Here is a 121896-nt window from a genome sequence, read left to right as displayed (position 1 = left end):
AAAGGCTTGGTATAATAGTACTACAATGAATCTAGCATCTGCACTCATGGACCTGTAAGTATTTTGTTACATTCTGTGTACTATACAAACCAATTTAATATACATTTACTGCAAAGTGGAAGAAACCCTATTTCTACCTGGAGATTGCTGTACAGGTGCCAAAATTCAGACACAAACTGCTGACATTTACTTCAAACCTATGCTTCAAACACATGGACAATGTTTGAACTACAGACGTCAAGAAGGGCCAGCAGGCTTTGTTTTTTTGTGATCACAGAATAATTATTTTATGATCTCGACATGACAAGCTTTGTTCTGCGCTTTGACAAACGCTCTGTTTTCTTGTGGACACAATAACAACGTTGTGATCTTGACATGAACTAAAATGTCATGCTGTGATTATTAGATACAAATGTATTCTGATGTGGTAATCACTTATAAGCAGTACAGCAGTTTCTACCACTTACGTTATATATTAGATTTGTATATTATAATATTTTCACATAATAGTGTTTAGTGACTCAAACTGCATAAGTGACTGTAATGTTTCTATATTTATATAATGTAAATTAATGGTTAGTCTACAATATAATGACTTCGGATCAAACACCGCTGGCTGGTTGCCTTTAATTTGTTCAATTCATTCCATTACACTTGAATACAATGAAACAGTGTCATTCCAAGATAAAAAAAATAAAATATATATATATACACAATAACTGTTCAAATATTTCAAATTATGTAAGAGGCAAGTACATATAAACTGTAAACATATCGACAATCAGAAATAGTAATAATGTAAAGATGTTTTTCTTTGATTATATCTGATATCTTCTGATTACATTTGATCATCAGAATCTTGAAACATCTTAATCTAAACATCTAATTACGTAATGTTCACTAGAAGATTGGGTTAGTTTAAGTTACGAGATCAAAATAATTGTTTAAAAAAATTTTACTATGCAATTATTTAAACAGTTATTGCTAATAAGGTGGCTAGTACACAAGCACAAAGAGCAACATGTAGATCTTACTTTTAATATATTTGTTGCTTTTTGACAGTTTTATTTTACACTTTAGTTTAAATATATTATGTTTGGAGTTAAAGCTCTTAAAATGATGGTTTGAGAGTACAAAAATTAAAACTGATAGGAAGATAAAGTCAGAGGTAGCCGATGGCATTGCTGACACTTGACACACCTAGAGCACAGCAGCAGATTTGAAGGACAAGGATCATACGCAGAGGAAAAGTTTAACTTTCATTGGGGATTTTACATGGCAGTAAGCCAAAAACAGGCCTGGCTTTCTTTTAATCAGTGACTCACTCAGACCTTGGAGATGTGTGCGTACTGACACGTGAGTCATATCAGTGAGATGGACAGGTCTGTAAAAGCTTCGGAGATTTACACTGATTATCTCATCTTGTCTCACACATCTTATCCACTGCACCCCTTTTTCTGACTCGCATCACTTTCTTCCCAGCTAAAGGGGCACCAGAACAAAGCATTTTGGCGGTGCTTCTGCTCTTCTTGTTCAGTCTGCAGCCTTATATCGCTTGTACCATGTCCCAATTCAGAAATAGCTGCTTGTTATCATCCCTCTGATCTTCTGAGGACAGTTGCACAGGCTGTTCTAGAGAACTCTACAAAGGGATAAACAAGGGCACTAATGATCTTGAAGAGATTTAGATAGTGGATTGTGGATTGTGGATTCTGAGTCATACACTGATGAAACTGGGTTAACTGTTGTTCAAAAAGAATGTGCTAGTTGCGATTGACAGTGTGTTGTGTGGTTCGGGTATCCTCAACCAATCTAGCCAATTGTGAATGAAAACAAACAAAACCCAATAATACATGCCTTACAGAAATTACATTTTCAGCTTCAAACAAGGTTTGGATGGCCACAATCACCAGCTCTAAATGTATGTATATCTGATTCACCAATTTCACAGCTACAAACACAAACATAAGCTCAGTGTACATACTTTAAGAACATATTATGTAATGTCAATACACTCTCAATAACCTTGGAAGCACACATCTCCAATGATGTTCACTGAGGTAAATTAAATATTAACCAAATTGTAAATATTTACAGATGAGTCCAATGACCTACAGAGTGGCATCAGTGATTCACGGAGATCTTTGTGATAGAGGAGAAGTTAACACAGAAAGGCTTCAACTTACATTTATGACTCATTGTTTATGCTTTTGTGATTGTTAATGATTCAGTCAGTTAGAAATCATGAAATTATTTAGTTTAGTTGTGTACTAATCAATTCATAACTTAGATATTTTTATCAAAGCAACCATAATATTTGCATTTCCTAGATGTGTTTCATTTTAATCAAAGAATAATAGCTAACTTATCAGAAGGTGTCCTTGTTTAATAGCGCCTCCTAGCAGGAAAAAGTGTAACAACATAAGATTACGCCTTTACTTCATAACCAATCGGGGACTTTCACTGACTTCTGTATTTTGATCATTGACCAAACAAAAACATCACATCCCATCAGGAGGAGCTTTCTATGAAAGAAATGTCTTTGTTTGTATTCGATTTGTATTTGTATAGTTTTTTCTGCAAAGTAGAGATCTCCGTCCTGTGTTTGGTTCCTACAGACCTGATAGTGGTTATTTTGTTAAAGTTATCAAAGGCTGAACAAGGGAAAGACAATCAACCACATAACAATAATGTCAACATAGTTACCAACAACATAAGCCCTTTTAACTGGCAATTTTTCTTTGCGCGCTTTACAGTATGAGGATGTGTATTTAGTATTACATTTTAAACCTTTTAGATCACACCCCATCATATTGTGCACCTATTTAACAACATATGCCTGTTTTCCCTTTTTTTAAAAACAAAAAAATGTATTTCTTTCTATTTCTATCAAAATCCAATCTTGTTTTCTTCCAGTAAAACAAAATTATGTGTGCTTACTAAGCTTGAACTTGCCAGTTTCAACGAATAATATCAATACATCACAATCAATGTTTTAGCGGCACAGAGCTAAGATTCAATAGTTAGCTAGTGAGCAACAGAATGGTATGTTTTGGGTGTGTCTTCGGGTGTTCGCCACCTCAAACCTTGTTTGGCAGCACAATATATTGTTCCAGCATCGACAATGTAACGTGCATATGCACAATAGTCACATCGCAGGATATGTCATATCAAGCAAGTCAAATTAACTCAAACACCTCAACTGCTCAACACAAAAGGAAAATTACCACAGTTCTCATTTTCCAAGATTAATCTACAAGAGAAGTGTGTCTGATGTAACATAATTTACAAATTTTTTAATGAACTTGTAATGAACTAATGAAGTTTTATTTTTTTCCTTTTGTTTAAAATGTTTACTGCATTAAAACTAAAAAAGAATGGTATAAGTGAGAGAAAAGCTGTGGTGCAGGCGGTAAGGCACCAGTCGTATTTATCACCGCTCTCCACCAGGACAGGCATTGACTTTATAAAGGAAATGAAAGTTGAGATGGAAGGATGGTTTAACGTTATTGTATTCAGGAGATAAATGTGTATGGGTGTGGTTTCTGTCAGTAAATAAAGAAATTAAAACAATGAGTACAATACTGTTTGTTACATATACTGTAAATCATACAACACTCCTATCATTATCTGAACAGGAATATGTGAGAATATACTGTCTAATGCACAACTAAAATGAGAGCAATATAAACCCCACACCTGTAATTAATGCCCTAACAGTAGCCACACTACTCTTTAACACAGGCATTCCTTTAAACATATCCAACATGAAGAATGTCTGTAACTAAATAGAAAGGGTTCTTAGGTCAACTGAATACAAAGCTACATACACACTCATATAACGAGAGTTACGTCTAGTAACTACCACGGTCCGTGCCTAAGTATAATTCATCTGCAGTTGTTAACATTGTATGATGAAAAATGCCAGTTTAGGGGGTATTACCTAATTTCATTACGTGCTCTAATACAAGTGCAAACGTATGTTGACCCATGCGTACCAAAGCGTTGGCTTGTTCCATTATCCACAATTGAAATTGAACGATGAAGTCCAAAACCGGAAACAGAGACCGCTCACCTTGTGTGTAGGGAATACCTGTCTCCAGCCTCTGGATTTCAAAAACTGTCATTTAGGAGAGCTAAACTTAATAAATAAACAAAAACCCTAGCCTTAATATTGAACATAATTCATAATTGTCCTATTTCTGCTACTTTACCATCAATTATTTTAAATAAATTGGCTCGAACACTGGAATTATTATAGAGTGCTGGGATTTATGCCTAATAATTAATTTGTATAGCCTATTCTTCAATTTATTTATTTAATTACGGCTATTTAATCTGTTACTTCGTGTGACATTAAAAGATTTACATAGTGTTACGACTTGTGATGAGTCTGTCTGGTAAAAAAAGTTGATTTATCTCGAACTTTTGACTTCATTGCTGCTGGTCTCTTGTCATGGAAATAACACTACTACCTCGTAATGTAGGAACAAGATTAACAGAAGCGGCCGGTCAGCACAAACACTGTATCCTTACACATTAAGCATGATATATATATATAAAAATATATGTCCAAAAGTATTGGAACAGTAGGGCATATTTATTTGTTTTTGTTGTTCACTGAAGACATTTGGGTTTAAGATCAAAAGATGAGACAAGCGTTCAGAATTTCATCTCTCGTTTCCTGGTATTCACATCTAGATGTGTTAAACAACTCAGGACATACCACCCTTTGTTTGAACCTACCCATTTTTCAAGTGAGCAAAACTATTGAAACATGTGACTGATGTTTCTTGTTGCCCAGGTGTTGCCTTTTAGGTTGACTGTCCAAACATTAAATAGCTCTGCATGACTAGTCTAAGTTTTCATCCTTGATTCAAACCTATAAAGACTGCATTTCCTGTTAAAGAGGATAAACCAATATGAAGACCAGAGAGCTGTCTGTGGGAGAAAAGCAAGCCATTGTCAAGCTGAGAAAAGAAGGAAAAATCGACCAGAGCCATTGGACAAACATAAGGCATAGCAAGCACAACAATTTGGAATGTCCTGAAAAAGAAAGAAACTACCTAATGTCCAATTGGCATAACGGGCTGTGACAATATTTGACAAAGCTTCATGTAGTCATAGCCAGGCCTGTAGTCAGCTTCATGGGTTATCCTGAACTCAAATGTGTTGTTGTCAGGAATTTTTTATTTAGCCCAATATTGTTTCAGCATACAAGTATTTTCCAATTATTTATTTATTGTTTTTCCAGCAACCCAAAAGAATAACGTAATTTCCCTAGCAGTTTAGAAATATTTAACATGTTTTATACTTCCTGTAAATATAATCCAATTAATCTTATTTCCATACTACAATTTGTTAAGACCTGGTTTTGAAAACGTGTTTTGAGGCGAGTTGTCTCTGTTTACGGTTTTAGACTTTCTTGTTCAATTTTCATTGTACAAGTTGGATAATGGAATAAGCCGAAGTCTTTGGTGCGCTAAATTGCATTGCACATCTTCATTCAGTGCGACAATTACACAGGCATAATGCTAACATCGTTAGACAGCATCAGCTCTGGAAAAATTAACTCACATGGGACATACATTTGCATTAGCGCAAGTAGAAAAATTAAATTTGGTAATACCCCCTAAACTGACATTTTTCATCATACAATGTTAACAACTGCAGATGATTCATACTTCATGCACTGACCATTTACACTTATTTCGTTGACGCACACCTCTTAGGAGTACAACACTTCATGGTAGTAATGTCACAACCCACTAACTAGCTTGCGCACAACGTAATGAGAATGTTGTGGTCCTCTTACGCAAAGTGACGTCACCGATTTACCCAAGCTTATTGTTCTCTCACTGTCTCAACTAAAGAACACAGAATGGATATTAAACAACAATATATATCGCATAAAAGAAAAATATCAAAATGTCAGTTTTTTCCGATATCGTGCAGCCCTATTTTACACTCAGCCTCACTGATTACTGTACAAAATACTACTTTATTCACTGACTTGGCCTGAGATTTATGGAGTATCTGATAGACAGCTTTAAAGTGACTACTGACTGCAGCTAAGTGTAGCTACCATCAGTTAGTTAATGCTAGCTCAGATAGCTGAGCAGATAGCAGTCCTTAAGCTTATCTGTTGGTGTTTAAACCACTAGCACAGGAGCTTTGGAGGTGGTTTTCAGGCCTAGGGCCACAATTGAGCTCAGTAGCCTCTCAGTGAACACAGCCTCCGGAACCAATGGAGGCCACTTTGACATCAGGAAGTACAGTACTGAGGTGATTTACGGAGTGTCCTCATGGACAGATAGTTTAACTTGTTGCAAAAGTAACCGATAACTGCTGCTTACTGTAGCTGCTGTTAGCTAATTAGCTCGGTTAGCCGTGCAGCAAGTGGCCTGTATTCCTTGTCGTCAAACTGGCTTCCATCTCGGGAGGCTGTGTTCTAGTGTTGTGTCGTTCAAAGAACGTTTCGTTCATAAGACCTAATCGTGTATATGACTCGGGAGGAACAGGTTGTCTCAGTGAGTGATTCATTCATTTTCACACATGCCAGAAGGATCGTGGACTCTTACGTTCACTCGTCACACAGCAGCTGCCTGGGCTCCGTCAGCACAGGAAACAGAATTGATTAGTTCAGACTCTCAACTGTGGGTCTGTTTGAGTCGTTCACTTGTCACATGACAGCTCAGCTACAGGGCTGTGGTAAGCAGGCAGCACAGGAAACAGAACTGATTAGTTCACGACTCTCAACTGTGGGTCTCTGGGTCTGACTCGTTCACCGTTCACATGGGTCCTCCTCAGTCTTTCGTTCACTCGGCAGGCTGAGTGACTGCCAGCGCCAGAGAGTGAGAGGCAGGTCAGCTGTCAGGTAACAGCCACTGGACTGTTGTTATACATCTATTTTGTTAATTATGTGACATTTAATAAAGCATAACATTATTACAGCGCAGTGATGTTGTGCTAAGTTATAGTTTTAACACAGCTGTACCATAACTTGCTAGTGTTTACAGCCAAAAGCCGATGAGAGTTGTTCTGGGTCCACTTCAGAGCCCTGACAGGGTTCTACCTGGAGCTGAATCACCTCCGAGGTCGTCTCCTCTCCAAAACAAACAGACCCGGTCAATAAAACATTAAAACACAGCCACGTAGCAACGTTAGAGTTAGCTCTGTAAACAGCTAACAGCTGATCCAGGTCCGCCAGAAAACGCGATGTAACTTTTCCTTTTTATTTACCAACAGAGCCGTGCTGTTGTTTCACAGCTCGTGACTGGTGAACAACCTGCAGTGTTTAAGAGCGATGTGCTCATGTTTGTTTCTCTCTGTCTGCAGAATTCAGACCTGATGTGGCCCATTCTGCGTCCAGACCTGCCAAACTGCTGCATTCATGTGTGTTTGTTTCTCTGTTCCTCTCTCTGTGCTGGAGTTCTTTAACAACTTGGTGGCTTGATCCAGATTATTATTAAATTGGTTGAATTTTAATAAGAGTGTGTTTATTCACATAGTGTATCAAGCTTATTACTTCAATATATTTACTGCAAATCTGATATAAATATTTTACTCATGGATAGGGACGGTAGGCTGCTGTATGAATGTGCACTTTAGAGATAATGATAGTAATTATATACATAAGCCTTTATATGGCTGGTCTGGTTGTATACTCGGGAAAGATTGTGAAAATGGAAGGATTTAGAATTTGGTTGTGGGCCCAGGGGGGGTTATATAATGATAATATACAGTAATCAGGAGGTGAATTTGTGCATTATACTTTGTCAAATAAAGCAAGCCAGGCAGCCTTCCATGTTTGAGAACGGCGCTGTTTTAATCGCCCACTAGAGGGCTGCATCGCCACAATAACAAGCCTAGTTCAAATAAACGAAATGAACGAAATGACTCAAAAAAAGATTAGTTCATTTTAATGAACAAGATTTGAATGAACAAGTCTGTCAAAAGACTCGAACTTGCCATCACTACTGTGTTCACTGAAAGCTCCCAGTCCGGGCAGAGGACCGCTAGATGCATGGCGGGGGGACATAACGCACAAAACACCAATCAGTATCTGCAACAAGATTTGATTAGATTTTCTTATATAGATTTGATTATATATAAAACCAAGCTTATATAACCAAGTTCACTATTTCTAAGAGACAAATCATACAGATATAAACAGCAAACCTTGCAAAGTAAACACTGAAGATACCCAGTGACTGAGACAGCAATGTCCATCGAGAAGTTTCCAGAATACACAAGGTTTTTTAATAGCATAAAGCTTGCAAGCAATAATCAAGCGTTATAAAATATTCTTATGTTAAATATGTTTGATATTCCAGTTAATTTGATTATTTGCATAAAAGTATTTGTTGTTTTTCATTTTATTATTTGAAATAGACCCCGTGACTGTTCATTTAGCATGTCAAACAAAGTCCAGAAGGTGGTCCCGGTTCAAGATAAACAGCTCAATTGGGCAAATAGAGGTGGGCCGGATGATGACCATATCCTCATGAGCGATTGGATGAGGTGAAGCTTTATAATCTGGATTGTGTTGAAGACAATTTTAGTAAATATTAGGTTCACGAAGAAAAATACATCTTTGCTGCAACTGATTTGGACAAGTCATGAGTGGATGTCCATACTTTGAGAAGAGGCATTTGTATGTTCAAATTGTCATTGCACCTACAATTTCTCAGGGAGTTTTTTCTCCCATTTTTATTTCATATTTTTAAATGCAATTAAATGCAGCCTTCTGACAATTGCTTACTACTCCTGTTTATGGGAAAATACCAAGTAACAAAAGGCCTTCTCTCTTCGCATTGCAGGTTATTCAAAAACAAGCCTCCCAAAACAGAAGAAGAGGAGGATGCCTCTCAGGTAGGGGTTAACAAGGCCAGTAACGGAGGAATCATCTATGGAGACTACCTGCAGGTAGAAAACACCAACTATAATACGTCTCAGTCTTTGTACCTTGCTTTTTTAAAGAAAGATAAGTACTAGAATTTGTTTTCAAAATTGTGCTTTATTTCTTTACAACTCTCAGCTTGACAAAATAGTCTCAGCCCAGGTGCTACAGAGTGAACTCAAGGGTAATAAGATCCATGATGAGCACCTCTTCATTGTTACTCATCAAGGTAAAACTAAAATAGCTTTGTGGTGTTTAACAGCATTTTTTTTTACTTGTTTTAATTTTGAATTTAGTCTTTAAGTTCTTTGTTTAGGGTAACTTTTGGAATCCAAAGAAATAGCAAGCAGAGTTTTTACTTTAAAATGTATAAGGCTAAATACAAGAGTAACTTGTTAAAATGGGCATCTTCTGCAGTGTAATTAGCCCTGGTTGCTTACTGACCAATTTATTTAATTTGTAATATTATTCTAAAATTGTTTCTGATGACTTAATGGTTTGTGTTTTATTCTAGCCTATGAACTATGGTTTAAACAGATTTTGTTTGAACTTGACTCAGTGCGAGAGATCTTCATCAGTGGACATGTAAGTCACATTTCTGGGAAGAAAGAATCTTACAAAGGTTATGTGATTGTGTTTTTATGTCTTGTTCATGAATACAGACAGTAAATTAGCATGAATACCCTCTCTTTAACAGGAAACTGTCAGTGCTGAAGAGAACATTAGAATTGTCAGATTTCACAGTACCTCTGTTTAAAAGGAATATTCAATAGGAATTATTTGTTATTCAGGATGTATTTAATTCAGTTTTTAAATTATTTAGTCGATCTGGCTTTGGATTTCAGTCACTGAAAAATAAGACATTTGAATATCACCGTAGCTGTTGTTCTACATTAAAATTAGAGTAACAGTTGTAATTTATGAATTTTTTCCCTGAAAGAGACACACGTTAGGTTGACGAAATAATGTTGCAATAAATCTAAAAGGCTCATTATTTCAGTAATTAGACTGTGTTTTCCTGTGTCAGGATATGTACTTACAAGCTTTACTATGATTAAGAATTATTTCCTTAAATATTTTACTATTCCTCCAGGTCAGAGATGAACGTAATATGCTCAAAGTCAACACTCGTATTCACAGGATTGTAATGATCTTCAGACTGTTGGTCGACCAGTTTGTGGTTTTGGAAACAATGACAGCCTTGGACTTTTTTGACTTTAGGTAAACTTATAAATAACTTCTGTCTCTCTCTACTTCAGCTGTAAAAAATTTATAAGATGTACTCCTCCATGATAGTGCACTCGGTCTGTGTTGTGTGCATGTATGCTTACTTGTGTGTTTTTGTGTGTAGGGAATACCTGTCTCCAGCCTCTGGATTTCAAAGCCTTCAGTTTCGGCTCTTGGAGAACAAAATCGGAGTCCCGGACAACCAGAGGGTTCCATACAACAGACGCCACTACAGGGACAATTTCAAGGGTCATGACAGTGAGATGCTGCTCACCACTGAAAAGGAGCCAACACTCTTAAAACTAGTTGAAGTACGTCTTAAAACACCAAACACCTGCACATGGTCATTGATTTTTAAACTTAATCAAGAGTTCATTAAAGCAAGCATCATTTTATTCTACTGTATAACTGTATTTTTTAACATTGTGTTTGCTGTATCTTGCTCTGGCTAATCACATCTGCTACTACAGGGTGTAAATTAAACAATTAATCGAAATTTTTATCAAAATCGCAATATGGGCTATTGCAATTTCCAAATCGCAAGAGGCGCAATATTTCTTAAAAGTGATACAGGTGTCAATAAAAACTTTAAAATTTTAAAATTAAATATCGTCGTGCTGCAGAGATGTCCTGCCCTGATTCTAAAGACTTCATAAAACATCTTTGTTTGGTCCAAATACTTGCATAAATCACACCATAAAAAAATTAACATTGCAAATCATATTGTATCTGCATTATCAGTCAAAGCAATCGCAATTAGATTTATTTTATTTTTTTTAATCGTTCTGCCCTTGTATAAATGTGATAAACCCATGGGCTGTTCTTCTCAGGAGTGGCTGGAGAGAACTCCTGGCTTGGAGGTGGATGGATTCAATTTCTGGGAAAGGCTGGAAATCAATATATTTGATGGGCTGAATCGGGAGATGGAGAAAATTGAGGTAAGAGATGACACCAACTTTTCGAAGAAACTTTCTTTGCTCCCCTTGGAGTACACAGATGATTGACAGCAACTGTATTTTTATTTACGGGGTTATTTTTATTTTTTAAAGAAAATGCCAGATTCTGAGGAGAAGGAGGAACTGATGGCTGAGCTGGTCAAACAGAAAGAGCTGTTCACTTCTCTGTTTGATGAAAAGCGTCATGATCATCTTCTCAGTAAAGGTGAGTGCTTTCTACAGATTAAAAATCCAGCTAATTAATCAAATGTCATAAACCAGTGTTAGTCAATATTTCACATATCTGTTAGTGGTCCGGATTTGACTTGAAATTGTATCAATGCTTTGTATTACTTTGTGTAGTATAAGTAATATATGTTCACTTTGTTTTTGTTTTTTTAACAAGGTGAAAGGCGGCTCTCTTACAAGGCTCTCCAAGGTGCCCTGATGATCTACTTCTACAGGTATGTTGTTTTTACTATGAACTGCTGACACTGTGTATCTGTGTTGTGTTTGCTTCAGTTTCATATAGTACATTCTACACCACAGAGCTGCACAGTATACAAAGTCTTCTAACTGATGACTACAGCTTCACTGGGGCATGTGGGGGTTTAACATCTTGCTTAAGAGCACCTCAGTGTTACTTCCTGAGGCAGAATTACTCTTTTTTCTTCCAACCTAAAATGCCCATGCCAGAAGCACATTTCTGAAACCCTGTCAACCATCCAGGTCATGTGATACCTATAGCAGTTGTAAAACACTAGCAGTTGGACTTGTCGTGCGGTCATGAGAATGTTTTAACACTCGTGTGAGAGTCTTTGTCAGTTTAACCAAAAGGCGTGGTTATCAGGCTATGTGGTAAGGACATAAGTTCACAAGAGGCTATGTGGCAGTAATGTGACTGGATGGTGATAATTAATGTCAAACTGTTGGATAAAAGATGTTAAGTGCATTGTGGGCAGAGAGCAGATGTTAGTTGCTCTCATTTTACAACTGCTGTGAACACCATCCAAACAAATTTTCATACACCACTTGATCGTGTGTACATGGTATCCTCAAAGGCTAAAGTCTTCTTTTACCTTTTAGGGAAGAACCGAGGTTCCAGGTACCTTTCCAGCTGCTCACATCCCTCATGGATATTGACACCCTCATGACAAAATGGAGATGTAAGTACAGTAGCATCCCCTTCAGCTCCTGCATATGCTGATCAGTAAATGAGAACAAAAGAAATTACTAGAAGAAAATGCTTTAATATTTTGCCCAAAGGCAGAGCTGATCTAACAACAGTTAGATCAGGCAGAAGAATCTTTCGATGCCTGCTGATCAATCCAACAATCTGCTGCCATGGAATAAATATTTTACTTAATATATGTCTCCCTCATGTCTAAACAATTTACAGCTCAAATGAAACATGCAGAGCTAAAACATGTTCATATTACAAAGGATATTTCTGTTTTCTGTTTTAGACAATCACGTATGCATGGTGCATCGTATGATTGGCAGCAAAGCCGGCACAGGGGGCTCTTCTGGCTACCACTACCTGAGATCCACTGTCAGGTATTGTATGCTATAAACTTTAACCTACTGATTAAACATTTTACACTGCACTGCAAAGTATCTTAAACATTTCAGTGTTAATTTAGATAAGGACAGGACACTGCTACTCTGTGCTTATCTAAATTAAGCTGTCATATGGTCACTTCCTCCTGACATGCACAAACTATATTTAAAGTTCATTTTTCTCCATTACATTTTAGCAGGATTTTAAGTTAGCTTTTGTCCTTCAGAAAGTACAATTTGTAACAGATACCCAGTTATATTGTAAGAACGGATAAGTTAAATATTTAATAAACTACCCTCTTTCCCTTTAGTGACCGCTACAAAGTGTTTGTGGATCTGTTCAACCTGGCAACATTCCTGGTGCCTCGCCACTGGGTGCCCAAGCTAAATCCCAACGTGCACACGTTCCTCTACATGGCCGAATGCTGCGACAGCTCCTACTGCAGCAGTGAAGACTCAGATTAGGGGCTGTGGATGACATCAGGTCAATGTACCTGAGATGTACTTGAGAAAGCCCATATGCATTGAAAAACTGTACATTTTCTCAAGAAATCAGGGCAGTATTAAATACATCCTGTTTTTTCCGCACAAAATACTCAAATACTACATAGGATGATGAAAGAAACAATAATAGCATTTTGTCAGAGGGAAGGATCAATTAATATGGCTGACAATGTAAACCATCACAATATTTATGGTATTATTGGTTGGGATTTTTAGAAAATCTACTTTTCTTGGAAGTACTGGGATTGTAAATACAGAAAAATAACAATGTGTTCATTTTGTTAATGTCAAGCAAGGAGAAAAATCTCATTGTGTCGCTAAAAGCATTCCAAACATCCCCCAGGCTGAAGCACCAAGGGTCAAAACCTAGAAACTTGCGACGCAGTGTTTGACTCTTGTCTGACCCGGAATAAATTACATGGCCAGATTAGACTATTTTACTCTAATATCTAACCTCAAGTGGTCACAAAGTATTGCAGATGGCTCCTTGATACGATCTGTTTAGATGTTTTCACAATAAAATTATGTAAATTCACTATGACTTACCTGAAAGCAAATGGATTGTTGATCAGTGATCAAACTGCTAGCGATGATGGGTTTTTATAAACGCAGTATCTTTCATGTCAGCATGGGGAAGGTGTCAAAAAGGGGAGCCATTTCAGACTATTGGGATATAGCTTAGATGTGAAGAGTACATAAATGACAAGATACCTCTGTATAAACAATCAGTGTTACCATCTAAAATAGAACAATTAGCACAGCATAACTGTGAAACTATAAAATATGAACCACAAAATGTGTACATAATGTTAATAATATGTAATAATGTATTTGTATAGTATGCTGTATGGTGTTAAATTAATTTTATGTATTTATGCAGTGATTGATGTGATCTCTGTATAGATAGTTATGAGCCACATAACCCATAATATGTATCTACCTTATGTATTTAATAAGATACATTTTTTACAGTGCATCTATTCTTATTATTACAGTTTTGCAGTGTGTTGTGTGTTGATCAGGTATGATACAACATAATAATTTATCAGCATATGAAGTGATTTATTTTGTTTTAGTGATGAAACATTGTGGCATTTCAATAAAAAAAACATTTTTGAAAGTGACACTAAAAAGCAAACAAATTATTTACATTTTACAGCAGTGAACACACACACACACACACACACACACACGACAGAGATAAAAATACATGCAATCCCGTCATAGAAAAACTGCTGCCACCGAATCTGCAATACCTGGGAAGAGAAAAAAAAGAAGGATGTTGTTTTAATCTCTGACCAACACCAAACAAAAAAGGTAATATGAATAGAAAATGATAAGAGGCAAAGATCATACTTACCACAAATGTTGCCACCGATCTTTATATAAACATAACCCTCATTCCCCCATGTAGTTCCCCAGGAGTTCTGCACAATCCAGTATGGAATATCCCCTAAGTCAGACAACATGTATTTCTAAATTTAATTATTTACAGAGTAAAGGAGCACTAGGTGCGCACAGCTGCAACCACTTTAGACTGTTACATAATCTCTCATATCCTTGTGTAATACCCACAAAAAAGTGTGTGAGAAATAATTAATGTCAAGAAATCTAAAATACGTATGTGTGTGAAGTGCTGTTGAAATAACCATGTATCTTCAAATTCAACATTTAACAAACTTTAAAACATCTTTTCACACTTATTTTGTGTTTTAAACCTGGGATACAAAGCTTTAAGAGGTAACTGTTGGAATAATCAGAACTCTTGTAACATGACAAAAAAAGGCCAACCTAGCTACTCACTGATCACGTGTACCAAATAGGACTGACAGGACAAAGAAACGGGAAAATATTATGAATCCTACCATGAACGGCAAATATTGTCTTAGCAATAATTGAATTTAATATTCTGCTTTCAAGTCTTCATTTTCTTTCATTTCACCAATTTCATGAATGATGACATCTTTCCAATATAGTTCTTTGAAGGATTTTCTATATCTTCTTACAAGACTTAAGAAGTAAGGCATGTCACTACAATATAATAATAATAATAATAATAATAATAATAATATTGAGACAATTACAAAAGTAAGACATTCCTTTCACTGGAAACATGCTTGCTATAATAATAATAACACAAGCAACAACATATAATTATAATTTAGGGGCTCAATAATAAGCTTAACGGCTTGTTAAAATATTTCCTTGTTTTAGCACTTAATTAGGGGGGATGAGACACTCTGCTCCGTTGTAACAGCAATTTGTGATTAAGGCTGATTAAAAGTGGCATATTCTTGCCTAAAACTCTCGCCTGTTGCAGCTTTAAATTACTTTCACGGGCCCTAGGGTTGTGAAACTTTCTTGACCTAGAAAGGTAAGTTTTAGCTCAAGTCAAATACGAAGTCCCTGCTTTCTTTCTTGAATTAGCATTCATTCTCATTCCAGTGTAGTGACAGCATGTACCAGCAGCGTTGTATCCAACAACCAGGACAGCATGGTTAGACCATTGGCTGGAGCAGTGGTGCTGGATGATTCCACCCAGGTAATCCTGCCAGCTGACAGCATCCACAATAGCAGCCAAGGGACCATGCTCCACCAGCTGACCCATCATGGCCTCCTCTTGACCACTGTAACAGAGTGGTAAATTACTGAAAAATGTACTGTTGAGGAAGCCAGATCTTGTAATTACACTGATTTTTGTGACCTTATCATGTAAAACTATTAAGTCAGGGGGTTGTGAAATGTATCAGAATATACTCTTCTGTATAGAGGTTATTACTTCACTGGGCCTATGTCTGCATCATTTTCTCATCATCAGCAGCATCTCACTCCCATTCATGAAATTTCCTCATTTTCTCTGTTGCAAATATGCAGGCACCCTCTCTGCAACCCCATGTTGTCCTTCCACCAGATGATTCCACACTAGGGATAGCTGTGATGCCCTCATTTGCCAGGCTCATGACATATGGGCCATGCAGTCTAGTTCTGTGCCAAAACTATATTGAATAAAGCCATTTTACATCCTATTCATGGTTGGTGAGGTCTTGTCTTGTGAAACTTTATGTTATGCCGTTTTTCTTTTGCTGTGCAACTGTAAAGATCTGGCTTATAAGCCACTTAACCAGAACATTAAATCATCCTCATGACACCTGTGCCAAAGTGACCTGTTCCCAGTTCAAGCAGCTTGATGTACTCAATGATCCAGCACGCTGGCCTTTCTGATAAAAGGGGCAGGTTTAAAGGCAAATGTGTTGAGATAAAGCGTTCTTTTAGTAGTATTGACATTTACTAGATTTTAAAAATACTGTGTCTTTAGTTTGTTTTACTTTTAGGTTCTGTTTAAGAATCATTAAAAAATTATATTGCCAAATTATTAAGTAAAAAGCTTCATTCAATACAAAGTTGTATGTCAGGAAAGGAACTATACAAACATTTCATATTAGATTGGCAAATGTCACAATCTCAGAAATTCTTAACTCTACTTTAACGCAAAAATTAAAACTTCATCTACTCACAGATGACCCAGATCCTAGCTATTATAGCAACACAACATAAACACAAAATAACAGGCATTGCATATGCATGAGTTAGTCACAATGCTGTTCTATATTACATAAAGATGATCAGATTCACTTTAGCTCAAGGTAACTGTGAGCCAGTCATTTTGGCCCAGAGTAAAGAACATCTGTGCTACTGAGAAATCCCTGTCTATGTTGACACAGTAAACACTATGGTCTGCCACTGTGCAGGACCAATCCCTCCCCTCTGTCCTTGGTACTTTCATGTGATTTTACCCCCCAAAATAACATTGTTTTTTTCCCTTTATTGCTTATAGAAAACTTGCAAAAATGTGTCTTTTACCTGAAGTCATGTGCAGTAAAGTTCTTTACCGCAACACCATCTTGTGACTGAGAGAAAAAATGGCAGATTCCTGTCTTGGCCTTGTATGGATACTCTGACTGAGGTACCAATTTCACTCTGGACTAGAAAGAAAATAGTTTATCTCAGTGAGTGCGTTCTCTGAATACAAAATATCCATTGATCTTGTTTATGAAAGATCCTGGCACAGGCAGTTTCCTAATTCATGTCTGACTACAGACTTTTCTTTGCTTACTGCCACTATGTGTAATTAAAATACATTACAATATAACCTTATTTTCAAAAAGCTACATTTAAAACAGCAATGACGTATCTTCCCACAGGTGTCCTCTGTCATAAACAGTCACTTTAGGGACAGAAATATTCAGTATATCACTTGTGCATGCGAAGTATTGGGAGATAAGGTTTATTCAACTGTTATACTCACTACAAACCAAAACCTGAAAATATGTTAAAGGCCTGCAATTATGTAAAAATATCAACATACCTGCTTCAACCAATTCAGAGCCCTGATTGGGGAGCCTCCATTGCACCCTTCGTTACGGAAGGAGCAGTCCAGAACCTGCTGCACACTGAGTTGTTTAAGCTGTGAGCCACCAATAGCATGGACGGACTGCATGGCACCAACCACACTAAATGCCCAACAACTTCCACACTGCAGAGGTAAAATTACATTAATCAGGAAAAACAAAACTACAAAGGAAAAGCTGAAACATCCTTCAGGACTGGAACCAAACTCTAGAATACATATCTTATGTTACCCAGACAGATACATTTTCATTTTGCTTATCTTGCTAAAGGATACTTTAGCAGGATAAAGACTTGATTTCTGTTGAATGATGGTCTCTACCATGTCTGCTTTCTAACTAAATGCTGTAATTCATCTTTTAAACACAAACCACATTTAAAAGTTTGAATGGTGGGATAAAGAACTGACGAACAGTTTTGGATTTGATGGCATTTGGAATCAAATCAAAATTTTAAAGACCTTTTGATCAGAAATCTACAGTGGGGTGGGGATGTTGTACAGGTTGATAAGATGAGATGATCCATCCAGTCTGTGTGAACTGTGACTAATTGTTTTCTGCTGCCATCTACTGACAGAAAAACCAAAAAAAGGTATTGTGGGAAAACCATTTCTGCTTCAGTAAATGTATTAAGCTTTAGATATTTTGACAGCAAAAGTTGATCTTATACTTCATTTCTGATATAGATTACATAGCATTCCAAAAACCTTTTTTGAAAGAAAACACACAGTATTTTATTGATTATAAAATTAGTATTAGTATTTTATGTGAAAGTTTATCCTGTATAAAATTTGCACAGACAATCTCATTCTCCAAACAGAATCAGACCACGCTCAGTTCATTTGCTCAGCATACATTCCCAGCTCTCTGCATAAAAATCCAATTCTTTGTTGCTCAATTTGGTTCTGTGGCTTAAAATCAATACTGAAACCAAAATCAGTCAGTATTCCTTGGACTGTAGATATGCATTTGCCTAGTATAAAAAACATGACGACCATCTGCTCTTTCCATAGTCACAAAAGTAGAATCAAGAAAGGTGTAAACTGGATAAAGAAGAACTTATGAAATGTGAGTAGCTTTATATTCTGTATCTTTGTGCATGGTACTGTATTTTATTGTCTGTCTATCCATCTATCTGTTGAGGAAACTCAGCAGCAGCACAGAACAACAGAGTGACTTGAGTGTGGTCATGTAGAGACTCTCCCTGGAGTAGTAAGCCTTCCCTGAATTCAGAGAGTAAAAAATACGTTATCATGTTGGCTTTAACCTGTATCGTCTATGTCTCTCCCTCAGGACAAAAGTTTTACAGTAAAAATAATCATCCCTGATGGCAAATTGACTGGCTAAAGAGATAAAGGACAAAAGGAGCAGAAAGTGAACCTTCAGTGAGGACTAGCAACAGCTCCATCTCATTGACCCTCTCCCTGTCTGTTCCCCAGGTTCACTCTGTTCTCTCAGCAAATGTCACACTTAATGGCTTAGTTTATCATTTTCCACCTGCTTTTCCTTTCACCTCAAAAATGTAGTTTGCTTATTGTTACTTCCCTTGGATGTTTGACCTCCACAGTGCAGAATGATGCATGTGCTGCGCTGTTTGAATCTAATGGGCTGTTTTCAAATAAATCAGCTGAAGGGGGAATGATCACCTTCAACCTGTTTGAGATCTGTGCATAACCAATCCTCACAGGTTTGGAAGCCAATCGTACTATGTGATGTGGATACTCAAAGCCCCGAGTGTACATAAACCTAGAATGGACTTTTCGTGAAGTGGGAGACATCATGTGTCCAGTAGTTACATTTTCATAGATTCAGGATTTACAATGAGGGAGCAGTAGGTAATTTAACTTTTTTTGTTGAAAGGCCATATCAAACACAAATTATTATTCCAAGCAGAGTTCTATATGTCTTAAAACATGCCTGATGGGGATCTTAATTACACTGATATTCATCAAAGCTGACAGACTGGACATCATAATCTTTATATCTAGTATGAACAGAAAAGCAAGGAAAACACCTACCAAGGGCCGATATCACCATTTTGACTGTATAATTTCTGAGGACTTGTGCCTATTATGGTCATCTGCATACATATTTGGGTCGTCTATTACCCATCTGTTTGTTTTGACACCAACTGGTGCTGATAATCATGATAAAATTATATGATAAAAATTGACATTAACTTGTATGAACAAATTAATACAAAACCAACTGCCAGATGGTTGTGGATTTAGCCTCCTGACGGTGAAGTTCTGGAAAGCATTTCTCAAGTTGCTTTTATCATATGTTCCTCACATCACCTCAAGCTGTTAAAGACAGCGGATACTGGATACTTGAAAACACTGGGACTTAGATTCTGACCTAAGCTTCAAGTCCCACATTAACAAGGTGATGAAAACACCTCAGAAACATAGCTAAAGTACTACCATTTTGAAATCAAAAAGATGATTCATGCCTTTCATTCAAGCCAAATTGATTACTGTAAAGCACTGTTTACTGGCCTGAGAGAATTCAGCTCATTCAAATCGCTTTGGCTATTAACCAAGAACCAAGAGTATAATGCTCATAAGTCTAGTTTAAGCTGCTCTGCGTTGGCTTCCTGGAACATTTAGAAATGATTTTAGTCCTCCTCCTTATTAGTCCTTAATGAGCTAGGACCAAGCTACATTTTCAACCATACACCTTCAAGGACACTGCGACCATCTACTGCTGATTTATTAGAGGTTTCCAGCTACAACCAAAAGAAAATCGGGGGTGCAACCATTGTCAATTACACCCCAAAGCTATGGAACACACTACCTATAGATATCAGGGAAGCCAGCTTGCTAAATATTTTTAAAAGACTAAAAAATATCTCTTGACTTTAGCCTTTAACTAGCTATGACTTTTATGATACAGCCCAGAAACTCTTCTGGTCTTCACTTTGCAAAATTTTTTTCCATCTTAGTTTCCATTACTTTCATTCTATCCCTGTTTTTATGTTCATTCTCTTTTTTCATGCAAAACACTCAGTGCATGTCATTTTTTTTTTGTAAAGCACTTTGAGCTGCATTTCTTGCATGAAAGAAGCTATACAAATTCAGTTTTTATGAGCCTTATTATTATCATCATTATTATTATTATAATAACAACTGGGTCTCCGTACCTCCAGTAGGTTCCCTCCTATACTGTACATTTCATCATCGATGAATATAAGCCTTACTGCTTGTTGGTTCTGGACTGGTGCTACCACTGCTTTGTCCCTCCAGTCAAATTTGTCTGGGAGCCCCGCTGTCTTCAGTCCAGAGAAGAGAGGAGCTCTGTCAGCATTTGCTTGCAGGTAGAGATCTGTGAATAACAGATACAATTAAAAGTCAGTGTATAAAAAGATGTGTGTAAACAATCACTGTGCAGATTCAGCCCGGTAGGAAGCTAATATGAAGAAAGATACAGTACATGTGCCTAATCCAATTCTGCAAAGTTAGAATATATAACAAAACATCAGCCTACCTCTGAACTCCTTCTGTGAGAGGTCAGAGAACTGGTTGACACCGTACTTCGCATACTGTGGTACTGTGGAGAATGAGTTCAGGTATGCATGCCGCTTTATAGCATTCTGCAATAACATACATGACACATTATGTGTGATTAGTTACCTGGATGGACAGCAATATGTAGGAAATTCAAGTCATTAATGTGAAGTTAAAATTCTTGCATAAACTGACAAAATAATGAGAGATGAAGAACAAAAAAACATGAAATAAGAAGTCGAGAGCGGATTATGTTCCTTTTTTAATAACACAACACAAGTGTGTCTGAAATACAACCCATGCATTATCTACATCTTAGTATTGGATGGACGTTTCAACAAAAACTACACATTAAAACCATGAAGGTATTTATTTCATGGCTGGTGCATTAGCTGTACCTAATAAACTGGTAACTGACTGTATGGCACTGGGGTTCATTTGATATAGCCTACTCTATAAACCTTTGCTTTTGTACAGCTATGTGACTTTTGCTCAACAGTGGCCACTGGTGTCAATTATGGGGTAATGATAAATGCTTAAACTAAGTGTCACTGTAGCACAAGTATAGGCTATAGCACAAACCTGACTTAGTAGTGCTGGTTAAAACCCCTGAATGCTTTTATTTCTTATGAATTCAGCTTCCATTTGTAAGAAGGTTGTGTCAATTCTCCTTCACGTTACATTCTGCACGTTGTTGCAGGACTTACACTAGTAGTAGCATTGTTACATTGTGTTATTACTACTTTTAGGCGTAGTCACCGTGCTTCTTCCACCTTCATTTACTGTTATGGCATACTAATTTACATTTCACATTTTCTACCAAAAATAGTAAGTTTCCTTAGGCTACATGAGTGGGCGTTGTTTGTAGTTACGCTCGCAGCCGTTTGTTTAAGACGTGTTGTAGAGTGTGTAAAAAGTTTCTCTACACGTCAGTCCGTCTCCCACCGTCCTGTCCTACCTGAAAATACAGATGACGACGGTTAAATTCGTCGCTGTTGACTTCATACATGCGGTGAAACTGTTGTCTGAACGAGTCGAAATCAACTGCAGAGCCATTCAACTTAGTCCGAGTCGTATCCGAGCTCACATTTTGACAACACAGCAGGCAAACGAGCGTGGAAGCGATTGCTATTACAACCAGATATGAATGGTACCCCGTCATTTAACGCAGAAATGTCGGTAAAAAGACATTAAAATGGGAAGTAAGTTAAACAGAAATCTGATGTTCAAGGAAAAGGTGAGGAATAATCTATAGCGCGTGCGCAGCGATCAAGACGCGCTTCCTTGGAAACAGAAAGTAACGAGAGGGGTCTAGCTGCAGACCTCCACTGTGGAGTACAACTTAACTAAAACATAACAACTTAAAAAAGTAATAATAGAAAATTAATTCGTAAATTAATATTTATATAAAAATAAAAAATACCCCCCCCCCCCCCCACACACACACACACACACAAAAAAAAAATCATAACATAAGAATTTATTAACCAATCATGTTTATTGAAGTTTAAAAATATTTTTAAATCTCATTCATCCAGAATTAAATACCATTAGTTAAAACTGTATGCAAAAAAACCATTAACATTTCAACCAGAACATGTACCACTGAATGTAAATAGAAATTTGTATAACTTGTGAAAACACACATCAGTGCGTGCACGCGCACACACACACACACACACACACACACACACACACACACACATAGGTTGCTTCTCAGGCACAGTAGCAGCTGCAGAGCATTTTTTCCAGCCTGTACTTTGTCAGGACCAGCCAACCAGTTAGTTCACTGGGAGAAAAAGTAGACAACTCTTGTGCTTTTTGGAGTGGCATCTGATCCTGCCTTCATCATAACCAAAGCCCCTCAGAAACATGGCGGAGGAAATGTCAGACCCAACAGAGGAACTCCCCAACAAGCCCTTCACGGCCCAGTTGTCCCATGTTTACCTCAGCATCTTGGCACTGTTCTGCTTTAAGCTCTTTGTTAAGATTTCTCTCAACTTGCTGGCATACTTCTACATTGTCCGTGGGAACCGTAAAGAGGCTGCCAGGATATCAGCAGAGTTCTATGATTATGGTCAACAACACAGTGAGTACTCTGAGAAAAACATAAAACGCCTTTAAGAGTTGTTTTTTTATTCTCAATGTCCTTTCTTTGTTCCACACACTGCATAATTTTAATCATAAATATTTGTGTTGAAGCCAAATTTGGTGTAAAATGTAACCGCCATACAACTGTACACCTAGCAAGATGTTTGACCTCAGGTGTATAAGGTCATAGGTAGAAAATATGAATATAGTTTCCTTTAAAATCAAGTTCAAGAACTCCCCGCTCACACACAGCCACACACTCACAATTTCCGTGTTTACAAATGAGCTATAAATACTGCATTGCTAATTCAATCCAAGTATAAGAGCCATTAATTGTATTCACATTAGCACATACTGTAGATATAAATGATAGCCTACTTTTCTTTCATTAGCTTAATAGCGACATATAAATCCAGAACTGTACATTCAATATTAAACGAAGACACTGTAGGCTGGCAGGTCTTTTTCTCTAATGTATTATTAGAACACAGTCATGATATCCCCCCTTCTCCCTCCCCCGCCCCCATCCTGCCCTAGTTTCCATTCTCAGCTATGCAGTGCACCCTTTCACACATAGACAGCAACCAAAACAACACTCCAAGTTCTCAGGGACAGGCGGTTCGAAGGCACATCCTGGGTGAAGAGAGACAACGACACACACAATCTGTATCTATCATTCAAGGGGGTGTTTAATTTAAAGTGGACCTACTCTATGGAATACTAATTAGCCAAGCTTAGAGTATTAGTCACAGTCCTTTAGATATGGTCTTCTGTTTGATGTCTATAGCTGGGTATTTTAAATTAGTCAAGGAAAATAGGCTGCATGAATAAAAGAGCTGGAATTTCATAGGTAACATTAGGCTGAATATTATCTTTAAATTATGATTAAAATGCAGGAAGATGAGAACGATGATGATAACGTGTGGAATGCATCAGCTGTTATTCTGGACATTGACTCAGGTGTGCTTAATGAGACATTTTTTTGCCAGAATTACAACAAAGACAACCACAGTAAATTTCTCAAACTGATTTTAATTTGCCATGTGAGTGGAGTGTGAATGAGCTGAGTTGGCTGCATAAGGACTTCTCAAGCACAGTTTGTCACATAATAATATGCTACGCATTAACTCTTGGAAGATGAAGGGTAACACATGAAAGGTTTAAATATGACTTTCATAAACATAAAGGAGATGGACAATTGATAAATTAAGGTTTGTGGTTGGGATTTCACTAAGCATTTGTAATTGGTTAAACAATAAATTAATTATAATATTACAAGACATGATGAATAAGCATCCTCTTGTACTGTTAGTAACTCAGGATTTGAGGCTTGTTATGCTGTTGCATGTAAATGGCTCTGGATGAAAGCATTAACCTAATAATAGTAATAAAGTAAGCACTGAATTCTCACTGCAGGATCCTGGGCAGATCGCTCCCCCCTACATGATGCTGCGAGTCAGGGCCGCCTCCTGGCTCTGAGGACCCTCATTTTGCAGGTGAAGAGAACACAATCCCCTGGGAGAGTTATGTGCATCTCCTCATCTGTGCACATGGGGTCTGTTGTAACTGTCCCTTGAGTAATTACATGTATATCAGTGCCTTTGTAGACTCCCGGTTTAGAAGTTAAAAAAGAGGTTTGAATGAAAGTAAGGAGTCACTAAGGTTATCTGGGATTACCTCTAATTATCTAATTGGCATCCAACACAGACGTTTCATTAAATTTGTCCATCTGAACTTCCATTATTTCTCAACACTACATTTTGGTATTCCTACAGTCTATCTGGTATGATATTGTTGCCAAAGTTGTCAAAGCCAAAATGTCCTCCTGACCTTTACCGGTTGCTTCCAATTCTGCTGTTGCACAGGTTGTATGTTACAATAGCAAGACGGTTGACTAAATGTCTGCAACATAAAATGTCAGTCAACATCTGGCTGTTAATAAATCATGTGTTTTAAGTAATTTTTATTATTAGAAAACCATGACATACCATCTTAGATAATATAGCACTAAAGTAGCTTAATAAATTTATGTAGGCGTACAGCACAGAACAACCATAACACACAGTATTACATAACCATTATATAAAGTATCTGAAGGGTTCAACAGAATTACTGATCAATGCAAAAGACTAATAAATGAGAGAATCTATTCTCCCACTTGCATTTTCAGCTGCTCACAGACTGAGGAGTGTGCTACAAGAAAATGAGCAGATTCAGCTCCCAAGCCAGCAATGCCATGTTCTTAGCTCAGACAAGCTCACGACAAAAGCAGTGATATCATTAGAGTATTGCACATGGTGATTTATAAGCTCTTCACCAGAACCGCTTTGATTCTACATTTCAATTAGCAAGCTTATTAATCTCTACTGTTGAAATGTGTCTGTACAGGATAGTTTGTTAATTACTGAGGAGTCTTGGTCTGTTCTAGAAAAGATAACCTTTATTGATGTTTTTGCAATACCAGGTGATCACCAATAGAGGTTGACAAAGTTCACGTATTGCCCCTTATTACTTCTAAATGTCTCTGGCTTTTTGATTCTGTTTCCAGGGTCACAGTGTAAATGTTCTGACTATAGACCATGTGACACCCCTTCATGAGGCCTGTGCTGGAGACCACGTCGCTTGTGCCAGAGCTCTCATTGATGCAGGAGCAAATGTAAGTCACGTATTGGCCTGTAATGTTGCTATACTGCACAGGTCAAATGTAATTTCCATGCCTGGGAAAAGCTGGGTAGGGGTAACAAATGAGTAAGTTTACAGTCACTGAAGAGCTATTAAGTTGTTGTTCCCCTTCAACTGTTCCCCCAGGCTGTTGCTATAAGTCAAATTGCATGGTTAAAAGAGGCCAAAAAATAACAGTTTAAAAAATGTGTTTACAGGTCAATGCTTTTACAATTGATGGAGTCACACCTCTGTACAACGCCTGTACCGTGGGCAGTGTTGCATGCACTGAAATTCTTTTGGAAAATGGAGCAAAACCCCAGAGCCATGTATACCATCCCTCACCAATCCATGAAGCTACAAGCAAAGGTATATAATAACAAAATATTCTGCATACATGACAGAATGCATATCAGGTAGTCTTCTATTGTGATTTAATATACTGTACATCTAAAAAGCGTCGTATCTGTGTTTGCAGCGCATATTCATGATCTACCTCTCGATGTGTTATTTAATGTAACATGGGACAATATACACCAAATCAACTAATTACAGCTTACACTAGATCCTTTCTTTCAACCTATATTTGTGTCCTTGGCTGTGTACTTTATAACAAACCCATACTGTGAAAAACAGATTTAAAAATAAATCCCAACATAGCCTGAGCAAACAGCTTGGAGAATTATCTCACGTTGTCACTTACTGATTACTGTCTTCATGCTCCATTACGTCCAGGTCATTACGGTTGTGTGGAGGCTCTGGTGACTTGGGGGGCAGATGTGGACATGGACATTCCTCACCTGGGTACAGCGCTCTATACAGCCTGCGTCTGCCAAGAGCTGGAGTGTGCCAGGAAACTCCTGAGGGAAGGTCAGCTTACTGCACAGTGTGGATCTTTACATCTCTATGCAGACAAGCATACGTCCTGTATGAACATACACACACAGATACACAAGAACATTTATTGTGCACTGGCAAAGACATAGCTACAAAAACACATGAATACACAATCGATTTTTAAAATACTAACTAAATAACTTATAACTTATTTTCGTTGAGCAGTTACTCAACAAAACATTTGTTTGGCCTCATTGCAGATTAAATGATATTAGTGGAATTTCCAGTACAGCAGCAATAAAATAATTATTTGTCAGTAATGTAAATTGTCAAGGTTACTCCAAATGTGCTAAAAGTCTCTTTCTAGAGATCATTTATGGACAATTCAATGTGATGATGATTGTGACACTTGCCTTATTAATGCAGATACATAACATGTTGCAATCTGAGTACGGAGTGGCACAGCATTCACATGTAGCTACATTACAGCTGACTGATCACATTTTCAAGCTATTTGTATACCCATATTGCTTGTTTTAAAGTAACAACTTTACGTCCATTCTCTCAGGGCTATTGAAAGTCTTTTGTGAATAAATAATGGAAATTGTTAGATAGATGGGCAGATGAAGGAAGGGATGTGCATAAAAAATAAGAAACTTTTGTCACAAAGTAACTCCTGGATTACAGTGAACAGGTATTGATGACATTTAACATTTTTCCAACTTGACTCTAGAATGGATAATCAAGTTGTCCTGCATACAGGTGCAAATGTACAGAAAGGCAAATCCCTGGATTCACCCTTACATGCAGCTGCAGAAAAAGACTGCACAGCTGTAGTGAAGCTGCTGCTGGACTTTGGTGCAGACATTAATGCCCGGAACACAGAGTTTCAGAGGCCAGTAGATGTGGCTCCACCCAGCAGTCTAACAGAGGGCTTCCTACTGCTATATGAAGGTACAAGAACACCTGCAACTTGGTTTCGTAGGCAACTACTGACCTATGTTTGCATTTTTTAACTTTTGGTATTTATGTCTATGTTTTAATATATATATCCATCACCATATAAAGGTTGCCCAATAACCTGAGCTTGTAGCAGGACAGAACTTTTTTTAAAAATTCAGTCCAGCCTAAAGCAATGGTTGTCTTTGGGAAGTAATCTATGCATTAAGACCAGCTTATATAATGTTTCATTGTCTCCTTTCACAGCTACACCACGACTGCTGAGTCAGGTGTGTCGTCAGTGCATCAGGAACTCCGTCGGCCGTGACAGACTCCATCTTCTTTCCCACCTTCCCCCTGCCCAACAGGCTCAGGAACTACCTGCAGTACCAATGACAGACAGAACAACTAAACTGTCTTCCTTAATGGGACTTACATAGAAAAGCACTTGACACAAAAAGCAAATCAACTTCATGAACTCTTCCTACTTTTAATTTTAGCTACCAGTCACTGCAGTGAAATTAGTCACAGAATTCACCTGAGTAGTTGACCTAGATGAGGGTTTCTAAAAGAGCTTGCAGATGTAGTTTTCCCTAGATAAATTACGGTAACAAAATATAACAAATTAAATATTATTTGCAATTCATGTTTGCAGTATTTAGAAGTTTCCTTAATAGTTGTAATAACCTTACATAATACTAACATCATAAATGCACAATGAATGAACGTGAATGAGTATTCATAGTTTTGCATTTGATATACAATGCTTAGCACACTAGATGATTAAAAGTGTTTTAAAACCTGGTGCATTCCAAAATATGTTGTTTTTGTAAAAAATACACATGAAGGCTGTGTTGGTAATTAATGATGTTTAACTTGAGAGTTGCAATGGGTGAGTTATTCATTCAAACATATTGACAACAAAAATAGCTGATGAGTTTAAGCTTAGATTACTGAGTAATGACAACTGGAGGAGGCTGACCTTGTTGGAAAGTCCCAAATGGAAAATATGAGTGGGTGGAGCAGCTATTGTTTGTTTCTATTGCCGGGACAGTAGCTAATAATGCAAATTAAATAATGCTATCATATACTTATTATTAACAAAATAATCATGAATAAAGTAGCAGTATGAAATAACTTTTCATAATGCTGAGTTTTAACTTTTATAGTGAATTACTTCACAATTCCATGGGTATATTATGTCTGTATTGATGCAATTATGTATTTCATAATGTCTAATTTTTCTATTTAATAGTGAATACTGATTAAAAAAATATTGGTATTCCTCCGTAAAAATTCTGTATTAATGTTACATCCATAGACTATGTTTCAGTTTCATCCTCTGAGGGGCAGAAAACCGCCACCGCTGTCTGTCAAAAAAGTGTGTCTTGTCGTTGCCAGGGAAATATAAACAAAAAAAGACAAGCTGTTGCGGCTCGTTACTTATCTTAGAGGAAACTGGTAGGCCATGCTAAAGTTTTGCATGGTTTCATGGACATCTAGACAGTAAACACATTATTGGTTTGTAGATTTCATCAGGCTCAGAGCAGCATGTCTCTTGTACAGTTTCCCCAAAAGACTGGACTGCCAAGAGAAGTCGTGAAATGGCTGCAAAGCCTCGACTTGTCATTTTATCCGAAGAATGTGCGCAGGTAAAGAATTATAGTTAGACTAACGTTTTACAAACCTCTCAAAGCTAACTTACAGCATACACGTCCTAGTAAAACCGGATAAAAGCGTCAGTTTTCAGACTGTAAAACCGGGATAAATGATAATTGGGTAAAGCCGTTTTTGCAACATTGATAACGTTATTTTTAACCGTTGTTTCAACATGATTAAGCAAGCGTGTTGATTTTCTAATATTAGTTAACCTAGTTAATGCTAACTTTAGCTAACTTATATGTTAATGAGATGCACACATTCAAATTTCAGTGCAGTTAAAACAAAGGTTGGCAAAACAACAAAAACACCTATAACTAGCTAGTTAACTACACCTCTAGACATATTTTGACTTGAAAACAAATCTGTGTTACGTTAAATCACTTAACTCTTGCTACCTTGGTAATTTTAAAACATGTAGGTTAACAATTGCTCCATGGTCGTTTTCAATGAGCATGTCCTCACTTCTTAACTGAGTGTAACTTAACTGTCATGCAACAATTTCATCTGGTAAGGGCCTCACTGTCATCTCGTTTACTAGAGATTTGCACCATAAAACACAAAGACAGTAACATATAGAACACATGCTTGTAATGAAATAGTAATACTAAAGATAAACAGAATAATCAAGGGTGAACTAAATATAATATAAGTAGAGAAGCATCGATGCTTTGCAGTGCTGCCAAGGCAGCAAATTATTCAAAGGGTATTTCACTGGTAGAGTAAATATACTCTGTCTGATCTTCCTACTTTTTACTTCCAGAGATATTTTATCAGTATTACCCCAAAGACTTTCCAGTGCATTCATATGACAAAGGAACATCCCTTTCTGCCAAACAGAGGAACTGGAGCCATATAGAGAGGGTAAGAGGAGGAAGACATCTAAAAATACAATAAGTAGTAAGAAATGTCTTAGCTACAGTATGACATTTAACACTCACTTTACACATGCAGACTAATGAATTAGCTTTTTTTTAAAACTACTTTTAGGTGTCCAGCCCAAATATTGTGATGTTGCTCAACCTACCAGCACACAACATCACAAATCCTTAAATAGCGGATGATAGAAAATAATCCATACTGAAGACCCATCATGATGTTTTATTTAACTACATTTACTTGCAGGATCTCAAACAATAATTTCGTGTTTTGAGACAGATAGTTGCCAAAGATTTTTATTGTTCCAGACTTTACAGAAGCAGAATCTACACTTGATGAAGGAGGTCATTGATGGAACCGTCCACTGTAAACCAGGAGCAGCTGAGCTGTTGGTGCAGGAGGTTTATACTATTTTAACTAAGCAGAGGTAAGGGTTGATTGGGAACAGGGCAGAAAGTTAACAGTTTTAGGCAAATTCTAAATAGTTTGCAGCTATACACTTTCAAAGTATGTTGTTTAGCTTAATATTGGTACATTAGGCACTCAAGCTCAGTAAGGCACTCAAGCTCAAGTGTTATTAGCTCACGAGTTTCCCAGTGTTGAATGTATTTAGTTTGTTTTCTGGTGTTGTCCAGAGAAATACTAAGCTATCATTTTCCAAAATCGTTCAGCACTAACTTCTAGGGCACTTGAACCCAACTAAACAGTGAAAACCCAATTGAAAAGGATGCCAATCAGTGGGTATACAGCACATTGGCACAGTGTAAAAATGATATACACACAAATGTGAAACATATAAACATAATAATAGAATCCTGTAGGTATTCTAATCTTTTCAAGGCTTCCTTCTCAGTATCAGCGATGTTATGGACTCAAAGACAGACTTCACTAACAAAGAGTACCAGGGGCTTCTGCCCACACTGGCCCGGTCCAGTGCCACCAAGGCCATCAAAAACAACCTGAGGATAACAGAGATCATGGCTGAGCCTGACATTAGCCCAAACCACAGGAAGGCAGAAGTTGTACTCCATCAGCGCCTGGAGCTCAAGGCTGCAGATAAGGTTCTCAGCCCTGGTGAGTCACCTAGGGGTGATAATTGAGAAATCTGTGGGGGCAAATGTAACCTTTTTATTTTACTTTGGTCTAAATCATGTCAGATAATGTCAACCTGATACACTGTGCTATATTATGACAATGACACAAGAGTTGTAAACACAGGTTACATGACAGGGACTGACAGACTGTTATCACACTAATGAGAATACAAGGTTCGATAGAATACAGTGACATATAGACTTAACTTAGACGGGCCATCCAGGTATATAAGCGGCTGCCAAAGTATATTTGGCGATCCACCTGTGACTGATTAATTAGTGGACAATCTCCCCTCGCTCTACCCCTTCTGTGCAGACTACTGACAATTGCACACACTCTCCAGAGAAACACACACACATAGAGAGAGAGAGAAGAGACTCTCTGGTATTACGTTAGAAGACCAGTAAGATATTTTACAAGCACGGACTAGGTAAAGCAACTGTGAACACACCTGTTGGTGCCGTCATTTGGTAAAACTGTAGGTAAAAGCAAGGTGAGCAATTAGTAGTTCGTGATTAAACATTAAAGGTGGAGAATTAAGTAGATTTAAAATGGTGAAATAAGAAATAAACTACTATTAATAGTCATTATTCATTCATTATCTGCAACATGGCAGGTTCTGTTTATAGCTCATAAATCATGTCTCTTAATGTGACAGAATTTGGCCAGTTTTGACAGTTTCTTTGGTTTGGTGACAGGATTTTTTAAAGTGAAGTCTAATCTGGGTCAGCTGGCGGTCAAAAATCTTGTGCAATCCATCCGCAGTGATGAGTGCTTTGACAGCCATTCATCTGGAGACACTACATCACGTAAGTGGCAAGTCTTATGTTCTCTCACTCTGTCTTTTTCTTTTTCTCTCAACAGTAATGAGCAGAGAATATTGATTCTGTAAATGTCCACATGCATTATTTGTGTGTAGGAGATTCTAATATTTCAGGCTTGTCTTTACGTTTTCTCTGAGAAGGGAAGAGATAATTTAAAATATAAATGTTACTCCTCAGAGTCAGTATCCCATTTCAATGGTTGCAATTACAAATGGTAATTTGTTAAATTAATAAAGTTACTGTGTTTTCTTTCTTTCCCTGGTGCTGAATAACCTTGTGCACAGAACATATTTGATTTATTGATGTAAAAGCTTTTTGCACTTTACCAATCTATTTTCCGATTTCTGCCATTTTAGAGTTGTGCTCCTCATCAACGTGGAGTGGAGCTGTTGTTTCCTTGAAGGAGATAAAGGTGTGCCAGCCTGTCAAACGCTCCCTGGTTAACTATTAAAAGTAATTGGATGGAGATCTGTGCCCTATTATTGTTTTTTCATTATTCAAAGCATAGCCTTAATTATTTTTCCACACAATCATTTACAAGAGTATAATTTGTTTTGAAAGACAAATGATATCACAGTTTGTTGTGGCTTATGTAATGTTACTGTGGCACTACCATCACGTTTGAGCTACATCTGTCCTGACCAGTAGGTGGCAGCATTGAGTCATAAACAGAGCTCCCCTCAATGGCTTTTGAAACGAAGTCCACTGCTGTAGGTGTACCATTGACAAAACAAGAAAAATAAATTCAGTGTATGCAGCAAAAATTGACTGGCCGTACTGTATTTCTGTTTGTGTTGTTCACTATGCTAAGTATTCCAGTGCTATTCATAGTTCTTATGGCCCTTAATGAATATGCATCTTCCTTCCTTTACCATCACTAATGCAACAAACACTAATGCAACAAACAGACATTTTTCTGCATTTTAATCTGCATTCTAAGAAATTATGATCAGCCACCTGCCAAAATGCTGGTAAAAGTATGCTGTAGCTCATTACATTCAACGTGGTAGGCATCACATTTAGTAACTAATCCTGATAACGGATTCTTAAATTGGCTTCCTTGTTTGGGGAACAGCTCGTCACTGTGGCATGTAGACACAGCTTTTCTCTGTCTTGTTCCTCATTTAATCATTATTGTTTCAAATTGTCTAACTGTTGGTTTAATACATTTCAGCACATGACAATCTATATTTTAGGAATATTGCCAATGGTAACATGAATTAAATGTGCTGACACATGTTCATGTGCCTTCTAGAGCAGCACAAAAATTGTGATTATGTGGAAAAACAAATTCCATTTATATAGTGTCCCTAACGTCACTGGTTACTAAGGGATTTTAAAAACCTCACCATATCTGTACATGCTGTACACTAATGATTGCAGAAGTTTGGGACTATCAGGATAGAAAACATTTTATCTACAGCAATTTTTCAATTATTTAGTCATTGTGAGCTAGTTACAGAAGAGTAAATCTGCCCGTGTGGTTGATGGATTTATTCAGGGGTGCGACGACACTTCTTATAAATTAACGTGTGCAAGATGCATTTTTTGAGGGCAATAAAGTTAACTTTTAGGTTTAGGTTCAAATTAAAATTGTACTGTTTGATACTTTTTGTTCCCCCAAAAGCCAAAAAATGCACATATAACAACTACAGATTTTTAATATATAAACCGAATGTACAATGTACAGTTTTTACCTGACTGGAAATGAAAACAATTTGCTCTGACCTGCATTAACAACACACTTGCCTTAAGCTGAATAGTGCTATGGACTTGTCCTTTTAGGCAAGCAATCTACCAATTCAATTCACACTGAAATTATGAAAAACCAGAAATATACACTGATCAGCCATGCATTATGACCACTGAGATGTGAAGTGAATAACACTGATTATCTTGTTACCATGGCACCTGTCAGTGGATAGGATATATTAGGCAGCAAGTGAACATTTTGTCCTCAAAGTTGATGTGTTAGAAGCAGGAAAAATGGGTAGGCGTAAGGATTTGAGGGACCAAATTGTAATGGCTAGATGACTGGGTCAGAGCATCTCCAAAACTGCAGCTCTTGTGGGGTGTTCCCGGTCCGCAGTGATCTATACCAATCATAAAAAGTCCAAAGAGGGAAAAGCGGTGAACCGGCAACAGTGATATGAGTGGCCAAGGCTCATTAATGTATGTGGGGAGCGAAGGCTGGGCCTTGGGGTCCGATTCAACAGACAGATTGCTGAAAAAGTTAATGCTGGTTCTGATAGAAAGGTGGCAGAACATACAGTGCATCACATTTTGTTAGTATGGGGCTGCATAGCTGCAAAACACAGGAAAAGTGCCCATGCTGACCCCTGTCCACTGCCAAAAGCACCTACAATGGGCATGTGAGCATCACAACTGGACCACGGAGCAATGGAAGAGGTGGCCTGGTCTGATGAAGTGCATTTTCTTTTACATGACCCAGGTGTTACTTTGACACATACCACCTACCTACCAGACCATGTATACCCTGTCATGGAAAAAGCATTCGCTGATGGCTGTGGCAGCAAAAATGGTTCAGGAATGGCTTAAGGAACACAACAACAAGTTGAAGGTTTTGACTTGGCTTCCAAATTCCCCAGATCTCAATCCAGTCGAGCATCTGTGGGATGTTGCTGGACAAACAAGTCTAAACCATGGAAGCCCCATGGGCCTCGACAGACCAGGGCTATTTTGGCAGTAAAAGGGCAACCTGCATAATAATAGGCAGGTGGTTTTAATGTTATGGCTGATGGGTGTACATCCATGATAATCTGTGGTTGATCGACATAAAGATCAATGCACCTTTGCAAAACTAATTTTATTGCCTTCTCCTGTGTTTATTTTTGCATACTTAATTGAGAACATTATTTTGTTCCTTTCAGGTGCCAAAGCCACTCAGATTCATGTAGATTTAAATCACTCTGGGCCCAAATCTCCAAGCACTGGTGGACGCTCAGTGTACAGTACAATTGAGCTGTGAAGCTAGTGAAAAACAGATAAGGATGGTAAGGATGTTAAGTTTTTCTGGCTGACTGCCTGGCTTCTCATGTGGTCTAAGAGTCTGGCCTTTCAATAGACAGATAGGACACTGCTGTAAAGATATGATTTCCACAGCCTCAACAGACTATTAGCTATAAATGACCATGAGATTATTGCTGCCATATCTATACACTAAAATTTGACTCTTAAACTCTTGAATTTGGGTCAACTGCAAAATCAAACAGTTACAACAGCTAATGCAAACTGTAACAAAATGTTGAAACATAACACTTAAATATCAATCGATCAACGATTTTATGAGAGATAAAGAGATATCATGTCCCTGGAAGCAGCCCATCCTTTTTCCATGGTAGTCAATAGCTGGTAAAGCCTCTTTCCCCGCCTCCCTCAGTGAGCTCTAAAACCTGACCTCCTTAATCTTTCAGTGTCTTGATTTCCCTCAGCTTGACTGGGCGTGAACACACATCAGCACTTAAGATGAGGAGCACCGTCGCCTGTTGATTTCTGCAGGCGCTTGGAGATGAGCATCGGAATTTGGATCGTCAGTGTTGAGCCCCACACTGGGCTACATTTGTTTATTCTGAGAATCCAGATTGTGAGGTAAAACTACAGTCAGCGGCAAATGATACCATAGCCCGAATCCTGATATATTCGTTTTGTAATGCAGAAAAAATTATACATATACTGATATATAATTATAAATATATACTTATTATACTACCACTAATGATGATAAGTAAGATGGGCTGCTATACATAAAAAGCTCTGGCCAGGGTTATAGGGTGATGTTTATATTTATTTTACATCTACATGGCTCTCCTGCTGAACAATATCCAGGGACAAGTTGCTATGGCAACTAGCAAGCCCATACTGGAGGGCGACCAGGATACATTAATAAGCTTACAGTGAGCTTCTTTGGCTCCTTCTGTTGGTCACGAGCATGGGCGGTGGCTGTAGGATTTCAAGCCATATGTGCATGCATACAAAAAATATACAAACACATTCATGATGATAAATATGCACTTACATTGATGTGCAAAACACAGATAGCATTTTGTGATGAAAATTTGAGATGCCAGGAACTCGATGTTAGAAACTGAGAATGGCTAAAATGCCCTAAGAAAGTGTTTCACCATCTGCCGATTTTTCCTATCGGCATCATGGTACCCACAGTTTGAAGGATGCACTAGTGAAGGCGTGGGGATGCAGCAGGCGGAGGGAGGGGGTCTGCGGCTAGTAGGGAACACAGACAGAACACGACTAGCTGGTTGGGGGGGTATCGTCATAAGCTAAGGATTCCCCTAGAAAAAGCCCCCCCCCCCCATTCCCCCACAGCCACAGTAAGCTAGGGTATGGCCGTGTTATCCGGGCCAAGGGTGGTGCACTATGTGGGTCAGCATGCACACATGTGAAAAGTCATGTGCATGCTGTTTCAAATATTTATTATTGAACTGCTTTTATTTACATATTTTCAATTGAGATACAATGCATAACTCACTAGCAAGTTGCTGGCCCCTGTTCTTAATTTTCAGAACTCCAGCAGAATTAAGCTAATTAAGTGCAAATGAGTATTTCTTTTATGTGCCACATGCAAACAATACCACTTACCAAATATTAAAACATTATTCATTAGATTAGACCACAATTCAGTCTTCAGTGAAAGATATCATTTCATTACTGCTGTTTACAATTTTTTTTAATCATATGCAATAGAAATATTAAAAAGCAATACTGAAAATTCAAAGTATGAACAGATACCAAGTGAATTTGGAGTTTTTTCAGACTCTGCGGTATTTACTTGTGGGTTGTGCTGGATATCAGTCAACATCTGCCTCCATATTTAACAGAATTACCAGTTAATTCCTAATACTAGGAAAATCGTACCTTCATGATGAAAGGTAAAACATAATGTTTAATGCTGTCTCCTGATGAGACAGCTGAGAGGAGAGTCCAGCCTTGCATGATCTTAATCCAAGTGATGGGCCGGCCAACTGACCAACCATCACACATGCTGGCCAACCCACAAACAGACACTGACATCCCCCAAGCCATAAGCATTGCTAAAAAAAAGCTAAGTTGCTAATTTAAACTAAAAAGAGGTACTTAGTGGACACAGGCGGTTAGACCATTTGGTTTGACAATTTGGTATAGAAGGCCAGTTGAATCATTAATTAAATATATTGCATTAAGCAAGTCAACATTAATAAAGCATTACATTTTAACATAAATAAATCATTACTGAATCATTAATTTTGAAACATAGCATAATTAACAATAAACAAAGACCATCATCAAGATGATCGTATGGCCTAGAGATCTTGTAATTAGGGCAGATATACTGTAGGCCAAGAACAAGGTAAAGGCTGAGAAAAAGATAACTTTTAACATGTTTAAGCATCAGTAAAGCTAAAGGTTGTCACCACCGAGTATTTAACATTTAAGCTAACTGATAGGTCAAACCATGACTCTAAAACGGTGTTTCTGCAGGTTTTAACAAGTGCAATTTAAGACCTTTTTAAGACCATTATAAATGCAATTGAAGACTAATTTCACATCCATACTGGTAAGTAAATTAATTTATTCACATTCAACAATCCAGATAGCGTAATGTAAGACGTCACACTATCAGGCAACATGGCTTGAAACAGCTCACGTCTCCATTGCTTTTATATGACTGATGTTAAGAGACTGTGTGTAAAGTCCAGCGCACCTCTACTTTTAATGTTGTCAAACTATATACAAACGCGTATGGAGGTAGCTTACCGGAATTTACGTATAATGCCTTTAACTGTTATACCCAATGTGGTGACATTTCCGCAGTGGCGCACCGGTATGCATTTTATGTCAACCAGAAATTATTATTATGTAGAGAGCTCCATGACCCACCATTGCTGTAAAACAAATGGTTCATTCGGAGAGAATGTTTATTATTTGGAATTGTTAGTTTATTAAATATTATGATTGTATAATTTGTGTTAATATGCTTTGGCAAAATTGTGTTGTATGCAGTAATGCAAATAAAGCAACTTCCATTGAAGTTAAATGGAGATGACACAACTCTGTCTCTACATGGCTCTGAGGAACAGTAGCGACAGAATAGGCTTAAGCTACTAGGAGTTTGGCAGAGCCTGTGGCAGAAAAACCTAACAAGCATCCAAGAAAGGTTTCTGAAACTCCAGATGAAAAAGAAACTCTGCGTAAAGAGGAAAGGATTAGTCACAAAAAGAATGCGATTGTCTATGAGGACAAGCATCTTTTCCTTGTTGGAGAGCGCTGAGGGAAGAGAAGAGACTAAAAGGGCTGACACTTTCTGCCTTTGGACAGGTTGGTATTTTTAAAATGTTTGGAGTAGGCTATTCAGCTAGTACATTTATTCGTCCTAAAATTGATTGTTGTCTTGGAACTGTGGAAATGTCTCTGTATCTTTGTAACTTTTTCTTAAAACGAGGCTGGGGTGAGCTAACCTTTAGGCCATAGACTGTATATAAAAATGGACGTAGTGTCCGTGACGTCACCCATAGCAAGAAGAGCCGTTTTTAAGCTGAAAATTTGCTGTGCTGGCCGGCGCCATCTTGGCAGTGCGTCACTCCCGGATAACCATAAAAGGAGAAAGAGGCGGGTCGTGGGTGGAACTGAGGTGACGGGTTGCTGAAACCACACCCTCCTAGTTCAACGTGACAGAGTTAGCTCAGGCTAAGAACCTAATGCTATATGCTACTCTGCTGCTTTGTCAGCTAAACCTCTGGGGCTGTATGTTTGGATGGTAGCTTGTGGCTATATCGTTACCAGCTTACACTCGAGGTAAGTTAACCTTAAACTATACAACAACACTTTAAGTAACTATTTATCTATTATTGAGGTTAAACTACACAAGGTTTCAACGTTTTTTAATGTGGTCATTTGCAACTCTAGATTTTGTGAGACTTTTGGGAGAAATTTGGGATTTAACATTAGCAGTTACCATGAATCAGCATTCTCAAATGAACAACTTGAAGCAAATAAATTAATCTTTTCGCATAACGAAAGTTATTACTAATTTATTTTGATGCCACTTGATCATTTAATACGAGTCAAAGTTAATAAGCTAGCATTAGATTCCTATTAGATTAAGTGACATATGATGGTACACACCTGCAAACCTGTCGCTGCTGGGGCAGGCTTCTGCATGCCATGCAGGCTAGAATTGCGAAACATTATTGGATAATTCTTATAGTTGTCATTTCTCTGGGCCAATCGGAATCTTAGCACTTGCGTCAGAATCTTGAAGCACACAGCGTCAACTGAGCTCGCCATTGGATGAGACACCTGGCTACCACGCGAGTCTGATGGAAACTCATAACGTGAAGGAATCTTATGTGAAATTTGAGGTAAGTCAAACTAGGCTCATCGTTAACCGCCCTGAGTTCCGAGATATACGGCTACTACTCGAATTCTGAGCTACCCTGAATATTAGGTTGTCGTGCGCGCTGTGCGTTGTCGTGATGTGGGTAAGTTAAATGTGAGTGTTTACACATATATCCCCCCCCCCCCGACACTGTCACCTTTTTTACTCTGAGGAGTTTGCAGGTCTGTGGTAACATTAGCTGTTTAGATTACAAAACATTGGCCGTTAGATTAACGTTAATGTTACTGCTAGCGACAGTGCTGTGTGAGATTGTTGTCTTAAATATGACTGTTGAGAGAGATGAGCACTTTGATATTTGTCACAAGATGTTTATTTCTTTCAGTGATCGGTTCTTGTTGAGGTTGTGATTCCTCCACGTCTGCTACACACAGCTTTAACTATAAGTACTGATGTTAGTCTTGGCTACTTGACATTTGTCAGCTGATATTACCTTGTATGTCTTCAAAGGACAACACAAAAAATTCTGTTGACTATTGTTATCAATCATCATCAGTCATTTTGAGGTGTTGCTCCCACATCTGACATAATAGTATTGCCATCTTTTAGAGGTGCATCTCAAAAAATTTGAACATGGAAAAGTTCATTGTGAGCAGCAGAACTAGACTGAGAAATTAAAGGCTCAGGAACCCTTTGCTGGTTTTTTGAGTTAATTAGCTGTTTAAAGAGCTCTTTTCAGGTTGACATTTCTGTAAAATTGTAATACATTTTCAGATACTGGAGTTTTGAGTTCCATGAGCTATAAACTGTAATCACCAAGATTAAAACAAAAAAGGGCTGGAGAAACTTGCAGCATTTATTACACATTTGGGTGGACTGACATGGAATGCCCTTCTCCTCTTTTGTTTACTTTTAGTTTTAAATATTGTCCATATGTGTTTAATGTCCATTTTAACTCTTTTTGACTTTACTACTGACTGAAAGTCCAAGGACATGCTAATCATACAACACAGATAAAACATCAAATATTAAAACTGAACTTTTGTTAAATGAGAAAAGTTTAGTACAAGTTGAAAAATGAAAATACTCCCAAAACATGTTTCATGTTTTACATGAAAGTGATTATGCAGTGTATTTCTGTGTGCTGGAGTATTTTTACTTTCTACCTCATGCTTAAAGATACATTCAGGGCCATACACCCAATACCAGAGCCTGATGTTGTTGAAGAGTGCCTTCTTTGCTGCTCCGATTTAAGTCTGGTTTAAACACATAAGAATATACACATCCAGACCAACCTGTTGGTAAGTGCTGAAACAAAGACTGACGTGCACAGAGTAGTTATGAATCTAACTAGGTTGTATTATTAATCGTGACGTACTCTAAAGTCTAAGAATAAATGAAAGTTATGTTAACAGAAACAATTATTACTTATTACTTTAGGTAAATAGGTGCATCTAAACCTTCTCAGAGTTTGCAATATATGACAACTTCTACTTGGCTTCAAAACTATTCAGTTGGCAGATAATTATTTTTTTCAACAAGACTAAGGGAATGTCACATTTGTCTCTTAAAGAAATGTCCAAATAAAACCAGTATAAACATCAGCTTCTCTTTTTTTACTTTCTACTAACATACTACTACTACTAACCTATAAACACCATGTTAATATTTTCATTTACAGCTGTTAACTATAACATATTGTTAAGTTTAGATCACACTATTTACAATTAACATAGGAAACTGATGACTGAAGAATGTGACTTTATTTTTAGTATATTTAGTCTGATCAATTTTATATAACAAAAATGATTCCTAATACACAAGCAATAGTTTAACAATTTAATCTTGCATTCATGAAAACATCAATATTTAAAGGTTAAAAATGGTAAAGTAGTTATTTATGACTTGTTGTAGCAGTTATATAATGATAGAACCTGTTCATAGGAACCCAGTGTCGTAATTTGAAATTAGTAGTGTTCAGGTGTTGTGGAGTAAAGGTTAAAAGAAAAGGCTGAGCCAAGCAATGTGCAGGATCTGAAAGAGCCTTGCTGGAAGCTGGGACTGTTATTTCCTGTAGAGCTAGATGGTGCTTCATTTGGATGGGTTCTGGATTAAGCAGCGCTGGTACATGAAAGACAAGATGGGTACAGTTACTTACTGACAGTACACAGTTTTTTCCCCCACCTGCCATAAACATACTTAACTCTGAGATCGCCTCAGCTTGATAGCCTCTCTGGCATGTTGCAAAAATTAGGGTGGCAATGTGAATTACAGTGTTCATGTGTGCAATATTAATCTTGCTGTCGGACACTGCAATAAAAATCTATGCTGAAAGGCAATGTGCAATAATCTATGCTACTAGACACATGTTGACCACTCAAGTAAGCTTGCTGTATATTTATTAATAAATTATTTTATATTTCTTATTAAACTGTACTACTTGACATACATTTTTTATCACAAATTCTAATCTCCAAACAAACTGAGAAGCAGCTGTCACACACCTAATTTATCTCCTTAACTAATCTAACTTTACCAAACTCAGGAACATCCCCCTAGAGCCCAGCTACCTGTTTTCACCACAGGTGCAGAGTAGGGCTGCAAAGATTAGTCGGCGTAATTGATGACAATTATAAAAATTAGTCGATGTGAAATTTCATTGTTGACGCGTCGTTACAGAGAGACTGTTTAAGGGAGAGATAGCAATCTTCTTATTATGAACATTTCTAGTTGTTCATTTCTAACTGCAATGCACTACTTGGAATGCTAAGGGTTAGCACACATTCCCTTTCATTTAGCATCATTAGCACACCTTTGGGCTGCTTGAAACTGCTAATTAGTTTAGTGAGCTAAGCTAACAAGCTATGCATGTAAACACCTATACCTGCTAATTAATGTTACACAAAAATAAAGTACTAGAATTTCACTCACCACCTGGAGCCCAGTCTTCTTGAACTGTCTCTCTCTACCATTAACGACAAAGCCTGCCATTATTCGTCTGGTATTTGCATGAAGAAATCTCCAAAAGGCTCAAACAGGCAGAGCCACAGAGCTCCATGGATCAGCTGAGTGAGGCTAACAGACAGAGGAAAGAGACAAGCCATGACAGTGGCAGCAGCCACCTGTCAATCAAAGCGGCCACACCCCTAATAATGCAGAACGTTAACCTTAATATAATTTAAACAGGAGAATTATAAAAAATTCACCCCCCTCACAGTTGTCACAAATGACAAAATTAGCTATATAAACACTAAAATCATATTTTGAACCAGGTTGTAAACATGTTTTATTCTGCTGTAAGTTTGGGCATTTTAACATGGGGGTCAATGGAGATTTTCTTTTGCAGCCAGCCTCAAGTGGCCACCTGATGAATTGCAATTTTTTGTTACTTCCTGATTGCATCGGAAGTGAGAGCCAGAGGTTGCCGCTTGCTGTAGGGAATAGTATGTAGCTGCAGTACTGGAGGCTGCAGTTTCAGGGCCGCAATCCTAGGACCGGAACTGCATTTCTAAGTCCCTTGTTTACTTTGATACTGCAAGTTCGCTTGCTATGTTACTCTTACAGCCTCCTTAAGCCAATTACCCTTACCACAACCATCACAGAGTGTGTGCCTAAACTTAAGTTATTGATTATATGCACCCAGGGACACCTTGTAAAAGAAATTCCCAACTGTTCAATTACAAACGGGTCTTTCCATGAACCAGTCCATCTCTTTATTATTAACATCTATTTAAGCCATATTAGTATTTTAAGTGTGTTTACTTATATCATTCTCAGAACTCTTTACTTGCCTCCTCCTCTATTGCTTTCCAGTTCTCTGCTGCTGCAGAAACTCAATTTCCCCACAGGGATCATTAAAGTTTCATCTAATCCAGCTGCCTGATCATCTACCCATACACCCATCTGTCCGTACTTCAAGTCATGTCAGGTTCATACAGCACATTTCATTCCACAGCAGTTTAATGTACCCCAATGATCTAACAAGTTTCCCATATGCCTACCATCCTTCTATTCATCCCTCAATTAGTCAATATATTTGTTATATTGTTTGGCCTTTGGCTGCATCTTGTGAGTTACTTCTCACAGTTACTTCTTTATGTATTGAATTAAATCGTGACTTTCAGAAAATGTTGACAAATTTTGCATTCAATATTCTGCATTTGTTGTCATGGTGCTATATGCTTGCTAGTCAAGACTTTTGCACAACCTTCTTTAATACATGACATTATGTTCACATTCACACTTTGAGGTTAATTGAAGACTGAATGCACATCTCACAAAATGGTATTTTGGAATAGTATTTTGGGGGGAAATAGGAAAAGTACCAACCAAACCTGAACCTATAGCAGACCACATAATCCTTGATCTTAAAAGTGGTCAACAATTTGCTTAAGCAGTGTCTGTCTACACATATAATGTGCATTTACATGATAAGAATCCAAAGACACCTCCTTGGTGATCGTATAATTGAATCTGTATGACTAATACGATTAGGAGAATCCCATTTTGAAATCAGAACCCCCTCCCTTATTTAAGGAGAGGTTGAGTTAATGCTGTAGAGTCACTGCCGCGGGGGGCCGGTGGGCTTAACCATTCTGTCTGAGAGCCAGGGGTGTTTAGGGTGGGCTGGGTAAGTAATGGTGACCCACACTTGTGAACACCCCCGTCTAAACATGAAGCAGTCAGAAGGTCTAGATTCATTGCTCAGTCTCTGTTCCAATGGTGCGTTCAGTGTTTTAATTCTACATTTTTTCCCTATACCTGCCTCTTCAACTCCACACCAACCACGTCACATATGCGCTTTCCTGCCTAGAGACCACCCTCTGCTCCATCCAGCCCCCCCTACTCCCCTCCTCCTCCTTCTCCACCAGGGACCAAGTAGGTTTTCTGCACTTGCCACGGCAGCTCGCAATGGACAGCACCACAAAGACTCAGTGATCCCTCGCATCACCCGGACGCTTGACAGAAACCACAGCTGACAGGCAATCTTGGCGTTCAGTAGGGACATCTAGAGAAAGTATAAAAGGGAGACAGAGAGAAAGAAAGCGGAAGTGCTTTGTGGACTACCCCTTAAAAATAAATAAGGTTTTGAACCTGCAACGCAAACAGGCATTTTGTTTTACAGATCTTTTGTTGCCCTAAAAACAGAATCAGCACAATGGAAGAAGACATGGATGAGGGGCAGACCCAGAAAGGTGAGAAGTATTTGCATTTTATGGTAGATTTTAAGTAAATCTGACATGGGTGTTTTGTCAGTGTGTTGGTGGTGCCTCCGCAGAGACAAGAGCACAAATGTTAGCCTTTCCCTTTCTGCATAGGGAAAGAGCAGCTGTTTGTGGTAATTCTTTTGTCCATTGAGTGTCAGCACTCCACTGAAGAGTGCACGTCTGTATGTGCTGTTTGGGTAGTCAGAGGGGTGTGAACTGCTTCAGCGAGGGATGGACCGTCTTTGTTTGCTTGATAAGGCTTTCATGCTTGTCGTGACGGCTAAGAGGGAAACATGAAGAGTAAAGAACCAAACCAAGCTTCTACACTCATTAATCCATCAGCTTTTGGGTTTTGTCCTTTGTGTCCAAATACTCAGACGTTGTATCTTGCAGCGATGCTTTGCAACATTCAGCGTGGATTTGATGCAGGAGCAGGGGTTTCTTTCGTTCATTTAAGAGGAGCAGTGCTTTCTTTGTGCAAAGTGGAATTACTATTTATACTTCACCCTCCCACCACTACCCCCACCCCACTGCACCCCACTGCACCCCACAACCTTTTCTCTGCATGAACGATTAAGTGTATGTTTGGGAGACACAAAAGCAAGAGTCAGAGTATATTTTTGTTTACAAGTGGACTGCAACATTATAAATAAAGTAGTCCTAAAATAACACATGAGCAGAGACGGTCAGGATGCTGTTGTATTGTAGAACACACCTTTGTCTCTGCCTTCCTTGTCTCACACCCTTTTATATTTACTTCATGTGACAGGCATGGCTTCATATGTTTGTGTCACCCCCTTTCACCCCCCCACCACCGTCTCTCCTCTCTGCAACCTAGCGCTCCTCACAGGCACACACACGAGCTGTTGCCATGGCACTGGCCAAGTGTAGTCATTATCTATTCTCTCTTCACCCACTCCTGCTGATGACATTTCAGTAACACAGGAATAGTTCACTGTGTCTGAGAATGTGGGAGGGAGAGAGACAGAAAGAGGTACAGAAGGAGAGTCAGACAGACAGAAATTAAGTAGAAGATGATGACACAGTGAGGGGAAGAAAGATTGAGAGAGCGCGAAAAAGAGTGTGACAGGTTTGGGAGAATATAGGAAGTATAATCATCTACTGTAGAGATAGAATAATGCACAGTATGCACATGCAGTAGCTAAGGATATATTCTATTTTGTTCCCACTTTGATTAAAGGGGTCAAAAAAGTGGGTATGAGGGTGCTGTTCATAACAATTTGTAATGTTCAGCATATGCACCGCCATCCTTACAGATTTTGATCCAATATTTCTTGGTCGCCATTACTAGGTGTGTACCCATTCCTGTTCAGAAAGCAAAATGTTTCAGCTTGGCCACTAACACAAATGTTCACCCAACTGAAAGATGCAGCCATGCAAGCTGTGCGTGCATTTCTGTATGCCATGTCCATTCATTTGGGTTTGTAAAAAATGTAGTACGCACTCATATACAGCAAGCACTGTTAGCTTAAATGTGGCTGACTGGCAAACCTCTTCTTCAAAATATCTAAAAGATTGTAAAATGTGCAAAAAGAGCGCTATAGATTTGTTTTGTATGTAAGTGCAGTCAGAGTTGGCTGGCACAAGCCATTTTAGCGTTACAAAAGAGAATGCCATTTTTTTAGCAGATGACGTCAATGTTTTTTGGTCACTTTGATGGTTAGAAAGGATGGCTTGGAGCTTAAAACTCAAGCAGAGAAAAGAGGTTCAAGATAAAATGTAAGATGCATTCAAAAAAGTCCACATATCCTGTTCTTGGTGTTTATGGCTGACACTTGCTGTGCTGTTTATTTCGGGCCTGTGTGTGTATGTAAAAAGGAAAATAACATCTCCAAAAGCAGATTACTTATAAAGTTTTTCTTAATACTACTGTGAACCATTCAAAAATAGTTTATTAAAAAATATAGACCAACCTGTTACCTCAGAAGCTGACATTTAATCTGGTTGAACCGCCTAACAAATGTATGCAGCTAGTCACAGATATATTTTGCCTGATATCGGACAGAATAGTCAACCTATTACACTCCATTTCCATCTTCACTCTAATATTGCCTCCACTCTGTGAGGGAGGGTGATTCGATTTCCCCTATCACTAGAGACCAACGTATCCACCTAAATCTAAGGTCATTTCAAGTGATGAAATGATGCGTAGCCATGTCAACATACATGTTCTGTAGAGGTTTTAAGAGTGGAGCAGACATAAGTAAAAACAAAATACTTAGAACAGCCTCGATAGCGTCTATTTGTTTATAGCAGCCGCCATTGTTGTTATTGCTCCTCCTTGTTACTGGCAAACAGCTTGACAACAGCTTGACAATGGCGTTAGTCCCGCCTGTGGCGCTGATTGGCTAATTGTTAGTCATTGCTCACTTTTTCAGCCGAGAAACCGCTGTTTCATTTCATGATGCCTGACCAGAATCAGTCAGCTGTGGAATGGGCAGATTCAAATATCTGACCAAGGTGACATGCCTTCATGAATCACTGCCCAAGTTGTCACCATAAACAAAATTTGATTTGTTTCTTTGAGTGACTTATTTAACAGAACATCTTCGTCAAAACTTTTCAGTAGTTTATTCAACAGACTAAAAATTTATTATAAAGTGCTCATAATGACAAGGTTTCACTTGGTTTGGAAGGGTGTGTATGCTCACTGTGGGTGAAAAATGAGTGCTATCAGCTAATTTAAAAACAGGTTCTCATTTATAACTTGGCTACAATTAGATCATGACACAACATTTCAGGAGATTTACTGGTTAATCAAGCATGACACAATGTAAGCTAGATACTGTATGTTAAAACAAGGTAGGGCTCACTAGTCACCGAACCATGCGGGTCTTCTATCAAATGACTGACTTGAAACCTGCCATCTCCTTTCCTGGTTACTGAAGACGACGAAATGATTGCTCTGATAAAGCATGATGAACAATAAAGCCACCCTGTCAGGTTTCGTTCCATGTCACTTTGTCATTCTCATCTTGTGGAAATACCTGTAATCGTTTCTAAGAATCTTTGCTCATTTTCAGGAAAGGTTAAAGACACAACCAGAAATCCCAGCGCCAAAATCACACATAAGAATACATACATACAAGAATACATTTACATGGATAGCATGATAAAGCCTGTCCATCAAAGATCAAGTCAGAGGTTGGGTCGGAAACACTAAACATTCAAGCAAATATTGCTCAAAGAAGAAGTTCTCTAAAGCAAAAGCACTATAACAATATTTCTGTCCAGCCATAAGAATTTTAAAAGTTTGTAAATGTCACGGAACATTGTTTACCTATGAAAGGCCCTTTCTGTGTTGAGATTTATTGGGGCTTTTATTGCTAACTGGGCACTATATTTACTATCTATTAGAAATGCATGTCACTGTTAACAATTTAATATATTTTGCCAGTGAAAATGCAATGCATGTCACCCAAATAAACTGCAAATAGGTACTTCCACCACACAAGCGGTGTAGGTGTCAATGAGTGCATTCACAGCAGGCTAATGCCCTTCTGTCTTCCTCTTGTGAGGCTGCAAATCTCAGATTATGAGTCAGATGCACCAGGTGGGCACTGCTCACTTCAGCTGCTAGCCAAATGTAGCAGTACACACTATGTACCACAGGTGCCATCAGCAACAGGGAGCAAACCCTCATCCTACGGTTGAAAAAGCAGGTTTAACTAATGTGACTGCCGAAAGGATTGAAGTTTTGCAGAGAGGTTCTGCAAATGAGCACAGGATGGGTAATACTTGTTAAGAATAAAGCAAACAACCTTCTGGAGATTGTTGATACTGGTGTTGTTAACTGACACATAATGGAAAAACTGAGAGACACACACCTGTTAGCATTTCCTGAGCCAAGAATCTTCTCTGCAAGGCACCATTTGTCCTTCTGTTTGATTAGTCTTCTGACTTGGCAAGCTCTTACCATGATGAGAATCTCATTGATATTTTTGTCAATCTACATAAAACACATTTTTTATCAAATGACATGGTATAAACACACCCCAATGCACAATGATAAGTTTAAGTTTTGCTGTATTTCTTAATTCTTCACTGAGTTTCATGCAACTCAGAATGTAAAGCTCCCATAATAAATGGCAAATCTGCATTGACGTTACGGAACAGTGAATTCACAAGAGACTGCTTTGAATATATATGCTGTGGTCAGAATGATTGTTTATAAGTATACAGGATCACAAGTTATAAGTTATATAACTATAAGTTATAATATATAAGATAGTATTCATTTGTATTACATTCATGACTATATTAATATATTTCTACACTTCCAAGTCGTAGCATATTCAAGAGCTTTCTCTGATCATGACATAATAGCTTCAGCTCAGAGTACAGTCTCATTGCTCATTAAGTTCTGGTCATGCTACAGTACATAACCCTTCTCTTTCCCCGTTTCTCCCTCTCCCTCTCTCTCTCTCTCTCTCACTCATTGTTCTGAACCCTAACCTGCCTGGCCCAGAAGAAGTTAAGGGATATCCACCAATTGTTCTTTGTTTGAGCAATTAGTGTTTTTATTAGGTTTTTTTTTATTGTTCTCGCAGGAATGTTAAAAAAAATAATGCAATTTGAGACTATTCCCAAAGAACCTTACTGGGTTCTTGCAATGATGGTATCTTAAAATCATTATATCATTCAAAATGATAGTGGTTTTGAATTCTCTTTTCTACTGTAGTGAGCTACAATAAACAGTATATAGTTAAAGTAAATTAACAAAATGAAATCAAGCTTAAATATATAGGTTATTCAGAAGAGAGTATTTGGAAACCAAAAGTCCAAATTGAATGCAACTATACAGATTATTGGAATGTTGGATTCATTAACATTGTGAAGGCAGCCTATTATTTGTTCTATTGTTTAGGAGCTATTAAATCCCTACACTCATTGGTGCTCGCTGCTTATTATCTTGGCAGTTAAGATATTTAAGTTAATTTCACCTAGCTGCATGCTTAAAATGTACAAATTTTGAGTTGTTAACGTTTGGCCCTGAGTTGCTGGAGTGAACTTGGCACAGACAAAAGACGCAACCTTGCTCAGCAGTCACACAGTCATGTTCAGACTCTTCCATCTCTGAGTGAAAAAGAAAGAGAGGAAATCAGTGGCTGAGCTTTTGGACCTGGCCTGTAACGTCCTTTTAGCCCAGAGGGGTTATCTGTGTAATGTGTCTCATTCACTATTGTCCCACTGAATTTGTTGACATACAGTAAGTGGGTCACAGCTCTGAAGTACCCGGTCTATTCTCAGATTTTGCGCTGCGGTTGACATGGCAACCATACTGGTTGATTAAACATGCGCAGAGGAGATGGGGGCGTGCGGGAGTTGAAAAAACCTGCTCGCTTCTGGGTAAGGGGGGCTGCGCATTAAATATAGGAAAGCAATGAGACTCGTATACGCCCATTACTCTCAGACTGACACAGACACACCATCCCCCCATACTGAGGTCTCTCTCTCTCTCTAGGACTAGGCTCACTGCCACCCCACCCCCATTTAAAACTCCTCTGGTAACAAGGAACTAATAACTGCTAGCTGAATGCACAAAAATTTAGTCAGGATGTCTTGCAGTGTAAGTCAAGTCAACATGCATCAGACACAAAATTATATTATTCTCTTTTCTGTCACCCCCTTTATTTAATTTAGTTAATTTCCTTCTTTAATTCTGCATCTTATTAATTTATTCTGTAGCTGTAACTGCTCAAAAAGCAAAGCCTAATATCCCTATATGACTTCGAAATGAAAAGATTTTAATTAGGGATGCACCACCAAAGACATACAATCAGTATGGTCTAATATCCTCTTTAAAAAGCAATTAGTTGGAATCAGTCCAATATTACTTTGATGATTGATATTCTGCTGACTGTTGAACTAGTACAGATATTTTTTTCTAGAATAAATTCTGTCAAATTAGCCAAAAAAAAAAAGGTCTTAAAGGCGTCATTATGCTCATTTTCATATTTTATTTAGGGGTTGTAGCCGTTGTAGCTGTAACAGGCTCATATTGTGTAATTTTCAAACACCACCATATTTTTGTCATACTACACATTGCTGCAGCACCTCTTTTCACCCTGTGTGTTGAACGCTCCATTTTAGCTACCAAGTGAGGCATCACACTTCTATTTGAGCTTTGCTGGGAGTTGCACATGCTTAATACCTAGGTGAGGACTACTAGCCAATCAGAAGCACAGTAGGGAGGGTCCTGACAAACAAGGTAGTGTGAAGCAGATAGTTTATGTAAGAAAGGCTGGACAACAATCAAGCTGTTTTCAGGCAGTGCAGGAGCAGTGTTTTATGTGGGAGATAGGCTTCACTTTGCAAATCTATTATACACAAAAAAGATAACAATACACAATGAAGGAAAGGGCAAAAGGGAAAAAGCCGAAAAGCGTAATATGACCTCTTTAAGGATAAGACATATATCTTCAGTGGGGTGAAAAAGGTGACAGTTCTGAGAATAGAGCCAAATTTTACTTTGCGCCGCTTGTGTTGCTGAGCCTCAAGTAGTGCTAGTAGATTACTTTGGACATCGTCACTAAATCAACTAAACAGCGATATTTCAGCAACCAAATTATCTGCGCATTACTGCATTACTACTACAGGCTCAGTTTGATTAGAACATGAACTCTGATCTGCAAGTTTGAAAAAACAAGTTCTGACAGTTAATTTCAGTGCAGTTATGTTGTTAACTGCCTCAGTACTGCTGTGCCACAAATACACAACTAAAGGATAGATCAAGACAAATAACTGACAGGCCACACGGTTTTATGTCAATGTAAAATTTAAGTTTAGAGGGATATTTACTGGGGCGGCACGGTGGTGTAGTGGTTAGCACTGTCGCCTCACAGCAAGAAGGTGGGTTCAAACCCCGGTTGCCCCAGCCTTTCTGTGTGGAGTTTGCATGTGTCTGTGTGGATTCTCTCTGGGTGCTCCGGCTTCCTCCCACCGTTCAAAGACATGCGGACTAGGTTAATTGGTGACCCTAAATTGTCCTTAGGTGTGAGTGTGAGCGTGAGTGTCTATGTGTGGCCCTGCGATGGACTGGCGAGGGTGTACCCCGCCTTTCGCCCAGTGTCAGCTGGGATTGGCTCCAGGCCCCCGCGACCCTGTACGCAGGATAAGCGATGGATGGATGGGGTATTTACTGACTGATATGGTACACATCTCTGAATCACTGAACGTGCCACTTTAGAGAAGATGATGAAATGCTCAGCCTGCATGTGTCTCAAAAGACAGAAGTCTCCAAAGTAACCAAAAAACCTATTTTGGAAGTGTATTATGTGCACTTATAAAGCAATTGTTAAGGATAGAGATATGCTTTCAGCTTGAAAGAAGTGTCAGTGAGTGAAATAAATGTTGGAATTATTTAAAGGTGAGACTTATTTAGAATCAAATACAGTCTCTCCTCTGACGGGATCCTGTAAACAGGTGTTTCTGTATGTGTGTGTGTGTGTGTGAAATGGGACACACACACACACACACATCTGTGTGTGTATATATATATATATATCAGTACATTAACTGCATCAATCACTACTGTATTTGCTAGACCAGACCTGTTATGATCTGGTGAAAACCAGTTAAAAAAAACAAATCTAAGCATCAAGGCAACTGATGAACTTTAGAAAAGTAAGACAAGGATTCTTGAAAAATATTGTAATATTGTAATTATCAGTGTGAAAAAACAATATCTAACTCATTAGAGGCTTAAAAAAAGGGCAGCAAATCCTTTGTTAATCAACCCCAACTGTCTCCTGGATGTTAGCGTCATGTTTTCATTTAAGGGCATCATTAGCTCTAAGCATTATTTAACAATAACCTCATCCCTCATGTGAACATTTACTGGTCACTGAGAGTGTGTGTGTTTGTGTCCCTTTTGCCTGTCGGATATGACACTGACAGATGGAGGAGAAGTAGGAGGTGGGAGGGGCCTTGGGAGGGGGTCATCCTTTCTCTTTGTATTAGAGAGAAGCCTTCTGTTTATTGGACCACAGTGTTTGGGGTCACGTAGGCTTCACTTTTTTTGTTGCTTTTTCAAACAGAGGCTTTTTTGTGTGTAGGATAAAATATTTAAAACCCCACCACCTCCTGAAATCCTGTCTCTTTGTTCAAAATTCATTAGACTAATCCTCGTGTTGCCAGATTTTCTATTTTGGCAAGTGAAATGTATTTGATTAACAATCAGTGGGAAGAATATCATAGTAATAGTTCTGTCCCTCTCAGAGACAGATGGGATACAAAAAGCATTTCAATCCTAAAAATAAATATCTATTTTTAAAGATTTTTAACCTAATGCTTAACCCAACACTTTGGGAATAGCCTCCAGGTCAAATAGAATACAGCAATTTAGTAAGCCATGTCTATTCTGCCATAAAAACAATAACGTACAATATCCAAAATTCTAGAATTGCCTCCTGTCACACATGAGATTCGTTTTTGCTTCTATTGGTCCATTTAAAATCATCTTAGCCAATGTCAATAACGCCAAATTCAGAATTTGGCTTGCTGTTGGTCTGTACTTCAAAAGACAAGCAGGACTACACCTGTGAGCAAGATCAATTCAAATACTCGCAACTTCTCATCAAGCAGGGGGATCTTTAATTTTCATTGCAGGTAATGTTGGGCTAAGCAGAAATCATGAATAATGAATGTGAGAGGCTTGTGCTCTGCTGCACTGTGCCGCTGCTAAATTATGGATCAAGCATCCAGTAGCTCTTTGAGTCAGTTTGCACCACCACTTGCCATTTTTCACTGATTCCATCTGCAGTTAGTTAAGATCAATGAAGAGTTACAGAGAGGAAATGAGAGGACGTGCTGGTATGAGAGGAGGTTTTGTTTAATCCAGTGAGGACATATATCCCTTGGTATCAGAACTTGAGAAATTAATCACAGCTAATCAAACAATGTATCACAACAGTCATAAAGCAATGGTCCAGTCATAATTTTAATGTTATCCTCAAGAGTTCTGGATGCCCAGACTGTTGTTTCAGTTAGACTATCATGTAAAACCTACTATTCAGTAGTAATTTTAACCTGCATTTGACCTGGTCACTCATAATTTCCATTTTCTAACATACCTTTCTTTACTGGATCCGAGGAATTTCCCGTCCACAAAATAAAAACACACCATCAATAAAACATCACTCTGGTTACATCCACTCACTAATGCTCCCATTTTACCCTGTAACTTCATCTGCAACTGTTTCCATGGAAACAAAACTGCTTTTCAGTCGAGTCACAAACATTGCGTTGTATCTTGCCAACTATTATAATGTAAACCAGTGGCCAGACATGTTATTTGGTCTGTAAGCAGTGGCGATACCCAATAAGGGAAAAATATAAATATATGTAAAATATATTTAAAATGAAGAACAGCAAGATGCAGGATCCAGCTTGTCTAATCTGTGTGCAGAAATGTAAATAATGCAGAGGTAATAAACCTTGATTGAGGCCGTGACATAAATCATTTATATTACTGCTCATCTTCCTTCATGTGAAAACACGGGCCCCTGAACATCTACAACACAAAATTTAACCAGTATTTCTCAAAGGTGGGTAAAAGAACGACTACATGAATATTCTCTAAAAATGAAAACGGTTTGCTCACCACGCAATGTTGTAATAACTGCTCCCACTCCAGGTGGTTTCTATAAGACGGTCTTTAATTTAAATTTGTATCTTACTCAGCAAATAAAAAGTCTATTTTGAGTACAACTGAAGATAAATACTGATCTTTTACAAATGTTTTGCTCACATATAACATTATGGGAAAAATAACAATCTACAGTAACAATCTAATTAGTTATTTAGTTGTCTTACTGAGTATTTAAAATGATTGAACAGTTCAGTTAAATCAGGCACACTGACTCAGAGCATGGAGGGTAAATGTGATAGCGCCCTCTCATCTTGTCAGAAAACGCTATCACATCAATACATCCTGTCACTGACTGCTTCCTAAAAGATAAGGTAACTCTATCGAAGAGGTGGTGACATAGTCTATGGGAGGTGTCTGGGAAACAACTAACTACTGTTTGACAAAGCAAGTCAAGATGAGACATCAGAGTTAATGACAAAATAATAATGCAATTAATAATTTGACCTTAATTATTTTAACAGGGGGATTGATAGTTTAACTTAAGAGTATAAAAAACAAAACTATCCATTGAACTTAAATTGTAAAATTGAAGAGGCAGAATCAGTTACAGGCTCCCTAGATAGGGAGTCCAGGCAATTTAAACCTACCACAGGTTGACAGACTTACATGAATTAAGGTGTGAATTGGTGTGAAACCGCCTGGGAGTGGATGTCAGATGTCACAGTTAATACCAGATAGTCTAAAAGGCACCAAAGGTGAGGTGTCTCCTGAATTTGATGTCCACACCCAGCTAATGTCAAACTCTCCAGGGCTGGGAAAGTGGGTGGGTTTGAGAAATACCAAGGCAGTGATGATCCAGGATCAATTGGTCTTAACCTGTTCCTTTAGATTAAAATCTTCAGAAAACCAATCTACCCAGACATGTACCTCCTGTTTAAACCATCTACTTGAGCATAAACTGGTCAAATTTTGAACTTTGCACAACTGAGCCCAGAAAACATCCACAAACAGAGGCTTATCTCAATCAATTGAGCTATTTATATTTCTCAAAACTGTAGCCGACCTGACTGGATTCAAAGGGGAAATACGTACATTCTCAGCAAACCTTTCCAGGACAAAAGAGGTTAAAAATAAAGTAGGAAGGCAGAAAAGACATTCTACAGTCTAGCACTGGATTACATCAGCAAGGATGCGGATAATCTAGGGAAGCCTGTGTGAGGGTCGGAGCTGCACCAAGCGTCTGAGCCCAGCAGGCGGACCAGCTACTTGTTATTCCACTCAGGTTTGGATCAGAGTCAGAAGCAGAGAGTTGAGGAGGAAGGATATTTGCTCCAGCTCCTGCTTTGTAATGCAGGTGAAGATATAGCAAGATAACCATAACAGAGACGGTGCTAAAAACATCCTTGATGAACAAATCTTTAAACATCTGTGCAACTGACGATGAAAACTGATGAGGACAGCAGCGTGAATGCAGATGAATTAAATCATGGGCCATGATGGTGATGTAACTGATCAAGAGGAACTTTCCATTTATATGAACATGGGATTACATTTGCACATTTTATATGCCTGTATTGATTTGGACTTCAGATGCATATTTAGTAATCAGCTCTCCATTGTACTACAGATTTAAATCAATGAAGAGTTACAAATAGATTCAGAATGGGCAGGGCTTTTTGGAAAAATGTGTCTGTGCAGTTAATATACTGCATTGCATTGCAAGACCCTATATAGTCTGGTTTTATTCCTTAAGTCCAAAGGAAATAAACTCCACTTCTGCTGTTGTTACTCTGACAAATGACTGGCTCTGTACCCCAAAACATACACACACTAACAGACAAGCACGACAGGGAGACTCATAACTCTAAGTGATTCATAGAGGCACACTCGTGTGCACAAGTATTTACAGACTCAGCTGAGAGCAATCTGTGTGAAGAGGAGATTGAAGTTGGAGCCATGCAGTTATTAGTCACCTTAAAGGCCCCCAGTAACAGGAATCCGAGCAAAGAAGAATAGGGTTAAAGGTCAGGAAGACTATGTAAAGCTCAGGCTGGGTTTTAGAATAAAATGTCAGCATCCTCTGTAAAGCTGATAAAAAACAAATCTGCTGCAGAAACCGGAATACATGGAAAAAATGTGATGCCAGCTCACTGCTTAGATAAGGTGGAAGTGGCCATCAAATATCTTACTTCATTTTGTGGCTTTGAATGCTCGGACACTTGATGCATAAAGAAATCAGCTGCCCATATATCAGGGATAAGAGTACAGTAGTCCAGCTTTGTCAAGATGTTGTATTTTGTTCCACCGTGCATGCATGCATGGCGGCCTCCCAACTGTGGTTTGAATGTTTAAGATTTTCAAAAAGTAAATGGCAGTACAGTGTACAACATGCAAATGCATTCTCCCATTGGCAAAGTTTTGTTGAATTATTAAAATTTCAGCAAAATCATAAGAATCCTGTCTTACTTTGTGTTACAGTGCGCCAGACAGAAATTTTCACTCATCCTGGATTTTCTTTGAGAAGTTAAACTTAACTTTTCTGTCTCCGTTGACTAATAGTTGACTTTTTTGATCTCTCTGTGTGTCTTTAGGATGCCTTGAATGCTGCATCAAATGCCTGGGTGGTATCCCATACCCATCTCTTATAGCCACCATCTTGCTGTATGCGGGCGTGGCTCTGTTCTGCGGCTGCGGACATGAGGCCCTGTCTGGCACTGTAACCATCCTCCAGAACTACTTCGAGGTGGTACGGAGCCCTGTGGATGCACTGGACGTCTTCACCATGTGAGTAGAAATGGATCACATTGCGTTTAAGGGTCACTTAGTTGCTAAAGAAAACATTAACCCTAAAGAATTGGCAATTTGTGTACCCACAAAGGGGGGAAAAAACACAAATTTAATATATGCTCTTTTACACAGCCTGCATTTTCCACACTTTCCAAATCTCCAAATTAGATTTTTGTTTTAGAACAATATGGCATGTGTATTATGTATGTTTATAAAGCAAAAAGAGAAACTAAAATTACTAGATCCAAAATAAAATCTTCAATTTCACTTAAAGACTTGTTATATTTTCAAGAACAATGTGTAACATAGTGTTGTGGATGTTTTCAGTCGTTCTCTATTCATTCTCTAGGATTGACATTATCAAGTATGTGATCTACGGCATTGCTTCAGCTTTCTTCGTCTATGGCATCCTGCTGATGGTGGAGGGCTTTTTCACCAGTGGAGCAATTAAAGACCTGTATGGAGACTTCAAGATCACCACCTGTGGACGCTGTGTCAGCGCTTGGGTAAGACTAACATTTTAGTGCATATTAACTGTTAAAATTAGCTTACATTTTGGCTGCGTTATATCAGAATCAGAAATTCTTTCTTTTCTTTTACTATTTATTGCTATTGTAACATTTACTAATGTATATAAGCCTCCTTTGCTGTTGCACGTTCAGGAGTCAGTTGGTAATCAAACAGTCTTAATGTCAGGACATTTCCCAAGGAGTTACCCTCGAAGGTTGAGTAAGTGAAGGTCCTGAAATTAAACTTTTTTTCAGCCATGGTGGCACTAATGCTCATGCTATGTGTCTAGCTTGTATTGGTCTTGTATTGGTAAAGGTTGAATTTTTATTGGGTTACGTCAAATGGTCATCATATAGTATGGATTATTACTTTAGCTAATTTTCAAAAATCAACTTCATAAGCAGTATATGTAGGGATGGAGCAAGCACAACAAATCAGTCAGCAAAACATGTAATGCTTCTGTTAACTAAATGATTTGCCTGATGATGATTTACATGTGTTTGTGTACAGTATCTCAAAAATGTGTTCGTGATACAATACTGTACATCTGAAGTGCTCTAAAATACATTGAAAACGTCTCAATAACTTTATTATACTGCCATAATGACAATAAAAAAAAATCAGGAGAACTCTTACACGGATCAGAGAGCCTGCAAATGTCCTAACAAGATTATCTCTGGGATGTAATTGCTTAGCAAATCTGAAGCTCCACAGGGATGCAAAGGAAATGAGCTATGCTGTGGCATTTGTGGTCATTAAGTTAGCGTGTTATAATATTGTGCCCATGGAAATCTAAACCAAAACAAGACTTTTTTGGTAGAAATGGGAAAGTGGTGGCTTGTAACCTAAAGGGTCACTTGTTAACACCAGCCAAAGTAGTCAGTCTAATGTGCAATCATTTCACTTTGTTAATCGAAAACAGCACCCAGATGTGATCTGTGTTCCTCTGTTGCCTTTGCAGTTCATCATGCTGACATACATCTTCATGCTGGCTTGGCTCGGAGTGACTGCTTTTACTTCCCTCCCAGTCTTTATCTATTTCAACATCTGGAATATTTGCCAAAACACTACCGTGCTCGAGGGAGCCACACTCTGCCTGGACCCACGCCAGTATGGTAAAGATTAATATTCTGGCTCCATTTCCTAACCGCCCACTGCTCAGATGTCACTTTTATAGATCTCTATGGCTTCTACTGCTGAATAACTCTCACATCTATGTTGTACAGTCTAAATTACTGCTTTTATCTTCACTTTTTGGAAAGATTGTTCTTCACTCACCAAGCAGAATTTAAAGTTTATTTAATAATTATAGCTCATAGTTTTCTTCTTTAAAGTTTGGATGGATAATGTATGTATAACTGATGGTGTGCAAAATTATATTATAATTGCACATACATGTATAACAGAACACACCGACTGCACAGGAGTCTAATGATCTGTTAAATTTCACACTTCATATTTTTAATTTGGCATTGTATGAAATTAATATGTTAAATAAGCCACTTCAGAAATTAAAAAGTGTAAATGACCCAGTTTGGAGGTGATATTCCCTATTAACAATGACTCACTGTTTCTCCCTTAAAATTACTTACCTGAAAAATTTAATGATCCAGAATAACATTATGCTAAGCTGGTTCAGAGGTTCACTATATCAGTAGCTTATATGGCTCATTATTTTGAATTATTGCCACCTCTTTCAGTCCATTAGCCACCGGAAGCCAAGGATTCTATTGCCTCCGTGTCAACAACCATTTGTGGTGCCACATCATATTAGAGGTGTATACTATACAATGTGAACAGTGTACATTGTGAAGTCTGTATTATAATAGTGTAATTGTACATGCTTTATTTCAGGTATTGTGCCAATTGCTGAAGCAAAAACAGTGTGTGCTGGATCAGAGAAGTTCTACAAGATGTGTGAATCCAATGAGGTAAGGTGAAAGTAACATCAAACAATGTTAAAAATGACTTTAATCAATCAATCATCAATCATCAATGAAGGCACTAAATGCATGCTAGATACGTTTTCAACATAAGGAAAATCATGCATGCATTAGAAACATGATTATGAGCAGTTTGAATGCCTACAACAGCTTGACAGAACAGTGGGGACACGTAACACTAATTCAAATGATATCAGGCTGCTCACCACCAGCCACAATGACACACCAAACATACACTACTTCAACCACAAAACCACTGCCTAGGTGCCCTTAAACAAGGCATTTTATTTAGTTGCTCTGGTGGAGCTGTTCAGAAGCAAATAGTAAAAGGCATTAGATGCACCAGATAGCTGTAAGTGATCTGTTTCCTTGACAGCTTACAGTGTGATGGAACATAGCGTGCTTCCTGACAGAAACACACGCATTAGTTGTGTAAATAATGTGAATAATCTGAGTAACACCATATAAACAGAATCTACATTGACTGCTAAAATCTGGAATCTTGCTTAGTGGTACATGAAAAAGTCTAAAGGCACCTCAAAAACCACATTCTACATCACACTGAAAAAATAAACAGACCTATATCACCGACGTTAAATGATAAGTTATAGGATAAGTTGAAGCACAAAAATTACATACTGCTTATAAAATAATCAAAAGGGTTTACGAATGTAAAACAGAATGTTTGCAAGTGCATCTTTGAGCAGGGTCTAGCTTGGTGAAGATGCCTTGAAGAGTAATATGTGTTGTGATTTGTTTTTGCTCCAGCTGGACATGACATTCCACCTGTTCATCTGTGCCCTCGCTGGAGCAGGAGCTGCTGTTATCGCTATGGTGAGACACCAATAAAACTTACAAATCTCTCTCATTCTCTCTCTCTCTCTCTCTCTCTCTGATGAAAAATAAATATATAACAAAATATTTAAATCTCAACCACAAAACAAAACCTATTTCTGTGTTTAACTAATGTTGTATCTCATAGAGTTTTCTGCGTGAAGGCAGACAAATTTTGTTTTGCAGTGGTAGGAGTTAACTGTATTTGAAAATAAAAGGAACTGTGGGGAAATACTGTAGCTGGGAAAATAGCTGTGTTTTATTGTTGCCAGTTCATAGCTAGCCTGTGTTGTGTTTGCATGTGAGAGAATAGCTGTAGATGGAAGAGAAGGCATTTTGGCGCAGTGAAAAAGACAGGGTTTGTCTCCCTCCCTCTTTCGGAGGCGCCAGGCATGTCACGTCGTTGTCATGGAAACAGGGAGAAGAAAGGCTAAGAGATTGTTGCAAACATCACTCAGTAATTTGTGAGGAGCCATTTTCTGAGAAACAGAAAGTACGTGCTATTCAGGGATGATGTTGTAAATTGTGGCAGGACTCTTTTCCCCCACATCCTCATTTTTCCCCCCAGCTGATGGGCGGAAAAAAATATTACAGATACACTAATGGATCCCAATAATGAGCTGCCCTCAAAAGCTTCAAAGCCAAAAACACAATCAGTGCTAAAAAAATGCATTAGACTCAACAAGTGACCCTGAGGGAAAGAATGGTGCCTAATTGGTCTTTCTGCATATCAGAAACAAAGAGCCATGCTGCTATGAAACTGTCATTCTGTGTGAAAAGAGAAGCTGTTACAACCTTGGTCATTAAACTACAATACATTCATTATACCTTAGCTGCCATGGTAACGCAAGTCAAAGACTACATTTAGCATTATGCTGCCACCTGCTGGTCCTTTAGAAATTCCCTCCTTAATTTGACAGGGCCAGTCTATCCAAACAAGCTTTACTATTCAACGCATTTTAAGTTAACAGGTTGTTCATTTGCAGCCACAAGAGAGAATAAAACAGACAAAGGAATAATAAAATCTACATTATATTCTAACGAAATGCAAAGGAATATAGCACATCCCATGATTCCCATTTAGGTTATTTTTATTCTGAAAATTGCAATATTTTTACAATTAAATTTGACCAAACAAATATGAACACAAATCACAGAAGACAGATCCTTATGGGATTTTTCAAAACTATCTTTGTATTTTTGTCTCACTTTACACATTTTCCTCACATCTCACAGATCCACTACTTGATGGTGCTGTCTGCCAACTGGGCCTATGTGAAAGATGCCTGCCGAATGCAGAAGTACGAGGACATCAAGTCAAAGGAGGAGCAGGAGCTTCATGACATCCACTCCACTCGCTCCAAGGAGCGTCTCAACGCCTACACATAAGACCAGCGTGAGGCCTGGCCCTGCCACTCCGGCCTCTCTCCCTCTCTCTCTCTCATCTGTCTTTCTGTATTTCTATCTCTCTCTCTACCATCCCCTCCCGAGGGGGGGCGGATGGCGCCTAGGGCCCTCGCCACCGCTGATGTCACTGGTGCGTCATATGACAATGTGGTCTGGGGGGGGGACGTCACACAAACCTCCTCAGTCACAAACAGCATTTCAGATGAAAAAAAGCCCCTTTACCTCTCTCATGGATGGTGTTATGATTATCAGTATGGCAGTTATATTATTCTTGATACAAGTTGTTTAGTGTTGATAGTAGTTTTAGTGCAGTTTGTAGAATCAGAAGTAGCAGTAGTATGTCAGCTTTTTTTACTTGGAAAAATTTGCGAACAATTGTTTATCTTTTCCTTCAGTTTTTATTTGATGCTACGTGTCATTTTGCTCTCATGCATAATTTATTTTTTACTGATTTCCGAGGGGGTCAACTGGGGCTTAAAAGGGTTTTCAAGCACATTTTCTCATGTCGTGTGTCTGGAGATTTCATGTACAAGAACTATGTACTGTATGTGAATGGGTGGTTAGTTATGAAAATATTTTAAATCTCACAACGCAACCATGAAGCATTGTAAGCCTTTGTCATACCAGTATTCCCAGGGATTAAAAATGCTTTCCTATTTGAAGTTATACAATAGCAAGACAACATTAATAAATACCAAATCATTAGAGTAAAACAAATATTTGCTAGATGTGCCAAGCCTGTTTAACAGGAAACAATGATGCGACTAGTCAATTAAAAATAACTTGTAGGTTATTTTCTGATAATCTTGCCAATTACATGTATTTTAGGACTGTGAATGATTCTATCGTCTTTGAATCACAAGCCACAAAAGCACATGCAAACATGCTTTCATAACACCTTTTTTAGTTTCTTAAAGTGGAACTTTATAAATACTAAACTCCTGTTGTTGCAGAACTCTGCACTGTATATACTGATATATCAAAGCATACCTATATGTTAAGCACTGACATTTAAGGACAATTCCTGTGAGAATAAGAAGAGTCTCAACTGAAAAGAAACCCTGACAATGAAAAGTTGTAATGGCACTCCTTGATGGAATTATCAGATGTGAGAAAAGTGTGTGTCACAGTAATTGTTGTTCATGGCAGTAACTGTATTGCTTACACATCCTGATGCCATACAACTACATATGTTGTCTGTCAGTTCATTGTCTGGCAAAATTTATTTTGTCAGTATTTCTAAAAGCTAGTTTCATGCACTTATTTGACCATTTCTGTGCTCTCTCTAGATGTAAGCGCATTGGTGTTCAACTAAAAGTTGGGATAACTGTACTGTTAGTAAAGACTGTGAATTTAGATGTTTTTTGTGGCATGGACATGCATTAATATAGTCTTATTGACTCAAAAGTTACTTTACTTCACTTCTTTATTTTTACACTTCTGACTGTCTTGCTGGATCAACCCTTTGTTTATATGTGCAGTACTAAACTTCCCATGCTTACCGCGTTATGCTACTGATATTAGAGACTGTAGTCTTTGAGTTGTGTCTATTTAGTTTGTGATGAGCTCTCAACCATGTCTTGAAACTAATACCTGTACCAACATTGCTTATGATCTGAAAAAACACTTTCAGCTTTTTCCTCGTATTAGTCTTTTGTACTTTCACTACGAATGCTTAGTAGCAGGCTTTAAATTGAATATGTTTTGTACATTCATGTGCCAACAGCTTGAAGTGGCTTATTTGAACTGTATGATCAAATTTGCTTGCATTAATAAAAATCACTTGTGTACTTGTTAATAAATATTTGATGTGTCTTGTGTGCATTTTGATTTGAGGTTTAGTCAAAAATATTTAGTAGTCCTGCTGGTGGAATTATAGGATTTGTAATAGCTAATGTATGAGCCAATCTCAACTGTCAGGTGAGTTGTGAAATATGGTCAGGCAGCAGGAGTGGATTGTCAAGAGATGGATTGTTATTTTAAGAGAAGGATATTGATGTTTATCACAAGGAAGTACCCTCAGTAACAGCCTCATACCACTAGATGGCTCCCTTTCCTCTTAGTCATTCTAAATAAGAGTCGGCAGCCAAATATTGAGATGTATACTTAACTGTATTATACCTGCCTGAGTAAGATCATGAAGCACTTTCAAGCACTAGTGGCCTGATACAGTATATTTGAATACAAGAATCATTGGACACAAGGATCAAAAGAGGTACATTTAGAAGAAGAAAAAATAATCCAATTTATGTTCAAATCTATGTTGACTATAGGGCTATACTTATGACACTTTTACTCCCTACTAAGGTTATGTTTTTGCCCATTTTACACCGTACGTTTGTGTCTGTATCTAAATGAACAGACTGATGATTCAAATTTCATTTACAAAGTTTAAGCCTAGGAACAGGTGATTTGATTTTGGTGGTCATGAAGATACAGAATTTCTATAATTTTCTATCGAAGACTAAAGAACAAAAATGAAGAGGTCGAATTGCAAAGTTGTGTTTGTAAAGTCACATTTAATTAAAAAATAAAATGACAGGTATGACATTACTGGCTACGCTATCAAGATGGATTATCTTTAGGGTAATGTTCAGGGTAATATTTTAATTAAATCAACATAATGAATGCTAGGTAGAAAATACTCTAACATGCATTGATGTGTTCAAGTCAACCTTTTAAAAATTAGCTATAGGAGCAGAAGATGTGTGTGCTCATGATAAACAAACTTGTGCAGAAAATATGAAAGGAATACACTACTGTAGACCTGTCATCAACAGCCAAGTTGAATTTGGCCCCCTCTCCTAAGCCACTGGTTCACCCAGTCAGGTAATAAATCACATCCAAGATTACACTTTGCACCCTAGTGCCAGACAGAACTCGCTCACACATCTTACATATGGCCTCCAGCTCAATAATATATTTACATTCAAGGAATTTATTGAGAGTCAGAGGGACTTGCGTCAGAATGCAAGTGCAAAAAACAAACAAAAACATCCACCTAAAATCTAGTCTTATTTTAGAAGCAGTTTGACAACAATGAGTCCAAACCACAGTGCCTAGTATTACAAAGGACATAACTAAATGGGGCTGTGCAATTAAAAAAAAAGTTTTCTTGTGTCTAACAATGAATTTGACATAGGTGCAGGCATTAACATTCAGCAAAATGTGGAAGTTAAATTTTAAAAAGCAATGGTGATGTTTAGAACTGAATGGATTAACAAAGGTGTGGCTGGATCATGTGAGGGGAAACCTCACCAGAATTAGCTGATTAGCACCCTGTCCAAAAGGTCTGGTCCTGCTCTGCTGCCTAGCTTGCGTGACCCTGTCAAACCCAAGAAATCCTCCACTAATCCAACTCGCCACCCTCCCCCACACAGTCAATCCAACAGGTCACCTGTACTGTAATTAGATCTCAGCCTGAGTAACGTCGCCTCCTATGGACTTTGAAAGCTCTTGTCATTATTCTCCATTTCTTTTTTGGGAAGAATAATTCTTCAGGCTCTCAATGAATCTGGATGCCTTCATTCCTGATCTCTTCTCAATGTGAGAATTGTGGTTGCATTCGGTAAAATCATGCGTCGACTTCTCTATGTGCACGTATTCCTATGCTGCCTCAATGTGGCTCATCCATACTGTCCATCCCAGTGCACCTGTGTCTTCCATGGACGTGCCGAGGGAACCGGAACCAGGTAAAGTGTACTTTGTGTTTTCATTCATACACACTTGCCAACTTGTGCCATTTGGAAAATTAAGTAAGGAAGTAAGTAAGGAAGTAAAATTTATTTATATAGCACTTTTCACAGATAAAATCACAAGGCGCTTCACAATAAAACAACAAAATACAGCTCTAGCTAAACACCAGAAACACATTGACATATGGCAGACGACTTTAAAACTTTAAAATGAAAGACAATGTCATGACATTTGTAAAACCTTTGGTAGAAGTTTGCCTAATTAGGTCACCCTCTCTATAACTTCCCTTACAAAGTAATACATGGTAAAAGAAGATCCTACCCGTATTGTCTTGACCTAAGTTTGTGAAACTTTATTTTTTTTTTTAAGTTCAACATCTTTTCAGAGGTTTATTTAAAAATAATGGCTACTTTGAATAAGCACAACCTTACATACGAATTCACTCAGACCACCTGGTGCATCATCCATTTTAAAATCAACAGAAAGTAAAGATGACGCACTTTACAAGTTACACAAAATACACTTTTCAAAGCTAAAACCTTGTCAGCCATCCCACCTCTGTGAGAGCTGTAAAGAATATTGTGAATTGAAATACTGTGAATGTTAAAATGAAGGATATAACAGAGCAATCAAAAAATTAGCTCTGAATTTGGTATGTAAAGTCTATGTCTCGTGTACTGTGAAAATTCCCTAGCCTGGCAACAATCCATTTATCCCTGAGAAAGACCTAAGTGACAGCTGCATAATCAGTCTTATTAGTGCTAAACCCAATGTATCCCTGTCCCTGCAATCAAATGTGTGACAAATTTGGATAAAGAAAGTACATAAAGGAGAGAAAATGACGAATAACAGCATATAAAGAAATGCTATTTCATACTCCTTGGCCTGGTTTGGTTTCTAGAAGGGAATTTGTCAGTTGTAAAACAGGGACATAGTGACTGTGGCAGCAGTTATGCTACTTAAGATATACAAGTATGATGGCACATGTTCTGGTACAGAATTACTGCCACTATAATAAGAACAGGCATAGCGACCACAAACTAAAGGAATTTTTCTTCTAGTTATCATGTAATGCAAATTAAACATTTTATTTAAAGCTATTACATTAAATCATTCTCTTATATATAAGTCTTTCCAGATATTCCACTCACCAGATTAACTCTGACCTTGTCATCTGGGAAGTACCCTTTAGATGGACTACAGTCATGTCAGAAAAGGCTTTCCACAACACAACAGAGAGCCTGGATGGATAAATAAATGGATAGATAGACATACTTAATTAATACATTAATTTTTCTAAATGCTCATCTGTTGACATCATCTACTACCTCATTGAAAAATAGGTTATCTTGTTAGTTACCCTTTGTAAATCAGTTCTGTTAGGATATGTTCAAACCATCTAACTTATGTATCTTTCTTCTTAGATCTGTGCTCTGTAATGATCCAGACATGTCTGATATCCCTGTCAACGTCCCCGTAGACACGGTCAAACTTCGTGTTGAGAAAACCATGGTACGGCGAATCCCAACAGAAGCGTTTTACTACCTGGTGGAGCTCCGGTACCTGTGGATTACTTACAATTCCATAACCTCTGTGGATACTGGAAGTTTCTACAACCTCAAAGTGCTCCATGAGCTGAGGCTGGATGGAAATATGATCTCCACATTCCCTTGGGAGTCTCTGAAAGAGATGCCCAGTCTGAGGACACTAGACCTACACAACAACAGAATCACTAATGTTCCTACTGAGGCAATACCCTACCTCCTCCAAATTACCTACTTGGATCTATCCAGCAACAAATTAGCCACCCTGCCCTCTGACCTCATGGATATCTGGCCACCCTTTAATGGAGCACCCATCTCTACTAATTCTTCCCAGAAAGTTGTGTTAGGTAAGGATAAAAGGTTACGTCTGGCTTAGTTTTACACGAAAATAGGGCCATGGAAGGACGCTTTATGGTTATTTGCAATTGCCCAAGGAACTTCATTCCGTCATTCTGTTAATCAAGACAGATTTCTTCTGACTGACTCAAACATCCCTGGTAGTGACACCTAGGACACAGTCAAATTAGCTTATTCTAAGCAGTGGCAGTATCGATGCTTAATGTACATTATTTTTTATTGTCCTAATTAAGTGTTTTATATTTAACACTCTGCCTTTTGGCAATCCAAGCCAGAGTAAAGGTCAGCAGCACACATTAGAAAAATGTATCCCAAGTATATCCACACAATATAGTAAAAGTACAATAAAACACATGTAATGTAGTTATGTATTTCTCAAGCCAGAATGACCTGTGACTTTTCTATATTTTCTAGTGATGAAATATTCATCACAATTTCTGATACACAGTTTATAAATTTAGTAAATTTTAAAACACGTCCCAAACTCCAAGATTCAGTGTCATAGTTCTCTCTAGCTAAAGGCAATTGCTGTGCCAACAATACACTTTTGCTCATCATCCATTTAATAGCATTTTGAAAACTAGAAATTAAGGTATTTAATTAAAGCATGGCTAAAAAAATCTTCATATGTACGATAGCTTTCGGTTGCCAGACACTGGTTATATTCTATATAAGAATTAAATGCTCACCTCATAATGAATAGGGCTTTAGTGCTAAAGTAGTAATAGTGTACATAATTAACAAACACAAACTATTACCTGATGCTGAGTTAGGAGCAGAGTATACAGTATTGGCCAGGTTAATAAGTGCTGAAAATTACTTTAGTGTTATTGAACACAAGTATACATTTTAATTTACTTTAGCCCAAAGGTAGCCAGTATGTGCCAATTACCGCTCAATTTTGAATTCATAAAGTTAGTTGAAAGGAGCAGGTTTCCTTTTGCTAATTAAAAGTAAACGTACAATGACAAATTTACAAGTCCACGTCCAACGTTGCAGGATTTCTACATTTCAGTTGAATTCATGTCATTCGTGAAGGGATTGCAGACATCTGATAACCTTCTTTTGTGTATCCACAGCTTGGGTATTTATGAGCAGATATGGCAGTATACATGTTCAGTATAATGGATTCTGATCAAGCTCATAGATTACAAACTGCCAGAAACAATCTCTTCCTTGAAATGGTTTTTGTTTGGTTTGGTTTTTGCCGTACTAATGTAACAATGGCCACTTGTTTGTAGTACGGTGTTCCATGGCTGAAAAATCATCAAGTTAAGGGCAAGGAGAGAGTAAAAGGGCAGAGTGGGCTGGAAAAGGAGGTTTCAAAGTCAAAAATCAAATCACATAATTATAGAATGTCGAACAGTAAAAACATTTCTTAAGTCCTTTTTAATAGTCTATTTGTTATAGTCTTGAAATATTGAACTTTAAATTGTAATACATTTTCAGTATTTCATATAATATTCTTATTAAAATAATCTTATTTTTTAGATATATTTATACTGGTATGTAACTGAATGTAACTTTCTTATAGAATCTATCAGCTTAGCATATTTGAGACTGGATGCTTGTTCATAGTGTCTGTGTTGCATGGACAGTGGGAGGGACAGGCTGTATAAGGGCAAGATAGCTTATCCGTGCGGAAAGAGCTGGCTGTGTGCACTCGTGTACCTGAAGGAGAAACAGGATTAAGCTGTAGGAAAAAACAATGCGTACACAAACAGCTTTTTAGCCTAGTCTAAAACCATTTCCTGTTCGTATTATATGAGGTATGCTTACCGTTACAGTTCTGAATAACTTGACCACTATCATGACACAATTTAAAAGAAAATGCATTTAAAAAAATAAAGAATAAACATCAAGATATGGTTTGCAATAATCCACACAAATGCTTCCTAAACTGTCAGATTTGACAAAAGGATTATGAAGTGTTAAAGTTCTTAATGATCTATTGACATTTATGCTAACAGAAAGGATTCTGTGTAGGATTCTGAAAGGATTCTATTTCCATGAACTGGAGGAAGGCCAGAGGCAGCTTAGGCACTTTGCCACTGTTAAGACAAACTAATCTGGTTAAAGAGCTTTAATATGCACAAGTAGCAGTGTGCTTACCTATTGTGTGCAGCAGGTGTTTACAGCTATTTGAACCTATCATATATATATATATATATATATATGTTATCTTTGTTTTTGTGCACTACATATGAATTTGCCATTCAGAAACCAATTTCCTTTTGTACTGGTATGTCTTGCAGCTTTGACTAATGCAATTCATTTTTAATGTTTTTTCCCTAACATGACTTTATAGCACCTTAATCATTGCAGCTGTTGAAAAAGCAGAAGTTGAGTTCTGCTAGAACTGAATGACAATGAGTCTTATTGCAAATTGCAAATCTGTTATGTCTTTTCACCGTTACATTGGGGTGGCGATGTAACAGGGGATAACACACATGCCTTTGGTGTGGGAGACCATTGTTTGATGTTAATAATGCTACTAATATTAGAGAAGATTAATAATGTTAATTAAAATTTAATTACATTGCCATCTGTATCCTCTATGTGTTCCATTATATTTAATAAAAACTCTTTCAAAGTTATACAGCATTTAGATTATAAATGCACGATATTGGATTTTTGCAGATTTCAGATATTATCCAACAAATTTTGCAGATAACATAAGATAACAAGTCCCTCTAATAATGGACTTAACATATTATGTCTACTCTTATTGTCATGGCCCACTGGTAGATGTAAATATAAAGTATAATGCTCTTCAAAATGCACACATACACTGGGCAAAATAAGAAAAGTAATGACAGTTGTTTTTTTCACTGGTGCCCGTTTATCTTCACACTTATCGTAATGAACAAGGTAATTAAATGTGTTGAAGGACTAAAATTTGATTCCTGCATGCATAAGTATAGCAGAGACATCACTGCTAAATGCAAATTCTGTTTTGTCAAAAAAAAAATGCCATGCCACAGACATACTTGTATGTGCATAATTAAAGTGTCATCAACGATATTGTCAAAATTCTCATTTAGGGCCGATACCAATATTTCATTTAAAGCCTTTATTGGCCAATACCGCTGATGTGGAGATATTATTGTGCATTTTTAATTTAAATGGATGGTGTTTGACCTTAATTTATCTTATCTTTTCATCTTCAGGCCTCCAAGATAATCCCTGGTTCTGTGACTGTAAAATCTCCAAGCTGATTGAGATTTCCAAAATGACTGACACCCCAGTGATTTTGATGGATCTATTCCTGACCTGCAGTGCACCAGAGAATCTGTCTGGTGTCCTTTTTCAGCGTGCTGAACTTGAAAATTGTGTGAAACCGTCAGTCATGACTTCGGCATCCAAGATCACAACTCATTTGGGCAGTAATGTTCTCCTGCGATGTGACGCCACAGGGTTTCCAACACCTACTCTTTATTGGGCTAAGTCAGATGGCTCACCAGTCAACAACACAAGTATAATATTCATGGTTTTGAAAGTTTAAGCAATTAAAGCATTGTTTTCAATTTACTTTAGACCTACAGTTTCTCACAAAAATAAGAACACCCCTTACATTTTTGTAAATATTATATTATATCTTTTCATGTGACAACACTGAAGAAATGACACTTTGCTACAATGTAAAGTAGTGAGTGTACAGCTTGTATAACAGTGTAAATTTGCTGTCTCCTCGAAATAACCCATCACACAGCCATTAATGTCTAAACCGTTGGCAACAAAAGTGAGAACACCCCTAAGTGAAAATGTGAGGGGTGTACTCACTTTTGTGAGATACTGTATATACTTTTAGTAACCTAAACAATGTGTGTAGATTTTCCTTGCCTGGTGTGTAGAAAGCATTAAGGTGCTTGGTACTAGTGCCACAAGGTCATTATTCATTTGAAATCATGCAAAGCAATCCAAGACTTGGTAAGACTAATCCATGTTGATTTTTGTTTTCTTGCTCCACTTTATAGTCCAGGAGTCACCTGGGGAAGGGATCAGATGGTCCATCATGAGCTTGCATGGAATACTGTACAAAGACGCCGGGAACTACAGTTGCAAAGCTAAGAGTGTTGCTGGCAGCGCTGAAGCCACCATTTCTATCTCAGTTGCTGGAAGCATCAGTACCACCATCCCTCCACTGAGGACAAGCATTGAAACAGGACCAACCATCCAAGGCACAACATTTATTCCGCCAACAGACAACTCGCAGGTTGTCATGTCCACAGTTCTCCCAGTAACATCAACAACACTATCTGCTGTCCCTAAGAAGCCGAAAACTACACCCAGCACCAGTTTACAGAAAGGTTCACCCAAACAAGGAAAAATTCAGCAAGGAGGTAATGGGAGAAAGCTTGCAGCAGATGAAAAGAGCAAGAAAAGTGATGCATCAAAGTCTGTTGAAGGTCTTAAGATTGTAGAGGAAACATCTGACACTGCAGTGTTGCTCTGGACAGCAGATGGGTTACCAAATGATGCCCCACTCACAGTTGTATATTTACCCTATGCAGAGGATGACATGAAAAGGACAGTGGAGACTACTGCTGGCAGTGGAAAGGTGTTCCTAGAGGGACTGTCACCTGGGATGAGGTACTCCGTTTGCCTCGTAGCAAAAGGTAGTGCTGCTGGAAAAGACCCTTGCATTGACTTCTACACACTGGACAATGTAGAGGATGGTGGGCAGAACCAGCTATTTGTTATTATCAGTGGCATTGCCTGTGCTTTGGTTTTGCCTCTCATTGCACTGTTGCTGTACAAGATTCTTGCTCTGTACTGCAAGGGACGCAACACAACGTCAGAGGAAGAGGAGCTGGAAAAAGAGAGTTATGTCAAGTTTGAGACTATATCAATGAAACAAAGAACCTTGAACTCTCGTCCAACTGAGCTTTGGGCAAGGAGACAGACTCATGAATCAGAGCGAATGCTCCTGTGCTCCAGGTCGAGCATTGACTCTCAGATGACCTATAAGAGTGACACTTCCCGTTCTGAATATCTCTGCTGATGCCAGGAATCCAAGTCCATGGCCAAAGCCCAAACGCCATGCTAGTAACATGTTATAAGAAATACTCTTAATATGCCTTTATAACACTGACAAATAATTAACTATGAAATCTTTTATAAATCTTTATAAATATATATTTATATAATACATATCATTTCACATCAGTGGCTATCTAAAGACTTTATTTGCTTTACTGACTGGTGTAACATTTATTCTATATTCTCTATCAACCATTCATTTATAAAGATTTATATAATGATTTAGAAAAGTGTAGTTAACATGATAACATTCCCTGGAGGTCAAAACAGTCAGTGACTGATATTTCATTCATATCCTTATTTATTTTGGAGCCTTACATTTGATAAAGAAGTTAGAGTTGTTGTCACTACGGCACTACACCTTTGTTACCATACAAAGAGCCTGTCAGTTAGCTGTGTGGTTTATGCTACCCACTGCCAAAGTTTAAGTGTCAGATATGAATATCATGGGGTGTCACAGAAGACCCATTATCCACACCCTGTCATATTTAAAACTTCATTGTTGCTTTAAGCATCAAGCTAAATGTTGCCTTAAGGACAAGAAAGTACTGTCATTGTGTTTGATAGAATGTGACTCTTCTGATAAACATTGCCTGTTTTTATGAGTTTTTGTCTATAAATGGAGTTGGACATTTTTTTAAATAAAACTAACTGTTGAATTATATTTGTGTGGTGTACTTGTATTGTACTATGTTATCCAAGAAGATAGGATCACATCAAAAAAATTTCCAAACTTTAAATGTAAATTTAAAGATGCTGCTTGTATATGAGTTTTTAAATGGACATGTATTTGTATATTTAAGTGAAAACCACAAACACACATTACTTCTAATGCCACCAAAATGACTAGATATCACATTGTTTCACATACCACATTTTGGTAAATATTATTGAGATGTCAAAACCACCACTAGAAACCCTCTCTGGCACCATAAAATTCTATATGAACAATTAAGCTATAGTTTATTCTGAATTTTGAGTGGTATAATTTTAGTTCCTCTTACATCTCTGCATTTTCCAGCAGCAACAGATAATGTGCTCACAGGGTGAAACTAAATCCCAATCTTACAATGCACACTGTAATCCATGTACTGTATATAGTAGTATCCTCACCATGCTATCCTCTTCCATCTTTGTGGGTATTGTTTATGACTGTGTGTGACATTGGTATATGGGCGGGGACCAAAGAAGAGTGCTTGAAAAAAGTGCATATCATCTATAATTAATCAAACACAATATATAGGAGGTTGCTACTGGTAAAATTGTGATCAATGTAATTTATGAAAGAAGTGGACAAAGAAAGGTACACATACATTTCACATGTGCTCACTCAGTTACGAACAAGAGCAGACGTGCTCATCCTGAAAATCAATGAGCCACAGTTGTCACGCTCTTTGAACATCTGAACAGGCACTGCCATAAATCCCGATAAGATGAAGGTAGGACCTGGAAAACTGTTCCCATGGATACCTCTGTACCACAAGCTGCATGAGCCTGCAGCACTAAGTAATCTCTAATGACAGCTGTGCTGTTATCATGGAAACGGCCAAGCTGGTAACAAACAGAATGAATGAATTATACATATATATATATATATATATATATATATACATATATATATATATATATATATACAAACACACACACACACACACACACACACACACACACACACATATATATATACATACATACATACACACACACACACAACAACAAGGCTAGAAAAAGACATCGCTCAAACATTGTTGTTGAACTAGACTAATTAGGCAGATCCAACTTCCAACTTGAGGTTAATGTGAAACAAACTTATCCGTGGCCCTTTAAGTCAGTGGTCAAGCACAAATCCACTGCAGCTTCATAAATCAGTGCAGTTCATCTTAAATCTGCAATCCATTACCTTTCCACTCATTCAAATTATTTCAAACATCATGGAGCACCTAATGTTGCATTTGTGAAGTCACCTTGTTTTGTTGACACTGAATGTAGCAAAAATATCCAAATTAGTATATGTATGCGATGAGTATGAAAAACAAGCAGCCAAAATAAACTCGCATTTGTACAACTTACTTTTAAAAAATATAAACTACATTTTAGGCAGCAGCTCACGTGAGTATGCGTGATAATTTGGCAGGTATGAAATGTCAGCATGATATTTAAATCAGGAGTTACGTAATCTCAAATGCTTTGTATTGTAATTTCTAGAAAGTGACTCACCCAGATGGAATTAAGGACTGGAAGTATTTGTCTTATAAAAGCAATGACATGAGGTGGCATTAAATGCAGCAGCAGCGTCTACACTCTTGCTGTCCCCTAGATATGCACTCGACCTGATGATACAAACCCATATGTGATGTCACTTTGCACACTAGTCACGTGAAGTGAAACTATAGACATTAACATTTTTATTATCTGCCATGGGTGAAATCGTGGGAAAAGGTTAGTGCCCTTCAGACTGCTAACATTAGTCTGGAGACAGGGCAGCTTTCTCAGCCGTGTAAATCTTCTACTGCTCCTCTACAAGGTTATTGGTGACGTTGTTGCTGACAATATCCTAGTCATGGTGGGTATGAATAGAGGTTTTGGTTCCTGTAGACTGTTAGTTGTTCTCTTGGGTAAAAAGAGGACAAACAATTTAGAGATAATCTGCCCCACTCCTCCTCCGTTCTCTATAAATTACTCATTCTACCCCGGTAGCCAGACAAACTTCAACAGGAGGAAGTCTGACACACTGACTTCTCATTCACATAGAGGACACAAAACAGTCAATTGTGTGGCATGTTAAATTACACTTATATTGTGTATGTCATTTATGAATGGTATTATAGTATGAAAAAAAAGGAACCAGATGTCAATTTTGTTCCCCAATTAATAAATAAATATATTTTAGAGTTGTGTTTCGTGTAATAGTCTTGTATTGCAATGTCCATCTCCCAGACACAAAAGCTCTGTCTCAAACAGACACATCCGTCCACTTTCAGAAAGGACATGGGTCAGGGGGTGGAGTGAGGGTAAGATGTTATTATGTGGGACCTTTCTTCAGTCCAGCCTCATTTCTTGCATATTCCACATTCTGCTTGAGACACTGACTACAGCTTAAAGATCTTGCTCCAAAGCTGAACTAGCATGTGCAAAATTTACCACGGGGGTGTCAGGAATTTCAATCTTTGCTTCCAAAACAGACTGGCAGCCTGGGGGCCAAAGTGGGGAGTGAGCAGGATCCCACACTGTTTTTTTGAGTTGTACACTGCACTGGCATTACTACCCTTATCATCCTAAGTACTTCATCTATTCAGTGTGGTTTCACGTCTCTCTTTAGCATGACATCTTCAGGTATGTAAAGCTCCACTGTCTCTGGTTAAAGCTGTGGGCAAGGATGCCAACAGTCCATAAGCAAATGTTGCTTAATTTTGGGGAATTCTTGTGTGCCAGTGCTGATAGTGGTAATGCCTGAGAACAAGTGAGGAAGTGCAGCTCCCAAGGCAGGGACAGAGCGTAGGATTATGTTGGCTGCAACATTCACAGCAGCACTGATCTATTTTATGGTGCAAAGCTCTGGAACCTTGGCCCTCGGTACGGCATGTTGGGATGAACGCCTATCACGAACGGAGAGAAACAGCAGCTGTGTGGGTGAGTTTTGCTGACATCTCTCCTGTCCGGACTCATACTCCCAGTTCATGATAGTGATTTGGACCTTGATTCTGTAGTAAAGTTTTGATGATGATTGATGACAGAAGATAAAAGTATTATATTGTGTATGAGGTATTTTTGTCCATGTGTGTCAGAATTCTACAAATGCTTTTTGGTAGATGTATTGTGCTTGGCAAGAACATAATCAAATACAGTATATCTTCTGGGTATAGCAGGTACTTGGATGAAATTGTAAAGTAATTTGACATGATCACAGGGCAGGTTGGACAGGCAACAAGAACTATTTTCATAAGGGACAAATAAACAATGGTAAAAACAAAGTTTATTCAGCATAACAATTTATTATTATTTATCAATTTCAAGAGGATTAGCATTACCTGATCTAAACTTAGATAATCTAGTTTGCATGTCTTTTTATTTCAACAATAGACTTTTGCTTTAGTGATACAACATAAATAATTTTCTTAGTTGCTAGATATCTCATTCTGCACAAAAGTTCCCCCTCTCCTCTCTATGTGGATATAAGGTATATATATATATACACACACACACATAACTAACTGACTAAATACTGCTACATATAACAACTTCTATTCTGACTTGGGCTGGTGCTTAGTGATTAAAAACTGCAATCCTGCAAAATAAAACAATTTGCTTACATAAGAAGTGCCCAATCTCAAGTAGCAAAGGTACAGTAAGCTTGAGTGGGTGTATCTCAGGCTGAGCTCAAGTTTTTTCTGGGATGCCACAAGGACATCACTTGAAGCTTACAGATGGCAATCTCTGATGGCTAAATTTGTAAGAATGGCCACTGTCATCCCAGATTGACAGTTTAGCTTTATCTCAGCAGAATTGTTTACTGCAACATTTTTCCAATACCTATGGAGAAATCCTCGTCACAAGGTCATGGTCAGCTACAGAATATCACCTTTTGAGGTGGTTAGGTTCTACTCCACTCCAGCAGTGTGGATACTTTTCAATGGAAAAAGATGGAACCTGGAGACTTATGTTATGGCAGTCTCACAATTAACAGTATTAGCAGTATTTTCTGTGGGCAAAAATTGCATTCTAGCAGCACATAGTGTGGCTGCAACAGCAAAGATGGCGACCAACCGACCAAAGATGACATAACAAAACAACTTTTTGCTCATAATGAAAAAGAATGTATCCTCCTCAAGCACCTTTTCCAGAGGTGTAGAATTGTGCTTATATTTCAGCTACATAAATGGGTTGGCCACAACCTGAAGTTTGTGCAAGAAATTAGAGGCCAAGTACTATCAGCTGTATTCAATAACATTGTTCTTCATCTTGTTACAGACACTAAACATTTTACAACAATGTAAAAGGAGAAATCAATGTACATACTAACTACCTAAACATGTATAAGGAGCACCCATTTTGGTGTCACAGATCCAAAAGAAATTACTCTTTTGTGTTTTTTATTGTGAAATCTGAATTTAAAAGTATATATTTTCCCAATGATGTCCAATGAACTTACTAGATTAAGAATCATGTTGACCATCCTGTGAACTTGTCAATTAATGATTCATCGGGATGCCACCTAGCAACTCATTTCATTATGTTATTCGTCTGGTGTTGCTCATTGTTTTCTTCATTCCACAGAGTTAAGAGCAGTATCCATGGTTGTGGATGACAGTGTTATTACCATGATAGACCAGAGCAGTTTCTATCAATAGCAATCTAGACTGCGAATACAGATTTGTTTTTGCCTCATAGCCCAGTTTGCCAAAGTTTAATGGGATCTAGAGGAAAACTACACAGGTGTATTATAAAATCTAATTCAGTGTTTCCAACAACAGACATTTTGGAATGGACATCAGTTCATTCCATTTACAAAAGTAGATATTTTGCCACTAACCACTCCAATCTTTAACCTTTAATTGTTGAGTATTGTTAAAGGATAGTGTAAGAGCTATTTGTTGCTAAGGGACCATGTTTTATCCAGAAGCACCCGAATCTGCCTTCGTCCCAACCCAGCTATGAATAGGCTTTTTATCAGAGAATTTGACAAATTTAACGACAACTGCAGAGTGACACAAAGAGGGAAAAAGCAGCTATTGAAATGTTAAACGCTACCATAGTTTGTGCATGGGGGAACTAGAATTACAACAAGCATATAGGATAGCAGCTCACATGCATCAAAAACCATCAAAAATAAAATTCAAAAGAATATGCTGGGGGAAATACTACAGGAAAGATCCTCCATATTTTACTAATATTTAGAGCTGCATGGTTCAGTCGATTAATTGATTAGTAGACTGACAGAAAATTAGGTATTAACTATTTTGATAATCGGTTAATGATTTCAGTTATTTGCCAAATATACTGTTCTTTCACCCTCTCAAATGAGAGGATTTTCTGCCTTTCTTTGTCTTATGTGACAATTTTTTGGACTGTTGGTTGGACAAAACAAGCAAATTGAAGACATCACCGTGGTTTTTGAGAAGTTGTGAATGGCAGGTTAATATGTTATTATTAATTTTTAATTAATCTAGGATGAAGGAAATCATAAGCAGATTAGTTGCAGCCCTACCAATATTGCATAATTTTGCATGTGAAACCTGACAAATCCTGGTACAAACATATCTGAAATGAGGGTCAATTGTAACTTGTAGTACTGTAGCTCATTCAATGTTAATATTTAACTTTTTTTGAGCCTTAAAATATAAGAATTCATATGATTAATGAGAGACGTGCGATGTTTTAATTTGTTAAGCTTCACAGCCCTTCCTGATATTCGGCCACGGTAAAGCCATTCATCGGATGGACCTTGATGGAAAGAACCAGAGAAGGCTTGTGGCTGGGGTGGGAACTTCCATCCTGCTCGACTTTAATTTCAGAGAGGAGAGCGTTTACTGGGCTGACAAACACACTGGGGTCATTTACAAAGCATCAATGAGAGGAGCACACAGACGGGTGATTTATGTTACTACTCTTAAGTTGCAGAGAACTCAGTGTATTCAAATTATTCATCATCTAACGCTTCAGTATAGTTGTTAAGGAACAGCATAAACAAATGTGTAGAATTCTACAGGAGCACGATTAACATAATTTTAATTTGAATGCTTGTTTTCCAGAAACTGTACTCATCTGACAAAGATATCTCGGGCCTAGCAGTGGACTGGATTTGGAATGGTGTATATTGGACAAGTGGAGAAAAGGGAAAAATCAAAAGAATTGATATATATGGAAAAAATGAAAGGACTCTTTTAAGACACTTGACCCAACCAAGTTCTATAACTGTTGACCCCACTAAGAGGTAATATACTCTGCATTACACTTTTTATGCTTGTCATGATGGTGCTTTGTTACTTATGTATGCTACTATGATTATTTTTTCAACCTCAATCAACCATGACTAGCCATGAGGTGCAAATTGACAAACTGACTTTCACATACCACCTATCTCATTTTCGTTTTTACCAGGCAACATACTGCCTGCTATTTTATGGCATTTAGATCCAGTAGATTGACAAGTGGATATGAAAAAGTGAATAATGGCAATGAACATTAAATTAACATTTAAAATTTAAGAATATTTCTCCATGATAGTAAAACTGCCAAGAGCATGTTTTAAATTACTCTTTACTTATTTTATAATATACATCTGTGGGGCATCTTACAGTTTATTAAACATCACGACCACGATCATGACTATGAGGCAAAAAGATTACGAAACTCCTGATGTTGTGGGGATGTTAGCATTTAGATGCTTCTACTAATGTCCCTCTTTGGACATTTTTTCATATAACTTAATTGGCAGTATTTTGTGACAGACAAACACACAAAGTAAATAAATAACTTTAGAAGATATATAGTAACATTTGGGCATACTTCATTGCAAAGTTCGTTCACAGTTCTAAACTAATATTTTGCAGGTTTCTTTTTTGGCTGTCTGGTGGGATGACTCCAAGTATACAGCGGTCTGATATGACAGGACAGGAGAAAACTACACTTGTTAAGATAGCAGAACAACTGAACGCACTGTCGATTGACACAGAGGACAAAACACTGTTTTGGGTTCAGTTTGGACTGCAAGGAGAAAGTACCATCGCCTCTTGTGATTACAACGGGAATGACCTGCACATCATAGATCAGCCTCTTAGGTGAGCATGTTTTAGCTATTCTTTATCTATTTGTGTTAGTAATTTTCTAATAAGCAAACTGGGATGCAACATGTTTGATTTCTTGTCTCCTTTGGTCAGGTCTCAGTCACTGGGGATATCAGTTTTCCTGGAGCACTTATACTACACTGATACGGCATCTCACGTTATAAAAAAAGTAAACAAGTACACTGGCGGAGAGCCACTGAATGTTAACATAAAACGAATGGCAAAAATCCCTGTTGATATTAAGGTAGTGCATGTCCACAACCAGCCAATGGAAGACTCCCAATCATCATTTCCAGGTAATAGCTAAACTTTTGCATTGAAGCATATCCCCATTTTATTGCTTGTTTTTACATTTAATTTAGGTTTGACTCAAATTACACTGTTTTAGTAATATTTTATTGTTAACCCTTTCAAACAGGTTGTGACAAACAGAGTGGAAACTGTGTGAATGTGTGTTCCAGTCTAGCCGAGCAAGGGACTTGCCAGTGCAATGAAGGCTTTGCTCTCAGTAAGGAAGGCACTTATTGTGAAGGTTGGTATTTATGCCATTTAAATAAATTAATTAAAAAAGGTAAAATCACAAGAAAATTAAAGTTTAGTTTAGTTAATGTAGAACTTAAAGCTAGGCTAGGTAATGTTTGAGAAACTAGCCAGTATCCAACCAAATAAATCCCACCCCCTCCCCTTCTGGCCTCTATCGAAAGTCATCCCCCCAAAAGACATTTTCATGCGCAATGAGTGTACGGGTACACGTTTGCGCATATAGGCAGGCAGGTAAGCTTACTACGAGCCTGGAACAGCTACCGATACTGGATTATTTCTCTTTTTTCCAGAGCATTTGATTTATTGATTGCTGTCGGGATGTAAAGAGAATTTCAGCAAATGTAACAAATATGTTTCTGAAATACAAAACCCTAGCTTTAAAGGATTTCACAATATTGGCCATGCTATTTAATTGAAGTGATCTCTAGGAGAGCAAAAAGGCCACAGCATTGCCAGCTTATTACCAAATTTGGCACGAGACTCACATATTTGCAGTACATTACCTACCAGAAACATAAACTCCTATTGGGCCACAAAAACAAGAAATGTACAATAATAATAATAATAATACTTTATTCAGGACTCAGAATGGAAGGTCCATAGCACACAGAAAAAACAAGACAAAACAACAACAGCTACAACATAACAATAAATATACACTACATAGATAAAGATTTATTAAAAAAGTCACTATCTTTCACTTGTAATATACAAACAGGAGCGCCAATGTCTCCACAGTCTAGATGTATACCTGACTGAGCTAAAATCATTGTGGGTTAAAGCTTGTATAATTCTATTTTCAGAGACAGACATTCTACACATGTATTGAAAAATAAGATTTCTTATTAAGGCAGAGCATGTAGGCACCCCAACATTAACAAAAATTTGACTAGCACAACACCATCTTGGTTGTTTTAAGAGAAGTCTCATGCCATCATTATACGCTACATTCAGCCCCTGCATGTTCTTTTTGCTGTAAGACCGCCACAAGTGGGCAGTATATAGTGGTGTACAGAATGCTTTGAATAAGGCTACCTTAATAAATTTACGTGCAAGCACATTAGCCTGAGCATATATCTTGCGACACTGTCAACTGATGTCCCTATCATCCAATAAATCATTTACAATATGATGGCCAAGATATTTAATCTCATCACACACTTTAAGGTCAGTACCAGATAAAAAGAAATCAGGGAATACTAATTTCCTGTCTTCTTTACTTCTAACAATCATGATATTGCTCTTACTTGCATTATATTTGATATCGAAATCTGCACCGTACTGAGAGCAAACCTTCAACAGTTGTTCATACATCATGTATTACATTTATTTAATTGTTGTGAAAAGTCATCCATATACATGTTAAAAAGGAAAGGTGACAAAATACCACCCTGACGAATAATTCAATTCAATTCAATTTTATTTATATAGCGCCAAATCACAACAACAGTTATCTCACAGCGCTTTTCATAAAAGAGCAGGTCTAGACCGTACTCTGTGATGTTATTTACAGAAGCCCAACAGAATACCATTACCAACAGTAAATGGTTCTGATACAGAGACCCCATTTCACCTGCATTGACTGGTGTGAATACCAGAAGACTAGGATTCTTATAATTACTTTTGGAAGGTCTATAATTGTCCATGCTGTTTATTTTGTCAGTTTTGTCTTTAATGACGGGCACTAATAAAACCGGCAAGATAGATTCAGGCAGAATCCCATGAACTAGGAAACCTGTCAAACAAATAGCAAACAGGGGAACAAGTTTCTTACTTGCATATTTTAGATGTTCAGCGGTTATTTTATCGGTCCCACACATTTTATTGTCATCTAATCCCAATACTGCAGATTGCACCTCTTCTGAATTAATAACCACATTTTCATCATTATCAATTTTTTCCACCAAAAAAGTATTCCTCCCAATACAGTTAAACAGCTCATGATAATGTTGCCGCCACATCTGGCAAATTACATCTGAGCCACTGACACCCTCAATATTTGAGGGTAAAGACATTTTAGTACTGTTCATGACTCTAACCTCTTTCCAAAGGTATGGCAAGGTATTTAAATAAAAGCATCTATTAAAATAACAGACAAGTTATATCACTATATCTGTCTGTGTGTGCCCTAGATGTGAATGAATGTGCCCTCTGGAACCATGGATGCTCTCTTGGTTGTGAAAACATCCCAGGCTCCTATTTCTGTACCTGCCCTAAAGGATATGCTCTCCTACCAGACAGGAAGACATGTCAAGGTATAGTGGAAACATATGTTGTTGTTATTATTTTGTTGATTATAATTTCTGTTCTAATTTCTTAAAAAAGCCTTCATTTTAATTCCATAATGTTTTAATTAGTTTTATGGCAAATTGATGGCACAAGGAAAATCCATTAACAGATGAAGTTAAATTAGCAGTGAAGCTGTTAATTGTGTATTGATTGAAGTTAGGGGACAACAGGGACAATCTACTACTAAGACTTCATACATGTTCCCTTGTAGCTTTCAAATATTTCAAATAAACATCTGGACACTATTAATAAAATTGTCTCAATCCCTTGATTGATGAGAACCGGCATTCAGTTAGTATTCAATATAATACTATGTATATCAGTTTTGCCCTTTATGTGAAGCTATGTCAAGTGCAGTGTGAAGCAGGACTGCATCTTAACCTGATTTTTCCATTTTCCAAATTGATGTGTTTCTGAAACATTCTATTCTATTCAATATGTAGGTTGTATTCAAAAAGTGTCAACACTTTGTTTTGGTCAGCATAATGAATGTGGCTCTGGTTTCAAATTAGATCCGCTTCTTTTTGTGGTGCAATGAAAGGCGGTATTTGTCCCCCAGACACTACTTTGACCTTACAGAGCCATTAAAAAAGGCTGGGTCACATGCTAGACATGTTGGACTAGACATTTGTGAGCTGCCAATTGTGTGTTAGGTTATTTTCTTGGGTCAAAACATTGACACTTTGTCACTAAAAGTCTCCTAGTCCCTTAGAGCTGTGTATGGTAGAAAGAAGCAGCGTTTTCATATTAATGTTAGCAAAAGTAATTTTTAACAATTTCTTTATAGCAGTAGAGCAATATATTAGTTTTGCTGGTATCTATTGAAAATCAGACAGTGGCCAGTTTACTGGTAAAATGTTTAAAAGCACTATACTAGAACATGTGGTGTTTGGAGACATGTTAATTATTTTACCAATCCAGATATTGCATTTAGCTTTTCTACCTCAGTCTGTGTCTCATCATTCCTATTTGCCATAATGCAGGTCTGTTGTCTGCCAGTAACACAACAGATTCATTTTTAGTGAACAGATACCAAAGACAATCTAATATTTTGCCAACATGCGTTGCAGTCATAACAGAATGTATAGAACATCTTTATATAGTTAAATAAACTGATATAACCAATATATTTTGTCAAGGATTTAATGATGATATTGTTTGTTCATTATTTACAGTTTTTTTTTCCTAAATTGCTGTCTAGGTTGCCCTGTTACCACAGTGTATACATAGTGATTAACTTTATTAAACTTTAAGTAAACTTAAGTTTAAATTAACGTATTAAAACACATTATGGAAACACCCTAATCTCTTCTCTTCTAATCTCACAGCTATGAGGCCAAGAGAACAGGAAAGGCTCACAGACACAATGAGATTAGATGACGAGGTGACATTTGCAATAGGGAACATATCTGGTCAGCAGCTTTGTCTCTCTAAGCTGTTTAGCAGACAACCTTTGCCAAGGTCCAAAAGAAAACAAACATGCAGCCAAGCAGCAAGCCAGACAATGGAGACAACGACAGAGATTACATGGAGGAGGTTATAATGGGGCTGCTTGTGTCTTTTATTTTTGATTCAACACAACAAAATGGAAAAAATAATATACAGAACATAAACAATGCAGTTATTCCAATGATTCATCTGGGTATTAAGTTACTTTTTTAAAATACACAACAGTTTTTCCTGCATATTTGCAAATATATTTCTTCAATTAAGTGCAGCATCTAGTTGGTTAGTTTATCAAAACATACCTTAAAAAAGTGCAAAACGATGGCTAGCAAGAGAAATAATTTACCCATTACAGTCAGAGGCACAGCAACAGATACTGTAACAATTTCACATCAGTTTCATATCTGTATAGCCTGTCTCTGTATACCTGGCCCATATTCTCAGGTACGGGAGATGCCACTCTTCTGTGAGCTAACATTACATCATCCTCACTGTATGAGTATTGACTGCATTCCCATCACACTTTCACCTATTTTCATAAGGTTGGGGCTGACTTTATAAAAGGGATTTTACCAGAGAAGGGCCTAAGAAGCTTGTTGTCCATCTGGCTCTGTTAGAATCTACTCCCTGCTGAGCCCAAAAATAACCTTGAATAACCTTGGTTGTTAACTAGCTTTATTGTTTCATCCGTTTCTAAGAATGTAACACTCTTAGCTTCAATTCATTAAATTTGTATCATTATTGTTACAACAACAACATTTTCTTCCCACATTCAGAGATCATACCATGTGATGGCAATATCACCAAGTGTGGCAATGGATGCCTGACAACAGACAAGGGTGCGGTCTGTGTGTGTCCTGAGGGATCTTTATTAAAGGAGGATGGACAAGCCTGTACTGGTATGTACTATATTACACTTTTCAAGCTGTAATAATATAATCATATTTTTTCTGTTTTTTTAAGTGAAAATGTGCCATTCAGTGTTTACATCTTCACAAATATACCACGTAGAAAGTATTATGTGTTTGTATTCTGAATCTTAATATATATAGTGTGATTATCCCCTCCCTGGAGGTGTACTTCTTTTTTTATTCTATAAATATTCCAGAAATATAAATACACAATAATAGAAACAACTGAACTAATAACATTAAGGTATCCACAGAATGATGTGCAGTTTTACAGCAACAGTAATATGTCTCAGAGTTTTGGCCATTTTGATAAACTGAGCAAGATAATATTCTAACTAATATATTATTTCTAGCCAAAATTATTATAAGTCAAATATCTTATAAGTGAAAGTAGGATGAAAGTGGTCAAACTGGGGTCAGGTGGATCAAAAGCTTGACAGCACAGCAGTGCAGTAACTGGGTGGCTTTGCTTTACTGCTCTACAGATAATGATCATTCAAGTCATTTAGAGTAAGGCATCATCTATGAAGACTGAGGTTTTGTCATACGTTTTAATTGCCGGCCTAAAGAAGCTTAAAATAGGCATTCTGTAGCCAGTGATTCAATGACTATGGTACAGTGGACAGCTCCTGGTATACAATAATATGTAATGCTTTCTTCCGTACAACCAGTGCAAATGCTGTAAACAAGAAAGTACTACATAATAATTGTTTCTTACCAGTAATAAGACACATTAAGAAAGTGTATATCATTATACTGCATGGGGCTGAGTCCTGTTAGAAAATGGGGCCTCTATGTGAAGTACATGTTTGTGTGTATGTGTAACACTATTTTTTGCTCTTGTAGGCTGCTCTTCTGCAGACAGAGGGGGTTGCAGTCAGCTCTGTATTCCTGTCACCCCTAGTAGGTGGCAGTGTGGTTGTCTGCATGGCTACCAGCTTCACCAAGATGGCAAGCGCTGCATTGCCCCTGGTGAGTTATACTATGGCAAAGCAGACAGCTGAAGCAGATAATCCCCCACAGATAAACACCGTGTAATCTTACGGTCTATCTTATTGTTAATTTTTCACAAACACGTTCTGTAATTAAAATAAAAAGGTGAAAATGACAATGTTAAACATACATTATGTTAACAATACATTGTGGGCTTCACTACAGTACACCTCATCATAAATAACGTATTTTTGTTCTTCAGGACCACCACCTTATCTACTAGTTGCCAATCTAGTGGATGTGAGACAAATAAATCCCGATGGCACTGGGGATCAAACCCTTGTAGAGGAGCCCAGAGGAACAATCATAGCTTTGGACTATGACCCTGTGTGGAACAATGTAAGATGAAAAGCCCTGTCATCTTTTATTGCCAAAGCAATAGTAGCACAATATGATTTTGTACTCCACTAATCTATGGTCTGAGTCCTGAGAATGAGAATTTAGGTAGACCAGATTCAGGTTTTGGTGAAGACATCTGGTGACACCTATTGGACAGAGTTGGTGGTTGCAGTTGCAGTGGTTGATGTTTAATGAAAAACAAACTTTTCTACTTTATTTTGTGGTACTTTCAATATGGAACATATTTAGTGTTTTACTTTATATAATGAATGCATTTCTTATATATATTTTCTGTATGCATTTTGAAGGTGTACTTTGCTAATACACGCCATCAGACAATTGAGCGTGTTGATTTGAACGGTGGGTCTAGAGAAGTTCTTGTCTCTGATGGTTTGGACTCTCCAGAAGGACTGGCGATTGACTGGGTCCACCGCAGGATGTACTGGACAGATACACGGTGTGTGGTGTTTGCAGAGAGTAAATGTTGAAGATTGATAACGAAAATACTGTTTCAATTAAGTACTGGAGGTTCGAACTGTGTTTTTATGCAGTCTGTTGGTCAAGCTTTTGATACTTTGGTCATATTAGATTTTGTGAATCTGTTCATTCATCATCTTAAGTGAGTCTATTTTTGGAGTTGGTTATAACTAAATAACTGTTACGTTGCTAAACATTACCGGAATTGTTTTTGTTTTATACTTCTGTATACATTTGTCCTCCAGCCAGTCAACTGTTGACTGCAGTACCTTGTTTGGACTGAACAGAGAAACCATTGTAAGCAAAGGGCTGGAAAAACCAAGAGGAATCGCCGTTCATCCTTTGGCAAAGTGAGTGTGGCTGCATGTATGCTAGTTTTTTGTTTGGCAAAAAAAACTGCATGCAGATGAGGGTACGAGGGTTAGTACAATTACGTATGTAGCAATCTACTGATCTGATTTATTGTTTATTTGAGAAGGGGCAGTGTACAAAGATCAACATTCAAAACAAATATAAATGTAATGTAATGTTTGTAAGTAGATGCAGTAGATCACTATGTTTCAGAGACTAAAAACATGGGAGTACCACAGTGGTAATTAATGTGCCAACCAGGTTGAAAAAAACTAATTTCATTCTATCTTACGTCCCACATCTTTAACCTCCAGAACATTGTCCCGTTTACTTTTTTTATTGAGTAGCTTCCTAGTTAGAAGAAAACTTAATTCTTTGAAGGCTTGCTTCACTATAGTTTTAATCCAAGAAGGTTTCAAAATGATCATGTGTTTTTGATAGAGTATGGACACACTCGAGGTTCTGTAGATTTAATAAATTACCTATTCCTAACTTAAATTTATTTTTTACTTTTTGAGGAAGTTGTTCTGGACTGATATAGGGGCACAGCCTGCCGTGGAAAGTGCTTCTTTGGAAGGGAAAGACCGGGCTGTCATTGTAAGCACCAACCTTTTGACACCAAGCGGCCTGACCATCGATTTCACAGAGGATCGTCTGTTCTGGTGCGACCAGAGGAGGGGAATGGTAGAGACTGCTGCCCTGGATGGCTCAGATCGACAGGTCCTGTTAGAGAACCAAGTAGGTGAGGCTTGTTTGACACATACACATTCACAAGTGCACTGTTGGCTTATAAAACTGTAATTCTAGATGGATTAATTTGTCATTAAGCGCACAACAATACTATAGCTGAAGTTGATGAAGCTGGCCTAAGCATGACAAAGTGCACCTTAGACTGACTAAAAAAGCTAAGTCTAACAGACTTAACTGAAGATGTCCTAAAGCAGCCATAAAAGGGGAAGAAATGAATATGTGTGTGCATATGTGTGTGTTAACTGCCAGTTTCCTTTAAACATCACATATATTGAAAACCCTCTTTAACCAGTGTCCTTACCTTGACAGTAGATAATATGAACAGATGATATACTATAGCTCTCACCTTGCAGTATTTACTTAATGCTGGTCTTCTTTCTCTCTAATCTGATTCATCCAGGTCGACCTTTTGACCTTGCAGTGTTTGAGGACAGCTTGTGGATATCTGATCGGGAGCACCAGCAGCTGAGGAGTGTACACAAGCGGACTGGGAAAAAGCTGCAACGTATCCATGGCAACATGGTCCAACCAGCATCCATTGTGGTGGTTCATCCCCTTGCGAAACCAGGTATAGAGATACAACAGGGATTCATTTTAGAGATTAATTTGTTCAGAAGTTTTCCACTGAGGTTTAAAAACACTACATGTAGCAACTCTAGCACAAGCAATATCAAAAGGAAGGATTACAAGATGAATCAAGATCACAGTGAAAGATTGCGCATTATGAAATATATTCTGCTGCCCCCTTTACCCGTTTTTATTCTACCACGTGTATTTAATAAGCTATGCAATAACACTGACTAAACAAATTTTTATACAATGGCCAATTTCTAAATTAAGTCTTTGAAATAACCGCTCAGATGTGTGTCCACCCATCCTAAAAATTCATGATTAAACTTACAAATCATTTTGCATCCTCATCTCCAGGGGCAGACATTTGCCTTCACCTGAACGGAGGCTGTGCCCAGGTGTGTGAAAGCAAACTGGGTTTCGCCCACTGCTCCTGTCTGTCACGGTACATCCTATCAGCTGATGGCAAAAGTTGCTTGCCTGCAGTTGCTTTAAATGGAACAACAGGTGATTTATTTTAAGCTAACTTACTTGAGGTGCGTACACTTCTGGATAAACCATATGATGAATAGTTACAGTGAGGAAAATAAGTATTTGAACACCCTGCTATTTTGCAAGTTCTCCCACTTAGAAATCATGGAGGGGTCTGAAATCATCATCGTAGGTGCATGTCCACTGTGAGAGACATAATCTAAAAGAGAAAATCCAGAAATCACAATGTATGATTTTTTAACTATTTATTTGTATGATACAGCTGCAAATAAGTATTTGAACACCTGAGAAAATCAATGTTAATATTTGGTACAGTAGCCTTTGTTTGCAATTACAGAGGTCAAACGTTTTTCACCAGGTTTGCACACACTGCAGGAGGGATTTTGGCCCACTCCTCCACACAGATCTTCTCTAGATCAGTCAGGTTTCTGGGCTGTCGCTGAGAAACACGGAGTTTGAGCTCCCTCCAAAGATTCTCTATTGGGTTTAGGTCTGGAGACTGGCTAGGCCACGCCAGAACCTCGATATGCTTCTTACAGAGCCACTCCTTGGTTATCCTGGCTGTGTGCTTCGGGTCATTGTCATGTTGGAAGACCCAGCCTCGACCCATCTTCAGTGCTCTAACTGAGGGAAGGAGGTTGTTCCCCAAAATCTCGCAATACATGGCCCCGGTCATCCTCTCCTTAATACAGTGCAGTCGCCCTGTCCCATGTGCAGAAAAACACCCCCAAAGCATGATGCTACCACCCCCATGCTTCACAGTAGGGATGGTGTTCTTGGGATGGTACTCATCATTCTTCTTCCTCCAAACACGGTTAGTGGAATTATGACCAAAAAGTTCTATTTTGGTCTCATCTGACCACATGACTTTCTCCCATGACTCCTCTGGATCATCCAAATGGTTTTTGGCAAACTGAAGACGGGCCTTGACATGTGCTGGTTTAAGCAGGGGAACCTTCCGTGCCATGCATGATTTCAAACCATGACGTCTTAATGTATTACCAACAGTAACCTTGGAAACGGTGGTCCCAGCTCTTTTCAGGTCATTGACCAGCTCCTCCCGTATAGTTCTGGGCTGATTTCTCACCTTTCTTAGGATCATTGAGACATCACGAGGTGAGATCTTGCATGGAGCCCCAGTCCGAGGGAGATTGACAGTCATGTTTAGCTTCTTCCATTTTCTAATGATTGCTCCAGCAGTGGACCTTTTTTCACCAAGCTGCTTGGCAATTTCCCCGTAGCCCTTTCCAGCCTTGTGGAGGTGTACAATTTTGTCTCTAGTGTCTTTGGACAGCTCTTTGGTCTTGGCCATGTTAGTAGTTGGATTCTTACTGATTGTATGGGGTGGACAGGTGTCTTTATGCAGCTAACGACCTCAAACAGGTGCATCTAATTTAGGATAATAAATGGAGTGGAGGTGGACATTTTGAAGGCAGACTAACAGGTCTTTGAGAGTCAGAATTCTAGCTGATAGACAGGTGTTCAAATACTTATTTGCAGCTGTATCATACAAATAAATAGTTAAAAAAATCATAGATTGTGAGTTATGGATTTTTTTTTTTTAGATTATGTCTCTCACAGTGGACATGCACCTACGATGACAATTTCAGACCCTTCCATAATTTCTAAGTGGGAGAACTTGCAAAATAGCAGGGTGTTCAAATACTTATTTTCCTCACTGTATGTTAATTGTATGAATCTGTTGTGTAGACTCTGGAGACAGTGAATCCACTGATTTAATGTCTCTCAACAACAAAACATTCAACGATGAGAGCACACCCCTGACAACACCTGGCCTGTCAATTGATAAAGAGGGAGCTAAATTAGACTCTGATGTAGGCAACGGGCCAACACTCTTCACAGACAAGATGGTTTCAGGTAACAGTGTAGCCTTCAAAGATTCAATTATTGGTAGTTCTTTCTATTAAAGTTCTTACACTAGGCTACTTAAATGTTATAATTCTATACGTCTCCTTCTCTGTCAGACCAGAATGAGTGTTACTCGTTTCGCTGTGGTATAAATGCACAGTGCCTGCTGAATGCTGGCAGCCCAACCTGTCAGTGTCTAGAAGGTTTTACAGGTGATGGACAGCTGTGTCTGGGTGAGTATCTCTGTTCTTGTATTATAAATTTGTCTCAACATTAAATAACACATCCTGAAGAAAGCTTATGGATTATATTTGATACAGAGACACTTTTATCTCTTTTACTGTAGCAGGGTTTTAAAATTGTACAATTTGGCACTGGGAATAGAGCAGAATTGAGTTTTAGATATAAACACATCTCACAGAGGCAGAGCTGTTCTGGAAGTGAAGATAATCACAATATTTAAGATACACATTAATCACAGGAGCTTAAGCCAGAATGCCTAGACAACTCTAAAAATTTTACTTTTCCCATAATTCATATTATCATCTTTGCAGACTAGTTTAAGTGTTTGCTAGGTCTGTCTGTATGCAGCACTCAGAGGTCATATGTCAACAAATTTGATAGATAAAACAATATTTTCAAGTGTACTTTCAGTGCAGGCCTAGTTATAGAGACACTGTCTATCATCATTCTTCTTTGTTTGACCGTAATGCTGAAGAAAATTAATGAATGTTCATTTTGATGAGCTGGTAACATGTAAACATAAAATTGCAACACCCTAAATACTGTAAAATGTTAGCTCTCCTGTCCATTTGTTTTAGATATTGATGAGTGTAAACAGGGAATGCACAAATGTGACAAAAATGCAGAATGCCAAAATACCTTGGGAAAGTATTTCTGCAAGTGCCAGGCTGGATACCAAGGCAATGGGAAGATCTGTCAAGGTGCGTCTTGATGATTATTATTATTATTTCGGTAGTGGCAGCCTGTTGTAGTTATTTGTAGTTATCCCTTCAGGGATCAATAATGTATCTATCCATCTTACAATTAGAATATTAAAACAACTACATTAGACATTGAAACCTCGATACATGTATTTGCTCTTGTTAATAATGTGCACGACTCAGAGTGGTGAGCAATAAGGCCCAAACAAAAGTGGAGGCTTTTATCAGTTCAATATAACTAATACTAGATGTTATACGATACATTTTATCATATATGGAAGATAGTGTTTAGACCTCAAAAGACCTCTATGTTTAAAAAGATATTAAAAGTCAGAGTGCCATAACTGTATATTTGTCTAATTTAATGAAATTATTTCCCTAATCCTCTCAAGAGTTGGAAACCACATTGCCTTGGGTGACGACTGGTAGCCCAGCTGATGTCACTACCCGGCAGCAAAAGAGTAACTCAGTGGAGAGTTGCCCCTCCACGCATGAGTCCTACTGTCTGTACCAGGGTGTCTGCTTCTACTTTCCTGAAATGGAGTCCTATGCTTGCAAGTAAATTACCCCTTTTTTGTAACCCCTCAGTCTGACCCCTGACCTCCAACTTTAACAGTTAACTGATATCAGGTGTTCAGAGGTGGTGTACGTAAACGCTCTTTTTTTGTAGTAGATGAGTTCATAAACTTCTATAAAGCAGTTTAAAATGATCAGATGCACTCTAAAATATGCAGTAACTCAAACTGGGATGTATTTTCCTTTTCAAGCAGCACTTTACAAACACTTAAAATGCCGACATTGTTAGAAAATACAAGAATATCTCCTGCACCACCCAGTGCAGGCTGTCTGGTGTCTTCAATTTTATCTGCTTTTCTCTCATGTTATTTAGTACAGCTGACAAGCAGTAGGTGTCATTATTGCTCCATGAAAGCCATTTGCCATTGCCTCATGACAAAGTGGATATAGGACAGACAATTCTGAATCTGACCTTTTATATGTAACATTAAACATTGTATAAACAAAAAAGATGTATATATTTCAAGTCAGTGAGCAGCAACATTTTGTGAATGTTATCATGAATGATATTATTATAACTTTGAGTACATCATGAAAGCTTACATATAGTTTTTCCCATGTAGTGTTAAACACTTCTGCTCATTATAATTTTCTTTACATAAAGTTTATGACATATTTTTTGCTGTTATTTTGTGGTTACTGATATCTATAGCCTTCAATAACTGCAGACAGGCTCAAACTAAGTATGCACTTACTTGCTCAGTAACAGATTCTGATCATGAACTCCATAATTATACCGTTTTCTTTTACCATGTATGCCTGCAATAATAGAAAGTGAAAGAATGGCCGGCTGTGCTTTTAAGAAATCTTATGTTTATGTATTACCTTTAAATTGTGACTTTTTAAAACTTGTTGCAGTTGTGTATCAGGCTACATGGGGGAGCGCTGTCAGTTCAGTGACCTGGAGTGGTGGGAACATCAGCAGGCTGAGGAAGAGAAGAGAAGAAACGTGGTCATCGCGGCCTGCATGGTGGTCCTCATTTCCCTGCTCTCAATCGCTGCCTGTGTCACCTACTGCTATGGGTGAGGAGGAGGAGGAGGAGAAGTAGTAAATGAGGGTCAAGGGATACAAAGCTGCAATGCAAAAAAGAAGTAAAGAGTAACAGGAGAACCACTTTGTGAAGAGTCAAAGGAAGAAGAAAGTAGGGACTGGGGAAAAGGAACAAATTACAATGCATAATGAAGGGACTGAGGGAGGAAACAGAATGAGAAGGGGAAGATAAGTTGGCAAAAGGGAAAACAAAGATAAGCCGCAGAGGAAAAAAGTGGAGAAAGGAGGGAAATCTAATCAAACAAAAATATGTTGTTTTATTTATAATGAAAGATGTGTGATGTATAAAAGGGACAAGTGGGAAATTTTTTCTCTGCTAAAATCTTCTAGCCTTTAGGAACATTACACCCATTTGCTCAAAACTACAATCCATAGGAAATTCTCCAAATGGTTATCCCTAAGAATAGTATAATGCAAAAGTAACCTTGTCTGGATATAGTGAGATAGTAATGCCCCTAAAATAATTCCTTTAATAATGGGTTTTAATTAAATGGTAAATGTGAGATTCTCATTATGGTCTTATATGGGTTTCATAGGCTGGTTTGCCCTAATGATAAGAAACATAAACAAAATAAAATAATAATCTAGGTAGAGTTCTGTTATGTATATTGGCACATATTTCAATATGTGTGCTGCTGTACGCATTACAGCAATGTACGGTGCTCAGACTTCTAGACACTGGAAGCATAGGGCAGCACAGATAGCCAAGAAGGAGCTGCTGCCGCAATGAATGAGCTGACAGCATTTAGAGGTGTCTATCAAACCCAGGGTGGCATGAGCCATGTAATGTAGGTGTCTCAGCATGACAGCATGGGGTCAGGGAGCGGATCACAAGTGGAACAAATGGCAGCATGCAACCCTGGTTAGCTGAGAGGGGAGCATACGTAAAATGACATGCTGCAACCCCTCCTCCCATTTATTTCCACCTGAGCTGTCTTTAAGTAGCTGATTTGTTTTACGGTTGTTTCGCTGGCTTATGGACAAGGCTCTTGGCATTCTCCACTCTTTTGACTCACAAAGAACCCCCCCGCCACCTACTACATCCTTTGCAGTCTTGGTTCCCCTGTGGAAATGGCACGCTTTCAATTACATGCTTGGTTTAGCTTGTTCTACAGCAATTACACATAAAAATAGGTCATTTCTCAGCTACAAAATGGAGCCACTGAGGTATGACCCCGATGGAAACGCTACATGGCCGCCAATAGCTCTGCCTCAAATTGCCTTCTGCACTTGACTGCAAGTGCACTTACGCAGGTTTTGAGTTTGGTGGTTTAGTTTCCTCTGCAGCACACACACACACACATAATGTATCATACAGTACACAGCGATATGGGATAAAAACACATGACAAGCTTCTCATGCTGTGTCTTTCTAGGCCAAAACATGCAAACAAATCCACTGAAAGCATAGACACATACACACAAACAGTGCGTTTCAGTTTCAGCACTTGTCAGAACACAGACTTAAAAAATGTCTGTGAACGTTGTCAGTCATCCAGGTCATAGTTATCCAAAGAAGGTTAAAGTCAAGGGCAACTGGACTTAGTTGAAGATACTAGAAGACGTTTCATCCCTCATCCAAGAGACTTCTTCAGTTCTGCTTTTTTGTTCTCAGAGGTCAAGTAATTTACAGATTTGGTCAGGGCTGAGGCTAGTTCTGTTGTCCAGGGTGTTGTCTTGTAGTAGCCGTTTCCTTACGGTTTCTACTGCCTCCATGGTGGGGATGAAGGTGAACAAAGAAGTCACATCATAGGACACCATGGTTTCATCTGGGTCCAGTTTCAGTCCTTGAACTTTCTTTACAAAGTCAATGGAGCTTTGGATGTGGTGAGGCATGCTACTAACCAAGCAGTGCTAAGGCTCTGTGACGGAGCTTCTTTCCCGTGAGCCGCTGCAGCCCTTTACATTTCCCGCTAGTGAATACTGACTCTGGCTGACTGTAAAAACAGTCACGTCTGGCTGTTTTTTCGCTGTGAAGGTAATAATGTTGCTCTGTGTGATGTGTGTTCAAAGACAGTGAAATACTTTGGCAACTCTGCAAACTTCGCTAAACAAGTGAGATTAAGTCTGTCACAATAATATGATGAATATTATAGATAGGAATTAAGTGGTATCGCACATCACTACTGGTTGGGTCTTGCCTCACCAGGTAGGATAGATATGTCTTGATCCATGCTCAGTGATGTCACAGCCTTGTGAGGAGCCACGAGATCTCGCGAGATTAAATTGTGACGAGATTTCTCGTCAGGTAAAAAGCTCACGCAATTAATATTTTTCACACACATTCATTTTCTCACGCAGAGAAATACAAATGTTTAACTGATAAGCTAGATTCACGGAGCTAATCATCTCCACCCAGCTGATGCCACACCGGCGTACGCCCTGATAGTAATCAACCGCACTGTGAGCCCAGACAGCTGTGACGTAGCTGGTAGAGTTTTGCAGCGTAAACATCTAAAAACTGAAGTGCAACCTTGCTCTGTTTGAGATTGTGAGCTGCACTTTATGAGCTGCTGAAGTTAACGTGTGTGCAGATTTGTGGTGAGATTTTTGCCTGATCAGTGGTGTGGTAGTTGGTTTCGGTTTCACTTGCATCACGCTGTCCCAAACTGCGTCGGTCAAACGGTCTGAGGGGATAACATTACTACCAGCGGATCAGTCATGCACAAATGTGCCACATGCACATTTAAAGAGGTTACCTCTCCAAACAAAGACTGAAAGCTGCACTGCATTATATTCTGTTATAGTTAGGCTATAGATTTTGAATCGTCACCTGCCACCTGAATTTTGTGTTTGTCTTTACATAAATTTAAAAAAATAAGTCACCATAAACCGGTGCAGAAAATCAGAATGCAGGAAATGAAGTGTTTAATACTCAAAATCGTATGATTTAGCACTAAAGATTTCTTTAAAATAGTGTTAAAATCTCGCCTCGTCCCTGTGAACCCATTCTCGAATCCTGTCTTGTCTCGTGGGTGTCTCGTCACATCCGTAGTTATTACACATCTGCATATATTTGCCTGCCTATATTTTCTACCATGCTGAATTTGAATGAATGTATGCCACAGCACTGCCTCTGTGACTTGATAACCATGTGAATGCCATGTGAGCCAGTTAATATTGTTATGTTAAATACAGTGGGGAGGACAAGTATTTGATATACTGCTGATTTTGCAGGTTTTCCTACTCAAAGCATGTAGAGGTCTGTAATTTTTATCATAGGTACACTTCAACTGTGAGAGACGGAATCTAAAAAAAAAAAAGAAAAAAGAAATCCAGAAAAATCACATTGTATGATTTTTAAATAATTAATTTGCATTTTATTGCAGACATAAGTATTTGATACATCAGAAAAGCAGAACTTAATATTTGGTACAGAAACCTTTGTTTGCAATTACAGAGATCATACGTTTCCTGATCCTTCAGGTTTCTGGGCCATCGCTGGGCAATACAGACTTTCAGCTCCCTCCAAAGATTTTCTATTTGGTTCAGGTCTGGAGACTGGCTAGGCCACTCCAGGACCTTGAGCTTCCTCCTCTTGATCATCCAGATGGTCATTGGCAAACTTCAGACAGACCTGGACATGCGCTGGCTTGAGCAGGGGGGCCTTGCGTGCGCTACTAATGGTTTTCTTTGAGACTGTGGTCCCAGCTCTCTTCAGGTCATTGACCAGGTCCTACCGTGTGGTTCTGTGCTGATCCCTCACCTTCCTCATGATCATCGTTTCCCCACGAGGTGAGCTCTTGCATAGAGCCCCAGACCGAGGGAGATTGACCGTCATCTTGAACTTCTTCCACTTTCTAATAATTGCACCAACAGTTGTTGCCTTCTCACCAAGCTGCTTGCCTATTGTCCTGTAGTCCATCCCAGCCTTGTGCAGGTCTACAATTTTTTCCCCTGATGTCCTTACACAGCTCTCTGGTCTTGGCCATTGTGGAGAGGTTGGAGTCTGTTTGATTGAGTGTGTGGACAGGTGTCTTTTATACAGGTAACGAGTTCGAACAGGTGCAGTTAATACAGGTAATGAGTGGAGAACAGGAGGGTTTCTTAAAGAAGAACTAACAGGTCTGTGAGAGCTGGAATTCTTACTGGTTGGTAGATGATCAAATACTTATGTCATGCAATAAAATGCAAGTTATTTAAAAATCATACAATGTGATTTTCTGACCTCTGATAAAGATTACAGACCTCTGCATGCTTTGTAAGTAGGAAAACCTGCAAAATCAGCAGTCTATCAAATACTTGTTCTCCCCACTGTATGTTAAGTGAGTTTGAGGACCCTTGGGATAGAATGCTTTATGTGTGCTTTTACTGTCTTTCACATAGAACTAGGAAACTCACACAGCCCTCAATGGATAATGTGAGCGAAACCAGCATGACAGATGAGAGTATGTCAGAGACCACTTCTACCAGTGTGCCTCGGGTAAGATCCCCATCACCAAGCTCTGTCATGAACTCATCTTTAAGTAAGAAAGGCCTACCCAATGAACCAGAGATTAATGTGAATTAATCACAGTACAGCCATAATTTTGAATCCCTGCAGTTAAAAGAACAAAGTTTAATTTAAATCAATTCAAATTCAGGTAAATTACATCCAAATAAACAAATTCTTAAGAGCAAGAAGACAGTATTATGTAGATTAAAAACTAAATTGGTTGTTTAAATATATCGTGACAACATAACAAATGGAGCTATATTTATAAACATTGTTTGAAAAACTAATAATGAATTATTGTATGACTTTGCAGTTCTACATGGTGGTAGAAAAAGGTGCAGAAGGAATGGTCATCCCTGCCATGGGCTGTCCCAGGAGAGCCGCCTGTCCATCCTGCTCCTCAGAAACAGGTACCTGAAAATGATATAAACACCCTGGCATTCATCTTTACTAATGTATTTACCTTATTCCCTTTACTAATCACAAATAAGTCAAATGTAATAGTTTGTGATTTCTAAATATTGTTTTTTGGGGGGTTTTGTCAGCTGATCAACCGGGACTGTTTCCCGCCGAAGTGTTGGGAACATCATCCAAACACAACAGAGGCTATGAGTGTTCCATGGTATCGGCTGTTGCCATGGAGACCAACCAATCCACTGTCCATCACTCAAGTTCTTCATTGTCAAGCTCATATACTTGTACATCTTTCAAGCCACCAGTGCTCCCCCAGACTCCCAGCCCAGAGTCTGCTACTTCCTAGTTTACCAAAGAGGCCAACACAGTTCTACAGTTAAACATATACGGTTAACAACTGGCTGATGTACAAACTGCAAATTAAGAGTTTCATTATAAAATTAAATACCTCACAAATGAAAGAAATGTCACGGAAGCTGAAAACGTATTTGTTTGCATTTTTGTACAAACAAATCTGGTTTGCTACTCTCAACTGTAGATTTTTATTAAACACACAATTTATTAATGCCAAGCCAGTTAATTAAATCTATTGTAAACACAGATATCTGGTATTATTACACAGAATAAATCATTTGGTGTACAGAAAATGATTTATTACAAGATATAACTTTTTATTTTTAAAACAGAAAATACACTAGCTAGTTACCTCATTCTGTCAGTGGCATGAACACTGACAGAACTGAAGAGTCAAAGTCAAACTGCATCAAAAATACAACAAGGAAAAAGGAAACTATAGCTAACACACAAGCTGCTAAGTTAGCTGAAACGTAGTATAAAAACCCAACAGCAAAGACCTAACAAAAATGTTTCTTAACTGAAATCTGAACCTACAATAGCACATGTAATATCAAAATACAGATAAAGTATCTTCTTCCAAGGTCAATTTTAAGTATATTGCCATTTAGAAGCTTGTTTTTGAAAAGAAATGAAAGAATCCGTATGGCTTGTCAAGAAAAACAGCTTGATTTTTGTTTGTCCAACATAAAATACTAACCTAGCATAAAGACTTTATTGGTATTTATTTGGAGAGCACAAGCAACAGCCAGCATTTTTGTGCACACTGTATTCAGCTCTGATTATGTATTTTCAGCACATATGTAACATAACTGGAATTAGACGATTGCAAGAAGAAGCTTGTTTTCCTTTCAGTCAATAAAATTATATTCAGGAAAAAAAAGTTGTTGTGTTAATAAACTGCATCATATTTATCATCGTCTTGGGTTACTGAACGCACACAAGATATTACCATTTCTTTTGCTGTTTCTTGCAAAATGCACTTTTTTAATGTCATTTTCTTAAGTGAAAGATTATTTTGGCCATTCATAGCCCATCTTGGTCTCGTTACACCCCATCACATTCTTCTTCAAAGCTCTTGCCCTTGCTCCACTGATGATACTTTTCTATCCTCCACCAAATCTAACGCTCTAGTGATGTTGGTACCAATGCTGCCACCCTCCACCACCACCACCCCCCCATCTGTCTATTTCTATTTCTCTCTCTGTCTGCAACTCTGTCTCAAGGTTGACTGGGAATTGTTAATAGAAGGACCCACAACCTCTTTGTTTCGAGGCAATGGCCGAAAACAAAGCACTTTAACTCAAAAACCATCAGGGGCCACATCGATATTGATTTTCCTGGCAAGACACACTTATCTATATATTGGCCTTCATTAGCGCTAACAGATAGGTTAGGGCACCACTCTAAACAGCAGCAGATCAGCCTTCAAATAAAGATGAAATTGGGCCCAGTGTCAATTTATCTTGTATTACTCCTCAATTGGGGCAACAAGGGGCAATAGAGTCACTGACACTGTAAGTAACAGGGGCACTCAAGAGTCCTCAGTTGTCTACCATTTTTGGAGAAGACCTTTATAAAAAAATAAATAAATAAAAAATAGATTATTAGGCATATCTAGCTAAAATGAATGCAACCTAACACAATAGTCCTTGATTATCATTATTATATAATTAAATTATTAGAAATGTATTATGTCGGCTACACTCATTGATATGCATTTCTTGAGGAAGCTTAAGAAGGCCACATTCCAATGCCAATTTCTGGTCAGCTTTTCAGACGAGCAATAGAAAGCATCCTGACTGAAAACATCAGAAACTGGCATGGGATGTGCACGGACCACGACCGGAGGGCTCTGCAGCGGGTGATTAAAACTGCTCAAAAGATTATTGGTACCAATCTCCTGAGCAGAGATATCAGTGAGGTGAGGTGCCAAAAGGATAACAAAGGACAGTACCCACCCAGTCAGAGGATGTTCAGAGCAGCTTTTTCCCCCAAGCTATCAGACTATTAAACTTAAATTCATCCTCTGCACTGCTCCATTGAATATAGTTTATTTCTGTTTACCATTTTTTTTAAATTGCTATATAATTGCTCAATCTTCAACCTGTTGTAATGTGACAAATAAATCACCTTGTACCTTGTATATAAATGTGGTGGACAAAACAAGTATCTGGTTTATTCAGAAGCAAAACTGCTAGTTTCCAATCAGTCAGCAAACCAATTAGCCATGTTTAATTCTGTTGAAATGGCCCAGTTGAAAGTTTGGCAACAAATTTTGCCCAACAGTCGCTGATCACGAGCTGTAGACCTCTGATAACACAACCATTATGATGCCGCCATATCTTCTGAAAGCTCTCAAAAAAGAGAAGGAAAGAGGCCAACTGTAGTTTAACAATCACTATCTTCAACCAATGCTCATGTCATGCTGTAGATATGTATGTGTTTTAAGTAGGTATAGGCCGATATCTGGTATTTTGAAATAATCAGCATCTGCCAATATACAAAATATGTCTGCAGACACCGGCAGGCAGCCTTGTCAGTGTGCTGTGGATGATGTTAGCGCTCCTCCTTGTGAGTTTTGGGAAGGTGGTCAAAAAGTTAGTTTCAAGCCCTAAATCACAGCCCTAAAACACATTTCTCCCATCCTAAATCACAGCACATCTAATCTAACACCATTACTGGTGAGCGATAAATATATAGTTATACTGTAAAGAATAAAGCACTTAATTGATGTCACTTTTGACGAAATGTACCTCACTTTCCCTTAAACACCAGTCACACTGCATAACCCAATTTTTTTTTATATAAAATTAATAAAAATTCCATCTGTTACTACACGTTACTGGATAAAATAACAATGTATATTAGATTGTATTCTGCATGGACTACTGGATTTATACATGAGTTTTCTTTGTTTTGATATTGGCATTTTATATATCGGCCATTGGCCGCCCTGCTTTCTAAATATTGGCATCGGCCATTGAAAAACCCAAATCAGTGGACCACTAGCTTTCAGTTTCAGTTTTGGCTTCAGATGTTGAACGCTAAAAATAAATAAAAAGGGGTGTGGTGAGGGTTTGAATTTGTCAATGGATTATCACAGTAAGAAAAAGCAAAAAACATGAATTGGAAGTTAGTGAAAGTTATTTTATTAAAAAAGTAAGTAGATTTAAAGAAAAAAAATAAATTATAAAGGTTAATAAGTTTGGACAAGCAAGTTTTTCTTTTTAAAAGAGTACAAAAACAAGTAACTGAAGTATTTTCATTCCTTCTCTATTTGCTAATTTTGTATTTTTCTGCCAGATGGAGATAGCTTTGCTTTATCGCTCACGTCTCCATCCCAGACCGGAGGACAGCTGATGAGGGCTAAAGAGGGAATTAGCTACCCACTCAAAGGCTTTGCTCTGATCCTTCAGGTCAGTATTTGGTCCCTCCAGCTCTTGAGCAGGACAGAGTAACACTAGTTTGCACGGATCTGGGCAGATTTAAAATCAAAAGGGGAGGGGGTCTAATGCATGAATTGGACACAGACACATTAGCCAGAATCTATGGTGCAACACAGAGGAGGGAAACTCTCAAACAAGGGAGCTCTCCCTTTGCAGTTTTGTCTCCTGAGGGCCAGCTGGAGGGAATAATTTGAGATTTAAAGCCTGAAATATTCTTTCCCTTAAGTGGCAGCCAATCCCAAATTAATGCATATGAAGGAATATTACCTTTATTGCAAAATAAAAACAAAGATTTTAACAATGTTTGGAGTTAAAATGACGAGTTGAAAAGATGTATTTGTGCATTTGTGTGTCATTACTTTCAAGCCCTTTATTATATATTTATTTAGAAATCATAATCAACCTTTTTTTTGTCCTGAAGCTACTTATAGATAAAAGTACTCTTATTCATTATGTTTAAAGTTGACCATTCTCATGTAAACTCTAACTAGTGTTCACTGTTTCTACTGTATTGTTGTCACAGTAAAAAAGCTAAACAGCTAAAACACATGCTTAAGGTCTCAGTTTGCATGTTCAGTGGGTTAGTGATGCTTTGAGGCCTGGTCTCATTTTCATTACATTAAAATAGTAGATATTTTGCTTATTTTAAATAAATAAATGACAATGACTAAAGAGACACCACAGAATAAAGGTATGATATTTGCTCTATGATCCTGGAGAGAATGTCCTCATACTGTAAGAGTAGCAGCCCTCATTAACTGTCTAGAAACCAATAATTATGAAAAGAACTTAAAATAGAGGTACTTCATTAGAATGATTGTAAGTGGACTTCACCAGCAGTGCTCGGATCAAATGGAAAGTGGGAAGACTTTTTGTTTGATGTTGTAATGCTAATCCTAATTTTTATATTTGAGGCTGAACTGTCTTTATTCCAGCAGATGGCGATAGTGTATAAGGAACATTACTTTATAGAAGCTCAACCTTTAGTAAGTAGCAGCAATGATCAAAAATGATTGCCTAATGAGCAACTCATAAGTAAAAACCTTTTTCATGAGATAGATTCTTCATATTATAAAAATGTAGACCATGCATGTAGACCAATAAAACAGTGATTGCTAGATCAATCACTTCATGGATTTTTTTGGATAAGGTAATGCACATACTGGCAGTGCTGCAAGTGTATGTCAGCACAATAAACTAGACTACAGCTGTCTACATTGGATGGGATTACATGGGCTTTAACCCTTTTGTGGCACAAATAAGATCTTACAAAAGGAGTGAAAAACAAATGAAATGTAATTCAGAACCCTGCCCTGTCAGCCTTTGAATCCAAATCTCTTATTCAAATAGTGTTTCTCAGCCACATGATACATAACAAACAACAAAGTGATATAAAACTATGTACTTGCAGCCCCCTGTGCAAACATTACTGTGCACGATGGGATTTAGAAATGTTTAATTTGACAATTTAAAAAAAGTTAAATGTTATTGTTAGTTAATATATGAATGAAAGGCCTAAATGCCAGAATTGAATGAGCCAACTGAGATGTACACTGTGCAAATCAACATCAGATAAATGTCCCCAATAGTCAACAGTTTGCAATGTCTTTCACATACAGTACTAACGTCGTCACTGAGAACACCTCTCTCTAGTTCACAGCAACATGACCCACAGTATGTACTTTGTCAACAAACTGAACAGACTATCCAGTTATTATATCCACTAAACCCTGAACAACAACATTCACTACAATGAAATGTGACAAACATGTAGAACAGGTGTGTTAACAAAGACTACTCAATCAACATTCATGACATTGGCATGTTCAACATTGCGAAAACAGACTAGACTTATTCTGTATGCCCATAATATGCCTGTGTTTTTACTACATACACAACATGCACCGTTTGTCTTTGTGCCATCCATATTTATTTTCATTCAAACTTTGTTAATAATGTAAAATCAACCACATATAGTTGAGACAACACCTAAAATATAATAAACACAGACAGACCGATCCATCTCCACATTAAGGGAAATTCAGTGGGATTAAAGATCATTTGTTTGCATTTAGTAATTCTTCTTATATTTGTAGCCAACAGTATGTGACACAACTAAAACAATCTGTACAGTCAAAGCACTAAAATGTATGGCACACCTGACGTATGAGTCCTTTTACACAATAAGTTGATAAGTTGAGCCGTCATTGCAGGAAAAGCACGTTTTACTGTTAGCATTAATAGTGGCTGCATGTCATTTTGGGTCTACCCCTTCAGGGCTTCCTGGTATTGTGAATGCTGGTTCATTGGCTGAACAACCAACAGGTCAGTCGTCTGTGTCATTAAAAACACCTGCGTTTTTCTTGTATTGACAAATTATATGTGCCATGAAATATTGGAAAAATACTGATGCTTGTTCAAAGACAGTATACTTCAGGACATATTACATATTATAAGAGATTGTTGCCATGCAATTTCTCACATTATTGTGTGTGATTTAATATAAAGATAAAACAATTGAGGGGACCATTTTCTATTCCACAGAAAGTTGATATTGCATTGGAAGCTTACACTAGCAGTACGTAATTAGGCTATCGCTAGAATAAAGTAGGAGAAACTAACTTCCTTTCTGAGTCATATTTTGTAAAAATCATATTGATCTAGCCCCATGTTGTCAAAGTTTGTCTGTTGAGGCACAGGCGTGCGTTGCGTGCGTAACGTTAACAACAAGCATTAGCAGCCACGTCTGTAACTTGCATGGTTTCACATCACCTTTGCCAAATTTAGGGGAACATATTTAAAGTATTTAATTTATTATCCGTTTTGTTACATCGTAAAATGTTTGCTCATTACCTCTTCGGTCTACATGTGGGACTAATGTTAGCTAGCTTAAGAATGTTTGTCGAAGATAAAATCAATTCAACCTTTGGAAAAAGAAAAAAAAAAGTCGTTTACAACACTTACCACAGTTTTTGAAGACTCTTTCATATTCTTTAAATGCTCCTACTTACTAACGTTACAGCTGAACAACAAAGAGAGTTTTTTTTTTTTTAACACATTCACAAGTGTGCAGCCGGAAGTGACATTTTTCGTACTCCTACACTAGGTGAGAGGAAAGCTCACTTTCAGGTTCCACGTTTTCCTTTTTTGCTGAACTAAACAATAATCTTCTAAACAAGTAAATACATCGGGCTGATCTAAACTAACACTTAATATATGTCTGTCTGGTATGTTACAAATATATTTTATGTCTAACCTTAATTAAAAGTAGGAATTGTATTGTGTGGTGTCAGTAACACATTCACAATATGGAGTTTTAGTGAAAGACACGATTCATTTATTTTTCTAAAAGGCAAACTTTGATCTTAATTTAAAGTGTGCTTATGCATAACTCCAACAGTGAATAACAGGAAATAATTAAAAATGATGTTAGATGATCAAGGTATCAAATTAAATAACAGAAAAGAGCAGATAATCTTATTTTCTAACAGAACAATGTAAACTGTCCTTACTCAAAGTGAAGGATCTGTCCACTTAACAGTTTTTTGCTTAAATGTAGATTCCATAATCTCAGTAAATTAAGCTTTATTGCACAATTGCACCTCTAGGGGGAGGCCAGGTAAAGCAGATGTGAACACTTTTATGCAAGTTGGTTAATTGCTTGAGCCAATTAGCTCAATTACTCAAGTCATTTATGCAGTTATTGCCACACACATTAACTTAAGTGACTCGGGTGAAACCAGAAAGTGGAATCCTTAAAATGCTTAAGAGCTCATAGCAGGTATGCAACTTGTATTAAATTACTGCTACATAGGAGCCACTGAATCAAGTGACATGCATGCAAGCATACTGTCTACACATTTGAACAGCTGAACAAATCTACTTGATATTACGAAGCAATAATCCCCCTCTAACCTTTCTAAATATTGCCAATTTTGAATCGCCATGTAGCCCCTAGAATGGCTTTTCAGTTTCAGCACCAAAAAAGTAAAAGGAAAGTATGTGCAATGCCAAGATGCCGCAGTTGAGACAAAAAATAAACACCACAGGCACATGTCACATTTTTGCACTCTTTGTTCATACATTAAGTTTTTCAGCAACACTTGTTTTTGACATTGATACAGTGCAAATGCACAAAAGCACAACAGACACCATTAAGGATACATACTACTTTTTAAAATCAATACAGCAGATTTTAACAATTTGCATTTTTTTTCTTTTGCTAAATATAAATATGTTTGTCCTCCATTTAAGCCTTCTGTGTTCAACAGACAATTTTTCTTCACTGGTAGGTACCTTTTAACACAGATAAATGTCTGGAAATCAATGACAAGTCATTTTCCAAGTGTGGTCGGCAACTTTTGCAAGGTCATGACAAGTGGTGAAGGAGGGCACTGTCAGCATCTGTTTCCCATCATGCCCAGAAGCAGGGTGACCATCTGAGTCAGGTAGTCCAATCAGCTTCATTCATACTTTCTTCAACTGTGCAGCCATACTGGATGAATTTTAGCCATACTGTAAACCGGTGCTGATTTTAAACATGTCTACTTTGTCTTGATATGCATATTATATTATAAAGAGATAGCCTAAGACCTGAGAAAATATCGCATTTTGCAATGTAAGACACAGAGGATACAGTGCCGTTCACCCCGTCAGTTCACAACAACCACCAACACTCATCCGCTTCACAAACTCACCAGTGTCTCCAACGTTTTCCTTGACAGATCAAAACGAAACAACAAACACTGACGACAGACGGACATAAACATACTCAGATGGCTCAAGTTTACACCGATGCTATCCATCTTCATATGTACCGATTAATTTCTCTTTTTTAATACCAAGTAAACATATGCTTGTGGCAGATCTATTTTTTATTATTTTTTTAAATCTGGCGATTTTGTCCTTATATTCTAGGTTTTAAAAAGTATTCACCGTGAATTCAAAAAGGGGCTTTTAAACTTCAGGGGGACAACTTGTGATGGCTTCTGATCATGGCGCTGCTTTCTCAGCATCCCTCAACGGAGATGTCACCTCCATTGAGGCATTTTAGATATGCACATTAATAGTAATGCTCAAGCACAAACACCATCCTCTTGACCCTCCCACCCCACCCCACCCCACTCCGTCAGCCTCAATGCAACCTCTCTATCATCCATCTTTGATTCCCAAAACCCTTACAAAACCCTAACAGATTCTCTCAAGTCACTGGTCCCTGCTCTCCGAACATTTTTTCTTCATCATCTCCCTTCTTCCCATACTTTTGGCATTCGTTTACTCCTTCTTTTTGGTGACAGCCGAGGCAGTTGATTTGGACTTGCCAATGTAGGCCTCGACGAAGAACTGGACAAAGAGCACAAAGTAGCTGAGGTACATGAGGGATGACCACACAATGTTCTGCATGTGTGATGGACACTCTTGGCCCTGCTGCATCCACGAGTACACCAGGTAGTTGACCACACAGCCCATCAGCATCTGGGTGATCTGGGTCAGTGTGATGAACATGGCGAATTTGCGTGACACCTTGAAGCCGGCCGCCCGCAAGGCATAGTAAGAGTACATGACGGCGTGGACCAAGTAGTTCATGGTCATGAACCATCCGCCGCCGGCCACCATGTCTTTGTAGGAGTACCAGGAGTACAGCAGCACGGTGATGTGGTGGTACCAGTGGAGGAAGATGAGCTTCTGTTTCCTCAGGACGATGAAGAGAGTGTCACCTGCAGGAAGTTGAGTTGTTCAAGAGATGAGGGATGTTTATGAAGAGCATGGGGAGGAGGGGAATAAAGAAAAGGAAGGTTGAATGAAGGGACAGGAACAGATGGAAAGGATATATCATTACAATTGTCTGATTCAAAACCACTGGCTGTGATTTAAGTTGCTCTCAAATATGCAGAAAATATTGGCTAAATTAACTATGTAAAACCACAGAGCTGTTTACACACAGAGTACCGCTGAAATGTTTGAAACAACAGCAAAAGCACTATTTACTGCACCAATTTATTACACATTATAATGCTAACATGGCAAAAATAAACCGATTTTTATTGTAAATACAGACAGAAATAAAATAAGCCATTGTTGGAAAAAAAAGAAGCCTGCCTACCGTTAAGTTTACCCTCAGTATTTTTTTTAATGTATTTCTTCTCACCTGCAACATTGTAAGGAAATTACTGTAATATAAATAATTTTGTATAATGACTTCCAGGGTTTAAAATTACTTGTTTCAAAATTTAGAAATATTTCTGATTTAGTTGATTTAATTTCCCTGTTACTGTATTAGCATTATGAGGTTATGCTTCCCTTTTCAAATTGATGTACAGTAGTCACAGTATTATATTCTATTTTATTGTATCATATTTTATTATTATATTCCTATATTTACCTTTTAACTTCTGTACTATTTTATGTCTATGTGTGATATTCTTTTTATATTGTCTGAGCATTGTTTGAGGGAGCCTGAGAACTAAGAATTAAATTTACATTGACAGCTCCACTGTAAAAAAGAAAACAACATGCAATTTGTGAGGTTAGACTTTGATACAGCCCATTAGGCCTTTCTGTAATTGTATCTGCCATCTGCCTAATATTTGTTTAGTCTTACATTGGGATGATAAATTATTATAACTTCAGTTCACTAACATGCCCTTCCTGTTTGGCAGTATATAGTCTTAGCTGTCTGAAAGCAGCATCAGTGAAAGCACCAACTTCCTGCACAACATTATAACAATGAAATGAATCCAAAACAAAACCTTACTTGGTGGACGATTTATGGGAAACAATATATTATACCCAGTACACGGAAAAAATTAAACAAGCCATAAAGATGTCTTAACTTACCCAGTTCTGGTGCTTTACTAAGTACAAAGGCGTATGCCCAGAACTTGCTGACAGGCCCATTGTAAAAGCTCTGGTCACATACTGACTGTTTAAGCCCTTTCGTCATCAGGATGTACGTCATGTAACTTCCAGTACGGATGGCACCAAATATACTATAAGCACAAAGATACCAAAGAACATTAAAAAATCATTGAAGAGGGAAAATGTGTAGTTATTTCGTTACTGTAGTTAATATGTGAAGTCATGCCGTGTGTGTCAGTATCAGCTGCATCTTTATAGTAATAAAGTGCTAAAATATGCACCACTTTTTACATATCTGAAACAAATCAACTATTTTTTTTTCTAGACCAGCATAGGATCCCATGTGAATTAAACCACATTTTTAGTTAGTTTGAAATAAACCATGACTCATTTTATTTAAATGACCCCCACCCCCCAAGCGATGAATTTAATGTTACACACTATGTACTTGATGTGTAAAGAGGTTCCATGGCTCCATAGCAACATTTCACCTGCTTCCCTCTGTTGCTGGTAGTGCCTGATGTGACAGATGCACTCTGCACTATGGATAGAAAAGGCACACCATACAGACAAGATAACAGGGCCTTACAGGGTTTTATAGTTTCAAAGTAATTTCACATTGTACTCATGCCAACATAAAGCCAAAAATATAAATTAAAACAAACAAAAGATGGCAGCCCAGCAATATGAGGTCAAAGTTACACCCACACTGACCAAATTCCCAAACTAGGAAAACAGGAAAGAGACCAGTATGACTGTGTAAATTACAAGTAAATGTGGTCAAATACAGGTGCAAATGACACCACAAACTTGACATGACATAAATATTTCATCAGCTGTGTGTCTACTGAGCCATTTGATGACCGGGAGAAAATGTTTTGTAAAAAGTAAAGCTAGAGAAACTGACCACTAACTGATTCAACTGTTGGCCCTTTATATTAAATAATATTTGAAACTGGATATGTATTTTCTGCCATTAACAATGTTAACACTTTCTCACCTGAACACAGCAAGCGTGAGTGACCATAGCACCAGCGGTTTCCTCAGCTCAAACTTCTCCCTCTGTTTCATGACATGGCGGCCGCCGAGGATAAAGGCAGCGTAGAGTGCAGAAAAGAGAAAGGACTTCTTCCTGTAAACACAAAAAGCAAACAGATTACCATTAACCTTTTATTGACTTTGCATTGCCTTTACCTACAGCGGTTAATGTGCGGATTATGCTTGGTTTTTTTCTGCAATGCTCTGCTTAATATTCATACGATCACATAATGTAAACACTGGGCAGCTTATAGTTAGCTGCTTAACAGACCTCTTGCAACAAATGTGAGTGGTCAACAAGATAAACTAGCAGAAATTTAACAAAAAGAATGATATATAAAAAATGATCCGAACAATATATCATAAAGTCCATTTTGACAGGAGTAGGGAGTGTCCCTTGTGTCCCCAAATTAATATGAAATAAAAAATAAATTTATGCATCATAAAGTCTGCTCCTCTAACTGCTCCGTTTTCCAACAGCGCCACTGTAATAAATACAACGCACTGTTTACAGAACACAATCTATAACTGTACTGACTTCACTAGCAATGCCTGAAGTAATGATTTAATGATTTGAGTCCAGCTCCAACTGTCGCTAAATGCTTAGCTTTCAGTTTACAGTTATTGCTTCAATTTAGTTCCAACTCCCACCATCCTGTGATGCCTGTTTGCCTTAATTGACTTGTCAGGCATCACTGCTGTGCCACATGAAGTGGAGAACTTGTGCTGAAGCACCACCTGGCCCATCCGAATCTAAAGAAAAGCATTCCCCTGCGCTCAGCACAATTACAAAGCGCAGGTGGTCTGACTTGACAGACCGGATGCTGAATAGGACCAACAGAAGACTGGGGCATGCTGCCTAGAACTAAAGCTGCTTTGTCCAAAACACTGTTTGGTCTATTGAACAGAGAACAGAGTAATAGTTTGGAGCAGCATTAGCAAAAAGTTAGGTAAAAAATTTACTTATGATGGTAACAAGTGCCAATGAGCAAGGCATTTGAACTGCAGAGTTCTCAGTGGCTAGACGTAGAGACGTGTGTGGAACTGTATGATGGTAGTAGAAAAAAAGCAAGTACAGCAAACCCTGTGGAAAGGGTGCACTCAGAGGACAGTGCACAGGGAACAGGAATGAGGCATTCTGGGAGCTCTGGGACCAATAGCCCTGAGGATGATAAGATGCGCAAAACTAGCCCTCGGAGTGATGTTCTGATTCAGTGATGTTTTTATGCAGCTGTTTAGAGGTTATACAAAGAGAACAGCAAGATGTTGAAATTAATCATCAAATTAGAATGTATTACTCAGTGGAAAGGATTGAAATTAATTATTCTATTTAAAGCCTTACTGCTAAAATCCACTGCCGGTTGCCGGAGCTAATCGCGGCCATTATAGTCAATGCTTTCCACCAGACGCGGTGGACCCCCAGAAGGGTCCCAGAAGCGCCGCTCCGCTCCGCAGAGAACAGGAAGCAGGTCTATTTTTTCCGCTAGCCAATGGGGGCGGCTGTGGCTCAGGTGGTAGAGCGGGTTGGCTGTTAATCGGAAGGTCGGCGGTTCAATCCCTGGCTCCCCCTGGTTGCGTGTCGAAGTGTCCTTGGGCAAGATACTGAACCCCGAATTGCCCCTGGCGGCTATTCCGCCAGTGTGAATGTTAGTTTCCGTTTGAGCACTTAGGCTCAGTGTATGAATATGTGTGACTGGTGAATGCAGATGTAGTGTAAAAGCGCTCTGAGTGGTCGAAAAGACTAGAAAGGCGCTATACAAGTACGGAGCATTTACATTACAAGCTCTTTGCATCAAGCAGCACAGAGCAGATTGAACCAGGCAGGAAGTCAGACACAGAACGGCAGAGAGAATCCGGTCAATTTCCAAAATAAAACACCATGTGGAGACTCCCGATCGTAAAACAACAATAAACATGGTTAAAACAGGCACAAAATGAAGTCATTTAACTACATAGCCTACTTAATCTTAGTACAAGCACAAAATGCAAACACTGATTTCCAAATCAACAAATTCTAAACAGGTCAGCAAAATCAGGCAGGCAAAACGCTCTGATTCTGAAATGCTCCTTGTGGGAAATGCAGCCTGAAGATTACGGAACGAAACAGGTTCACATAGAGCTGTGCGGAAGGCAGTAGAAGCACAAACATGACAAACTAATAACAAGTCAATAATGTGGGGCAGGCTGCATGCTCCGCTGCTGAAACGCTTCTGGTGGCTTCCAGTGGACTTTGACGCCAGGCTGAGTACGCATCAAAACCGTGGCGCAGCCGTAACATCCCGTAGCCGCAGTCAGTGGATTCCCGGCGTTAAGTGTGCAGTATTATATTTAACAAAGAGAGAGTTAAAGTGCTGGACAGAACCATCTATTTATTCAAGGTCAAGGTTGTGATATACTGTATAGTAGCACACTTGTATACTGGCCAATGGTCTGTGCACAACTCACACTAAAAACACAAACATTTCTCACAGACTTGTGACATATGCAATTTGTAAAATGCAATCCATCCAGTTCTTTTTTGGAGCCTCAGCAGAGAACACCAACAACTTAGTTTTGCTGATCAGGTGTGTAGCTAGGCAAGAAAGAGAAAGGAAGTGTACATTTTTCTTACAAAACTTGAGAAACATGGCTGTGTGATACGCAGGGAGTGGAGACCAGGAAAGCCTTTAATTGTCATGAAAATAAGGCTTTATAAGTCTATTTGACAGAAATATGTATTCCACCTGATGGTCATTTTTAAGGTCTTAAGTTTGTAATATTGTTGTTGTGGCAGCCATATAAGAGTCTGTCACGTTTGCTGAATATCAATTAGCAGTTGTGCTTCAGCCAATCCCAACTGATGTCAAGATCTGCCTGATACCAATCTTGCAAATTGGAATGGGACACTCCTACCTCCCACCTGTCTTTCCAATACATTTTTCATATGACTAACTACATTTTAAGAAACGATATCACTGTCAAAGTGTATGGACTTCTTTTTTCTCTCCAACTTTCAGTATTGAAAGGAAAATGATGATCCTATAAGATCCTATTGCAACAGTAACCAAGTCAATTACGATCAGAACAAAAGTGCAATAACAATGTCAGCTGTTTAAAATAACGGACATCATTGTGCATCAGTATTTCGAGAATGAAAGATGCCATCTTTCTGTTCTTGCAGGAAGCCCACAACATGATTTAGGCCACCTCCACAGAACCAAGGACAAAGCAGTCCAGTCAAAGTCAAAAGGAGCAACAGGGCTGGACTGCAGAATGACATCATTGTTTCTCAACTACACATAGAGGAGGGTAGAACAGAAAAACACAGTGGCCTACATACTGTAGTTAGGCGGGGAGGATCAGAGAGGAGCTACAGTCTCAGCACTCCCCTTTCAGTGTTAAGGTCAAAGGTCAGATTAATATATGACCTAAGCTGCGATTCTATAGTTTGCAGTTTATTTTTTTAAGTCTAATGATATCCTGCACTGTCTATGCCATATGGCATCCATTTACGTTTTTTAGAACAGCAAGTACAGACCATGTGTAATTCAATCACAGGAACAAAAACGCTATAATTTATGATACTGACTAATGATTTGACTATGTAACTTTTTAAAGACACTCATTCTCTTACAAATTACAACTTTAATTCATAAGCAACAAAAAACACGTACTCATTTCAATACACTCTACAGGCTTGCTTGGTCTGGTATGACCAGTAGCTTATGGAGGCTAATGTTAGCAAACTTTAGATAGTTGGTTGTATAAAGTATATTATTGAGTTTGTTTGCTTATTTTACCGTTACAATACATTTTAGCAATTTATTAAGTAAAAATTCACATAGTGTTCCAAAGATTTACTTGCTTTGCTTAACTTCACATCATCCTAAATTAATTTTCTGGATCATCTGCACATTATTTGAGATACATTGTTTTGATTTGACATTACTGTGCAATTCAACATAACAAGTCTAAACTGGTTTAACATGTAATTTTGCAGGTATGCCACTATCAGTACAATGATGACGAAAACTACTGTTTTTTATGATCCAGCCCAAGCACAGAAATATGGATAAATGTCCTTGTCTGTGAATTTCCTTCTCCGTATTTTATCAGTATTAAACCAGTAGAATCAGCCAAAGCTTAACATGTGCATGACCTACGGCATTATGTTCAGAAGATGGATTATACTGCTGTTGGAAAAAAATAACCAAGGGTAAATAAACCCAAGGGCATGGTCAAAGCTGACAAGTTGGTGGAGGTGGTTGGAGAGGTGCTGCTGTTGTCTTTGCAAAGGCTCTGAAGTGCCAGGTGCAGCCAAGCTAGGCCTGCAGTCACAGGAATCTATTTGAGACATCAGTGTGAATTCACATCATCCCTTCATGCTCCCCAGAGCTTCTACAGCTATACTCCTGACCTTCAGTGTTCAGACTCACCCAAGAAATAATACCTCAGACAGGAGTTTCACTACTTGCTACTTGAAACAAGCTGAAAAGCTAATAAAAAATAAAAGCAAACGTGAAAGTGATCATTTTTAAAAAATCCAAGGGCCAAAAGAAACTGTGTCACTCTTCGTAGAAACAACAACACTGACTATCTGTGTTGGCACAATAGAGTTACTGATCAATACCAGACATTCAACAAATTGCTTCACCAGCTTCAGAGATGTCTTATAACACACTTCCTGTATTCCGATAATATCAGGTGTTAAAATATAGATATAGGCCTATAGCAGACATATTGGTGTTGCTGCATATATATCATTCGCTATCTGCCAATATGAATAAAAAAATATTTTTTTCTCATTATATAATGCAGAATGAAATGATTTTGGTAATATATTGATGTCACTGCATCATTTGCATTTTGGAACAGAAAACTTAAGAAACTAATTAGTTCAGCACTAGGCAGTGCATGCTGGGAAACGAGGGTCATTGTTATCAGCACCATGCAGCAGATGTAAGTGCAAGAGTGCAGTGTGCAAAGCTGAGCAGCTCACAGCTAGAGTCAGCGGTATCTTCACATAGTTGCTAACTAGTTTGTGAAATGCATTGCTGGAAAGTTAATTAACAATGAACCCATCATTTTCCCTTTTCAACTCTAACATAACCTGACAACTTGTCAGTACCGTTTGTAACTACAAGCATCAGAGCATCTGTTCGTTACTACAACTCAGCACTGGTGATGGTTTAAGTCTACAGAGTGTTGATTTCTCGCTACGTTGTTACCTTCTTGGTGAGATGCAATGCTGGAAAATTAAATAACGTCCCCATATTTTACACTCCTTTGACGGAGGAGTCACAAGGAGTCACAAGAGCCTATTTTTCCACCGGATATGTTGAGAGTTTCCCCTGAATGTTTATAGCAGAGTTCATCTCTTGACTCGGCAGCAGGGAACCATGAGTTATTGTTTGTGACCATTATTCGGTGACAGAAAAATGCTGCAAAAGATGACATGTTTTGATATACAAGAAAACAGTGTTTCTGATTGGAGTTCAATCCATTGGAATAATGGTTCAGAATCAGAACAAAGCTGTAGCATGAATCTCATAGCTAGCTTGATACAGTAGAGAGCACTGGTGGAATGCAACTTAGTTAATTTACAGGTACAATTTTACTGGTACAATTCAGAGGTACTTGTACTTTACTTGAGTATTTCCATGGCATTTTCTGCTACTTCAGCAAATGACTGATGCTGAATATGCAGTACTGATATTTATTTAGGTATTTTATTTTAATCTTTATCTTATTTTTAACATGTTAAAGAATTTAACTTAAATATTGTTTAAGAAAGTTTTTGTTTAAGAAAGCAGCTTTCTGAGTACCTTTGCATAGTCATATCGGTTAAAAGTCGGTGCGCAATCCACATAGAAAAGGTCTATTTTCATTCCAGCTGATTTTTTTTTTTCATCTAAAATCTGTAGATTTCTCTCTACAAGAGGCTTGACTCTGCTTTATGTCAAAGTGGGCAGAGGCAGCACAAATGAAAAACTACAACGTCAGTTCTTTTGGGGAGGATCAGCATTGTACAGTAACAGTGTCAGCAGAGATTTCTTGGTTGCTGCAAGGATGGAAAAATATATAGGTGTCCCAAATCCACCGGTATACAAATACAGAGCATACATGTTCAAAGTGTTTACATGGATTATTTTAATGTCAATCAAAGTTGATATACTGAAATACACTGACATTTTACATTTCTTTTTGTTACAGAGATTTCAGGGTCACAACATAAATCATATCCTGTCCTTGTGTGTTCACAAATCAAATGTTCCTTGTTTTGTTAAAACATGTATTGCGATAAATAACAGTTTACAAGAAACCACTGGTTTAAGAGGGGTGGTGATGGGGCAGTGGATAAGACACATGCCTTTGGTGTGAGAGACCCAGGTCGAATCCACTGTGAGACACCAATGTGTCCCTGAGCAAGACACCTCGTTGCTCCAGAGGCGTGCGACCTCTGACATATATAGGAATTTTAAGTTGCTTTGGATAAAAGCACCAGCTAAATTAATAAATGTAAATGTAAGAGAACATGATCAATGTGTACAACCAGGACAATATGCAAGAGCTACTTAGTTAGGTGTGTAAGACATCTCTAGCATCTCTTTCTCTCATGTGATTGTTATCACATACTAAGGCACTGAGCGTTGGATCAGTTTGCGCTGTTGCCAAATCATGTTAAATATCAGAGATTTCCAAATGGTGTTACATAGAGTTAAAAAACCAACAAACCAAAACTCTAGTGCTGCCCTGTGCCACTCCAACAAAACATTCCATGGCAAATAATGTCAATAGGAGGGTTCCACTTAACATGTTGCTTAGCAGGCTGCAATGGTTTACTTATTCTGACTTTAAAAAAATGATACCCAGACAGCTTCCGCTAAGAAAAGGCCTCAGACCGCACACACACACACAGTTGTATAGTAAACTAGCAGGGTCTAGACATCAGCTCAAAGTACTGTACTACTATATCACAACAGAGGTGTGTACAAGCCTATATCCCTGTGGTTTTAGGATGTCTGTGTGCTTGCATGTAACCTATATAGTACAGTACATAATAAAATAAGGATGTTGATCCCATAGATCCACCCCTCCCCCACTGACAGTGTTGTACAAAGCTGCTGGATAACCTGCTGTGGACCGTGGATCTGTAGGCTATGAGCTGGTCCAAGAGATTTCAACCATTACATAATCCTGAGTTTGCAGTCTGAGGATGAGTCTGCACGCCTGTGCCAGTAAGCAAGTGTCTCTGTGTTACCAAAGTGTGTGTTTACAGTATCACATATGCAACTTAATGCACATAAAGCTGTGTGTCTGCAGGTGTACACATACACAAAACTTCACTTCAGTCCCGGATGTGTAACTGAATTCCTTGGCACTGTTGTCTGTGAAATGCAATCACAGTGAGTGTGCCAGTGTGTGGGATGAGCAGCAAGCCATTAAATAAGACCATGAGGTGCTGTAAATAAGACCTAGCTTTACAGAATAATCTGCCATCCAGGAAGCACCCATATGTAATCCAGTTAGTAACACACCCACCAGCTGTAGTTACTGCATGCAATATCTATTGGGGAAATAACCAGGCTTGTAACATAATATCACTCATGGGTTTAGGTCATTCTGCATCTGGTGGTGAACATGAAGGGACAAATTTTCTATTCAGTAAACTGAAGAGTACTTTTGTTGAGTGATAATTATTTCAGCCTGTTAAGTGCTTAAGAACATCTTGAGTCATGCTTATTTTAAGCGGCAAGACAAATGGCTTGAAGGAAGCTTGTATATAGCACTCAACACTATAAGCACAATTTTTCTATGCACCTATATTGTACCTAGTACGTGTCCACATACACAAACAGTAATAAATGACAAGGTAGCGTCAGTGTGAGGTGGGTCATGTTCATGTCTGTATTCCATCTGAATTGGCCCGCAACATATACGTCTCTTGAATGAAACAAGTATTAAGCTTTGTTTTTAGCCTTTTCATACACCAGGCTCCACACACTATTGCAAAACTTGCTCCTTGGAAAGTTTGACTCACTCGCTGAATAGTCTGCTTGAACATGCACAATGACTCAATGCATACAAAATAAAATGGACTGTACAATAAACTGCTCTTTTCTGTGTTTGCATCTAAGCTTTTCTTTGACAGCCTGATGAAATCTGAAAGGCAAACCAGAGCGCAGCGACACTCTAGGCAGACCTTAATTTCTGCCTGCCCACATCTTCTTCTCTGGCCTCACCAGTTGTGGGAAAGAGAGCAGCCTAGAAAACCTCAAGCCTGGGGTGCGCTCTAAGTTAACATGGTCAGAAATGATCAGCATCATCAATATGTTGCTCTCGTTAAAATGGCAGCAGCATGCAGAACCACGACTAAATTAAACTGTATGACAATCAGGAGGAACCTCTAGACTTGCACTGGGAAATAATTAGTTCTTGTCTTTGTTGAGCAAAATAATAAATGTCATTGTTTGCTTTCATTTGATTTGGTTTGGAGTAGTGACATTTGATTTAGCACATAATAAAGTAATTACAAAGTAATTTGTATGTTAAACTACGCATTAAATTCAGGGCACAGTAAATAATATAACACACAAATAGAAAGCAGCTTATTGTGACATTTTGAAATGGCTTCTCAATGACTATAACCACCTCTTCTACATCTTGTGCACTGTGGCTTTGAATTATGCATCCTTTATTAGTTGCCTGCCTCTAATTTTGGCATCTAGAAATGCATTTTTCAATTGTTTCTATTCAATGTAAGCCAATATTGGGGAAGATCATCAGCTAAAATTCCCAGATGAAAAAAACTCAGATTACAACTATTATTCAACCAAATCTATCAGAACAAGCTATGTAATGATCACTGAAATGATACCCTGATGCCAAATTTAAGACTGGTGTATCATTTGGTCTCATCCATCCAACAGCAGGGCTCAAAAACTCTGAGACATTAGGCTGGACACCTCTTGGACTGAATAAGTAACATGATACTTGGAAAGAAGAGACTTATCTCTTAAACTCCTCGAGTACCATTGGAACCTGATCTTTAAGACTAGTCAATGAGCTATGATACTTGAATAAAACAGCAAATGGTTATCCATGTTACATCAAATGCTACAACACCATAAGAACAAAGCAACATTCTTATATCCCTTATAGGATCTTCAAAAACAATGAATAATTTATTTTTGGCCAACAACAGTATTTGCAATGTGATGGTTAAAAGAGTAGAGCAACTGAATCATGTAAATAGTTGAAATAAACATTAAAGCAACATTATGTAGTAATTTTATCTTAAAAGCTTCAAAATAATTTTGCACAGGTGCATGAAGTCGATGTCGACATTGACTAAAAGCTATGTACAACTAGCTAACCTCGACAACCCAGCTGTATTCTAACGTTAACATACCTATGTTTATTAGCTAGGCTCCTTACATGCTTGCTAATAACTTGTTTTAAGGTGGGTCTCCAGAAGGCAGACTCCAGAGTTGTGTTGGACAGATTTGTGCAGCGGTTTTAATATATATATGAGAGAGAGAGAGAGAGAGAGAGAGAGAGAGAATGCTGAGTACAGTCTGTGGTGAATATTTGCGCTCCGCACAGCTCTGTAATCAAATACAATTTTAAATAGGCCTAGCAATAAATAAATAAATATTTGAAAATCAATATGTGGCGATCAGAGTTGATATTGTGGCAGGTCGCCACAAATAAATCAATGTATGGGAAACACTTAAGTAATAACTTATTAGCTGGCTTGCCGTGTCTTGTGATGTTGCACTTGCTTGATTGATTGTTTGCCTATGTTAGCGGAGTTGTCCACTAAAGCAAAATCAGACAGAGGTTTCACAGTCAGAGGTTTAAACGCAGCTATAAATCCCGAGATGATGTTTGCAAACTTACTGCATAACACACTCCGACATCTGTAACGTTATTGTAAGTGCTCTTTCATCTGTTGCTGTAGCTTTGTTGGCTAGCTTGCCACCCGGTCTCTTGCTTGGTCACTCTCTTTTCTCTTCCATTGCTTCCTCCATCAACTTTGTCTTCGGTCTCTTTGCCTCTGTCATTAGTTACCGTTACGTCCATAGAGGCTGCTGAGCCCGGTTATGTTGCCAGCTTGCCCGGGTCTGTTACAACACCAGTGCCACTCTCCACCTATTATTTTATGGTTACATAATGTTGCTTGGTCACTCACCGCCAGCTATAAATCTCAAGCTGATGTTAGCAAACTTTCAAGATAACACACCCAGACATTGATAACGTTACTGTAAGTGCTCTTGTAGTGGCTGCTCACTTTCTCTGTTGGCTGGCTTTCCACCCAAGTTTCACGCAACATTTCAGGGCTGGGGCTGGGCGAGCGGGCAACGTATGTACATAACGTTAGCTAATGTCAGAGATGAACAGACCAAAGAGGACGCTGACGGAAGAAGCTAAGAAGAGAAGAATGACCCAGCAAGACGCTCCCGAACACCGTTGAGAGCTTCGTGAAATTAAAGGATGCAAGACAGAGGCCGAGCTGGCATTCTTTCTGTGTATACAGTTTCACAATTCATTTATATATTTCTATGTCTTGTGATGTTGCACTTGCTTGATCTTTGGCTGTGTTAGCAAAGTTGTCGACTTGCTCTTTTTTGATCATAACTAATGTAATCATAATAATTGCATGTCCTTATTTATGACAGCTGTGAATTACACTCAGAAAACTGTAGGGGTGCCAAATTGCACAAAAAAAACTAATGTTAAACATAATGTTGCTTTATCAGACAGAATATGGATAACAGACTAGAACAAAGATCTCATTGTTCATTCTCTCTGCAGCATTCTCAGTCTCTGTCTTCTTATCAGTCCAGAGCAAAACCACCAGTTTTCCATCAAAAGTGGGGTGAAACCACAGGGATGCTTTCTACCCAAGAGGCTTTTCAAAAACAGAGAAACCAGATTCTAAGCAACCTGCATGGTAATGAGGAATGATGACGTCTGTGAGAGTACAGAGTGAGTCAGCAGGTTAAAGATGTGTGCATAACGGAGAATAACAGCGCTCTTTCAGATAGTAAGGCCGCACTGCAAAATGTGGCAATCTTAATACATAACAGGTCGTTTCTGAACTGATTTTATCCACCATAGAGAATTACATCAAATGCAGGTGGAAAACAAACACATATCGATAGCATATTACACAACAGTCTCATAATAGATCATTTTGATCCGATTATTTTCAATGACATATTTTCCACCACTTCACACAGCAATCAGTCTGTTACATGATATGCTTTGCATTCTGTTACGATTGCTCTTCAATACGTTCACTGGCTTGATAGTACAACACTAACGACCCCGTCAAGATGTAATCAGCTATGCAGCATCTGATATAGATATAGGTGGGTGATTCTCACGAAACTGTGCTACCATTAAAAAAATATTTACAGTTAAAAAGGTAATACTTTACTCACTTAAGTTAACAAATATAATTCAAAGTTACTATTGATATTAATTATAATAATTTAGAAATACGTAAAAAACGTAGGAAGATATGATCTTCATAAAGCCACATGCCTGAGATAATTCTACAGTCCCCATATTACCAATGAATTGACACTGCCATCTCTCCAAACTTCTAGAAATTGTTACACATGACTGCAATACTTTTAAATTAAATTACATATACACC

General features: G+C 38.1%; 8 protein-coding genes and 1 long non-coding RNA gene across 11 annotated transcripts in view; 7 read left to right on the top strand and 2 right to left on the bottom strand.

Moving 5' to 3' along the window:
- The first annotated feature begins 8504 nt into the window (after positions 1-8504).
- tdo2a (tryptophan 2,3-dioxygenase a) lies at positions 8505-13663 on the top strand. The gene is made up of 12 exons (XM_038699157.1): positions 8505-8656; positions 8823-8928; positions 9041-9131; positions 9417-9487; positions 9996-10123; positions 10254-10440; positions 10960-11067; positions 11179-11290; positions 11471-11528; positions 12151-12230; positions 12531-12621; positions 12936-13663. The coding sequence occupies exons 1-12, from the start codon at positions 8622-8624 to the stop codon at positions 13087-13089; spliced, it is 1221 nt and encodes a 406-aa protein (XP_038555085.1). The 5' UTR covers positions 8505-8621; the 3' UTR covers positions 13090-13663.
- Positions 13664-14166: 503 nt separating this feature from the next.
- On the bottom strand, positions 14167-22469 carry ctso (cathepsin O). Of its 2 annotated transcripts, none has more exons than XM_038699159.1 (8): positions 21999-22469; positions 21021-21126; positions 20734-20858; positions 17495-17662; positions 16990-17111; positions 15592-15755; positions 14489-14581; positions 14167-14384 (listed from the first exon to the last, which is right to left on the bottom strand). In XM_038699159.1, the coding sequence occupies exons 1-8, from the start codon at positions 22200-22202 to the stop codon at positions 14350-14352; spliced, it is 1017 nt and encodes a 338-aa protein (XP_038555087.1). In that variant the 5' UTR covers positions 22203-22469; the 3' UTR covers positions 14167-14349. The 2 variants fall into 2 exon arrangements, with proteins under 2 accessions (XP_038555087.1, XP_038555086.1); XM_038699158.1 differs by having other exon boundaries at positions 20677-20858; positions 21999-22374.
- On the top strand, positions 17533-18843 carry LOC119888560. The gene is made up of 3 exons (XR_005441901.1): positions 17533-17670; positions 18548-18602; positions 18828-18843. It is a non-coding gene; the product is annotated as an uncharacterized LOC119888560 (long non-coding RNA).
- A 129-nt stretch (positions 22470-22598) lies between the features above and the next one.
- On the top strand, positions 22599-28372 carry asb5a (ankyrin repeat and SOCS box containing 5a). The gene is given in 8 exon segments (XM_038699160.1): positions 22599-23129; positions 24548-24627; positions 25680-25787; positions 26011-26161; positions 26528-26662; positions 27392-27583; positions 27836-27912; positions 27914-28372. Coding segments are annotated over 8 exon segments (1011 nt in total). The 5' UTR covers positions 22599-22912; the 3' UTR covers positions 27965-28372.
- A 619-nt stretch (positions 28373-28991) lies between these two features.
- spata4 (spermatogenesis associated 4) lies at positions 28992-32789 on the top strand. Its single transcript, XM_038699165.1, has 6 exons — positions 28992-29220; positions 29991-30091; positions 30415-30533; positions 30960-31180; positions 31900-32010; positions 32382-32789. The coding sequence occupies exons 1-6, from the start codon at positions 29211-29213 to the stop codon at positions 32474-32476; spliced, it is 657 nt and encodes a 218-aa protein (XP_038555093.1). The 5' UTR covers positions 28992-29210; the 3' UTR covers positions 32477-32789.
- Positions 32790-44084: 11295 nt separating this feature from the next.
- Positions 44085-63481, top strand: gpm6aa (glycoprotein M6Aa). Its single transcript, XM_038699161.1, has 7 exons — positions 44085-44571; positions 56788-56980; positions 57333-57489; positions 58455-58608; positions 59348-59424; positions 60205-60270; positions 61507-63481. The coding sequence occupies exons 1-7, from the start codon at positions 44535-44537 to the stop codon at positions 61657-61659; spliced, it is 837 nt and encodes a 278-aa protein (XP_038555089.1). The 5' UTR covers positions 44085-44534; the 3' UTR covers positions 61660-63481.
- Positions 63482-64790: 1309 nt separating this feature from the next.
- Positions 64791-72279, top strand: lrit3a (info leucine-rich repeat, immunoglobulin-like and transmembrane domains 3a). The gene is made up of 4 exons (XM_038699156.1): positions 64791-65369; positions 66798-67264; positions 70445-70750; positions 71252-72279. The coding sequence occupies exons 1-4, from the start codon at positions 65254-65256 to the stop codon at positions 72277-72279; spliced, it is 1917 nt and encodes a 638-aa protein (XP_038555084.1). The 5' UTR covers positions 64791-65253.
- A 3247-nt stretch (positions 72280-75526) lies between these two features.
- egf (epidermal growth factor) lies at positions 75527-99816 on the top strand. The gene is made up of 23 exons (XM_038699166.1): positions 75527-75947; positions 78706-78905; positions 79067-79248; positions 79868-80095; positions 80195-80397; positions 80520-80633; positions 82777-82899; positions 85156-85278; positions 86137-86262; positions 86486-86622; positions 86931-87079; positions 87345-87449; positions 87969-88192; positions 88601-88768; positions 89128-89277; positions 90973-91140; positions 91248-91364; positions 91953-92075; positions 92468-92633; positions 93510-93674; positions 98028-98124; positions 98450-98546; positions 98682-99816. Exons 1-23 carry the CDS (start codon positions 75821-75823, stop codon positions 98894-98896), a joined length of 3507 nt encoding a protein of 1168 aa, XP_038555094.1. The 5' UTR covers positions 75527-75820; the 3' UTR covers positions 98897-99816.
- Positions 99817-106403: 6587 nt separating this feature from the next.
- elovl6 (ELOVL fatty acid elongase 6) overlaps positions 106404-121896 on the bottom strand; it is a 23018-nt gene continuing 7525 nt past the window's right edge. Inside the window, exons 2-4 of one of the 2 annotated variants that reach the window (XM_038699162.1) lie at positions 110212-110343; positions 109191-109342; positions 106404-108070 (exon numbers count right to left, since the gene is read on the bottom strand). In XM_038699162.1, coding sequence (XP_038555090.1) covers positions 107628-108070; positions 109191-109342; positions 110212-110343 — 727 coding nt within the window. In that variant the 3' untranslated portion in view covers positions 106404-107627. The remainder of the gene's footprint in view (positions 108071-109190; positions 109343-110211; positions 110344-121896) is intronic. The other variant, XM_038699163.1, reaches the window with a different exon arrangement.

The sequence above is a fragment of the Micropterus salmoides genome, unplaced genomic scaffold (genome assembly GCF_014851395.1).
Source record: "Micropterus salmoides isolate LMB-PRFRI ecotype aquatic unplaced genomic scaffold, ASM1485139v1 Ms_hic_scaffold_5, whole genome shotgun sequence".
NCBI lineage: Eukaryota > Metazoa > Chordata > Actinopteri > Centrarchiformes > Centrarchidae > Micropterus > Micropterus salmoides.
The sequence above is the reverse complement of the archived record's forward strand: the minus strand, read 5'-3'. Positions and strand labels throughout refer to the sequence as shown.

Bases quoted from the DNA above. Each gene is read 5' to 3' on its own strand.
- tdo2a (XM_038699157.1), top strand. From the start codon at position 8,622: ATGAGTGGATGTCCATACTTTGAGAAGAGGCATTT. The intron at 8,929-9,040 runs GTAGAAAACACC...TACAACTCTCAG, and splicing joins TCTATGGAGACTACCTGCAG to CTTGACAAAATAGTCTCAGC. The intron at 12,231-12,530 runs GTAAGTACAGTA...TTTCTGTTTTAG, and splicing joins CCTCATGACAAAATGGAGAT to ACAATCACGTATGCATGGTG.
- ctso (XM_038699158.1), bottom strand. From the start codon at position 22,202: ATGACGGGGTACCATTCATATCTGGTTGTAATAGCAATCGCTTCCACG. The intron at 20,859-21,020 runs GTAGGCTGATGT...TGTTATTCACAG, and splicing joins CTCACAGAAGGAGTTCAGAG to ATCTCTACCTGCAAGCAAAT. The intron at 14,385-14,488 runs GTAAGTATGATC...TTCTCTTCCCAG, and splicing joins GATCGGTGGCAACATTTGTG to GTATTGCAGATTCGGTGGCA.
- spata4 (XM_038699165.1), top strand. The intron at 30,092-30,414 runs GTAAGAGGAGGA...TTATTGTTCCAG, and splicing joins ACTGGAGCCATATAGAGAGG to ACTTTACAGAAGCAGAATCT. The intron at 32,011-32,381 runs GTAAGTGGCAAG...CTGCCATTTTAG, and splicing joins ATCTGGAGACACTACATCAC to AGTTGTGCTCCTCATCAACG.
- gpm6aa (XM_038699161.1), top strand. From the start codon at position 44,535: ATGGAAGAAGACATGGATGAGGGGCAGACCCAGAAAG. The intron at 57,490-58,454 runs GTAAGACTAACA...TTGCCTTTGCAG, and splicing joins GACGCTGTGTCAGCGCTTGG to TTCATCATGCTGACATACAT. The intron at 58,609-59,347 runs GTAAAGATTAAT...GCTTTATTTCAG, and splicing joins CCTGGACCCACGCCAGTATG to GTATTGTGCCAATTGCTGAA.
- lrit3a (XM_038699156.1), top strand. From the start codon at position 65,254: ATGCGTCGACTTCTCTATGTGCACGTATTCCTATGCTGCCTCAATGTG. The intron at 65,370-66,797 runs GTAAAGTGTACT...CTTTCTTCTTAG, and splicing joins GCCGAGGGAACCGGAACCAG to ATCTGTGCTCTGTAATGATC. The intron at 67,265-70,444 runs GTAAGGATAAAA...TTTCATCTTCAG, and splicing joins TTCCCAGAAAGTTGTGTTAG to GCCTCCAAGATAATCCCTGG.
- egf (XM_038699166.1), top strand. From the start codon at position 75,821: ATGTTGGCTGCAACATTCACAGCAGCACTGATCTATTTTATGGTGCAA. The intron at 78,906-79,066 runs GTGATTTATGTT...CTTGTTTTCCAG, and splicing joins TGAGAGGAGCACACAGACGG to AAACTGTACTCATCTGACAA. The intron at 86,623-86,930 runs GTAAGATGAAAA...TGCATTTTGAAG, and splicing joins ATGACCCTGTGTGGAACAAT to GTGTACTTTGCTAATACACG.